This window comes from Lygodium microphyllum, chromosome 16, assembly GCF_053477565.2.
Source record: "Lygodium microphyllum isolate KBCC chromosome 16, Lygodium_microphyllum_v1.1.10, whole genome shotgun sequence".
Classification (NCBI taxonomy): Eukaryota; Viridiplantae; Streptophyta; class Polypodiopsida; order Schizaeales; family Lygodiaceae; genus Lygodium; species Lygodium microphyllum.
This window is the reverse complement of record NC_141150.1, coordinates 77571231-77708052: the sequence shown is the minus strand read 5'-3', so window position 1 is coordinate 77708052 and position 136822 is coordinate 77571231. Positions and strand designations below refer to the sequence as shown.

At 40.5% G+C, this 136822-nt stretch overlaps 1 protein-coding gene across 1 annotated transcript; it reads left to right on the top strand.

Annotated features, from left to right (window-relative positions):
* The first annotated feature begins 31769 nt into the window (after positions 1-31769).
* LOC148023008 (Small GTP-binding protein) lies at positions 31770-97282 on the top strand. Its single transcript, XM_087695988.1, has 11 exons — positions 31770-32202; positions 38362-39121; positions 44393-44549; positions 72285-72339; positions 79961-80028; positions 80156-80260; positions 80409-80480; positions 80573-80686; positions 96408-96548; positions 96639-96698; positions 96816-97282. The coding sequence occupies exons 1-11, from the start codon at positions 31915-31917 to the stop codon at positions 96979-96981; spliced, it is 1986 nt and encodes a 661-aa protein (XP_087552114.1). The 5' UTR covers positions 31770-31914; the 3' UTR covers positions 96982-97282.
* The last annotated feature ends 39540 nt before the right edge of the window (positions 97283-136822 follow it).

Here is a 136822-nt window from a genome sequence, read left to right as displayed (position 1 = left end):
CACATTGGCCAAGATATATGGAGTGGTGATAGAAGCAGGGCTGAATGCATATGTAGAGAGAGGTAGATTGAGAGCAGTAGGATAGGCATCTCAATAGGGGTTCTCTACACACTCAACCACATCTTCGCCTCCTTGAGGAGCATGATTGAGCAGTCAAAATTGAGAAAGATGAGACTTTACTACTACTTTGTGGATTTTTGGAAAGCCTTTGATACATTTCCATGAGATAGACTATTACCGAGGTTGTAGACATTGGGGATTTCATAAACATGATTTGGGGCATCTATGCACTATATGAGAGGGTGGTAGGCCAAGTGACATGCCTAGAAGGACTCTCAGACATGGTCTCTAACACAATTGGAGTGAAGTAGGGATGTCCTCTCTCCACCACACTCTTCGGTCTCTACATTGATGAGATAGAAGATCACATCACACGAGGAAGCAGCGATGGGGTGGAGATAGTAGGTATTCTTATCTCCATTATGCTTTATGCCGATGATATTATTTTGGTATTTGAATCATAGGAGGGCCTCCACCAGCATTTCCACACCCTTCATGACTTTTGTACACATCGTAGATTGGTGAATCTTATGAAACCCAAGTTTTTGATCTTCCACGCATCAACCCTAATGGAGGAGGAGATCAATCTTCACTCTAGGAGCCGAACAAGTGGAGGCTGTGGACTTATATGTGTCTACTTAGGATCGCTTTCACTACATCTAATCAGAGATTCACCATGGCACAGGTAGCGAGAGACAAACTCACACAAGGGTACGCAACATTGGTCTTAATGGAGAGACAGTGCCACCAAGCACACTTCCAAGAGCCTCACACACAAAAATGACTATTTGACACAATGGTCACACCAGCCATGATGTATGATGCACCTATTTGAACCCTTGTCTTGGGTACATACCTATGGACATAGATCAAGAGACCATAGATCCTTATGCTCTCATTGGGTGATCTATAACAAACCATCAATACTACATGAGATTATTAGAGCCAAGTTTGTTGCACCCCCCCATGATGATGGAGGCCCTTTTTCATACCATTAGCTTCATGCATAGAGTACATGACATGCATCCAGATAGACTACCTAAGAGGGCCTTTAAGGCCTCTAAGTAGCTAGCTCAAGCAAGACAGGAGACTTCATGGTATGCACACAAGAAATGGCTTACATGGCATGGGATTGACATGGACAATCTCCCCCCCCCCCCCCCCTTTTCTTTCAATATGATCCTAACTCCCCCTTCACACACCTCTCCCACATAGAGAGGAACTTGGTCGTGTGATAGGATCTCTACCAATTATACATGCAACGTACATAGCTATCACCCAAGTAGCCCCTTCCCTCGAAGATGTTTTACTACAAAGACCAATTCATGAGGACTACCATGGATGGCTTCATTGAGAGACATGGATACCTAAACGTATACATGCCACATGAGAGGTGAATAACAACTGGCTAGTTTAGGGTATCCTCTCACCATCTCAAGGTCAAGACTAGGAAAACAGCCCATGTCCCTATAGCTGAGTGGATCTACAAATTATGCCAAGAGGAGATAGAGAGCGAGGATCATTATATCTATAGATGTAGAGCCTATAGCACAATCCACACTATTTGGATGAGACACCTCACTTAAATGAGTTATGGAGTCCCCACACCAATGCCACTTGGGCCAATTTCTAGTGGAGATTTAGAAGCTTTGTACATCATTATTACATCACATCATTATTACATGCTGGCACTACATATAGAGGGGGGTGTCAATCATAGCTTGTTGATTTCTTCCAAAAAGTGACCACACATATGACATCTACTTAGAGAGGGGTGACAATCTAGAGAACTAAGGAGATTAGAGTAGCATGCCACCCATGATATATAGGGGTTCTGGACACAGATATTACATCAGAGAGAGACGAGGGTGATCCATTAGCGAGAGGAGTAGCAACTAACTGAGTTGAGGGCCCAATCCATACACTACCCTCATACTATTTCATCCACAATGTATGACATGCTCTAGCCATTGATCCTGATTGGGTCGAACTAGATATATGAGTACCAATTAGGCACACAAGTAGACATGTACTATCTTATCCTCCCATTGTATCCCTCTATGAGCACTATTATGTCTCATATGCCACCTTAGCTTCTTTTACAATATATCACTGACCATCTTCTAGTATGTCACATTTTGATGTCCAATGATGATCAACATTGTACATGATTTTGTCTCATAGGCCAATTTTGGCCTTCGAAGACATTAGTACATCTCCCTCTCCCCCTCCCCCTCCCTCCCTCCCTCCCTCCCTCCCTCCCTCCCTCCCTCCCTCTCTCTCTCTCTCTCTCTCCCTCTCTCTCTCTTTCCCTCTCCCTCTCCCTCTCCCTCTCCCTCTCCCTCTCCCTCTCCCTCTCCCTCTCCCTCTCCCTCTCCCTCTCCCTCTCCCTCTCCCTCTCTCTCTCTCTCTCTCTCTCTCTCTCTCTCTCTCTCTCTCTCTCTCTCTCTCTCTCTCTCTCTCTCTCTCTCTCTCTCTCTCTCTCTCTCTCTCTCTCTCTCTCTCTCTCTCTCTCTCTCTCTCTCTCTCTCTCTCTCTCTCTCTCTTTATGATAAAAGTAGAAAGGTATATAAAAGAGACCTCAAGTTTGTGAGAATGAACTCTCTATTCATCAACCTTTTAGTTCCTCTTTTGTCCACTCAATGCACAGTCTTTAGACTACAACTTACTAGCTTGATTATGAGATTAGATCTATTTGCAAGTTTATTTAATTTACACAAAGTGAGCCTAGTGCTTTGATTTTACAATAAACATTCTTCCCATGCTGCAAGTATTTAAACTAACCCCAAAAACTGGAGGTATTATTTAAAGATAGAGGAGATCCTTAATTATTTTCAAATATTAATACATAGGATTTTGGTCCCCGTGTTGGTCTCTTCTTTCTATTTCTTTTTGCATGTTTTACTTATTATTTTTAGCACTTATTAGTCTTCATAGTTGTTATTTTTTATAACTTTCTACTATATGAAGTGCAAAAGGTTTAAAATTTTTCCAAATGCACCATAAATTATTCTAGAAGCTACTCCTAAAAAAACTCTTAAAAGCAGTGTCTTCAAAAAATTAGCAACTAAAGTTTAGAATTTGGAAGTAGCAAAAAGTGAGTAATTTGGGAGGCAAATTGATTTTTGAAGATATTTAAGGCATTGATTTTGCTTAAAAGTAAATTCTATTTAAATTTTTATTGTAAATTTCACATTTAGTAAATCTCACAACATGTAGAGCTTATTTGTTGGAAAATCCATGTGTCATATTCACTTTGATGCACATCATATTAACCCATAGAACTAAAAATATATTGTAGGATAGTATATATTCTAAATACATTGTATGCCAAATGGAGGAATATAATGCACACGATTTTAAAATTTGATGTGCAAGTCACGAAGCCTAGGCTAAATATCAAGCACTATAAGTGGACAAAAGAGGGAATAAAGCATTAAAAGAGCCCATCCAAAAATTAGTCTTATTATGTGTGAAAAATTCAAAGCTTTTAATTCTATCTTCTTCTCTTCATGCTTTCACCATAGCCATAGCTCGAAAGAGTGTAAGAGTGAGGTAGAGAGTGGCAAAGAGAGAAAGTGTGTGATAGAGAGCTTAGGAGAGGCTTTCCCTCTTTCCTCCTTTAATTTATTTGCTTGTAGAGATGGTAGATATTGGAGTAAGAAAGAGGTGGTGTGGTGTATTTGAAGAGCTTGCATAAGGGTTGTGGAGCCATTGAGCTTCTTTAAAACATCCAACTTGTAACAAAGCAAGGTAAGATTCAGTGTGCTCATTACAAAAAAATAGTTTGAGATTCCTACTTCTTGTTTTATACTTTATTTTTATATACAAGAGAGTGAAAGAGAGGGGTGAGGGTAGCTTGTACATTTGATAGGAAAGTTGCTTAGATAAGAGAGATTAGAGACACATAAACAAAAGTTATCATTGTTAACCTTTAGAAGCAAAGAAGGATGCAAAGTCAAGTCAAGTCAAAGTAGAAGCATGCAAGCTAAAGTATCAAATTTATTTTGGGAATAATCATTTTTTCGAATTTCATTGTGTTACTTTAGGCATGTTCATCCTCAACATGGAAATGTAATATGTTGCAATTCTTTCTCACTATATGAGAGTCAAGCTCACTCCCATGAAAATCATAACATCTCCCAATATCACATTACTAAACTTCCATCAAATGTGAGGTTGCAAGCATGAAACTTCTATTTGCTTTGGCTTAGAATATGCCCAATCAACCTAAGACATATACATGAATTAAAAATGAATTGTCAAAGAGCCATAAAATGGGTAGGGTGTCTAACTTTCGATGAATGTATTAAACCGAAAAATGAATGGAAAAGCCAATTCTTGTGTGTGCAAATTTGAGAGCAATCATTCTCCTTGCTTCCATCTCATCTTCTTATGCACCTTGTTAGGAGTGAGAGGGAGTGAGAGAGTGAGAGTCAAAGTGAGTGAGGGACTTTGATACTAAAACCGTTCTCTCTTCTTGTATTCTTGCCTTCATCTTCTATATCTTGGAGAGTGAGAGGTGGAGTGTGAGATTGAGATTGAGTGTGAGTGTGTATGAGAGAGAGTGAGGGACCAATTGGAGAAGCTCTTCTCCACATCTTTATTTTTCTCCTTCTTCTCTACGTTTCTTCATTATACAATGTAGCATTAGTGGATCAAATTAGATGTGAGAGTATTGGAGTGGATCGAGGAGTGCCACATGAATCATGAGGTCACCAATGAACCTTCTGTTGTGTTTGAGACTACAATCCATGAAGGTGAGAAGGTATGCCTACTACAACATCTGGAGTCATTTACTTTTCTCACTTGCATTGGGATTGTGAGGAGTGAGCATAATGGCTTGGAAGTCGGAATGTGACTTGACTATGTGAAAGATGGTAGTGTGATTGTGCATTGAAACTCTTGAAAGAATAAGCATCCCTCAATTTCATGCTGTTAACCCGTAGACGAACAAGGTGGAAAATCTGAAAAATCTAAAGCAAAAGACAAGGCCAAGGCAAAAGTGAAACAGAAGACGAAGGCGCGCCAAGAAGAATCTGGAAACACAAGAAGTGCAAAAAAGTCCTAAATCAAGGAGAGAGGCGCACAAGAAAAAGTGCAAGTCAATACTTTTGTAAAAGAGCACAAGGCGCACCATGATTTCTTTTAAGAGCATCAGTTTCTCACCCATGCTAATTGTAAAGGCAAATGGGCGGTAGGAAGGAAGCTAGGAAGATAGGAGGACAATAGGAAAAAGGGCCAAGGCCACAGCTGGCCATGTAAAAAAGGGGATAAGGGGATGACTGCCCAAAAGGGATTTAGGGTTTTGTATATAAAGTTGAAAAGTGAATGAGAAGCTCATTCTTGTATGTGAGAGTGTGAGGGAGTGAGTGTGTGAGGGTGAGGGACCATGGTGGAGAAGCTCTCCATCTTCTCCTCTCTTCTTCTCTTCTCTTCTCTTGCTCGCACCAATGGAGCTTGGAGCGTGGAGCTTGAGGATCAAGCTTGCTTGAAGCTTGCACTTGGATCGTGGAGCTACCGGAGTGCTCGGGAGAGGTGGCAACTCGATCAGGCATGGAGGTAAGCTCAGTACAGTCCTAGATATAGATAGCGTGTCGGCTATGTGAGAGGTAGCCATTAGTGCTCGGCTTGAAACGCTTGAAACAATAAGCGGTCCATGGGTCTTGGCGATTGAGCTCGCCTCTACACATGCCATTGAGTGTTTAAACCAATATTTTGGTTTCATTTTGCGGGAACCAAGGATAGAATCAATCACTAAAGGCATTTGCATTTCTATTATGCAAATGAGTAAGAGGCTTATACAATTGAGAGTGGGATGGAGTGGTGAGTAACTAATCTCCCATTTTCGCACCTTGCTTGCTTTGAAAGGCATGGCTAGATAAGAAATTGGATCAGTGAATGAGTGGTTTGAAGTTCAAGTTTGGTTGCTTTCAATAGAGTAGAACAGAGTGGGAGTATCAAATTCAATAGAAAAACTCAAACATCAACTTTTGAAAATAAATAAATACTCTCCAATGTTCAGCACTACAAGTTATGCTTGCAAGATTTATTGGCTACCTTGATGGATTAGTTATGCTTCTTGGTGAATCTATTCTAAACATTGTGCAATGTGACAAGGAAAGTTTTTGGTCTTTATGAGCACCAAAATTACACTGTTTCTCTTCTCATAGGTGAGTCCATCACCATCTCAAGTGTCAACTTAGAACTTAAGGCCACCAATAAATCCTCACTCAAGCAGATTGATAATTCCACTTAAACTTGACTTTGGCCATCATCAGCCACTCAACTCAAGTGCCAATGGTCATGTTACAAGCCAAATTGTTGAGTTAACCACATGAAGTTACTCAACTCTTGATCCACATGCTAGCTTATTTTAGCACTCAACTCGCTAGCTACTTGCCTATTACTCCACATACATCCAATTGCATCAACCTAGCCTTGAAGCGTCAATTGCTATCAACTCGATTGCACGCCCATGTGGTTTGTTATGTCCATCATCATTTCAATCAATTTGACTCAATGCTCTATGTGGCTAATCAAGTTTTTGATTTTGACAAGTCACACAATGGCCGCATGGCCATATTCATCACTCCCCTAAGACACGTGCACATTCAATTTTTTGGAGCATGTCCTCAATCTTCTCACAAAATAATCATAGGGGAAATCGGCCTATCACTTGATCACCTATCATCACAACTTATTAGCACATAACCTTTTGATTTGGCAATTGACATGCACCTGGTACGCTATCCAAATCCACATCCTCACATAACTATTGCCATTGACCACCCCCATCTGATTGCCTCAATGCCATCAACTCCCACTAGGCCCTACAACCCCACTTGTGAGCAAGAATTGCACCAACCACCATAAACAAGAGAGAAGAGAGAAAATTACAAACCTTGTTGACCATACAAAAGGGTGAGGATGATGAAAGAAATAAGAAGGCACACATGTGATAGAGAGGGGGGGGGGGGGGGCTGGGGCTTGTGACCCCATTGTTGTTCAACTAAGCTCGCATACATTCACTTTGGGATTTTAAAACTAAAACACTAAAAGGCAAGGGAGATAATCCCTATTGACATGCAACTAACTCTAAACCCTATGTGAATGCACTAGAGGAAGACGTAAGGGCACAAACACCCACTCTCAAACACACATGCTTAAACTTATTTACTAATTTTTTAGAGTATTATAGAATCATCTTTTAGCCTTGGATGGATAGAAGTGGAAATGCAAGAGGCTGCAACACTGGTCGAGGATATGAGATTTAGCTTTCATGAACTTTAGGCACCAAGATATTGGAAACAAGTATATAATGGTGACAATGTTATTGGAGAAGAACTAAGTATGTTCATGAAATCTTGAGTTATTGATGAAGCATGTTGTAGATTCTCTCAAGGAAGTTTATTATCACTTGGTTGAGATATTCAAGGGATTCATGGCTAGCCACATGCATTTACACACCGAACACGTGTGTGGATTCATATTCACTCTCAAACGTTGCTTAAGCACACGACAATTTAATGAGGCACATAAGTGCACCTTAGGCTAGTCACGTCTAGGTCAACTATGCACATCCCTAAGGCACCTTAACTCATGGTTAGGCTTCATTGGTCATATTCTTAAGTACCAATAGGCAGTTAGGCCCTATGCACACTTACAAGCCGCTTAGGACCACTATCTCACATATGCACGCACTTAGGATAACCACCTCTTGCTTGCATGGAGGACACATATATACATTTTCTAAGGTATCCTTAGGGAAGACATAAGTAGTCAGTTACCTATATGTACTTTATATATCAAGGATACATACCATTCTCTTTAGCCTTGCAAGGAGAAACATACCACAACCTTACGCATATGACCTCACTCTTCATACAAGTAGAAAGGCCTTCCATGTAGAAACACACAACAACTTTAGGCATATTCCTCACACTTTTGTATAAGTAGAAAGGCAATGTAGAATGCAATCATTGTATGACACATGCAACAGGGCACTTGCATCAGGGTTAGATTAAATTCATCATTCAGGGCTACACCTTTTACACCTAGTTAGGAGTGCTTTGATAGATTAAAATAGAGGAGATGACTTGACATAGGTAGGTTGATCAATAATAAACTAAATAATAAAAGTTTGCTCGTAAATTAGGGCTTGGACAATTGTGAACCTATGAAACAACCAAATATTAATACACATCAGGAAGTCCATGCTCTTTTGATACTTCCCAATCTCTTTGCAGATAGCCAAATGGAAAAAATTTAATTGGCTAAGAAAAAGGTATTGTTAAGGGGCTTGTTAGGATTTCACATTGTTTGTGGGCTTTGGTTGTAGCATGATTGTTGTATATATGGATAAGTGTTGAGGTGGGATACAAGATGCACCTCTATTTGTGGAGGAGAAATAGGACTTATTGGTTGTTTGCATTAGTTGTGGCTATGGTTGCAATTATAGTTGGCTTGGTTATGGTGGAGGGTTGGGATGGACATAGGATGTGCCTCTGGTTGTGAATGAGAAAGGTGTATTGTAAGCAATCGGGGGAGAAGTGGTACAATAGATGGCACGAGTAATTTCTTAGGGCACTTTATGGTTCCTTTTCTACCCCTCCTCATATAAACAAAGCATAACTTCTTCTATCATAAAATTTCTATCTTTAAAAACTATAAATCACCCTTTAATCCTTGGATCTCCTAGAAGTGTTTCAATTTAAAAATAGCATAATCATATTTATTCTATGTATTGAAAGAATAAATTTGTTGTACGATTTAAAAAAATAAAACCAAAAGTCAAAAGGCTAGAAGAGGAGACCCTCAAAAAAGTAATCTATAAGTAAACAAGGGTTCTCATACCCTTAAGGGCATCTATTGTGCCTTGATTCTCCAATTTATATCTTAATTATACCATCTATATTGTTAAGGAACAATATATCCAAAATACTCTCACTACAAGGGTACACACATATAGCGACGCTAAGTTGCGACGTTTTTTTTTTCGGCGTCGGTATTAGCCTCGGTATTAGCGTCGGTATCTGTGTCTTTAAAATACTGACGTTTTTAAAGACGCAGATACCGACGACTTACTGTGGCAAAATTTTGCCGGAACCCGAACGTTTGTATCATTTGAGCGCGCGAAGGCAGAGAGAAAGAAAGGATTGTGAGCAAGAGAAGGAGGTGAGCAAGAGAGGTGAGCAAGGGAGGTGAGCAAGGAAGCAAGCCACGAGCCGCACGCGAGGAGAGGAGCATCGCCCGCACGAAGAGGTCGTGGAGGAAGAAGAGAGCACGACGATATGCCCTGTTTTGGTTTCTTTACAATCTTTGTTTTGCTTTGCAATGTAGGTTAGAAAGTGTTGGTTTGTCTTTGATCTTTGTGTTGCTTTGTGTTGCTTTGGAATGTAGGTTAGGAAGTATTGAAAGAGAGAGAAATGGAAGCGAGTGTTTTCAAAGTTTTTCTTGTGTTGGTTTTTATTCTTTGCAATGTAGGTATGAAAATGTATGTGTGTGAGCATAGTTTAGAGCCGACCTCAAAGATAGATAAGTTTAGAGCCAAACTCAAAGAGATAGGTACGGAAATTTTAAAAAAAATACATGAAATATATATAGTGGAGTGGTCCCAATATACAATATAGAATTGTTATTAAATTATCATTCCATTACATCGCAGTCAAGATGTCTAGCACTCATGACCAACATGGTGGTGATCGTGAGGTTTGGCTCAGTCAACGTGTCCCCTGTCCACGCACGCAATGCAAATTGGCCATTCGTCGGAAACGTCGTTTGTCCATAGAGCATGTGCAACTATATGGAGAGTTTCGAGTTGAGATAATCGACCAAGCAGTCTTGAATTACGAGATTGCGGTAAGTTCTCTCTCATTACTATATGACATGTAATTGATTTAAGTATAACAATTTGGGGTTATCTTAGAAGTTAGCTCCTTAATGTCCTTTACAGGGTCAGGGCCATGTCGATACATTGCAGTCCGCAGATCTCTTGTGTCCAGTAAGACGGGTTCATCCACGCTCTATACAAATGCTGTCTGAGATAACTAAGTGTCTCATAGAAGGTGATAACTCTCAACCCCCTTCTATGGGTGAAAATGCTGGAGACATGGACGATCCTCCTGCTTTTTTGAAGCCCGAGTTAGAGGACATGATCGAATCATGGCTTCCGACGGACGGAATCCCAAGATCCTTTAATTGCGGAGGCTGCCATTCCATTGTATGATGGGAGTCGGGTATCCCGTTTGAAGACACTTCTTGCATTGTTGAGCATACAAACAAAGTATGGATGGAGCGATGCGAGTGTGACAAAGCTATTCAGGTATATTATGATGTGTATGATTCTTTATTGAAAGCCATTAAAATGTGCTATATAGCACTCTAATAACGTGCTTCATTGCAATTTATAGAACGTTGAAATCTTATATTTTGCCTATCCAAAACACGATGCCTGAGTCTCATGACGATGCAAGACAAGTGCTGCGAAAGCTAGGCATGGATTATAATTGCATTCATGCTTGCCCCAATGATTGTGTTCTCTTCCGGGGAGAGTTTGAATTGTTGGCCACAGGTCCCAAGTGCGGTGTGGACAGGTATCGAAATGACTTGCAGGGACAGATTGTTCCGCAGAAGGTTTTGAGGCACTTTCCACTGATACCGCATGTTCGTCACATTTTTCGGACCAAGAGTTTTGCAAATTTGACTACATGGTATGCGGAAAATCGATCCACTGATGGTGTACAACGTACACCACCAGCTGACTCAGAAGCATGGCATCACATTGACGAGACTTTCCCTGACTTTGCAAAGGAGGCGAGGAATCTACGATTCGGTCTTGCCATGGATGGGGTAAATCCTTTTGGTTTACGTTCCACCTCCTATAGTGTATGGCCCGTGGTCCTTGTTAACTACAATATACCGCCATGGCTTTCCACCAAGAAAGGACACCTTTTGCTCAGCTTGCTTGTGCCTGGATGATACAAAGTCAAGAATATGGATGTCTACCTCTCTCCACTGATTGATGAGCTAAAGGAGTTGTGGGAGGGAATTGTAGTGGAGGACATGAGCAAACATATTGGTAGGCGATCCGCAACTATAAGGGAAATTCTTATGTGGACCATGCATGACTTTCCAGGTTATGGAGAATGCTCTGGTAAAGCATGTTTTCTTATTTTGCTAGTTTTCTTTGAGCGATGTTGGTATTATGACATGCCTCATTGTACATGTGTGTTCTGCAGGGCTAGTCACATCAGGTTACCATGCATGTCCTCTGTGTGGACCAAGGTTGGATTCTCGTATGTCAAAATCTATGAAGAAGATGGTATTTGAGGGACATTGAGCTTTTTTGCCAGAGGGTCATGTCATGAGAGAAGGATTTCTTGGTCGCCCTCCTGCGAGAATGAACGCACTGAGCTGGTTTGATCGCAAGATGGTGGACCAAGACTCGCTTCCCAGTGGAATGCGACGCTTCTCAATTTTCTATGAGCCGACTTATTAGAAAAAATTGAAGATTAACCACCTTTTAGATCCCATGCATATTTTTAAGAATGTGGGTAGCTTGCTATGGGACCACCTCACTGGGCAGCGAGACACACTAGGAGTGAGGATGGATTTGAAAGCAGTGGGAAAGATGGAACCATATTGGCCTATAAGTGGCGTTGACGGTCGAGTGCAATTGCCATGTGCTCCTTGGGTTTTGTCTGGCAATGAAGTGCGACGAGTAAAGGAAAACATCAAGTCCTTTCGCACGCCGACTGGCCTAATGCGTTCTCTCGAAACAGCATTCACAAAGGATGACCAACTCACAGGACTCAAATCCCATGATTTGCATAAGATGTGTCAGGTATGTACGGTATGAGGCTGCGTATGGCATGATTCTGCATATTAGATTTCAGAATCTCCGTTTGTTTATACACAATGTTAAGATCATGGTTTTCACAGTTCGTATTACCGATCGCAATCGCGGGGTCTCTGACATGGGAGGTACGGACAACCATTTACAAATTGTCCGAGTTGGTTCAGTTTGTCTCCCAAAAAGAGATTCACACATCATTGATTGAATCCGCGAAATGCATGGCAGTAGAGACTGCTTGTCTTTTGGAGAAGTATCTTCCCACTAGTATGCTCACGATACAAACCCATCTTCTAGTGCATATTGTAGATGAATTGTAGGTTGCAGGTCCAGTCCATACTTGATGGATCTTTTTCCTTGAACGGTTCATGAAGACCTTAAAGGGATTTGTGCAACAACGGGCTCGTCCTGAGGGTAGCATGGCTGAAGGTTAGTTAGTGTCGGAGGCCTTGGTATACATTTCTGAGTGGTTGTCCACTGTGGACCGGGACAAAGGCTTGATATGGTCACTTAAGGAGGATGATCGTCTGAATGGAGATGTCCTAGTGGGAAACGGAATAGAGAAGAAGATGGACGCATCCATGGAGTCCAAGGTGAACCGATTTTGTATGCTGCATAGCGCTACGATGGAGAAGTGGCTGCAACGGTATGAGGATGCTCGCACTGAGCGAGAGTCTGCAAGATCTGACTTTCAACGGAGTACGTGGCAACGGCCCATTCGATATCCGAAGGGCTTAGAGGAGATGCCTCTACTCATGTCCACTAGATGGCTACATGAGGCCCTAACCAAAGCATCTCAAGATGAAGAAACAGTTACTGAAGAAGAGTGGGACTTCTCATGTGGATGCAATCCTAAGGTATGGATGCAATCCCAAGGTATGGATACAATCCCAAGGTATGCAATCCCAAGAAATTACAATCTATACTGCAAATCGCAACTAATATACTTGTTCTTCTCCCAATATAAGGTCCATAGTGCAGCATGGTCACGTGGACGACATTTCAGAGTAGAGCACATCGACAAGTTACGCTCGACAATGGACTGTGGAGTGATGGCAATGTTTGAGCAGGAAAGCCGACGACGTGCCACAAATCCAAACTATGTAGTTGCAGAGATGGAGTATTTCGGATGTTTACAGAGTATCCTTGCAATGGACTATCGAAGTTTCTCCGTTACCATATTTGATGTGCAATGGTTCAAGGTTACTCTCGAAGGAGTAGGTGCAATTGTTCGGCGAGAGTCGAGTGGCTTTGTTGAGATTGACTCAACGAAGAAGTGGACCGATTTGAGTGATACATTTGTTTTGCCAAATCACTATGAGTAGGTAAGCGTCCCTAATACTTGATGCGCTTTAGCAATCTCAAAGTGGACTTTTATACTAATTGTAATATGGATCAGGTCGTTTTTTTCCCTAATCCGCAACAACCTCAATGGTGGTATGTCATTCCCATGACATCTAGGAGTATCCCAGTGTTTGCCAGAACCCCCGTACCGATCGTAGAAGAGACACCTTTAATAGCGGCAATGACAGAATGTATACAAGAAACTAGGATGAAATGCCTGGAGGACCAAGACATCTCACCTATGGAGATAGAGGAGATAGAGGATAGGTTTTTTGAAAATGAAGCAGAGTCCTCATTTTGTGGAGAATTTTGTATAGACCTTCCGGTGTATACTGAGCTATGTCAAGATGAGATTGTGGAACCCTAAACAAAAGTGACTTGATCAAAACGTTCCTCCCACTACATCATGTCCACTTTTTGCAAATTGGTTAGGACAGTTTGTATGTTTTTGGAGTATCGTATTTTGTATTATCTAATTATTATTATTATTTTAAAATGAAGTCTTGCAAATTAAGTCTTAGTTTTATTATGTCTTGCAATTCATTATCAGATTGACTTATTTTTCCTTGTATGTGCAGGTTTAGGATTTGGGCACGGACGACAGGATGAGCCGGGATTTTACAGATGACGACATCAATGCGATGCTAGCGCGTTTCTCATCGGAGCAGCTAGCATGGGTTAGAGATAGAGCTGATGCACAGCTTTCTCGTTCCACCTCAGCACAATCGGCAGACTCTAGACGGTCCGATGCATCGGTCTCCAATAGACGCAGTCACAAATCTCGCTTTGCTTCAGAGTCATGTGGTCGAGGAGGAGGTAGCTCCTGTTGTGGGGACGCGGATGCAGTCTCCCCCACTCGCACTGCCACCAGGGAGTCGACACCGTCTTTCACTGGCGGTGGCGGGCAGATGTCTACTGCTCCCACTCCTTCAGGCACCCCACCGATCACTCCCACTCCTTCACACACCCCACCAATCACTCCCAAGGCCGACAAGAAGTACACGAAACCCACTCCTCCAGGTATGTATTTTCGCATGAAGATTTTCGCAGTAGCACTTATCAATTCAAATTGTGTTTGACACATTTGTATTAATGTCCTGAAAGTACCCGTTTGCAAAATCTTGCAGGTTCCTCATATCTCATAGATAAGGCCTCTGGCCATTTATACATGAATGATGATGGAAAAGCTGTCATCTCTAGAATGCATGAGTTGTGCCAACAAGTATTTCGGCACAACATTACAGACAAGTGGAAGGAGATCCCAGATGCCAGGAAGGAGTACATAATCGATACATTGTATCGAGAGTTCCCTCAGCCCTCTAGCAATGATAGATTTTCGAGAGGGTGGATGATGACGCGTATGCGTGACTATTAGTCGCATAGGCGGTCTGATGCACGCGAAGGAGTCAAGCAGGGCAAATCGAAGTCGGAGTGGCTGGATACAGAGGATTGGAGTAATCTCCAGGATGAGGCGACATCCACTCCAAACAAGTGGAAGTAGCAGAAGGATGCAGCAAAGGCGTGCTTGGATGCAGGATCGGTGCATCACCTTGGTAGCGACGGCCACGCAACATTCGTGGCAGATTTTGTAAGTATTAATAGGGTAGAGTACTCTAATTTAATGGCATCCATGTTGATGTATGTATTTCGAACATGAATCTCAAGTACGTTTTTTTTCAATGTTTGTGTGACACAGCAAGGTTTTACGAATCGCGACCCGACTGCACTGGAGGTGACATATGGGGAGAATCATGGTTTGAGTGCCCTGATCGAGAAGCTCTATGCTCGCGGAGGACCGGTAAGTAGTAATAAATATCATTCCTAATTTGAGAAATCTGTCATTATATGTCAGTTTGTATTTGGTACTCACAATTATATATGCATTTGCTGTTGCAGACTCCCTTCGATATGCCACTACAGCGATACGAGTTTTCTGATGCGGATGAGTCGTAGAGAGCAGATTAGGCTACATAGGATTACTCCCCATCTTGTATTATGTATGGCATTATGGCCTCTATCCTCCATATGTAATAGCAAAGTATATATGATTTGGACTTCTATCTTGTAGCATGACTCCATATTTGCTTTGTCGCAGTAGCACTTCTCAATTTAAGTTCTGTTATTTTCTTTATCAATGCAGTGCACATTTCTGTTAATTAATGTCATGAAAGTACTTCTTTGCAAATTCTTGTAATTATTTGGGATCGATTGTCTAACTTCTTTGACAACAGGAATTGTCTCTTAGCCCTATGTGGCTCTAACATCTGCAGCTCTGCCACAAAAAAAAATTATTCTCTGTAACCGTCGGTATCAGCGTCGGAAAAGTATTCTACAATCGTCGGTATTAGCGTCGGAAATTCACTGTAACCATCGGTATTTTCGTCGGTATTAGCGTCGGTATGTGCGTCGCTAAATAGCGACGGTTTTCTAGCGACACTAATACCGACGACGGGGACATTTTTTATATATAAAGAAAACGCCGTTATAAACGTTGTTATAGCATGTATATGTTGTAGTGTCTCTTTGTTTAGCACTCCAAATTTCCAAGACATTCAAATCTCATGGCCTAGATTTGAATAAAAGAAGGAAATTTCCAACGTACAAAACTTACATAAATGTATTTAACATAAGGGGTGACTTTTAGGGCTTTGCAAAATTATTGCAAATTTGTAAAGAGAACATGTATATTTTTCCAGTGAAGAAATTCACAAATAAGCTATTTTATAAATAGGCCTTAAATGCGCATTATATTTATCTTATGCAAAGTGAACCTTTAGATTAATGATAAATATAATTAAGATCCCTAATTTGCACAAACATTGTTTCTAGAAATGTAATATTCCATTTTCATAAAGCAAGCATTCTTCACAAGCCATTTATATGCGGTCCATGTCACTTAAGTATGTAGTAGCTTTAACAATGAGAGCAACTATGTTTGAAAGTAAGGATCCACTATTGCAAGTATATATCAGTAGTCTTTATTTATATGATGCACTTAAAGGAAAGCATATCCTCCTTCACTACCCCCTCTAAGAATTAACAATGCACATGGACATGCCTTCAAATGTCCTCGCTATAAGCTATGATCATAAGGTCCAAGCATAATCAAGTGAGTGTTTTAACTAAACTTCATAAAATATCAAATTTATAAGCATTTCCATACTTGCCATCCTTGATCCCTTTCATCCATGCATCTGATTATAGTCATTGTGCCATTGAAGAAACTTTCACCCTTTAAGATTAGTCTACTCGTTTAGTAGCAACTTATCTCTCAAAGTCTCCATTACCTCCCTCCAACCATAAGGAGCCCCAATTCTCCAAATTCATGTTTCTAAGAAGGATGTAATCCCCATCTAGTCTCCCCATTGAGGCAAGAAATCCCCCCATAATTTCAACACATGCTTATAAAATAAATAGATCAACCATGTAGCATTACTAGCAGTAGCCCTAGTATCCTCACAAGGAACCAATATGCAAAGTGGAACAAGGGGTGAATAAGGTACATTGGACTTAGAAGTCCTTAAGGGATTGAAGCACAAGCACAAAGCCTAGTTGTGACCCTAATTGTGATCTTGCTCTTTATCATCATCATTGTCACCCTACTTTTTGTCCTCCAATATATTGGTGTATCTGAGTGCCTCTTCATGTGTTGCACATCCTAAATATGGCAACCACCTTTGCATAACCACTAACAATAATGGCCTCATTGATCTTTGCCATGGATATCACATTGTTGTCCTCTCTCATTGAAAAAAAAAATGCTTTTTGAGCCTCCTCCTTTTGCTTGTTTAGGAAGATGCTCGTTAACTTGTTGCTTTGAAGTGACTACAGGATCTCGAGTGCAAGACCATGCCACATATGACCAAGTGTACAAGTGAGTATATATGTCACTTTTCATGAACACCATAAAAAGTTCAATGCATATATAAGGTTAACAATAAATACATACCATATTCATAGAAACTTCAAGGTATATATGAGGTCCATGGTATATTCCCATAAATTACAAATTTTACAACATACTTTCATAAGGTTCATGTATTTTATACATTTACACATATACCCATAGATAATGCAATCCATAATAGTATTAAAAAAAACAAGTAAGATTCTATCAAGCGCAAAAGTAGCAGTTTATGAACAAGTGATCCAAGAACATATCCATACAAAGTTCAATATGCATATATAAGTTTCACAGTATATCAGTACCACATTCATAGAAACTTCAAGATACATTCAAGGTTCTATGAAAGTGGTATGGATGCCTATAAGTACATGAAAGATCCACTTCTATGCAAGAACATGCATATATGCTTGTGCTTTCAATGAGTCATCTATTCACAGAAGATTTCCATATATAATGCAATTCATTGTATAATATACACAATAATAAACAAGACACCACAAACCCCAAAAGTATTAGTTCATGCATAATATATACAAGAATTTCCATACAAGGTTCAAGGAGTATTCAAGTTTCATAATAAATCCATAAAATTTACCACATTCAAGGTTTACCTATATAAGATTAAACATTGTGTGCATACTACATTCAATACCTTTCTATCCTTATTAGTACATGTTATATCCCAATTTATTAAAGTTTCCACTTACATAGAATGTCAAAATTCTATTGTATATCTAGAGGACAGAGATCCCATATGAATAATGAAAAGCACACGTGTATTTGCAATTCCATTTTTGAATGCATATATGCACAAATCTTCTAGAAAAACTCTCTATCCTTACATGAATACATCTAGATTATCATGTAGAGAAGCAAAACACATTCATATGAGTGGATGAAAAAGACATACTAGACAATCTCTTATACAAGATTCTCATAGATAGTATGGTCCTTATAAAAAAATACACAAGAATAAATGATACTATATGCAAACAAGCATAGAAGATTCAGATCCTTTAAAAGATTGCATTATGCACATTCAAGATTTCAAAAGAAAATAAATCTAACTTTTTGTGTGTTGTTTGAACTTTTTTAAGGCTATTAACTTAATTTTCTTGATATAGGCAAGTGTGAATAAGAAAGGCAACCCAATGCCTCTTACAAATACTTTATTCTTGTTATTTAAACATTTTTCTTCTAACATCTTAGCACAATTGCAATCCAAAAATCAAATAAAGAAAGGAGTATTAGAAGCTTCGTTGAAAATTTTAAATTTTTGTGTGTGTGTGTGTGTGTGTGTGTGTGTGTGTGTGTGTGTGTGTGTGTGTGTGTGTGTGTGTGTGTGTGTGTGTGTGTGTGTGTGTGTGTGTGTGTGTGTGTGTGTGTGTGTGTGTGTGTGTGTGTGTGTGTGTGTGTGTGTGTGTGTGTGTGTGTGTGTGTGTGTGTGTGTGTGTGTGTGTGTGTGTGTGTGTGTGTGTGTGTGTGTGTGTGTGTGTGTGTGTGTGTGTGTGTGTGTGTGTGTGTGTGTGTAGGCTCTCCCTCTCCCCCATCCTACAACTCTCTCCCACATACCTCCTACACAACATACAACATTCTTCTCTACACTTTCCCACCATCCTCCTCCTTTTCCACATGGCCTGCTTCACAAGGCATCCTTCATGAGAATCTTGTAAGACTTGCAAACCATCTATGCATATAGGTGGTCAACTTGGCGAGGAAAGGAAGCTCATATATGGGCTCTTCCAAGCTTGCTAATAATCCACGTGTATACAAATGGTCAATGTGGCTCAAAGGGAGCCCTTACAGGAGTTTTCAAAATATTCAATGACCCTCTCCATGTAGAGATGCCTTGCTAGGCCTAAGGGAGGTCCCATTAACCATGCTGATGAGATGTACCCACCTCGAAAACCATAGAGGTGATATTTGGTAGTCCACTAGTTGCCTATCCTATGAGCTATAAGTTAGTTTGCTTTTGGATCTAACTCATAAGGGAAGTGCCCAACTTGATCTACAAGGATGGATTTACGGTTTCTAGTGACTCAACTAAGGTCACCAAAAAAAATCTAGCATTGAGTTAAGAAAGCCACTTGTTTGATTAATTGGAACTCAAAGTGCGCAAGCATGACAATGATTCAATGAGAGTGAGAAATGAGAGAAGTAAGGATATCGGCCCCTTTTTCTATAATGCATAGACTCACCTTGGCCCCCTTAAATGGTGCTACGTTGGTTCTAAGACATGGACCCTAGGATGGTTAGCATTTTTCGGCTCTAGACCTACATACTATCGAAAATACACCCAACTAATTGGGTCCACCCATTCATAGGATGTTCCCACTTTGGAAAAGCATCCATTACTTTCCATGGACACACCCAAGGTGTTCTCTATATGATCTAGTTGCCTATCATAATTGTTAGAAACACTTAAAAATAACTTTCTCAAACCCATTAAGCACTCATTCATTTATGTAACTTAAGTCAAATATATAAAATCAATCTCAAACAATCCTTTTGGAAAATATTTGCAAATGTATGTGTAAATCCATACCTTCTCCAAGGTACTATGCTAGTATAGACAATTGTCACGTACAACGGGACATGTACCCAAAGCACTTGAATATCAAAATCCACCTTCTTTAAAATTGGGTCTTCCAAGATCCATAAAGATTAGGCTACAAAGGTTTCTATCTCCATCCTAGGACCAACATGAGAGTGTTTAGAACTTCCCTAACCCTTGAGCTACCATAGAAGCAAAATTTGGGGCTACACCTATAAGGCATCATCCATATCACGTGTGTTCAAAGGATATTAGAAAATACCATTTTCTCACACTTTATAAAGTGATAAAATGACCCATTTTACTCGAAGAACATTACAGATTTTTTGAAAATTGTAATTAAAAAATCCCCTTTGCATATATAATCCTATAAATTTTACTAAGTAAAATAAACCTTGTGTTGATCATAAGTGGTACATTTACATTTTGTGAGATGTACCCCTCGAGAAGCAAACCTTGTCCCAATGGTGACCTTTCCACAACTTGACCTTTGGCCAATGTATTGAGAAGTGTACTTCTAGGGTCAATCATACTCCACGGTGAAACCATGGAGGTAGCCCCAACCATGCAATAATGCTCACCTCATATGTGAGTATAACCTTCCAATTAGGGAACTTTTCAAAGTCAATAAAAAGCAAGGCTACTTAACCTATCTTAGGAAACCATCCCCTTTAAGAAGATTCAATACTCCCTCAAGATAATACTCAAAACTTATGGCAAAATATCCATTAAGCCTCTCATAAGAGCCATTTCATAGTATAAAATCCTTCCTTAAAAGTCTTCCAAGTATTGGCACATCCCTAACTCCCTAGCATTTATGGAACGATGAACTTTTTGCTTTTTTAGCCACCCCTCCTCTTGGAGTGGAATGCATCTATGTGAATGGACAAATTTGTAGGATATTATACTAAGTGTCACATTCTAAAGACTTATTCTTTCTCCTTAGAAGATCCTATTAGCTAGACAACCTTGTGAAAAACTAATCATATATTTTGATCTATAGATCAAATCACCAAGGTTTTGGAAGAAAATTTGTATCACAACTTCTGAGCTATAAATTTTCACAACTTTCAAGCTATAACTATTTATAAGATACTATAGTAAATTCCAAGCCCTTCTATCCCTAAATTTATTTTGCACATGCTATATGATGTAGTCCCATCTAGTTGTCTTGGTGTTAAAGTGACTATCTCTCTAATACCAACTTGCATTTAACTAAAATTTGTGGGGACCTTTGACAAATCCTAAGGTACCCTCAAGGCATGTCATATACCATCAATAAACCCCCATTTAATACACAATTTTAGTTTATTGAAAGAACCCTATTAAGGTCGCATGATCAATTCTAATTCCTATCATCACTTGTTTGGTCGTAACCTTTTGACTTACAAAAGATTTAGACATGTAAGAATGCAATTGATACATGGGAAATGGAGGAGATAGTAGGATTGTGCTCATAGTTGCCATAATTTGCTTCACTCCTATAAAGGCCATGATAGACTCCACTATAGTTGCATGTTGCTTTGGGGCCATGGCAATTTGAGATCTCCATACAAATCACACTCTCGTGTGTCAACTAGTTATAGGTGATCTGATAGCTCTTTGAACAAAAATTAATCACTCTATGAAATTTTTAGCATGTGCTAGAGGTAATTCAAGGATTATAGCACTCAAAATCCTTGCCAATTTATTTTAATCTCACTTCTAAAATAAGCAAAAAATATAGCAGTTATGTTAGAGACAATATGCAAGGATAGTCTAGTAGTTGATTATCATTGATAGTACAAGTAGGATAGAGAGGTTGTTTTGGGGCTATTTAAGGGGATATTTGTAGCACTAATTTCTATAGTACACAAATGTAAAATAGGGATTAAAATAGCCTAAAAATGAACTCCTTGCTTTCTAATAGAATTGGGTAAGATGGCTATCAATTTGGCACTGTGATGTGGTGTTTTTGGGGTATAAGAGCAAGTGTTGGTTGAATATGAGTTGAGAGTAGAATGTGGCTTGGTTCAAATATCTTACGCTCTTCTCTCAATGCTTGTGTTCAACCTAGGAGAGCTTCCATCCTCTTAACTAGAGGTGGAGAGTTCCCTCTTTAGGCCTTTGCATCAAATTAGATTATCACTCATTTTTAGTGGTGGTACTTTAATTATATGTAAGTATTTATATGCCAAGATAATCCAACTAATCCAAGACCAGTTTTATAATTATACACCCTAGGAAGTCATAATGGGATTTAGCTCTTCATCTAGGTTTTAAGCTATACCACTTGTTGTACGTAAGCAACCCTACTTACTTGCTAACCCCTCTCTTCTCCAATGATCCTAGGTAATTCGCTTGGATGTGCCCCATCTCATCATAGCAGAAGAATTTGAAGAGAGTAAGCCTGAAATGGAAGCACGCAAGCAGAAGCGAGAGCTATGGAGGAAGGAGCAAGAGAGACTGGATGTGGGAACTCCAACAATCACAATGTGCGACTGACCTTTCCTATGTCATTGAAATAATAAAGAATGAAATGACATTGATGGACACCCACCATCTATTGTGTACAAGTGTGCAGGTAGTATTGTTAGTGTAACTAATACACATGCGACTAGGCATAGGCACCTTTACTCCCAACAACCTCCTACTTAAAGGCGAATGTGCCCCTAGTGAGAAGAGAACAAGAAAAGGGTGACAAAGGAAAAGTGTACATAAAGTACAATAGGATGAGGAAAGACACCATATCATCCAATGCCCATGAGCGTCCTAAGGAAGGAAAAATGCTCAATCGCACTAAGAGACTTTAAGTGAGCAAATATGCAGGATTTTGGTTAGTTGAGATCTTAACAAGCTCAATGGACTTGTCCGCATCAAATAATCTCTTTGATAAAGTAGTGACATACCTCAATATGCTTTGTTTTTGCTTGGAAGACCAAATTCTTGGTCAATTTAATAGCAGTCATAGAATCCGAATGTAATGTAGAGACCACAATAGTAATACCAAGGTCTGCCACCAAAGAGCCTCTTTGTAAGTCTCTATGGCTGCAATATACTTGGCCTCTGTAGTAGATATGGCCATGCATTTCTACACCCTAGACATCCAAGAAACATCACCTCCAACAAAGGTGAAGGCATAGCCAAAGGTGGATTTCCTACTGTCTGTATAAAGTCAATGTACCCCATGACTCTTGTATACTGGCTACCATAACATATGCACAGGGTTGCACTACCTTTAAGATACCTCATGATACCCTTCATGGCATCCCAATGCTATCTTTTGAGTGTAGCAATATAGTGTGCCACAACTCCCACTGCAAATGTTATGTCAAGATGTGTTGCTATCATGGCATACATCAAACTATCCACTGTAGATGCATAAGGGAACTTGGCCATCTTTGCCTTTTGCTCATTACACTGTGGACAATCGACATGACTAACCTTCACATGAGAAGATAAAGGACAACCAATAGGCTAAACATCTTGCAAATGAAACTTCTCAAGGACCATTTGGATGTACTCCTTCTACGACAAGTATAGGGTTCCCTTACAGTAATTGCATGTAATGTGCATCCCAAGAACATGTGAGGCTTGTTCCATATCCTTTATCTCAAAGCTCTTCTTGAGCTAACCTTTCAAGGCATCCAACTCACCATGAGCACTCTTGGCAATTAACATAGCATCCTCATAGAGTACCAAAATCAGAAGGCTGCCATCATGGGCCTTCTTCATATATAAACACGGATCCATATCGTTACTGGTATATCCTTGTGAATGCATACAAGCATCAAACTTGTGGTACCATTCCCTAGGTGCATGCTTAAGGCCATAAATGCTCTTTCTCAATTTGCACACTAGGTATTCCCTACCAAGTTCGACAAATCGCTTAGGCTACTCCATGTAAATCTCATCATGTAAGTCCCCATGAAGAAAAGCTATCTTGACATCTATCTAATAAAGATGCAAGTCAAGTTGAGCAACCAAAGCCCTCGGGCTATTTATGCATTTTCTCCTCATGAAAAACAACACCATGGCTGCAAATGACCTTTTGAGCCCAATACCCTTAATGTATGTCATATGTCATATTGCCCCATCAAGGCCAAAAGGTCAATTCTACCTCCTATAATAGTTTGATTGGTCATATCCCCCTTTTTGCAATTGATTGAGGAAGGAATATAGCAAACTACTAGTCCCCTTTTTAATATCAAAGTGTCCCATAGGTGTAGTACTTATCCCATATAAGTATAGGCTACGTTATGACATCCCTCAACAAGGTATAAATCTTTAGGGTGTTAAGGTACCTAATTTGAGTTCTAAAACAAATATTCTAGTAGATTATTTCCATGCTAAAGCCAAATGTAGCTTATCATGTTTAACAATATTATGATTCTAGTTTTGAACCACATCTCATCTATGCATCAAACATCACTTTGGACTTACCAAAGATCTAGACATGTAAGAAGGCACCTAATATGTAGGTACCAGGAGTAGTACTAGGACTATGCTCATAGTTACAATGGTTCACTTTACTCCTACTGAGGCCATGATAGCCTATGCCATAGTTGTATGCCACTTTGGAGCCATAATAAGATGAAATCTCCTCACAAATCACAATTTGATGTCTCAATTAGTTGTAGATGATTTGGTAGCTCTATATGGGGACTAATAACTCGACAAAATTCCAAGAATGTGACAGAGTGATTCCAAGATTATAGCACTCAAAATTCTCACCAATTTATGCTAATCTCACATTGAAAATGGGCTAAACATATAGTAAGTATATTAGACATAATATGCAGGGATAGTCTAGTAGTGATCGTTGTTGATGATACAGACATGATAGAGGGTTTGTTTTGTGGTTGATTAAGGGGGTATTTCTAGCACTAATGTCTACTATAAACAACAGTAGAACAAGGGTTGAAACACCCCAAAAATAAGCCACATTGCTTTGTGGTTGATTAAGGGGTATTTCCAATTTTACACAAATCTCTACTATATGAGCATGATAGAGGGTTTCTTTCATGGTTGATTAAGGGGATATTTCCAGTAGTAATCTCTACTATAAATGGCGATAAAATATGGGTTGATTTTCACCCCAAAAATGATTCATATTGCTTTTGGATAGAATTGGATAAGATGGGTATCAAACCAACAATATGGAATGGCGTTTTTGGGCTACTAGAGCAAGATAGGGGCTAAGAGTAGGATGTGCGCTGGTTCTAACCATGTATACTCTTCTTTCAATACTTGTTATAGCCATGGGAGCTTCCATCCTCCTAAATAGAGGCAGCCAACTCCCTCTTTAGGCCTCTACATCAGTTTAGATTTATTGAGATCACTATTTTTCAGTGATGGAGGGCTATGATTGGTCCAAAGTCATGGTTTCTACTATAATCACTTATTATAGTCTAGTTTAGCCTTTTTTTTGTCTTGATCATGGTGGAGTGATCACAAGTTGCTCGAGATAAGTTGAGCTATGCCTAAGAATGCTAGTGACCAAGGTGGGTTGAAGAGAGAGATAACTCTAGTAGTAGCAACTATGGGCAAAAAATTTTAACCTCTTCCTTCTCAAAGACTTAGATTTTGAGTAAACCCAACCTATTTTTAATAACCCAACTTATTTTTAATTTTTCCTGACAAATTTTAGTAGCCAACATATTTACTTTAGTTATTATACAATCTTGTTACAATAGTCTTCTACCCTAAAATTCATAGTACTTTTAATTAATACCCAAAAAAATATTCATGCTTGCAACTGTTTCAAAGCATCCCACATAAGTTCGGAATCATAGAAATGAAAAAAGGCATTCAAAACCTTAGTATGCAAGCTATCATAAAGACTGCTATGTCATCAAAGTTGAATGTGTGTTTGCTACATTTATCTCTCCTCCACATGTCTCTTGAAGGCTACCTTGTTGCATTTCAGGATTCGGTCAAGAGTACGACACTTACTGCCTTAGTTTTTAAGGTACCGTTTTCATTCGCTACATAGTTTGTTTATTGCATGAGCATTGTATATTCAATATTCATTCATTCATTTAGATCTTCATTGTGTTAATTATCTCTAAGTTACCCTAACCCTCACTATGTTCTGTTGAGTTGATGCTTTGTCATATGCTTTCATTTATGTTTCTATGTTTGGATATTTCTTCACATGGTATTAGAGCAAGGTTCTCTTTGATGAAACCTTGGCCTTGATTTGAAAGCCCTTCTCGAGAAGTAGAAACGATAGGAGGGCAAGATGACTTCAAACACATCTTCACCACATCATCATGATGCTCTGCCTAGCACATCAAGACAAGAGATGGAGTGGGCCTCACGGCTTGCTCCTCCTGCTTTTGACATGGATGGACAGTCTTGGACTACCATGGAGTCCATAGACCATATGAGATCCCATGAGCAACTAATATGATCTTATCCTCATATATGGAGCTCAACAACCAAGTGAAGGTAGTTTTGAGTTTTCCCCTTTAGATTCCATGCATGATCTAATGATTTTGCAAGAAGGATAGAAGATCCACAAAGGCCAGATCATATTGACATGGAAGCTAGCATGGAGCACAAATCATTTTCTTCTCTACCACAATCATCTCCATCTCTCCCTCTTTCATATTTTCCATACACTTCTCCATCTTCATTCACTCCTATGTCAGCTACACATATCAATACATCTTAATCTTTCGAATTGACTTTCTTTATTCCACAAGATATTGGTGATGCTCAAGATGAAGGAACTCTTTATACCAAGTATTTGTTCGTAAGCCTTGAAGAGGATAGATTTTTCCATTTAAACTCAAGAAAAGGTAAGGAAAAGTTGCAAGATTCGTTGGTGACTGCTCCTCTTTCATCTTTTCCTTTGGCTTTTACATCTCATGGTCGAATTGATTTTGGTGAATCATCTTTTTCTTCGTTTGCATTTATTGGACAAAATGAACTTCTCATTTCCTACTGCTACATAAAGGACCAATCTTTTTAATTTCCCACCCATCCCACCCACTAGTTCTGCTACACCTTCCTTTTAGCCTCCATTAAGTACACCTTTCATGTCTTCACACATCACACCAAGGGGTCCTTTACCCTTTGGCATGCCCTTTAGGACCTCATATATTCCTTAGTTGAGTGGTGTCTCCTTGATGGAGATTCAACCTCCCGCCACGCACTTTCGTGTTTTTCATGGCTTGGGAATGCCACCTAACCATCATTGAGTGTGGATTAGTTTGAGGCACCATAATTTGCCTCCATGGCATTATGTAGTGGGCCTTTTGGTCATTATGTTGTATCCTAGTTGACTATAGGAGAGGGCTTAAGTCTCCCAATGCCTCCATCTCCACTGACACTTTTTGGAAACGTTCATGTTCTAGTGCCTTTCCATCTATCAGCACCCATTGGAAATTTTCAACGTATTTCTACCCACCAATCTCGTACTTATCCCCCCTCCACCACCTCCTTTTTATTCATCTTATTTCACCTACTTGACACCTTATGGTTCTTCCTCCTTGTTATCCAAATATGCCTTTAATGACTATTGTCATTTTAATAATTCAAACTTCACTACATTGTCAAACCTAATGAGATATGTCCTTCACTTCCAAAATTTGCGGGATCTTGTGCAAGGGCTGGAACCCCAACTTGATCCCACACTTATTCCATACAAGTTTGTCTACTCATGGAAGGCTAGAAATACCTTTGTTATTGTCGAGCTGATGCAAGATTTATTGTCAAAATTTCATTCATTGCTTTAACATTTTGACTTAGCATTAGAGTAATGGGCATACTTGACTAGCTGCCATGCATCTCTCTGGATAAGAACCATTGTATCAATTTGAATCATGAGCACCAAAACTTTAAAATCACTAACTGGGATGACTTGAAAGTCAAGTTGATTGAGTATCAGTGCCTTCTCCAAGAGTTCTCTACTACCACAGGGGCTCAAAAGTCCTTCGACAATTAGGTCACACTATTTTTAAATAAGTTGTCAAGGGAATACTTCCATTTTGTGTAGTAGGTGATCTAATAGCCCATCATACCCACATTCTATGAATTTGAGTGTTGGCTACTACGCTACGCTCGCTATTTGATGACCTCTATAGAGGGGGCTCTCGTTGTTTTTTCTTAGAACCGGTGGCAAGGAAAGGTTAAACAAAATCAAAACTCTAATCAAAACCAAAACCAAAACCAAAATTCAAATAAAAATCAATTGAGCGAGACCCAAGAAAACTCCTAATCACCTCTCAAACCTAGTCACAAAGTGTACCAAAGAAAAATTGGCATTGTCAACATTGTCGAAAGGCTCTCCACTTTAACAACGAGTCTCGATCAAAGACAAGAGACACAGGACCAAAAGCTAAGACTCAAATCCTTAGCCCTTAAGTGGGCAACCCCTAGTAGGAGAGGCAAGGTGGTGGCAATTCTCAATAGGGGCAATGGTGAGGCTAGACCCATGTTGTCAGTGGTTAGCCATCATAGTTGATAACATCTCAATGCTAGAGGGCTTGTCTAATTGGTCTGCAAAGGCCCACATCGTCCCATACAGACATTTAAGAATGCAACTCTTGTCAACATTTGCGAGTTGCCTCTTGATGAGGTGACTATAAAGGCCCACTTATCATAGCCGAGTACTTCAACTACTCCTTGGATTGTTGATACTAGAGCTACTCATCATATGATCCCCATCGATGATATTTTCATTTCTTAAGCCCCTACATCTAGGCGAGTCCAAGTTGGGAACAACTTCTCTGTCAAGATTCAAGCTCATAGTTATGTCAATTTTGCCAATGACCAATGTGACCTGAATCGCATTACACTAGATGATGTATATTATGTCCTCTAGCTTGGGGTGAATGTTATCTGTTCAACAACTTTACCCATTGGGTCAAGAAATCTTTTTCATAGTGACCAGAGTTGATATCCTTAAAATTGGTTTAGTGATTACTTATAGTGAGACACTAGTGCGCAAATTGGATGATGGATGCATATGTAGTGAGCGCCGGAAGGTCTCCAAGGACAAAAAAACTCTACTAAAGCTCATAAAACAAGAAGATAGATTTGCACGACATGAAGAAAAGAGACAAATTGGGTACAATCTCCCCCCATGCCTTGCGTGAGTGCTTCACAAGGCATGTATTTATAAATTTATTCATCTCAAAGCTCAAAAATCGCCCAATTTTACAATTAGCATGCTTTAGCTTTTGTGTTTGCTTTTGTTCAAATAAAGAATAAAGCGGTTGGGCGGCCTAAAAGTCAATCTGTGCCCAAACATAAAGTTCCATAATGAAATATGTAAACCGTGCGCCCATGTGCATACAAAATAATACATGTTTGTCAAGTGCTTCAATAAATAAGCGCGCCTAAATAAATATTAGCACCATGCCTTTAATGATAAGACGTGCACCCATAAAAAATGATAATTTCTTCTAGGTAATTTGAATACACGCTATCGCCTAGTGCTTCCCAACGCCACTGCTACCTGCTCTACACATCAACTGAAGCATTCACAATTGTTAGAAAATAATAAAATTAAACCGACAAAAGTGAATACCTAGCAGTCTTCAGCTACAATATAAATAATAGGTTGGAACTCTATCCTAACCTTAATTTAATACGAGTGCACTCTAAACTTATAAACTTCCATTAATTTAAATATGTATTTTGCGGAATCATCCGCTATGGAATCACCCACGTACACATTACATTAATATGACACCTGAAAATGATAGGCGTCCCCGTCAACTTCTCACACAAGGAATCCACCTTGTGTACGAGCCTTAGCAAACAAATATAGTTTTACGGAATCCATCGTGGAATAAAAAAACTTACGGAATCCATTGTGGTTTCGTGGAATCCACTGTGGAATATGCCTCCTGGCATCAGACACAATCTATTAGTCCATGCCACATGACATAGTTTCTTTTTAGGCTGACAACCAAGGGTTTTGAGTTCAGCTTTAGCAACTATACAGGAGCCTACATGCATTGGTTGTCTTTGGTATTTTTGCTTGGGATATCTCAAATACAACTCTCTTTATGAGTTGTCTCGTCAATAAATGGTTGATGGGCGGGGGATAGAGGTAGTTTAATTTGGGGGAAGTATGTTCGTGTCACAATAGAAGTACACTCTTCAGTTAACTAGCATTGCACAGATTAGACATGGCATGTGGCCACGCCTCTTGATCCCATTGTCCAACTTTCTAAGGATACCCTAGGCTAGCTCTTTAATGAGCACACATATCGATCTGTGGTAGGAAAACTCTTTTGGTTGATTCACACTAGGCCAAATCTAGCTTAGTTGGTTTGCTTAGTCAATATGTCATTGCATCTTGGATTTCACATTGGATTCCATATCTTTGCGTTTTGAGATATTTATGATGTATCTATTCTTATTACCTAACTTATGGTTCTAGTTTATGTTTGCACGAGTACACAGACTCTGACTAGACATGAGATCTTGACACCCAGTATTCCTATGTCGACTATCTCTTTACCTTGGGCACAACACCCATCTCTTGGGCCATTCATAGGCAAGAGATGGTGGCGGTTTCCATTGCCAAGGCTAAGTGTAGGGCTCTTTTTAATGGTATCACGGAGGCTATCTACTTGAGGATCTTATTGATGGCACTTCAATTTTGCAATTCTCCTATCATTGTCTACTATGAGAACTAGAGTGCCATTGCCCATGTGACTCTTCTACCATTGTCTACCGTGATGACTAGAGCACCATTGCCCTTGGAGACAATCCAATCATTACATCATGGATATGACATGTGGGGGTTCACTTTCCATTCACTAGAGAGTAGGTTGAGCTAGGCACCATTTGCTTAGAGTTTGTACCTTGATCAGACAATTTTGTAGACATATTGACCAAGGCAATCAATTGGTTGGTGTTGCAATACATTCTATCCAAGATTGGCTTGGGTATGCCCTTTCCTACTTCTCTCAATTGGTGAGGAAAGGGTGATTCTCTCTAGTTTTGCCTTCTGGTTTGAGAGGGGACAGCCTTTTTCTCTTGGTGGTGACATGATCTTGTTTATAGTTTCTTTCTAAACATCATGTATATTGTACTTTGTATCTTCATCAGTATCATCAAGATGATATAATTGTAAAAGGGTGCTTGGGCAAGTAAACAATTCTTCTGCAAGGACATTGTCTAAGTGGCATCCTTACATAACATTTTATACAAGCATGATCATACCAGAGTAGCCTACCTATTTATAGAAAGTTTCAAGACCTTGAATCTCTCTCCATTTTGAACTCTCTCAAAACATGCCATGCTGTAGGTTTTTTAATTAATTAAGTATTTTTAAAAATGTTTAAGAGATTGATTTAGCAACACCCTCTCTTAAGTCCAAGTTAGAAGGCCGACCTAAAGTTTTGTTTGTTTGTTTTTGTTTTTACCCTAAGGCACCCCACCCCAAAGAAGTTAAGACATTAAAGAAAGGGTGCATGCTGTGGTTGCCCATTGGCCTACGAAGACTACATAGGTGATGTTAATCTTACCAAGGAAGTCCAAGTGGTCACCCTAGAGCGGCTAGGGCATTGAACAAATGGTGCTTGTCGACTGCCCAGTGACGTACCAAGTCTTGCAAAAAGGATAGAACCATAATGAACTTTTTTTTTGAGTGTTGGTGGAAAAGATGGATTGCACTTGATTAATGGTTAGACCCAAGACCTTCACAAAATAAGCAAAGCTACTACTAGGTGTCAACTACAAAGGAATAGGCTATGGGTGTGTGAATCAAGTATGGAGTGTATGTGGAGAGATAAAAAAGCGCATGGAAAGCAAGCTAGTAAAGTTAAGCAAGGGAGATTGTGTTGGAGATTGCCATGTGCAATGCCACAAATATGGTGAATCTAGAGTTGGCCACTCCAAAAGATTAAAAATAGGTAAATGTGTGCATATGCATATTTATAGAATAGAAGGCCAATGGACTAGAGTTTGATATGCAAGATTCTTATCTATGGAGATCTTGATAAGCTCTATTGGCTTGTCATTACTGCCTCTCTCATAAAGTAGTAACGGACCTCATCATATTTGGTCTTCACATGAAACACTCCGTCACACGCTAATTGGATAGCAGTCATAGAATATGCTGACATTTCGACCGAGAGTCATTAGGTACGCTTATATACTTTTGGAGGAGTGAAAGCAGAGCCGTGGGTAATAGGGCGACAACGTGATCGAAGCGGGCTCGATACAAGACGAAGAGCATGTTTGTGCATGCCCGCTATGCACCGTGGCTCCAGGCGCCTCTTCTCTGCGCTTCTTAGTAGGAGCAGCGCCAGCAGCAGAGCCTGCAAGTCATGTTTTGCGACCTCTGCCGCTGCTGCCAAGCGGGGGGGCGTGCGGGAGTTTGACCTGAACGATTACCCGCCGGAAGTGGTCAGGAACTTCTCCATTATCGCGCACATTGACCACGGGAAATCAACCTTGGCCGATCGTCTCTTGGAGTTGACAGGCACCATCAAGAAAGGCCATGGACAACCTCAGTACCTCGACAAGCTCCAGGTCTGCAATAATCTGCAAAGTAGCGTGTGTAAACGATGACTCTCACTCCTACCATGGATAATGAAACAGAAGTGTCCAAAAGTCGTGTTGTGACCTGCCTCAATCTCTATGTATGTTTTAAGCGAGTTTGGAAAGAGTGACATTTAGCCACTAACAATATCAATCAATAATCAATTACATCAATCTTTGAGTGAGATTGCAAAAGGTAACATCTAGCAACTTACCTAACTAATCCATGTCGATCAGTAAGGAGACATGTTTGAGTGAGTTTGTGGAGGGGGAACATGAATTTGCGAAGGGGGAACATTTAGCAATGTACCAAACTAATGGTATTTAAATCCTTAATTTGCAAGTAGAATAGTACTTAGGCACTAGGGTCCTTGCGAGTCCATCAGTCATGATGGGGACTTTGGAAAGACTCGGTTTAATGAACGACTTATTGTTTCCCAATCCAATTTTCTCAAGTATGGAAGTCACGTCTACCACCACCTAAGACATAATTGTAGGTGCTTGGTTGAAGTCTAACTATGAGGTATTTGTCACCTCATGGACTTACTATTGTCTCCGCTTATGGCATTTCATATGGATTATTGGAGGCTAAATGCTCCCATAATAAGTGACTCATTTTTAGCTTCTATTTATAGGCAAAACCTAGATAATCTAGGAATGCATGTGATGACATTTCCTTGGAAGAACTGTAAACACCTTGAACAACATAGTATGCTCAAAAATACTAAAACGGATGCTAGTTTTGGAGCCAATAGGCTGTCCATTGTCCAAGATTTAAGTGGTAAAGTATGCATTTCAAATTATGTGAATTATTTACTTGCTGTAATTATTGTTAAATCAAGTCATTACTATCCCCTTTGAGGAGGAAGATTGGTTTCATAGCCCACTTTCACAAGAGTCACCAACTGTTGGATAGCTTTGCCCTTGAGCATCTTGTATACTCTTTCCTTTATTTATAGCATTTAGTTATTCACTTTAGAGTTATCTTTCTTCTCTGTTTGTGTTTGTGTTTTGTGTTTTTGCCCCTTGTGTTTTTGTGTTTTGCATTTAGGATTTGCGTTTATTGCGTTATTGTCTTAGTTATTGTGTTTTAGCCGTATTTATACATTCTATACTTTCTTCGTGTAAACCCTAGCATATCTTTACATGGTGTTAGAGTTGATATTGTTCTAAAGAGTATCTTGTGGCTGTTGTGGAGAGCTAGGTTTTGTGGGCGATATATGGATGACATGTAAGTGATTCACGATGGCTCAAGCAACTCCATCTTTGGATCCTCTAATGCTTTCTCAAGCTACTTCTTCAATGGAGACTGTGAGAAGGCATCATGGTCTTGATTTGGAGGACAATGCTCCATCTACTAACTTTTCTTTTAGGGATTATTCACAATAGCCCAGGTCTTCTTTGTCTCATACTCCTTCACAAGGTGCACCTTAGTTGGAGCACAATCGAAAGTTCAAACTCTTCACAATCAAGCTTAGGGCAGGCTTGTATAATCCATTTTTGTACAAGTTTGATTTTGTCTATATTGCTCCTTTAGTTATATAGGAATTGATTGTAAATCATCATGGAGACACAGGTTGGGATTGGTATGGTTTTGAACAAAATTTTGTCTTCAAAGATGTTCCATAAAATAATCGTGCACTCTTTGTTTCATTTGAGTACTAGTTTGGTGCTTTCCATTCACCTTTACACTTTTTGCCCTTCCCTTCCACATTTACTTTACATTTAGATTCCTCTTTTTTCAACCTAGGTCCTTACTTTAGACCTTTGATAGATTATCTAGTCTTGGTGCACACTACCTTTGAGACACATCAAGGCTTTAGGCTATCACTAGACACTTAGAAGTATGCCACTCTGTACCTTGATATGTCATTAGTAGGAATGCCAGAGACTTGAAATTATGATAATAAACATAAGGCTTAGGAGTTAAAAGATATTGTGTGGTCTAGTCTTCATAGACGAAAAATAGCATGTTTTTGGTATGAATTGGTACGGATACGTATGGTACGAATCGTACGGAACAAATTAGTCCGTACGTAGTACGAATGCTATGGCTTGGGCTGTTGCCTTCCCACCTCCCCCTCAAAGACAACATCAAAGAGGTGTGGAAACCAAGATACGACTCTAGAAGAGAGTTAGTATGAAGTTTACTAATTCAGCATCTTGATTTCATCCACATTGAGCAGCTGCTTCTGCAAATCCTATATGTGAGTAAGGTGATCTATCATGCTATCACTCTCATCCATGTCCACATTGGTCAATTCTCTATGGAGATAAGATATTCTGGTCTTGTTACGTTCTGCAAACATACACTCAAGTACATTCCATGTTGATTTTGAGGTCTTACAAGACCAAATGTATGGAATGATCGATCTTTTTGTTGACAATGCAATCAAAGAAAGTGCACGTGCATCTTTTGAGTCCTGTCTCCTTTGATCCTCAGTAGGAGGGGGAGGAGGAGCAGTAGCATCGGCAGCTTGTCCTCTAGCGTTACGTTGAGGTGTTTGAGGTGCAAGATCTCCTAGTTGCTACAAATCACCTATAACATAGTGCCACAAGTCCTTTGTTGCAAGAAGGTTGCGGACCATAAAACTCCACAACGGGTAGTTTGATCCATCAAGTTTGTCCTCTTGGGTGAGGACATTATGAATGTTGCTTTGATCATTAGTCTCTTGACGTGCCGTGCAGTCAGTAATAGATAAAATTCTGCAGCCAAATACTTTTCTATTGAAGTATAGATTGTACTTCTCAGAGTACCAAAACTCTCCTTGGGATTAATCAACAAGTACCAAATTGTCACACAAATGTCAAAGTGTGCCCAATTTGACCCAAATCAGCACTCGACCAAGAAATAGCAGCAATGCCCTGCTGTGCCACACGTGCCTCATAATGCATGCCCTCAAAAGGACAAATTACAACAACTTAATGTTGATTCTTACTAAAATTTACTGAATTTTTCAAGTTTTTCTGCTCAATGTGATTGTAACATAAACTAAAATGCTGTTGTACCGCTTGTTTGTTGTCTTGGAATGTGTGTCGAGCAAAAACCCCGAATTTCTTCTTGAAATTTTAAAGAAATTGAAGAAATTTGTAACTTACAGCTTGAATTTCTAAAATAATGTCACCTTAGGGTGTGTGCCAACAACAAACAACAGCTGGAAATCGCCTCGTGATGCCTGCCGCAACCTCTAGGACAAAGCCCCAAATATCTTGCACAAATGTCCATGAAATTGTGCAATGTTGGCCTTTCCAATGAAGATTCACATGTGGGACTAAAAATCGAGCAAAAGCCTCACAAAATTTTTGGTGGGAATGTTTAAGAAATTGTGAAATTTCTTAGAATTGGTTGTCAATTTGAACTCTGGGAGCGAAAATTGACAAAAGCCCCAAATTTTGGGTGGCACGAGATGAGATTTGGAAAGAGATGGCCAAAACGGATGGGAAATTACCGAAATTTTGAAAAAACCCCAAATCTGAAAATGAGCATTTATGCACTTTTTAACATTTGCAGAAAATCATAGGTAGGGCTGAGAATATGGTGGGCAAAGGTGAGAAAATAAGAGGCAGAGCTGAAAACAACAGTAGCTCCTTGGGTTGCGTGTGGGCTGCTTATGGGACTGTGTGTAGGGTTGCGTGCAGGCTGAAAAACAGTAGCAGTTCTTTCTTCTCTTCCTCGGGTAGAGAGTTGGTTGACAACAATAGGACCTTAGGGAGGGTGGCATTGGTTGATGGCGGCTGAACTGAATCCGTGCGTAGAACCTTTCTCTGATACCAAATGTTTCTCTGATACCAAATGTTGGAAAATGACAGCTAGCTATGGAGAACAAAAAAGAGAGACAATGAGAGTGTGCTAAAGCAAAAGACTAGAGTGTACTTGCTGAACTGAAAGAATGAGAATGAAAGGTACAAGATAGGTCTAACATAGTCCTAGCTTTAACTTAACTAGAGTTAACTGACTCTAACTCTAACTCTAAGAGTGATGACACAACTTATAACTTTAGTTGTGTTTACACTAAGAAGCGAGAAAGAACTAAAGACAAACTTTGGGCACTACCTATAGAATTGGCAAATTCTAATAGTGAGACATCTGCTTCTTCCTGGTCATCTTAGCTCCAACCATATCTCCCTAGCCACGGTCAAGTGCTCGATGTGAGCAATGACGTTTGAAGTGCAAGAGAGAGAGAGGAAAGAATGGATGCAGATATTCAATTTGTCCGAATGTGCATGTACCTTCATCAGAAAGCTTAGAGGCATTACGAGTTGTAGGACGTCTATAGTCTCAGTGATGAGCTCCACCAAATTATAAGACTCCAGTATGGCAAGCATCATTAGGTGCCAAATGTGGTAATTCTCCCTATTGAGCTTTTGATCCGAAGGAAGAGCTGGCAAGACGGGAACCTTATGGTCCATAATAGCTTGAAACTTTGCGTCAATTTTGGTCGACATTTTAAATGGAATGACTTGCACATAAACAAGCGCAGCTGCCTCCGATTCTGTGCAAGGTGCGGGTGTTTTGTAGGGCTTCCTCCACTCTTCCTCAAAGAGATTCACCTGGCGGAGGTGATGAAAAACTCAAAATCTGCTCCAAAAGGCTCAAAACCCGTCCACCAACTGCAAGGACCTGCAAAGAACAGCAACTTCGCTCCTCCGTCTTGTACTTGTTCACCTCAGCCTTCAAAGACTGAAAATGCAAACTTTTGTTGCGAAGAATCCTCTCGATCAGGTCTGCCCATGATCGATTAGTCCTTCTACATTGCTCTAATACCATGTCAAAGTGTAGTGAATGTGGAAGCCCATGGACAAGATTGAAAGACAATAAACACGAGAGAAGATGGAGAGAGAAAAGAGAAAGAACACAGAAATCTACAGTCACTGAATGCCGAAATGAAGAGGGCAGATGTACAAGGGCTGTGGGTGTATCTCCTTGAGCTAGAACTCTCTCACTAAACCTGAAAACACAAGTGATTGAGGGCAGGCTGCGCAAGTGCCATAAATAGCACAAAAGAAAGCCAAAAACCAACCGTATCCTGAGAACTTGTTCAGCGAGTCTTGTTTATTTGTTGATGTATTTCATGTGTGCAAGTTAGTTTATGTTTGCTTCCCTTTAGATTAATTCTGAAGGCCAGTCTCAAACAGAGAGAATGATGCAAAAGAATGCAAAATCTGAATACTGATGATGAAATCAGGACTGCGTAGAATGCCAAAGACTATGACAATGGACTGGGCCCTTATTGTCTGGCAAGAACCCTTTGAGACACAATACACAATTGAATAATTCAGTATTGCTTTAGTCAACACATACTTGTGATGCTATTCGGTATTAACTTTTTACAAGGATATATGTCAGGGTTCTTTACAAATGGTATGCTATCTTGAAGTCTCCAGCTTATTTAACTGTGAGTTATATACTATTACATTTAATTTTTGGGGATGTTTGTGTCTTGACCTTTAAAATTTGTGTGCATGGTTGAAATCTTCAAATAGAGATCGAGGGTAATGGGATGGTTTTCCAAAATTCATGTATAATAGCGAACCCTGTCTTCTAAATGACCATACTTAAAGAATACCAATAAATTAAGGTTGAAGTGCAGCCTATACATCTTTTAGAAGTTTAAAGTCCAAGGGACAAAGCACTGTCCAGCTTTAACCCTTAGACACTGGACAGGTAAGAAAGGCCATTGATCTCATTTTCAATGAATTTTGACAATATCTGCTCAATCTGTGTGGTTCAAGCTAGCTTGTAGACATTATTATGACAGAAATGTTTGGACTGTGGCATTGACTACATTGACATTATTAATGAAAGAAATGTTTGGACTTTGGCATTGACTACATTCTCTTTGGAACTTGACTTGTTTAAAGTCCAAGGGACAAAGCACTGTCCAGCTTTAACCCTTAGACATTGGACAGGTAAGAAAAGGCCATTGTTCTCATTTTCAATGAATTTTGACAATATCTGCTCAATCTGTTTGGTTCAAGTTAGCTTGTAGACATTATTATGACAGAAGTGTTTGGACTGTGGCATTGACTACGTTGACATTATTAATGAAAGAAATGTTTGGACTTTGGCATTGACTACATTCTCTTTGACACTTGACTTGGACTTGAGGGTTGCTGTCATCTTTTACTGACTTGCTCTATGATTTTTAGGTGGAAAGAGAGAGAGGCATTACTGTCAAAGCACAAACAGCAACAATGTTCTATACTCATAAAAGTGCAGATGATGTTTCAATGGGCTCACCTTTACAGGCTGAAGAGAGGTCTTACCTGCTCAATTTAATAGACACGCCTGGACATGTTGATTTTAGTTATGAGGTTTCAAGGTCGTTGGCTGCATGCCAAGGTGTTCTTCTTGTGGTTGATGCTGCACAGGGTGTTCAGGCACAGACAGTAGCAAATTTCTACCTTGCATTTGAGGCCAATTTGACAATCATTCCTGTAATCAACAAGATTGATCAATCTAGTGCAGATCCTGAAAGAGTAAAAAAGCAGTTGTATTCCTTGTTTGATCTTAACCCAAATGATGCCCTTCTTACATCCGCAAAGACAGGACAAGGACTTGTAAAAGTCTTACCAGCAGTTGTAGAGAGAATACCGCAACCACAAGGCATGCTCAGCTCTCCTTTACGAATGTTGCTCCTTGATTCATATTACGATGAATATAGAGGTGTCATTTGCCATATTGCTGTGGTTGATGGTGTGTTGCGAAAGGGAGATAAGATAGCTTCAGCTGCTACTGGGCAGACGTATGAGGTTATGGATGTGGGTATAATGCACCCTGAACTGACACCAACTGGCATACTTCTGACTGGTCAAGTAGGGTACATAGTGTCTGGAATGCGGTCAACACAAGAAGCGAGAGTTGGAGACACACTGCACCATGCTAACATTGTTGTGGAAACTTTACCTGGTAAAGTGGGAATTTAACAGTTGTGCAGTTAGATGTAATGATTTTCTAAATGGTTATTACTCCTTTCCTTTTTTAATAACTGCAGAGTGTTCTTTAAGCGTAAGTATATCTGCTGCTCTAATTGCAAATGATAAATGATGTTCTCCACAACTACATCCTGATGTTGCTTGGACACTTGCATTTACTACCAACTACATCCTGATGTTGCTTGGACACTTGCATTTACTACCATACTAACATTGCAGATGAAACTTTACCTGGTAAAGGGGGAAGTTAAAGGTTGTCTAGTTAGATGTACTGATTTAAAAAATGGTTATTACTCTTTTCCTTTCAAAGAACTGCAGATTGTTCTTGAAGCCTAAGAATATCTGCTGCTTCAACACCAAAGGATAAGTGATGTTCTCGACAACTGCAAATGGATGTTTTCTTGGACACATGCATTTACTCTTCAATTTGACATTTTTATGAAGCACTGTGTAGTTCCTTATCTGTTTCTAGACTGGCAAGCTCGGGCTCATAAATGACCCTGGTCTCTGCTAATTGCAGATGATTCTGTTCTGCATTGAAAATTGGATTTAAATTTTTGATGTCTTTAGAAGACTTTAGCAGGAGGACTTCTATAAATAGTTGTTGTTGATTAGCATTTTATCTTGGGAGGTTTTTCTTGAGGCATTTATTGATAGATTCTTCTTTTGTTTAAAAAAAAGCTGTATAGATAGTCAGGGATTCCCTAATAGCAGGTTAAACATGGACATTGATAAATCAAATCTTATCAAGCTTTTCCACACCTGTTTTTGATTATTACAATCTATTTGGCATGCTTGATATTGTGCATGTGTAATCCATGTGGGGTGACTAATTGTTTGATTAAAATCATTGTGTATGGATGGGAATTATATCCATACAAGCTTTCAGAATGGTCTATCAACAATTTTAAATGATGTTCTTGATGGCATTTGATGACATAATCATTGCAACTGAGCATGCCTAGCCTGTTACCTCTTTAGTGGAAAACATCATTTACTTTTTCCCTCTTCCCTCCTAATCAAGTTAGTTGGTAAGAGGGGCAAGCTCAGAGTGGCCTGTTTATAGATGACCTTGGTTCTTCTTAATTAAAGGTGGTCCTGCTTTGGATCTCTAATTTTTGGACCCTATATATAGTCAGGGGCTCCTTAATGTGAGGCTAAACATGGACATTGACAAATCAATTCTCTCGAGTTGTTTTTGTACTGATGTGCATGATTACATTCTATTTTGATTGTTCAATATTGTGCATGTCTAGTTCTTTAGTCTTTGTGGGGCTAGTGAATACTGGTTTGATTAAGCAGTCATTATGTATGTGGGTGGGAAAGAGAGCTCAGGCTGTTGTGATCCCTTGAGTTTATGGCCTTTGGAACGTGGCCTGTATGTAGAAGCCTTGATTGGGTACTAAATGCACCTTCATCACATTTTCAGTCAGTTTCTGATGGCAAGTGATAACGTAATCATGTAGCTGAGATATATCTCCTTTCTCAAACATAACCACTGTAACTGAGTTGAATCTCCTTTCTTCACATTTATAAGAATGTGTAGAACATCTTCAATAGGGAAGCATTTCAGGCACTGATGTTGCAGTGGTTGCGCTTATTACTTGGTCCTTTGGCAGTATTTATCCCTATTTACAGCAATACAGTAGCATTAGAATAGTATGTCACTAATCAAAAGCATGATCAAAAACTTCTGAGCTTGACAAAAAAAAGGAAAAAAGGAAAAAAGAAAAATGCTCTGCAGTGCATTGTGCTCCTTCCTGCTTTCTCTTTGCTTCTCCTCCTTCCTTCTTTCCCTCCTGCTATGCTTCTGCCCTTCTTGCCTTTCTGCAGGCCAATCTTTCCCTGCACCAAAGTGCTCTGGATGGGGTTAGTACCATTTCATTTTTCTGATAAGGGGAGATATTTATATTCTGTCTGGGGCTATAATTAAATTGTTGATTGCAGGTGGGATTGGTTCTTAAAGTAAGATTCCCATAATCAGTGAAAAAGCTATCCCTGTTAGCAGTCTAGTCAGCTCACATGTGAGTTTGGGCTATTCTGAGCATTACTAAGTTTATTAGGTATTTTTGAGTGGTCCCTAGTGATTACTTTGGCATTTATTGCTGGCCAACCTGATCCATTATTTGCATGCTTTTGGCCTATATATATCAGGCTCCTCCACATTCATTCATTCATCATTTCCAGATCGAGTGCATGTCCTGTGGAGAGGGGAAGCCGGTGCCAGTGCACACACAGGCAGTCACTAACTGTTGTGCAGGAATGTCTTGTGTTTGGTATATGGATTCCATTTCCCAAGCACATCTTTGAGTTCTCCTTTGCATTGTTCTTGTGTTTTCTCTTTCCTTTCTCCTTTATCTTGTGTTCTGCAGTTTATTTCAGCATTCTTTCATGCTTCCATTGCTGCATCCACTTCTGACATGTATCAGATTTTAGGATTTACATTGCTTCTGTTGTTTTCTGCTGATTACAGGTCTACCACTGCTGATTGCTGATCTTCTCCAGCTTTTTGCTTATCAGATGACCTGTATCTGCTGCAAATCAGCCTGTTTTCAGCCATCTGCTGCCTGCTTTTGTCTCCAGTAGTATGTGTTTCCAGTTTCTGCATTATCTTATTGTGGCATTGCTGCAATTAATTTTTTTCTGTATTTTGACTCCTACAGGCTGGGCGAATGTGTTTTCAGGTTTTGTTGATCGTAATTTCACCTTTTGGCTGTTAATCTTTTTTCCGGCAGTCATTTTGTGATTAGCTTGTCTTACACTACATGTGAACTCGTGTTAGTACAGTGCTTTGGCTGTACTCTCTCTCCTCCTCTTCTTTTCTTTATTTTCTTTTTCTATCCTCTCCCAATGGCTTCCCCTTGCTGTTCTATTGATGACAAATGACAGCCGTGATTACCTAACATGGAGTGTTGTTATGAAAGCATGGTTTGTGCAAAAGCGGTTATGGCATGTTATTTCTAGAACTTTTGAGCATCCCACCCCACTCCTTTTCCAATTGATTTCTACAAGGACAACTATGAAGACGTGTGCACATGGAACACTAATGATGCCCGTGCATATTCTACTCTTTTGCGTTGTATCTCTAAAGAAGTTCTTTCAATGGTTATCTCTTGTAAGATTGGCTTAGCAATATGGGTGAAGCTCCAGATGTTGTACGCGCAGATCCCTTGACCATGCGTGTAGTTATCCTCTATGGTCGACTCCAATAGATGAAGTTAGAGCGAAAGGATACTATTCGGTGCAACATAACATGAAATCCTCCCCCCCCCACATCACGACACAACGCGACGCGCCCCCTTCCCCCTCCCCAACATAACATGAAATCCCCTCCCCCCCCAACATCACGACACAATGCGACACGCCCCCTTCCCCCTCCCCAACATAACATGAAATCCCCCCCCCCCCCCCCCCCCCCCCCCTCCCAATGACACGACGCGCCCCCGATGCGTCCATACATTGGGATGGTGTGGGCTAGTGGTATGGGACGCTAGTCCTTGGAATGTGGTCATGATCCGGTGTATTTCTAGTCTCTGGGTTCCGAGGGGGGGAGCCCGTTTGGCTCTATGGCTGGGAGGTGAGTCTGATGTCTAGTGCTTATGTATTGGTGGATATAGCTTGTGTCATGTCTTGTGTGTAGGTTGGATCCTAGTTGGATGTTTCACACAATATCTTTTGTACTTTGTTCTTTACCTTAGGGTTTTTCTTCAAGGTGTCATTAATAGAATTGGTATTTCTTGGGAAACAAAAGTGGAAAACGTAGTAGTGGAGGGAGAGATGATTTTGGGCATGGAGCTTGGGTAGTTGTCACGAGGACATGAAACTTTGAGATGCTTTAATCTTGCTGATAACATTTGATTAAGTTATTATTCAAATGTGCAAGGTTGTTTAGTACATGTGATGCACATAGCAGTTATTTCATGGTAATAGGCCAAGGACCTCGAGGATGCAGTGGGTGTCAAAGGAAAAAGTTGTGACAAGTTATGCTATTTGGACTTCAGGGGCGAGTTGGTGTTAGTTTTGACCCTAGGAGAGTTATTTGGCCAATAAGTGTCAGTGGTGACTCTAGGGACTAGCATTAATTAGTTAATAATTAATGCCGGTCTAAGGGTCAACAAAGATTGGGGATCACTCTAGGTTACAAATGGCCTAGCCAATTTAATCATGGATGGGCACATTTAATTTTGGGTATGGTTAGAAGGGCTGAAATTAATTTTCAAGATTATTTAATTTTAAAAATTAATTAAATAGTCGATTAATGCTGAAAAATGAGTTCAAAAGGTTGCCACTTGGCAAAAGTGTCCATGCAAACTTGAGAAAACGTCTTTTTGGGCTGGGTCTCTACCATTCAGTTAGTTTACAGCTTGGGAGAGAGAAAGAGGGAGCTACTGATCCATATTCTGATTAGAGAACTGTAATTTGCTGCGGAAGACAGCCATTTGGGGGTATTAGTAGGCATAGGACAAAAGGGAGTCACATTTGGCTAGTTGGTGGGTCCATTTGTGCAATTCCTGGGTGAAAATCAAGGTGGGGGCCAAAATTTCTTGTTGGTTGTATGTTCAGCAAGGGGCTTTTGGATTAGAAAAGGAGATTGTGGAATCTCAACTTGCACTCAATCCATTAGCAGTTAAAGTTAAAGAAATACCAAAAGGGGCACCGGTTTTGGGGCCAACTAGTTATCTAATGTCCAAGATTATCAACGTATATTGTGCATTTCACTCTATGTTTATTTGCTGATGGCTGTAATTAAGTGCATAATCAGGGAATTACCACCCTTTCCAAGAAGAAAGGGTGGTTTTAGTGGCCGCACTCAACATTGGGGGATCCCTATCAAGTGAATGGAGGGGCATCTTGCCTTGCAAAAAGGGGTTGATGCTGTAGGTTTGAAAAGAGTGAAAGGAAACTTATCAAACATCACATCTCTATCGATAACACAGGAGTGGTTTTGGATCCCAAAGTAGGTATGCCTTGGATGTTAAGGACTTATCTAGGAATTGAGGAGGCATGCTTTATGATCTGGTTGTCCTGCAGTGAGAAACGTTTTGTTGTGTCTTGTCACCAAGCATGAGAATGCTATGGAAGCAAAGGATTGTGATGCTGCTTTGTAGTATGTGCAAATGTGTGAAACATCAAGAAGAATCTCATAATCATATGCTGCATGTAGGTGCATCCTGTATATTGCAGTAATGTGATACTCATACTTTGTGAAATTGTGAAGCTCATTTTTTGTATATCCTGTACACAGGATTTAAACCAGCCAAGCATATGGTTTTTGCTGGTGTGTATCCAGCTGACGGCTCAGATTTTGAAGCACTCAGTCATGCAATAGAACGTCTTACATGCAATGATGCAAGTGTTTCAGTAGCCAAGGAGACCAGTGGAGCATTGGGGATGGGATTCAGGTATCAGCCCAATGTCTCTCACAATTTTGCAAGTGATAAGTTCTGCATGCTTGTATTGCAACAAGAGCCTTGCATATATTTACTGCTGTACCCAAAGACAAAACATTTTTTTGGCTCAGTGTGTTCCTTTGGAATGTTGATCAAGCATGATCATTCATACTTATTTCGTCCTACTCAACCTTCCTCTTAGTACTGTTTTATAATGCTCACATTTGATTGGGCGCTCTCAAATTCACATGCTAGACAAACATGCATGCAAACAACAGACAAAATTTAATTGGGGTAAAATCATAGTGTCTATTGCTTTAATTTATAAAGCTCCCTTAATGCAAATATCCTGATTCCTCCTATACTTTATATAATACACAACAGGAAACAATATAATTACAGGTGGTCTATGTGTCCAGTTGATAGCACTTCTATGCAAAGGTTGACAAAAGTAAGTGTACTTGTCAATTGGGATTGTAAAACCTTTGATTATGGTTGATATTTTTGTCAAAAATGTCCAGTCAAGTGTGGTAATATTTCATCCCGTATGTGTTATTTTGCAAACATAAAGTATTGTAATTCTTCAATACATGTATGGAAAAAATTATGGTGCAAATCATTTGTAAGGTCCAACATTCTGTGGGTGCAAGGAAGAGGGTAAAAATTCAGCCTAGAATCTATGTTGCTGCCAAATATCCACAGTTTTGGTACTAGTATGCACTTAAAAACCTAAGGGCGAACAATGTGGACTGTGTGTGGAGAAAGTCTTTGGTATCGGGGACAGTCCCATAGCAAAATGTGGCATTGTCTCATAAGGGGCACACACAATGGGGAAATGCTCTACAACTTTTTTTTGCCAGACTTAAAACAAAGAATACTCTTGTAACAAATACTTAATGTTGCAAAGGCACCTTATTTCCTTATCACTTTGCAGGTTTGTTTCCAACATGTTGCTGTCTTGTTCAATCTCTAGACCTTTGGAACATGATGCCTGGAACAACATTTGAGACCCCTGAAACTAAAGTGCTGAAATGGAAATGTTCTGCAAACTCTCGAATGTGTTCGGGATTATATCGTTTGAGGAAATAGTGTTTGAGCAAAAAAGTTCTTTTGTTGTTTAAGGGAAGAGGCCTTGAACTTTACCAACCTATGTTTTCGTTTTTGCCTAGTAGACAATGGTTTTAGTTTGTTAACTTTTATTTCTAGCCTTTGAATTCTACTTCTATTGCATACCTATTTCTCCTTCATTAAAGCCATCTATAATGAGGGAACGCATGGAGTTGCACAAAGATTTGCATAACTATGAAGGCAATACCAACTCTTAACTTGTGTCATAGTATAGGGTGTAAATAAATGCTCGACTACAAAATACAAACACATCATATGAGAAACGTGCAGACTGATAAAGAAACATAGTTAGGGTTAGGGTAAGATAGAGACAATGGACATAGAAGATCAAAGAATTTGAATAATGAATATATACAATGCTCTATGCAGCAAATACACTATGCAAGGTAGAATAATCATAGAAATAGGGAACAGCCGTTCCGGCGCATAGGAATGGATTAACGCATTCCGGGAGGTCCGAGCCCCAGGAAACGTTGGTGGAACGTTCCAGCCCGTTCCATGTCCCGTTCCATCCCATTCCGGGCCGTTCCCTGTCTGTTCCAAGGCCGTTCCCTGTTTGGAACGGCTGTTCCAACAATGGAAATTAGAAAAAAAAATGTTGTTAGTTTGCTAGCGCCTGTTTAGGGTTGCGATTTGCTGCCCAACGATTTCCGCCTCTCCTTTCCTGCTTGTTGTGCTTGTCGCGCTTGCTTTGCTTGCTGCTCCCGCTTGCCCTGCGTATCCCGCCTGGCTCGCCTACTGCTCCCGCCTGTCCTGCCAGCTCCCACTTGTACCGCCTGCTCCCGCCTGCTGCTCTCGCCTACCCCGCCTGCCTCGCTTGCTTGCTTTTTTGCCTGGCCCTCGACTCCCGCCTGCGATCAGGTGAGGAATCTCGCATCAAGCACCGACTGAAGTGTTTCTCTACTCAATACTTGATTTTGTTCAGTAGGACCATTATCTCCCCCAAATTTGGGGCATTTTGGATCAGTTGTCGGCAGTTGCTCCAAAATTTGGGGCTTTCTGAAGGATTGGGGCTCAAATTTGGCTGCAATGTCCCCAAATTTGGGGCATTGGGATCCATCATCCCAGGATCTAAAAGAGCGCCTAAATTTGGGGCATTTTGAATCAATCATTGCCCCAAATTTGGGAGCTGAAAATGAGCCAAATTTTGGGGCATTTTTGGCAAGGGAATGCAGGCTAGAATGCCCCAAATTTGTGGCATTTTGAATCAGTCATTGCCCCAAATTTGGGAGCTGAAAATACGCCAGATTTTGGGGTCTTTTCAGCAAGGAATGCAGGCTGGAATGCCCCAAATTTGTGGCATTTTCAGTAAAAGGAATGCAGGCTGAAGTAGCACCAAAGTTCAGGCATTTTTAGCAAACATTTAACACATGCATGTTGAAATTTTGGTGCAAATTTCTGCAATTTCTTTGAACTTTACTAATTATTTGTTACTTTTATATAGATGGCAGCATTGACATCTATGGGATCTTCATCATCGTCAGCAGGTACTTAGTCAACAACTGGACGAAGTCGAAGCACTACTTGGTCGCGGTGGAATGAGGTAGATGCAGGGGTGCCATTGAGAGGTGGAGGGGCTCGCCCTCGGAAATGCAAACTTTGCACTTATGCTCGTACTAGTGGGGTTGATAAAGTGAGAGCCCATCTTCTACATGAGGGGGGGAAAGAGATGCGTTTTTGCACTAATGTATCAATTGAGAAAAGGCAAGAGTTACTTGACCGCATAGCCACTTCTATGGGGAATTCACATGCCAGGATGCCAAATATAGCAGTGGATCCAATAACATGGACTCCAAGGCCAGCAGGGCACGGTGCTTCATGCAGAAGACCACTAGGATTAGTGGCTACGTAGCCTTCTCATGGGCCATCAGTAGCAGCAAGTCGTGGTGTTAGACAAAGTTCATTGCACACTTCATGGGAACCAAAGAAAAAAGAGGAAACAGATGCAACAGTGGCATGCTTTTTTTACCATGACCATATTGCATTCAAATCAGCCAGGTCACCTTATTTTTTAAATATGGTGACAAAGATTGTAGAGTATGGACCCACATATAAGCCCCCTTCATAAAAAACTATCAGGACTACATTGCTTCAGAAGGAGAAAGCAGCCATAGAGATTGCAACAACAAATATTCGCAATCAATGGGCAAGAAATGGAGTGACATTGATAGCAGATGGATGGAGTGACACACGCCATAGGTCCATACATGGTGTTGTTGCATATTCTCGTGGGGATGTACTTCATTGGTAGTCATGATACTTCAGAGACTAGAAAGAGTGCAGATGTATTGACATCTGAGTGGTGTGAGGCAGTGCAGGCTACTGTTGTGTTATGTAATGCATATGTCTCTGATAGAGATTTTTGGGATGAAGTGAATCGCACCAACCAAATGGTTGATCTTATTAGGCACATGTTGAGGATTGCAAATGGCATGGATCTATGCATTGGGAAGATCTATGAAGGTATGGATCGCATGATTGAGAGGTTGGGGAGTTTGGAACCAAATGCAGACAGGTATGAGCAGATCAAGGAGTTATGCATCAGCAGATGGAATGAGTATGACTCGCCTATGCATGCTACAGCATATGTGCTTGATCCTGAGTTTCAAGGAAAGATGCAAGAAAAAGACCTTGAGGTGGTCAAGGCTTGGAGCACATTGCTTGCAAGGCTTTATCCTAGCCATGAAATGCAACGCAAAATTAAAAATCAGCTCTCTGTGTATCGGCAAACATTAGGGATGTTTGGTACAGAGGATGCACTAGAGGACAAGACAAATATTGGGGCTGCTTTATGGTGGGAGGACTACGGGGCAGAAGCTCTAGAGTTGCAGAGTTTGGCTATTCGTATTCTTAGCCAAACAATTAGCTCTTCTTGTTTAGAGCAACTATGAAGCTCATTCAATCACATTCACTCAAAGAGGAGAAATCGTCTTGGTACAAATGAAGACGAATGAACTAGTTTACGTGAGCTTCAATCTTCGCTTGCTAGCTCGTACATCAGTTGCAAAGGTTGATTCTTTTATACATTGGGAAAAAGATGACGATGATGATGATGATGATGATGGTGATGGTGAGGATGTTGTTTAGCAAGATGAGCATTCAGGCACAGTGGAGCCATCTTCCATGAATCAGAGCACTTAGCGGCTAGCCTTTTAGAACTTTAGAGTATTTACTTGGAAATTGGAGCTCTTGTAACTTGGATCTTTAGACTTTAAAGTTTAGTGCATATTTTGTGTCTTTGCAATGCACACTTGTTGGACTTATGCAACATTGTTGATTACAATGTTGAATCATGAATGCGACAATCTATTGCTGATTACAATGTCTTGAATCTTTATTATTGTTGAAACTTGATTATTATGTCTCTAATTTCACGAATTATGGTTAATATGATATATCTCTCTAGATTTTAACTTCTAAGACTTAAGTTTTGATTCTCTCTCTTTCTCTCTCTCTTTATATATATATATATATATATATATATATATATATATATATATATATATATATATATATATATATATATATATATATATATATATATATATATATATATATATATAATATGCCGTTCCCTCCGTTCCCGTTCCCTAACTTTGGGCATTCCCCCCGTTCTAGGGGGTCCCGTTCCTGTTCTCGTTCCCCCTTCCTGGTAACTATGGGAATAATGAACCTCAAACTCGCATGTCTCAGGGATCGGGGTAGAGAATATGTGCTGAAAAGTGTCATGTGCTTTGATAGATTGCCAATGCATGGGGTAATGCAAATCATCATGCTCATGCAAAATGCTATGCAATTGTGTCGCTTGGTTAATGCCCTTGCAGGGGAATTGCTCACATGTCTAAGTGCCCCTTTACAATCATAGTCATCCGAAGTTGTGGATAATGATACAATGTATAAAATTCTGTTAGTGAAGCAATAAACAAATCAAAATCTTGTCATGCTCAATAGAAGAAAGTTGTTCCCTTTTAAAGTGGAAGGAAATGCTAGAGGGAATCGGTCTCTCTTTGTTAATTTGAAGCAGCAGGGGAGGGTGCACCATACCTAGTCTGAATCAATGTATCCCTGCAAAAGCAAACCATGACCACAAGTCAATTTAGAAGAATAAGTACACCAAACGTATCTCGACAGATGCATATAAGCAATTCAACGTGACATCTTAGGTGATTGAAATACTGACAGTGTAAAGAAATTGAGTATGCAAGTTTTTTCTTAGTATAAAATAACCAAAGTAATTTCCCTACACTTGAGCTATGGGTATGCTCATTGAAGGGTTGATCTAGGGAATCCTTAGAAAGCTTGGCGAAGGATGGCGGAGTTGGAGGCGATAGGCCAAGTCATCTACTTTCTTGACTATCTTATATAGCCCATAATAGCGGTGTGCCAACTTATTGCATGAGCCATCCTTGAGTGTGGTATATGGGGAATCAGGGACCTTGAGAAGTACCAACGCACCTTCTTGAAACTCAAGAGAGTGCCTCCTTTCATCAGCATAGAGCTTTATGTGGTCTTCGGCCTTTTTAAGGTTCACTTTGCACTATTGAAGCAAGGCTTGCATGCGATCTAATTCCTCTTTCCCATGTGGGTCGAGCTTTTCACTAAAGATGATTGTATGGAGGAGCACTCGATACCCATACAAGGCCTCGAAGGGAGAGATTCCAATGCTGGAATGAATTGAGTTGTTGTAAGCAAACTCAGCCAAGTGCAGCCATTAATCCCATAGATGCTGGACATCGTGACAAAAATGTCTCAAGTAGATTTCAAGCCACTTGTTGATCTGCTTTGTTTGACCATCAGTCGAGGGGTGATAGGCTGTAGATGGTAGTGCAATATTGTTCGACTAATTGAAGGGCGCACTTGTGCTCTAAGATAAAAATACTATTCCCAAAGTAGACTACCTCAATCCCCAAGAAATATGACAATTGACCAAGGTCAGTTATCTCAAATGTGGAAGAAAGTTAGGTCTTTATATTTGCCATGGTAGCCGAATTTGAGGTTGTGATAAATTGATCAGCAATATATTGAAGGATATAACTGATATCCTCTAAGGTAGATTTTACATATAAATTTGGATCATAAGGGATAGAGTGGTAACCATAAGTTTGAAGGAACTTATCTGTCCCATGGAATGAGAATAGTGATACTTGCTTTAGCTCACAAATAGCTTTTTGCAAATGAAAGCCATTTTTTTAACAGTTTGCAAAAGAAAATCCGAGAGACTGCTCCACATAGACTTCCTCCTTGTAGTAACAGTTCAAGAAGGCACTTTTGACATCCATCTAATAGAGTGGACAACCATGGTGAGCGGTCACTGCAACCAATAGACGGAATGTTATCAATGTCGTAGTGGTTTTGCGATAGTCTTATCATAATGCATGCCATGTTTTTGTCGAAAACATTGCGCATCAAGGCAAGTCTCTTATTTTCCCAAAGTTCCATCAATGCTTAGTTTAGTTCTAATAATCCACTTGGCCCCAATGACTTTTTTATGACTTAATAGATCCACCAAAGTCCACTTCTCATTTTTGTCAATGCTCTCAAGCTTCTTTTCCATGGCCTCTCGCCATTGGGAATGCTTTAGAGCCTTTGCAAACTCTCTGGCTTAGAATGTGCTATATAATCTACCATAAAAATGGGCGCAAATGAGACACTAAGTGCAAACCAGACAAATCTTTTAGGGTCCTCTAGAGTGGAACTTGGTGGAAGGATCGTTAAGCCTCGCATGGTTTGTTGGTACTAGTGAGGTAACGGATCTCATGGAGGAGGCTTGAGTGTTGAAGATTCTACAAGTGGGTCAGGAGCAGGTAGCAAACTTGGCTTAGATGACATTATCTGTGATATAATAGGCGGAGCAATCGACATAGAGGCCAGTGCAGAGAGATGCATAATATTCCTCTTGTCAAAAACCACATCTCTCCGAACAATCACTTTCTTTGTTTAAGAATTGATAGTCTCTTGTCTCGGAGAAATATCCAACAAAAATCAGGAGATCAGTATGTGGAATGAGTTTTCCTATCTTATCATTACCCTTTAGAAGTGTGCATGTAAGCATGACACTTTAAAAGTCTAAAGTAATCACAGGTCGAGTGTCAAAAATTGCCTCGAAGGTGGTCTTTTGAGGGACATCCACAATTAGATATCGGTTGAGGATGTACATTGAAGTGTTAGTGTTAACAACCTCCACCCAATGGTGCTCGGGGAGCTTTGTTGTGAACAACGTAGAGTGTGCCATGTTCATCATAGTCCGGTTTTTATGCTTTACAACTCCATTCTGAGAGGGGGAGGTAAGCTGGCAAGAAATGCCATGCTCTAGTAGAAGCTTGGTAAATTCGTGTGAGATAAACTCACCACCACTATCACTGATGACCCAATTGGTTATGCATCAAAAGCACCCATGATGAGAAGTAGGTGAATGGGCTAGATTTATGCTTTAGAAAGTACACAAATATGTATTGTGAAAAATCATTCACTCCAAAAAAAGTACAGTGTGCCATTGAGGGCGGCAGTGGATGTCGGCCCACAAAGATTAACATGAATCAATCACAGAGATACCTCAATTGTATGTGTGGTTTGTTGAGGAAATGGAGTACAGTGTTGTTTCTGTGGTGGTAGGTTGGATAGACACCCTTAGACAGTTTTAAGGCATTGAAGGTCCTTGACCATTTTACAGTGTGAGAGCTCATAGAGCGAGTCATACCCAAGGTTGGCCAAAGCGATAATCCAAAGATGCTCATTGTTTGTAGGCTTGCATGTGGTGGCTAAAGCTTGGAAGCGGTGAAACTTTGAGTCCTCGCTATCAGCTAGGGTATTTGTTAGTACTAAAATTGGATTTTGTTTGGTAGATTGCTTAGCTAAAAAGGGAATTTTGATTTAGTTTGCCAAACATGCAATTGCCAAGAAGAAGAAGATGCAACAAGACCAACGCACCAAAGAGGCTTGGGTTGTTGCTACTAGTGTTGAATATTAGGACTTTGTCTACATCCTCAATGACATTAACATTGCTGCGATCGTTACCAAGCTACTACCAAATCATTTTGAAGATTTTTGTAATTCCTCTCCCAAAAACTCATAGATAGTATGGCCATAAATACTAAAAATTCTATCCACTTTTAGATGTCTTAGTCACTAACTAAGCATCTAATAGTATGCATGGTTCGTAGCTTTTACTCATGTCTCCCTCCTAAGTTTCTTAAATTTCAAAATATCTTCACTTGGCTAGTTCATAAAATTTTTAGGCTGATTAAAAATCTACTGAGATGGTTTTGATTAGAAGCACTATAAGCTTTCGATTTCCTATAAAAATGGTTTGAAAGGTCGACATAGAAATAGACACTTTCTAGCTTATTTTGACTCCTCCTTTTTTCTTTTTCAACAATGACTAATTTTCCAACAATAGACTGTCTCTTGCCATGAGCATTTGCTAAATTAGTCTTAGGAGTCTATGACCTTGATTGTAGTCGCAATAAAGAAAATTGCTCGCCTCAATTAGCAAAGCTGCACAATGGACAAAATGTTCACCCCAAGTTGGGGGGCATAATATACATCATCTAGTAAAGCGAGATCTCAACCCTCATTAGTATCAAACTTGACATGATCAAGTCATTTTTGTCAATTAGTTCACCATGATCTAGATTGCATCATTGTCTCCATTTGTGTGCGGTAATCCTACTACAAAATCCATAGAAATGTTGCTCCATTGTATACTAAATATTTGTAAATGATGTAACATTTCTGCTTGTTTATGATGTTGAAGTTTATTAGGCTGACATGGCAGTGTGAAGGGAACTGCTAGGGTTTGCACTGAGGACACACAGAGTGTATGACCACGACAGAAACACAAAGTGACAAACACAGACACAAAGGGCAAAACTCAAATCCTAAACGCAAAACTCAAAACTCAAACCCTAAACGCAAAACTCAAAACTCAAACACAAAAACTCAAACACAAACAAAAGAAGGGAGAGAGAGAACACAACTCTGAAATGAATGAATGCTGTAAATGAATGTAAGAATGTACAGTGTGCTCAAGGGCAGAGCAATGTCGGAGTGTGATTTTCACCGAAGACGGATCCCAAGTCTGTGACTACCAGTCGGAGTATAGGAGTGCTGAATAGTGAATGGCAGCAGGCTGGTCACCAAAACGCAGCAGTCTGGATACTGGAAACTGGTAAACACAGCAGTGTACCACCGATCAGAGGTTGGAAACTATGCACAGTCTGCTGTAAACAATAGGTTGAAACAGTGTCTGAGAGTGTCAGGGCCTGCAATGTTGAAACGTAGGCTGGTTGACCTAGAAGATGATGGACAACAGGTTGAACAGCAGTTTGGTATAGTCTGGAGCAATCGCTAGCAGCTGAGAGCTGTCGCCTACAGCAATGGACAGGTTGAAGATAATGTGGCTGCAGTCGATGATGGCTGGACAGCAGATGGAAGCGGGCTGCAGGCTTGAAACTGGGCGCCAACAGCAGCAGAGGGTGTGTGGGCTGGTGTAACCTGCAAACAAGGATGATGGCTGAATGGGGGCAGCCTGTCTATTTATAGATGTGGAAGGGCGCCCCAAAAATTAGGGTTTCCACTAAACTCTCTCGAATCGCTTTCCGTTTTAGGGTTTCCATTGAACTCTCTCAAACTGCTTCCCGTTTTAGGGTTTTACTCTAAAAGAGCATTTTTAGTGTGTTTTAGGGCTGTTTAAGAGGCTAATCAGTAAGTAATGCATATTTTAGCTCAACACCCCCTCTCAGGCCCAAAACTAAGTTGAAAGGTTAGGCCAGCCATTGTGATGTTTATGTACCCCAAGGCATCCCACCCGAAGGCAGTCAAGGCATCGGACAAAGGGTGCAGGTCGGTTGCCCAGTGGCCTACCAAGCCCTACAAAGGCGGATGGAACTATATGGATTTTTTTTTTTTTTGAATAAGTGAAGTAAATTTGATGGAATGCGGCCGATTGAGTAAAAGTGACCCCGAAGGCGGGAGTAGGGAGGGTACACCCAACACATTACAAAATAGTACAAGCTAACCCATCCACTCAGGGTGTTGATGACGAGGAAAAATAGTTGATGAGGTGTCCATGTGATGAAGAAGGATGGTGGTGTGGTAACAATAGCCGCCGGTGGAAATAGCTTAGGATCCGCACAAGTGGTGCTCTGCACAATGAGATGCAAAGTATGCTACACGCGGAAGAATGCTCATGTAGCAGGTGCTACTTGGACAGTGTCCCTCGTGGGGAAATTGTTCACTTGTTGCGATAATACTCCTCAAAGTTCTCTGTCATGTTAGTGAAATTTGGTGAAGATGGAGTATTGTCCTCCTCACCGAGTCCATAATGCCGTCTCAGGGCCTCCAATGATGGAGAAGCCTGATAAGACATCATAGGAAGTGGAGAAGAAGGTATCTCGGACCTTGTGATTGGGTTACGAGTCGTATTGTGTGCCTCGCACAAAGACTAGCTCTCCACAATATCTGCAAGATACTCTTTACAAGAGCACCGACTCTGATACCATGTGAAGGGAACTGCTAGGTTTTGCATTGAGGACATACAGAGTGTACGACCACGATAGAAACTCAAAGAGACAAGCAGAGACACAGAGGGCAAAACTCAAACCCTAAATGCAAAACTCAAAACTCAAACGCAAAAACTCAAACAGAAATAGAAGAAGGGAGAGAGAGAACACAACTGTGAAGTGAATGAATGCTGTAGATGAATGTAAGAGTGTACAGTATGCTCAAGGGCAGAGCAATGTCGGAGTGTGACGTTCATCGAAGACGGATCCCAAGTCTGTGACTACCAGTCGGAGTACAGGAGTGCTGAATAGTGAATGGCAGCAGGCTGGTCACCAAAACGCAGCAGTTTGGAGGTTGGAAACTGGTAAACACAGCAGTGTACCAGTGATCGGAGGCTGGAAATTGTGCAGAGTCTGCTGTAAACAATAGGCTGAAACAGTGTTTGAGAGTGTCAAGGCTTGCAATGCCGAAAACGTAGGCTGGCTGACCCTGGAGATGATGGACAGCAGACTGAACAACAGTCTGGAGCAATCACTAGCAGTTGAGAGCTGTCGCCTACAGCAATGGACAGGCTGAAGATAATGTGGCTGCAGTCGATGGTGGCTGGACAGTAGATGGAGGCGGGCTGCAGGCTTGAAACTGGGCACCAACAGCAGCAGAGGGTGTGTGGGCTGGTAATACCTGCAAACAAGGATGATGGCTGAATGGGGGCAGCCTGTCTATTTATAGATGTGGAAGGGTGCCCCAAAAATTAAGGTTTCCACTAAACTCTCTCGAACCGCTTCCTGTTTTAGGGTTCCCATTGAACTCTCTCGAACCGCTCCCCATTTTAGGGTTTTACTCAAAAGAGCATTTTTAGTGTGTTTTGGAGCTGTTTAAGAGGCTAATCAGCAAGTAATGCATATTTTAGCTCAACACCTCCTCTCAGGCCCAAAACTAAGTTGAAAGGTTAGGCTAGCCATTGTGATGTTTATGTACCCCAAGGCATTCCACCCCAAGGCAGCCAAGACATCGGACAAAGGGTGCACGTGGGCTGCCTAGTGGCCTACCAAGCCCTACAAAGGCGGATGGAACTACATGGATTTTTTTTTTGTGAATAAGTGAAGTAAATTTGATGGGATGCAACTGATTGAGTAAAAGTGACCTCCTCGAAGACGGGAGTAGGGAGGGTATACCCAACACAACACAAAATAGTATAAGCTAACCTATCCACTCAGGGTGTCGATGACGAGAAAAAATAGTTGATGAGGTATCCATGTGATGAAGAAGGATGGTGGTGTGGTAATAATAGCAGCCGGTGGAAACAACTAGGATCCGCGCAAGTGGTGCTTTGCACAATGAGATGCAAAGTATGCTACATGCTGAAGAATGCTCATGCAGTAGGTGCCACTTGGACAATGTCCCTCGTGGGAAAATTGTTCACTTGTTGCGATAGTACTCCTCAAAGTCCTGAGCTGTCATGTTAGTGAAATTTGGTGAAGATGGAGTGTTTTGTCCTTCTTAGCGAGTCCATAATGCCGTCTCAGGGCCTCCAATGATGGAGAAGTCTGATAAGACATCATAGGAACTAGAGAAGAAGGTGTCTGGGACATTGTGATTCGGTTACGAGTCGTATTGTGTGCCTCGCACAAAGACTAGCTCTCCACAATATCCGCATGATACTCTCTACAAGAGCACCGACTCTGATACCATGTGAAGGGAACTGCTAGGTTTTGCACTGAGGACACACAGTGTACGACCACGATAGAAACACAAAGAGATAGACACAGACACAGAGGGCAAAACTTAAACCCTAAACGCAAAACTCAAAACTCAAACACAAAAACTCAAACACAAACAGAAGAAGGGAGAGAGAGAAAACAACTCTGAAGTGAATGAATGCTGTAAATGAATGTAAGAGTGTACAGTGTGCTCAAGGGCAGAGCAATGCTGGATTGTGACATTCACTGAAGATGGATCCCAAGTCTATGACCACCAGTTGGAGTGTAGGAGTGTTGAATAGTGAATGGCAGCAGGCTGGTTACCAAAACGCAACAGTCTGGAGGCTGAAAACTGGTAAACGCAGCAGTGTACCACTAATCGGAGGCTGGACACTGTGCACAGTCTGCTGTAAACAGCAGGCTGAAACAGTGTCTGAGAGGGTCAGGACCTGCAATGCTGAAAATGCAGGCTGGCTGACCTTGGAGATGATGGACAATAGGCTGAACAGCAGTCTGGGACAGTTTGGAGCAGTCGCCAGCTGGAGTGCTCCAAACTGTCTATGACCACTAGTTGGAGTGTAGGAGTGTTGAATAGTGAATGGCAGCAGACTGGTTACCAAAACGCAACAGTCTGGAGGCTGAAAACTGGTAAACGCAGCAGTGTACCACTAATCGGAGGCTGGACACTGTGCACAGTCTGCTGTAAACAGCAGGCTGAAACAGTGTCTGAGAGGGTCAGGACCTGCAATGCTGAAAATGCAGGCTGGCTGACCTTGGAGATGATGGACAATAGGCTGAACAGCAGTCTGGGACAGTTTGGAGCAGTCGCCAGTAGCTGAGAGTTGTCGCCCACAGCAATGGACAGGCTGAAGATAATGTGGCTGCAGTCGATGATGGCTGGACAGCAGATGGAGGCGGGCTGCAGGCTGGAAACTGGGCACCAACAACACCAGAGGGTGTGTGGGCTAGTGTAACCTGCAAACAAGGATGATGGCTGAATGGGGGCAGCCTGTCTATTTATAGATATGGAAGGGTGCCCCAAAAATTAGGGTTTCCACTAAACCCTCGAACCGCTCCCGATTTTAGGGTTTCCACTAAACTCTCTTGAACGGCTCCCCGTTTTAGAGTTTTACTCTAAAAAAGCATTTTTAGTGTGTTTTGGGGCTGTTTAAGAGGCTAATCAGCAAGTAATGTATATTTTAGCTCAATAGGCAGGTGGTTACATACACAAGACTCAACCAAAGTTTTCACGTGCGGCCAATAAAATTAGTGAGCAACCAATGCCAAAGTCTGCACCGGTGTATGCTAGGGTGTCTTGAGGGCTTTGTGTGTCACCACACGCATATAAAATCTTTTTGCGGATATCTTGATTACCAAGCACATATGTTGCCTTGTTTGAAAATCAATCCATTATGAATGGAATACTTTTTCACTATCTTTCTCGTGGTAGCAAGCTTTTGGACGTTTGGACTGTCAAAGCTTCAAGGCTAGTAGGTCCATCTTGGAGTAATTGCTAGATCTTGCCAAAGTGAAGATTGTTTTGGCAATGCCTTTTAAGAGAAAGATATTAGTCGAAATTTCGGAGAAGAATAAGGCATCAAGTTTGGGAATTTGACTAAGAGCATTGGCAGCCATATTAGTTGCATTCTTTCACTAATGGATCTCAAAGTTAAACTCTTGCATAAGCTTTGTCCATCTTACCTTACGACCATAGAGATTAGGTTGATCGCAAAGGTACTTTATCAAATGGTGGTTAGTCCAAATAATGAACCGGGTGCCATGTAAAATAAGGACACTAAATTTGAAATACATGGATGACTACTAACAATTTTCTCTTCTGTGGTGTAACGTGTTTGGGTATTTGTAACCTTATGGCTCTCAAATACAACAGGCCATTTGTCCTGATAAAGAAAAGCACCGAGACATAATCACTTGCATTTGTATGAACCTCAAAAAGGTTTATTCAGATCGATAGTTTATAACATTGGTGTAGTATTAACTGGTTATTTCAATGTTTGAAAACATTGATAAAACTCATTGGTCCAAATAACTAGGCGTGCTTTTTCTTGCTTTGATATCTTAAGCAAATGTGCTAAGGATCTAGCAATGTGAGCATAGTCCCTGATGAACTTTTGAAATAAAGCTATAAAAATGATAAAAAGATTTTACTTGTCTTACGGTCCTCGGAATAGGCTAATCTAGCATTACTCGAACCTTTCTGGGTTCAATTGGGATGCCATCAATTGAGATGATGTGCACAAGATATAAAACTCCGTGTAGCAAAAATTTGCACTTGGATAGTTTTGTAAACAATTGTTCTTATCTTAAGAGATGTAAGATGATATGCATGTGGTTTGTATGCTTCTCCTTGGACTTACCATAATTAAGTATGTCATTGAGGAAAATGATTATTCACTTTTTGAGGTACAGATAGAACATGTCATTCATCTTTTGTTATAAAGTTGTTGGAGCATTAGTGAATCGGATGGGACAAAAAATTTGAAAATGTCAATACTGCATTTGAAACACAATTTTGAGACATCCTTATTAGTGATTTATATTTGATGGTATCTAAATTTTGGATCAATCTTGGTGAGCATGTGAAACCAGCCTTCCTTTCGTGGATGGGTAGTAAATCCCTGATTACAACTTAATTACAGCAGCAAACAGTTAATGCAAATCTGAAAATACAAATTTACCTACTAATCTTGGACAATGCACACCCGATTGGCCCCAAAATTGGCGCCCCTCTCAGTATTTCTTTAGCTTTATTGAGAAAGAAGTTGATTTACAATGGGATTCTCCCAATCCCTTTTGGTATTTCAATTCCCCTTGCTGTTCAAAATCACCAGTAAGTCTTTAATTTGATTTGCCCCTTGATTCGGGCAATCGATTGGCCTTCACCCGCTTTGATGGAAATGGAAAATGCCCTACTTCAACCTTAGCATAATTAGACCAAGCCTAAGATATTCTAATTAAAAATACACGTGTATATTCCACGCAATAGTTGGAGGTGCGACAAACACAATTGTGAGTGATAGATACAATCTGTACGAGGATGAGCCTGCTGGCTCTCACAAACTAATACATCCATGATAATTTGATGATGTCCATGAAGCACAAATATAATCCAAGTGTCCAAAAATAAGGCACGTAGTTCCTCTTTGATCATAATCTTGTCAAGCAATGGGTGATATATCAACTTTCATGGCAAGGCGAGATTTCGAGCTAGGATGATAGAGTGCAGTGAAGTGGTCTCATAGTAAGTTGGGTTAGCTTGAAGTGTATTGACTGTATGGCATTGCTTATCTGTGGTCATAAGACAACTATCATCGCAAGAAATCTCAAGTCAATGAGAAAACCACTTTTGCAACAACAGACTTGAGGAATGACAATTTTGCTCAAGCTCATCAAGTACTGATTGGTCTTGGATTTTGGTCACATAAGCATAAGAAGAAGATCAGTTGCTACCATTACCTGACCTGTGGAGGGTCACAATTGTGTGCTCCTAGATCCTGGCGGTTTTGCGCTTCTCTCCCTCCCTCCCTCACTCCCTCCCTCTCTCTTTTTTTCGTAAAAGGTAATTGTATTAATTACAAAAAAAGTACAAGTTTACTTGATTACAAGATACATGATGACACTAAGCCATCAAGTGAAAAGGTTCCAGTACTAAGAGTTACAAAGTCATGGCAAAGACGCAGAGGAAATTGCCATATGCCAGGGACGTAAGTCCTCCCAAGAGAGTATGTCAGAGTGTTGAAGAAGATCTATCTACCAATACAAGAGACCCTTAAGCCTAGCAATAGGCCGCTGAACATTACAGGCGGAATCAAAAAGAAAAGCACAGATTCAGCCCTGTTCAATCCAAGTCTTGGAGCTTCCAATTTTTGGCACGATTCTCAAGGTTGCTGCTAAACCCTAATTTCTACTGCATATTAGGGTTTACAGCAGAGAAATCTGAAATTTCTCAGCCTTCAAGGGTCCAAATACTGAGATCTTCAGATGAGAGCGAAAGCTGTAGGGAGAGAAAATTCAGAGTTTTGTCGCGAAGAATGACTGAAAATTAGTCAAGTGCAGCTGCTGCTCTGCCACAACAGCATATAGATGCAAAGAACTGAAGAAAATCAGTCATTTACTGCTGTTGCCCTACCTCAACAGCTCCTATAGATGCTGTCTCCTGCTGTTGATTGGTCTTCTTTTGCCCTTGGCTGCCTCAAAAGGTCCTCCTATGGTTGCAAATCAGACCAGCAGCCTCTCCTCCCTCTCTCTTGGAGGCTGAATTCATAGAAATGCCTCTCTCCAGCCTCTAAAGATGTTTTTTAGTCTTGCATGGGCATTTTTCACAAGTGGCAGCCTTTCCAAATGGTTTTTCATGCATTTTTCATAATTAAATATTAATTTTCAGCCTTAAAATACTGAAAATTAATCTAATAATTATTTCAGTGCCGGGAAAATAATCTGACTGGCCAGTAATTAAATTGGCTAGGCAACTTCCATTCCCGAGTGTCTTTGTGCCATCTTTGACCATTAGATTGACGTTAGCTACCATTAAACGCCACTTCTCTAGTGTCATCAACTGACACTTATGGCCAAATGGATAACCTAGGCCAACAATTGACACCAGATACCACCAAGTATCTGTGCGGCATAACTTATAGCAACTTTTGCCTTTGAGATCCCGTGATTTCTTCGGTTCCCGGGCTTGTAAATTTACTTTAGCCCTAGTTGCACCTCACATGTGCATCATTTACTTAAATCATGTGATTAAAAATTAATCCACATGTTAAGTGAGGTTTCAAAAATACATCTCCTCATGACAGCATGTATCATAGAGTCGATGTATAAGATCATCTATTTGAGCTAACGGATATTTGTTCTTGACGATCACCTTATTGAGACCTTTATAATCTATATAGAAGTGCATCGTACCATCTATCATAATCCTCCCCTCCGTTTTGTTTTTTCCTTTGGTGAGCAGGATATATGCTCCCCAAAGAGTTTTACTAGATTCAATAAAGCCGTTTGCTAGATAATCATGAAGTTGCATAGCTATCGTATTTCTTTCTTGAGCTAAACTAATAAGGTTTCCAAAGAGATGAGACGGCTATTAGCTAATGTTTTGATCCTATAGTTTAATGTACGGTGAGACGGTGGGGGTCAAGTAATTTAGGCAAAAAGACATCAACGTATTCATGTAGAATTGGATACAAATATTTGCTTGCATTTGAATTAGTATTAACATTATTATTAAATGAAAGAGAATTCCATTGCACCACAAATGATTGAACTTTTTTAGAAAACAAATATAGACCACAATATTTGGATCATGAAAATATCTTCTAAATTCCAACTTGATATCATATGTACATTGGATGGAGTGATCTCTAAGGATGAATAGCCCTTGATTACATGAAAGCGACCATCACACTCAAAAGAAAGTACATGAGATTTATAATCAATGCACAAAGAGGAGGATCTATCAAAGAACCATGGCATGCCAAGGATGACATCGACATGGTCCAAGCTTATTAATTGTAAGTCCAGAGAATCGTAATGTGGTTGGATCGGAAGATCCAATTTTAGCAATGATCTATAGTTGGGCCTTCCTGTGAAAAGCATGGATCTAGAGCATGGCAGGAGCTATGGAGGATGGAAGATGAAGACAAGAATCACGTTGACATAGACAAGGAGAGACCAACTATTACACAAGTAAATTAGGTTCCAAGATGGAAGCTTGGACTCATAAAGACAATCTTGTGTAATGGACTGACAATGACAAAGACACTAAGTGAAAGTACAAAGCATCATGATATTGTATTCATTCCATATGAAAAAGTGGTAGTTAAGTACAATGCTTTATAGTTGCTGGATAGGTAGTAGTTTCTCTTTCTGTGCCTATGGTATTCAGTCTGCCTGCATGTCCTAAGCCCAAAACTGCCTTATACAAAGAGGCCATAGTGGGTGTGATTGCAAATATCTCAATACCCCTCCACAATCACAACCAGAAAGTACAAAGTGTGTAGAGGCTTTAGTGAGAGCAACACCTGCAAAGTGTGGGCACAGCATAAACATGGCAAAACATCAGAGGCTGTTGCAGAAAAGGCTAAGTGTGGGTACCACAAACATGGTGGACATCGAGAGGCTGTAACAAGGGCCTCACAAAGTGTACAAAGGCTGTAGTACAAGGCTACATGAGAAGTTTACAAGCTTATGACAAGAGCATTTTGGGCTAGGCAATACAAGGCTAAAAAAAGTAAGTAAAAAATTGGGTCAAGGACCGTGAGGTCCTTGTGGTTTTCAGCATTTCTTTTTACATAGATCTTCAATTCATTGTAGGTCTTCTTGTCTTTCTTCTCTTGTTCATGGTCTTTTTGATCTTTTTTTTAATGGTGTACTTTGCTTGTATTAGTCTTCATGTCCACATCTCCCTCAAGCAAAGGTATCATAATCTTTGAGGCAGTAGAAATGTCTTCAAAATCTTCAAATAAATTCATCGATTGCTTTTCAAAACAAGTAAATCCATCCATCCCTGCAAGCGGAATAAACAAGTTTTCCATGTAGTTGAATTGAGCAACAAGAGTAATGTTACTCTTCATGAGAAGCATCTTCATAAAAGACTTGATTTTGGTCATTCCCATGATGGAAATCAGCTTCAAATGACTGAGAATAATCAGCAATGGGTTGATCTTTGTATGTGTCAAAAGACACAAGCAATGACAGTGAAGTATCAAAAGATACCAGTTTGAAATTTGATGTTTGTTGCTTGAGTTTGACTTGATGATCTTCAAAAACTCTTCATAGCTTCCCCTCCTTGTTGATTTGATGGTTGAATACTTGCTGAAAACTTCAGATTAGAGTGGCCTTGGCTTAGTTTAAGTGGCAGGAGAGAGAAAATGAAGGAAAAATGAGCTTGAATGTAAGTGGCTATGGCTGTCCTGTCAAAACAGGGATCAACGACTGGTAAATGAGCTCCCACGAGCTCCACAGGTTGAATCTGCTCAAACCCTTTAAGATGGAGAATCCTCTCACAGGTTGAATCTGCTCAAACCCTTTAAGATGGAGAATCCTCTCTAATGGGTCTAACTTCCCCCTAAGAGGGTTTGTACCCGTTTTGCCCGAGTTGAGAGGTCTAAGCCTTCAAAGTGGTCACTGTCAAAACTGCACCCAGATTTGGGAAAATGCAAATGCCAGGCATGGTGTGCATCAATCTTCTTGATTTTTGTGCCAATAAGTTGCGCCTTGACCTGAAGAACAACTCTCGAGAAGAAAGCTTGAAGAGATATGGCCTGGTTGATGAGATATGGCTGCTCCAATAGAGGTAGGTAGGTGCTGTCCACAGACACAGTTATGGCAACGACTCTGAAAAGAGGCAATGCTGAAGCTACAGTTGCCCAATCTCAATGATTGAGGTGCCAGCGAGAAGCTCTGGAAGTAGAGAAACACTTCTCGAGAAGGAAGTTCAGAGAGATTTGACCTGTGGAGAGATATGAAAGCTTCAAGCTGACAGGGTGCTGCTAGCTATGGCTGCCATGGAAGCTTCATTGAAGGTAGGAATGCAAATGAAGTTGGAGATAGGGTCTTGTACTCAAACTAAGCTGAGCAGAGATGGAAAGAAGCTGAGAGGAGTGAAAGGAGAGTTGGGCCATGCTCAACTAAGCTCTGATACCATGTGAAAAGCACGGATCTAGAGCATGGCAGCAGTATCTATGGAGGATGGAAGATGAAGACAAGAATCATGTTGACATAGACAAGGAGAGACCAACTATTACACAAGTGAATTAGGTTCCAAGATGGAAGCTTGGACTCATAAAGACAATCTTGTGTAATGGACTGACAATGACAAAGACATTAAGTGAAAGTACAAAGCATCATGATATTGTATTCATTCCATATGAAAAAGTGGTAGTCAAGTACAATGCTTTATAGTTGTTGGATAGGTAGTAGTTTCCCTTTCTGTGCCTATGGGATTCAGTCTGCCTGCATGTCCTAAGCCTAGAACTGCCTTATACAAAGAGGCCACAGTGGGTGTGATTGCAAATATCTCAACACCTCCATATAATGGACATGCTATTCTTGGTTAGCGGATGCCAGTGGGTGTGATTGCAAATATCTCAACACCTCCATATAATGGACATGCTATTCTTGGTTAGCGGATGCCATGTGGAGTCGAAGTCTTTGCATCAATCAAGAAGAGAGAAAATCATCAATAATCGAGAAGAAATAAAATTATTAGTAGAATCACTATCAAAGAAAACTATACTTGCTTGATTGTTGATTTTGCTAGTGACCTTCAAAAGATTATGCATACGAAACACGATATTATTTGCAGAATAACCATTGCAACTGCTCACATTAACAAAGTAATTCTTTATTGAAAATTCAAAAAGCATACCTAATATTATGTTTGTGGATATCCAGATGGACACTAGTGGCATTGGTCACGATGTTTACGAATGGACTTAGTATTAATGCACTAAGGATACTTCGGGGTTAGGATAGTCAGAGTCTTATTTATAGGACTCAAGGCCTTATTTTGCACATTCATTGTGTAATCACCACTTTTAGACTCTTGGCTCATTTCCTGACGCATTTGTATATCGGGATGGTGTGGACTGGTGGTACATGATGACAACCCTTGGGATGCGGGCGTGATCCGAAGTGCTGCTAGCTCCTAGGTGCGGGGATGGGCTTGTTTGGCTCTACAGTTGGGAGGTGAGTTTGATGTCGAGTCCCTTTTTGGGTTAGTTTGGCTTGGGTCATATCTGGCGTTGCTCATGAAACTATGATGGTTCATGCATGACAGGTAGGCCTTTATCTTGATAGGGGTGGTATGGGACACAGTTGGCAAGAAAGGTGTGCATGGGGGGGCATGTTTTGCGGATGGTGGATATGTAAGCAAGGTATGTTTTTTGTTTTGTACTCATGGTCAGGTTTTGCGTTGGGGAGATGCTTGTGCACAAGAGTTTTCGGTTGTTTTGATTGTTGGAGTCTAGGGAGTTGCCACTCTAGGGCTATGGCAAACTATCGTTGGAAACTGAAATCTTGTTGCTCGAATGAGTGTTAGAGGATTTTTATTGAATATAATTTTTGTTAAATTAATATTTTACGTTAATGCTACAATTTTTAACGTTAGTGCAATATTAAACGGTATTGAGATCTTAACATTTAATGTTTTATTATTGCTATCATTAATTTTAATGTTCATATTAGTGTTAATATTAATATTAACCTTACTATCAATGTTTGTTTTCAATGTCGAGGAGAGAGAAACATTGAAAATTGGTTGTGGAGAGAGGGTGGAAAAGTCATGGAGAAAGAATGATAATTGTGGATAGAGAAGTTGACTGTGATTGAGGGGAGACATAAATTAATTGTTTGATAATTGATGTGAAAATAAGGGAGACATTATTTATCATCTTCTCTTTTCTGTCAAGGAGAGAGTGAAAGAAAGTGGTGGTTGGTGGTTTTGGTATTGATTAAATGGGCTCACCCTCAAGCGTAGGAGCCAGTAGCACTCTGGGTCATGACCACATCCCAAGGGTTGGTGTCCCATACCACTAGCCCACATTATCCCAGTGTATGGATGTGTTAGCCGACGAGCCAAGAGTCCAAGAGTGGTCATCACACAATGAATGTTTACAATAGGGCCTTGAGTCCTATAAATAGGACTCAATTGCCTTAACCCGAAAGTGTCCTTGGTGCATTCGCACTAAGTCACTTCGTAACCACAGTGACCAATGCTACTAGCACCCATCAAGATGTCTAGGGACATAACACCTAGAACTTCCATAGTGTTTACCAAATCTTTTGAAGTCGATTCCATGTTCTTTTGTGGATACTTTTTGTCTTTGCAAAAGTACTCAATTTGATGCTATGCAAAATAGTAACCTTAGAGTGATCCTCAGAGTGAGTCACTTTGCGCTTGCCATCCTTTTTGTGTGACTCAAAAGATGAGAGATGAAATGCTACTGGGGTACTGGGGTAGAAGTTTTTCTTTGACCTCAAGGGAGAGGCAACTTGATGGAACCAACTTGTCTACCGGCTGCCAGTAGTTGCAACCAAAGTATTGTCTAACTTTTTGGGGGTATCTATAGACATCCTCTATAGAATCTAAAGGGTTGCGGAGCACCTCATTCTAGTAACGCGGCAGTAACTTGAAGAGAAATTAGATATAGAGTAATGCTGGTGGATCTTTCAAGACCTTCGTTTTGTGAAGAAAGTTTAAATTCTTATGAATAGGGTCTTCTTCTCCATGTCCAACTCAAACAACTTGCAAAAATTTTCAATCTAGTTATCAATTACATATTGTTTCTAAAACACATATTGAAATTTTGCCCATGTCGTTAGCTTGGATTGTAGCCTTGTCCACCAAGCATACGCCTTCCCTTGTAACAACATAATTTATATATGTTCCATATTCTAAATGTGGTCGAACTAGTACAGATCAAAATATGATGTCCATTTGGCCAACCACATGTCAATTTTGGTCTCATCATATTCCTTGTTTCCCCTTGAAAGGGATCAAGTTGAAAGTGGAGAAGAGGCTATAATGCTCAATAATTATAAAATTCTTTTGTTTTCAAGACTTAATATTTCAAGAAATGGAGAGAACAAATATTTAAAGCTAAATGTGAATTTACAGCCATAGAAATGTAAAAGTAATGGAGATAAGATTGAGGGTTAAAGATGGGCAAAACACTTCTCGTCTCTCCCCTTGCCATGGAAGAAATGTATTTTTACTCAATCGAAGTCCTTTAGAGAAGATATTAGAGAGTGAGGAGAAGTAGTTCTTAACGAAGAAGGACATGGAACTAATGTGGTCCTTGCATCTCTAAAACCATGTTTGTGTGCGCATGTGTGCATCTCTAAAACCAAAGTCCTTTAGAGAAGATCTCAGAGAGCGAGGAAAAGTAGGTCTTAATCTCATAAGACCATGTAAAGATGTACATGCAAACATGCATCACTTACTATGTAATAAAAACAACTCATTTCTTTACAAGATGAGCAAGCAAGAGGGAAAATGAGTCTTTCTCTGTTGATGAATAGTAATACATGGATATGGCTCGCTTCTTGTTCTTGAAATGGAAGAAGAGCTTGAAAAGGAGGAGATGTAATGAATTTATAGGTTTATTGTCTTGTAAAACAACAATGAAAGAAGAGGGAATATTGAGATATCTAGAAGTGTGGAGGATGATGATGTAGATGGATGGGGCCTATTAAGAAAAATAGGTATGCTTTGATACCATGTCAAGAAAATGACAAAGAGACTAGAAAGAACAGTGATGATGCACTAAATCATGCTATGAGAAGAGAAGCTAATATAGCGGAGCTGAAGCTTAGAAGATAACTACATTGTACTGTTTGAATTAGGCAGCAACACTTGTGGGGAATGCACATAGTGAAGGGAGTGAAACACTGTCCTCCGGGTAGTGGGCTATTGAAGTAATCACTGGAAGGTGAAGGACAGTTGTCAAGGGAGTGAAGCATAGTTCGTTGATGTTGTCAAAGATGTGGAAGATGATCATCAGCTGTGGAGGGAGCGAACCGCAATCCTCTGATGCCAAGGAGTTAGGCCAAGCTGCAAGTGCAAATGCCAGAACTCATAATGCTGAAAACGTAAACTGTAAAATGCTTATGTGCCTGTGTGGGAAAGGTCCTTAGATGTGGAGGCGATGCACGATGATAGCAAACACTGTACAAAACGCTAGGTAGATATTGATGCCAACAAATGGAGATTGTCTCCAAGTGGAGAAGACTTGTAGGAAGATTGAGGTTGTGTGGTGGAGAAGAGATTTCACCAACAAGGAAAGGAGGTCACCATCTACAAAAAACCTCCTAACGCAGACCCTGTGACGAGGGAATAAGGCGTATGAAGGAGAAGAGGAATGGTGACCACGAATTGCGATGCCCCTAGCAGGGTATGGGCAGCAATGGAGTCAAGAGAGAAGAGTGTTGGAGTGACGGAGGAAGAGGGGTGAAGAATGATTGAAGTGGGGTGTGGTGGTAAAGAATGAATCAAGTGGCTGCTTGTTTTTAGGCATAAATTGTCAAGGGTTGCGCACCATGGAGTAGGCGCCCACTGAAAAAGTGGCAAAAAATATAGACACCAACCCTTTTTGGGGCTGTAAGCACGAAACCCTAAATGAATTGTGTAAACTTAAGAAATGTTATACAAGAGTTTACAACCTAGAAAATTGATGTGGAATGAGGAACCAAGGGCTCTCTTTATAGGAGAAAGAGGAGAGCTAAAGCAAAATGGAGTAGCACAAGACAAGTGTCCAACCACATGTCATGAGCTGTGACAAGCGGTGGGACACTTGGAAGCTTGTGTGACAAGTGTCTTGATATGTGTCTCTTCTCTATGGCATTCCTTTTTGGGTTGAGTATTGTCAAGAATAGAAACGACCAAATTTATCAAGCATTGCAAAACACAAAACTTACTATTTCTAGGACATCCTATTTTTTAGGAGTAGCATTTTTAGAAGAATTCGAGGATCCTACAATTTAGGGATCTCCTAAAATTTAGGAACTCCCAATATGGGTTCATGTGTTCTTTACGAGTACATTACAAAAATAGTGCTAAAATTTTCATCCGAGTTTTCTATGCAAAGATGTGCATTTTAAGCTTTCGGCCTGCACATTGTACAAACATTTCATAATCATGCCATCTTGTTGATTGTAACTATTTGTTCTAGTGGATGTAGCCCACAGTTCAAGGCATTAATGCTTTCTATTTGCGAGCATGACCTTGATATGCTTAAGTTCTAGTCATAGGTGCCCAATTGGGTCATATAGGTGCAAGTATGTGGGTCCACCATAACTTGTGATCATGCATTAGTGGCCAGCTGTAATGCACTTTCTTTATATCGAGTAAGTGAAGAGGAAACAAATTTAATAAATAATCAAATATGGAAGTAATAGAAAGGATACAAATTCATTTTTTCTATTGTGTTATGACAGAGGTACTATTCTTGTGGTTGCGGGCACAAATGGAAATTGGGAAGGGCATAGCTTGGCCAAGTGCCAGTGCATGTTTTTAAATTGAGCTTGCAGAAGTGCCTACAAAAATACCATGAGGAATGGTTTTGTGTTAGACATCATGGAAGAAGATACTTCAGAATGAAGTCCATGTGTGTTGGGGTTCAAGAGAAGGTCGAGCATCCTCCGTGTGTTGAGATTTGGTCAAGGTTGGTGCATCGAAAGGAGGCACAATGTGAGAGGCTATGGTATCGATAGAGGAAAGTGATATGGAGAATGGAGAAGGGTTAAAGAGAGTAGAGGGCATAGAAGATTCTTTTAGAAAGGAAAACATGGGTAGAAGATGTTTGAGAGAGGAGAGATCAGACACTGCTGTAATAGCAGTATACAGTCTGCATGTAATGCCTTTTTTCTTTTTGGTTCCAAGCAGGGGGGTAGCTCGGGGGGCCTGATTTAGAGCTAGATTTAAGATAACTGAATGACTTTCAAAAGGTCAATAATTTCCTTAATAATGCCATTTGATTAACTCCCCGGTTCACCGAAAAGGAAAAGAACACATGGGTAAGGGCAGTACACGGATTCTATCCAATGATAAGTCTCTCCCTTCCATGCAGCAGTGATTGATGCCATGTGCCCTTGCCTCAACAGCTGCCCCTGACAGGCTTGTCAACAAATCCAAAAAACAACCACCCAAACCCCCCCCCCCCCCCCACAGTCTGCATGTAATGCCTTTTTTCTTTTTGGTTCCAAGCAGGGGGGTAGCTCAGGGGGCCTGATTTAGGGCTAGATTCAAGATAACTGAATGACTTTCAAAAGGTCAATAATTTCCTTAATAATGTCATTTAATTAACTCCCCTGTTCACCGAAAAGGAAAAGAACACATGGGTAAGGGCAGTACACGGATTCTATCCAATGATAAGTCTCTCCCTTCCATGCAGCAGTGATTGATGCCATGTGCCCTTGCGTCAACAGCTGCCCCTGACAGGCTTGTCAACAAACCCAAAAAACAACCACCAACCCCACGCACATCCCCCCCAACACACACACACATGCACGTGTGCGCACGCTCTCACATTGAGTTTGGCATTAAGTGTTCATGTCACAGCAGCATTAAATGCTTTGTGCCTCGACTTTGAAGACTCTAGCATAGAGTGGTTTGAGAATTTGTAGAATATACGACATTTTGGATGGCCTTTTTGGAGCAGTGGATCAGGGATGTTATAAGCTTATACTGCGCACATAGACATGTGCTTGCCCATGGTGCAAAATGGGAGAGGTTCTGCATGCAATGATTAGTTAGAAAGGGTAGATATTGTAGCCTTAGTACTGGTCAGCACATAGGCTTTTGCTCGTCATTGGTCCCGGCAGGGAGAAGTTTAGCATGCAAAGATTAGCTGGACAGGGGCACCATTTAGTGGCTTTTTTTGGTCGTCTTTATAGTGGAGGTGAAGTTCTTTTTGTCAAATAGACAGACGGGTTTGATCAATCTTCCTGTTCCAATCGGATGAGCTCGTGAATGTGGAGTTTGCAGATGATAGATCAACCAGCATAGCCATGTAAAAACAGGAAAAGTAGAAAAAGCATTATCCCGCAAAACTGCAATGCGTGTTTTAGCCTTTCTTTTCTGTGCTCAACTTGTTCACCTACATTGCCCCAAGCCTCAGCTGCTGTTGCCATGTAAGCTGCTCAACATCAGCTGCTGTGGCACAGCATCCTGTCACCTTCATACCAACTTGTGCTGAGAGGAAGAGATGAGACATGCTAACACATACCTGTGCAAGCAAGGAGCGGACACCTTGTGCTGAGAGGAAGAGATGAGACATGCTAACACATACCTGTGCAAGCAAGGAGCGCAAAAGACTACATGGCTTGCTCTTGAATAGGCCCCAAACATACAAATGAGTAACAAGCACAATCCAAGCCATGAATTCCCTCTTTCGCAAGCGGTGGCTGAAAAGCTTCATATTATTTATTCAGTTGGTTGGAAGCGTGGGGTCATTTTGTCCGTGAAATATGCACCAGTGATATGAGCAGCGTTCTACCACAACAACATGGTGAAATATTGTACACATAAATGATGCTAAGGAATGTGCCATATGGCGAATTGCGTAAATCTGCTTTCCTAAATTGATTGTTAACTTGGGGTGAAACCTCTTGTCTAGAAATGAATTAAAACTACAATAAACTTCTTAGCCCTTAATGTGAGCCTAACAATCAAGATGTGAAATTTGTATTCTTAACAATCTTTTTCTGATAATATGACAGTGGCCCGGGTAAAACTATCTTTGATATCAGTATCTTTGTATAGTTTTCTTTCATTAACAATGTCACTTATTTGTCTTACTGCATAAAGCATAGGCCATTCGAGATAGAGGACAAGCTGGTTAATGTTGTCCATTTGCTTTGGGTGGAGATTCAAGCCATTCCATGTTTTGTGCAGGTGTGGCTTTTTAGGGTTGCTTCACATGGATGTCTTTCATCAAAGGCTTGAGCAGGTGAGGTTGTGCTTATAAATTGCAATTGGGACATAAACATACCTTAATTCAATCAAAACCAGCTTCTTTCTTTTCAGCATGTATAGTGAAGCATCAATGTAAAGGGCCTCCACTTTCATATGAAATTTGATATCTACTTGGTAACTATATATGATCCAACTTGTATCTAACATGGAGAGGCTTCTTCAACCATTTCTCATGAAATGTCACGTGTTTCTAGGAAGGTTAAACAGTTTAGAGAGAGAATCACGTGCATCTAAAGAAGACCACACAATTTCCTAGTCCTGAATGTCAAATACACTCAACGAACTGCTGGTATCAATGATACTTATGTGCCTTGATAATGTTCGCAACGAAGTACTCTGCAGTGTAGAGAGAGTCTGACTTCACAGCCCATTTCCAGCGCCAAGCCTATGTCAATTTCCAAACTTGATAAGCATATCTTGACTCTTATCCTTGAAACTTTTCAAAATCACTCTTTATTACAAAGAGAAAAGGCCTTAATGAGGTTTTTACCATTGTTAGGCCATCTCATGCAAGTTGCTCGCATCACCATAGTTTGATGCACTTAGATTTTGCAGGATCTTGCACTTGTCAAACCTGATTCTTGTTTTTCAAGTATGCTAATGTGCACTTGGCCAAATACAGTTTACTGTGCAACAATTTTCATGATCTATAAACAATCAACCCTGTCAAGATCTTTTCCTTTCATTAATCAACAAAAGCATTACACAAAATCAAATGGAAGAAAGAGTAAAGTGGAGACAAGTACTGAAGTAATGCTTGCTACATATATTCTCCCCTACTAAGAGAACATTCATAAATGTAGTGTTTGTGGCTATTATGTAAACACATCACCTTTTTTGTTGTCAAAGAAGAGAAATCTATATATTAATGAACACCTCAGAGAATGAACATAAGGTAAAAATTCAATATGAGCCTCTATAGGACTTCAAAATAACATCCAAACACTAAAGGAAGTCTAGTATAGGAGCGCCAGTCTAAAATGCTAGACCATCTGTGACTCTAATGCCTGAATCCCAATTCTGCAGAAAGCATCTCTCCTTCTCCTCTTGCTCATGCTCTCTAAGTCACCCTGTAGTCTCTTACATCTTGCAGGGAGAGCAGTCCAAATCTTGAGAGGATCTCTATAGATGATCTTTAGGATCCCCATTGAAGCCTAACCATGTGCCTACTGCCAAACTCCAAGCAACCAACCATAAGAAGAGAGATTATCTATGTTTGTAGCTATCATGTAATCTCCTTCAGAATTCTGCAAAGGACATTGGCGAGACACCCTATCTTGTCTAATGCTGAGTAGCTGGTAGTACAGCTTTGATCTTGCTCATTTGAATCCTTCTCCCTAGTCTAGTGATGTTCAAAGAAGGGGACATCTCTAGGTCTGTCCTGAAAGGGGTCTCCATACCCATTCCCTAGATCACACTTTAATAGTTGAAGTGGTCTCCTCTACTAGGCCCAGGGTAGGTTCCCCATCTATCCAACAAACATATTGTCGATTTTGGGTCTAAGGGCCAGCTCCTGTGACATTGAACCACCACTTTAATCCTTTGACAATAGCGGCATGCGTACCCTGTCTCATTCAAATCCTCTCTCGTCAGTCTGCCATCCTTTGCTACCAAGAAGGTGAAGAAAGGCTTTGTGCTCATCCCAATCACAGCAATAAGGATGTCTCTTCTAGTGAATGGACCAATGCAAGTTTGAGAAGTCCGTCACAATCCTCTAATGCACCACCTTAGGGGTATTGATACTAATTTTTTGGGTAAATGACATCTGAGATCATATTAACAAGCTTCCATGCATGCAGTCACATGCTATTCTTTCATCTATGAATGGAGGATAGTCATCAATAATTTTGTCTTCTCTGTTTCACCCACATGCAAGCACACCACCTTGGCTTACACCCAACATTGGTAGCAAATCATGGCCAGCCCAATAAACATGTTTGCCTACGTTTTCTCTGCCACATTCTTTGCAGCTTGCCTTTTCTCTATGGCTACCACACAGACACTTTTTTTGGGGGGGTGAAACAATGGTGCAATTACAATATAGCAATGTGTACAGGGACATATGCATTTCTGATAGGTCCCAATGCTTTGCACAATGGGCTATTACAAATGCCTCAGACAGACCACTATGTTGTGAGAATGCACAATGGAAGAGGAATGAAAGTGAAAGCACAAAAGAATTAGGAGGAAAATACTGATCTGAACACTGATACAGGGCTGGACACAATTAGCAGCTGCACGCTGTGGAGGTGCATCATCGAGGCTGCCAAACTGATAGCAGAAGATGTGATTGGAAAAGATGAGGGAGCATGGATGCCTGGAATGAGGAGCCAATGAATGTGTGGACACATGGGTTGGGGCTGTCTATAAATGGGAAGTAGGCACTAGAACAGGCCAAGTTGATGCTAGAAGAATGGTACCTGCTGAAAATGGCCACCTATTTGCTACCTAGCTGCTGACATGCCTAGGTGACAAATGCACTCCACTAAAAGATCAATGTGTAGTGTGAATAGGCTAAATGAACTAGTGGATGAATGCAAAGGAAACCCTAATCACCTAATGTCCCTGAAATGAAGAAGACATACAACGAGGACCAACAAAAACCAAGAGAAGCTCTCGTAGCTTATAGACAAGATGAGCATCACAATATCTAATGACTTGGGACTTAGAAGACACAATATACATGGGTGTGTGCAAATAAATACATGAGCAAAGAAAATAAACGCATAGTGTATGATAACACACAATGATTAACAATAGAACTCAAGGTGAAGAATAACCCGCAGACAATGTAAATAAATGATGAGAACACACTATGCTAAGTGAATACAATGATCTCGAGCCTCTGTGTCTCCGTGTGAACTGGGGCATATATGAACTGAAGAGTGTGTCATACTATGCAGATCTTGAATCACAGCAGGCAGCCTCAAAAGGTAATGAGCTGCTGTAAATGTAGAGGAGAGTATGCATTCTGTTTGGAACAGGCTGAAAACAGGCAGTAGGCAGCATGGCGGCCTGCACAAAGTGAAAACGCAAGGCTGAAGCTGAAGACAAGTGATCTGCTGCAAAATGCAGCCCCTTTAGGCTGGTGACAGCTCCTCTGAAGTGGCAGCTGCTGATGCAAAATGCAACAATTCGTTGATGCCTGTAGGCTGCTGGATGCCGTGGACAGGTTGAGCGGCAGCTGGACAGGCTGACAACTGATGGTGATGAAGTCCAGCAGCTTTCAATGTTAGCCAGTATGAGGGTGACAGCAGCAATTGGCAGCAAATAGGGCGGCTCAGCTGGAATAGGCTGGAAATGCGATCCGTGAACTGAGATGTTCTTTTTGCGGGGTGGAGACAGAAGTGCAAACAGGGTGCTTGCTAGCTGGTGGAGAGGGGAAATTCGCAAAACAAGATGGGCTAAATGGCTTGGCAGCATCTCTATTTATAGATGTGGATCTGACCAAAGTTTGGGTGTTTGCTTATGGGACATAGAAACTTTCTATCATTTTGAGTTTTGGGGCTGTTTAAAATGAGTTTTGAGGCTGTTTAAAATAAGTGTTTTTTAAAAAGTTTAATACCCTCTCTCAAGCCCACAACTAGAACACGAGAGACTACAAGTGTAGCTCACTTAGAATACTCATCCCACCCCAAGCAGCTAGGGCATTGGTCTAGGGGTGCACGAGGGTACCCAAGAATCTACCAAGATAGAGGTGAGGGTTATCTTTCCTCGGCAGCCCAAAGGGCCACCCTAGAGAGGCCAAGGCACTGGACAAAGGATGCTTGTTAGTTGCCTAGTGGCCTACCAGGACCTGCAAAGGGGATGAAACCACTTTGAACTATCTTTTTCTGTTCTTTTCTCTTTCTTTTTTTAATCCCTCTTTTTTGTTTTTTCATATACATTTGTACCCATGGAGGGAAAAGAGGATGGTTGGCTCCAACATCACAAAAGAGAAAGTCTATCCTAACCACCAACCAAGGTGTTGGTGACGAGGGAAAATATGGAGGTATGTGTTGAATGCTGCCATAGAATGTATTGGCATAGAGACTGCCATAGGATGTGCTGCGAATATGGTGGATCCCAAAACCAACTACTTTGTGATGAAGGAAAGGGGATAGGATGCACATATGCAAGGATATTTTCATCCTTGGATGGGCGGTTGCAAATACAAATTTCCCTCTTATCCAAAGTGCTTCCTTTACGAAAAACACAGTAGCAAGGTGTAATGCAAAGTGTCATGCTTAAACAAAATGCTATACACAATAAGAACCCCTCTATTATAAAGATGCTTTTTCAGATGATTGTTAGGTGGAAGCAATGAAGGCTGAGATTGAGTCCATCCATTAAAATGACACTTGGGGAGCTATGTGACTTGCCTCACGGCAAGCATACCATAGGTACCAAATGGATTTATAAAGTTAAAAGAAAGTCATATGGTTCTATTGATAGGTACAAAGCCCGCCTTGTTGTTGCCAAGGGCTATGCCCAACAACAAGGAATCGACTTTGAGGAGACTTTTGTCCCTACCTCTCGCATTACTACTATCAGGAGTACTATTGCCCTTTTTCACTTTCATTGGGAGGTGTAGTAGCTGGATATCAAAACGGCATTTCTCCATGGATATCTCATGAAAGAGGTATATGTTTCTAAACCTTCACGATTTGCACTTAAAGGCTTTGAACACAAAGTTTGTTATCTCAAGAAGGCTTTGTATGGTTTAAAGCAAGCTCCACAGGCTCGGTACGCTCGTATACATTCTCATCTTTTGCATCTTGGATTTTGGAATAGTCCTATTTTGGTTACTCTTTACATTGGACATGAGGAATCTGATTTTATTATTATTGTGCTTTATGTTGATGACATCCTTGTCATTAGTACCAATGCTGGTCAAATTGTAGCGTTTAAGGCTGATTTACAGTAAGCATTTGCCATCTGAGATCTTGGTCTACTTCACTACTATTTGGGTACCCAATTTGCCATCATTGAGGGGGGCATCATTATGCCACAATCCAAGTATATTGGATAGCTTCTTTAGTGTTTTCAATTTGAGGATTGTAAGCTCGTGTCTACTCCCTTGGAGCTTGGTTTTAGATTCACTTGTGATGATGGTAGCGCATCCTTTGATACTACTTTATATCAGCAGGCTGTTGGATGCTTGATTTAGCTATGTTACACGAGGCTCGATCTTCAATTTGCTGTGTCCCAATTGAGTAGATATATGCACAACCCTTGAGTACTTCATTGGCAGACAATGAATCATGTATTTCGGTATCTTAAAGGCATCCAAGATCTTGGCCTTTTCTACTAGGTTGATTCTTCACTCTCTTTTCATGGATATTCTAATAGTGATTGGGTTGGATGTTCAGATTCTTGTCTCTCTCATAGTGGCAACTGCTTCTTCTTGGGTACATCTCTTGTTTCTTGGTTTAGTAAGAAACAAGCTACAATTGCTACTTCCAGTTGTGAAGCCGAGTACAGAGCAATATTCACAGCCACACCCAACACCTTTGTGATGCAATGCTCAGCTTTAAAGAGGGTTCATGTGCATCCGATTGTCGTGATCTCATTACTACACTTTGGTTACTATTGATATTTTCTCTATGTGTTTTTTTAATTGCACAGAACTTGTGCAACCCTTGTGAGTTTGTATTTTTTGTCTCCTTTTCTCCTTGAAGATCCCATGTTTTCCTTCATGTTCTCTATATCCCCCTCGTCATCGCTCCTCCAACATTTTCTCTTGATGATCAGCATGTATACATTATTTACTCTACAAGTGTTATGTTGGAGACTTGTGTTGTTCAGCTTTAGGTTTTTTACAGCTGTTCTAAGGGCATATGCATCACATTACATGAGGAATCCCAAAATTTTAGCTGCAATTTCTGTTGTACATGTACCCACGGGCATAAAATTTGACATGAATGGTCAAAAGCCCCAAAATTTTGTGCTCAAAGCATCAAACACACATCTGCATTTTCTTTGTCATGCATAAAATAGTCCAATTTTGCCAAAATAGAGCGATTTCAGCAAAACCCCCAAAATTTACCAAGTGTTGATGTCCAAATTGCGTGGAATTCAACCTGCATGTACATAAAATGACCAAATACTGCACAAATTTTGCCCAAACTGCAAAAGCCCCAAATTGCACGGGGTCCAATGTGCTTCCATGTCGAGAAATTGGGTTAATTTTAGCCCAATTTGTGCATGTACATTAAAAGCCCCAAATGTCGGGGACAAAATGTCACAATTTCCTGCAATTTCGGAGACAAATATCAGTGTTGCATCTTGCTTGCACCAAATCTGGACAAATCCCCAAATTTTCCAAGTCCTATGTGCACTAATTTCAGTGAAATTGAAAGAATTTCACTAAAATGTGAAAAACCCCGAAATTCCCAGGCAAATGTGAACCGACTTTGCAACTTTTGAGTCAAATTGTCCAATTCTGTGTTGAGATCCCCAAATTCGGGAAAAGCCCCAAATTTCTGGCTCAACTTTGCATAGATTTTTGCACACTATGTTTGCGCGCGCGAACACCCGGAGGAGAGGAGGCAAAAGTAATCTCAAATATTTTTGGAAAAACAAGAGGAGAAAAAATTGCGGGTCAATGGGCCTTTCAGGTCTTTTGACCTGTCGTGCCAGCCAAATTGCTGCCGCTGAAGTCGTCCGGTCCGTTGCAGTTGCCGTCAGCGAGTTGCCCGTCAGCTGCTGCCCATCGCGCACCTGGTCCACGTCAACTGCAGTCGACTGCTGCTCCCGCTACTCACACGTCACGTCTGCTGGAGTCGCACGTATCAGGCCGTTGCCTACTCGCCCAGCCTGTCACACGCGCTGTCGCGGTGGTCCACACTGGACCTTCTGCAGCCCATGACTTGCTCGCCTGTCCTGTTCGAACTCCGAGAGGCACGAACGCCTCAACCGCAGCTCTAATACCAGTTTGTAGGGACCGGTTAGGCACGGAGTCGAGACAGACTGTCCTTACGCGCAGTGAGAGACAGAGAGTGAGGGAGAGCAGAGTAGAGAGTGAGCACATTTGTAGGTACAATGACGAGTGTGTACCTTTAGGTTTTTAGATAGATATACATGTGTAAGTACAAGTGCTAAGGGTGTGTTCACATCCGAGCACATTTAAAAGGCACGAGGCCTTTATTCCCAACATTTAGTTGTTTATGGTGTTGGCTTGTCTTGGGCCTTTAGAGCGCTGACATGTGTGAGTATCCTTAGCATTTTGAAAGGGACTGTTTCTGGCAAAACTGTTTGTATCTCAGCAGCAGGACACATCCCAGGTTAACCGCTGTGGCTTGGTGGTGCCGCACACCAGGCTCAGCATGGTGAAGATTATGTTACTGCTGATGGTGCCGGATGAACTGCCCAGAAACGCTAAAACGACCTGAAAAATCTAAACACATTAGCTGGACCATGCTGAAACCCTAATCTGACCTGGTTGATTTCATTAAAACTTTCTGAGTCAACTCCATAATAGTGGGTCTACGCATTTCTTTGTCATTAATACTGTCATAGTCTTGCACGCCTTCAATATTCAGGACTGGTAGGAACTACTTTTCCAACCCATATGCATGATGGTGAACTTATTGGCATTCTTGTGTTGCAAGCAGGAATATGGTGCTCAGGTGATTACTACTGCACCAACTGTCCCTTACATTTTTGACTATGCTGATGGAAGGTACTTCTAACTTCTCTGAAGTTCACTCAAGTCTGTATAAGCTTTTCAGTTTGCACTGTCTGCAGGTTTTGATGAGAGTGAAGACTATGTGACAAACATTGCTTTGCTCTTTGATTCTGTCTTGTAGTAAAATAAATATCCAGAATCCAGCAGCGTTGTCTTCTGCTGTTGGGCAAAAGGCTGTCTGTGCATGGGAGCCTACAGTGATTGCTACCATTGTTACTCCTAGTGAGTAAGCTCTCTGCTATTATCTCAGTTCAATAAGCATGAAGACATAGTAAGCAAATAGGAAAGGGTCTGCTTTTCAGTTATGCACAATATAAGGTTTGCAGGTTTGCATTCTAAATCTACTTACTCTTCTTCATTAACAACTCTCTTAGGTACATAGGTGGTCTGATTACTCTTTGCTCTGAGAGAAGAGGTGAGCAGTTGGAGTACAGCTATATAGACAGGTGAAAGTTGTAGAGAATGAGAAGTTGTTTTTACAATTTTGCCCCATGTGTTTGCTTCTTACACTGGTTTCTGTGCCCTTCCTGTTTGATAGCCAGCGTGCTTTGCTGAAGTATAAGTTGCCACTAAGGGAGATAGTTGTGGATTTCTACAATGAATTGAAGAGTATAACATCAGGTTATGCATCTTTTGACTATGAAGATGCAGGGTAAGTCCATACAATGTACTGAAAGTTGTTTGAAGAGTCAGAGTGCTGCAGTTTCCAAGTTTTCTCATAATCAATAAATGAATGTTTGTAGCTATTTATACTGGAAAATTTTAGTTATGACGTGTGAGAAAATCTGCCTTAAGAGTAGTTTATTCCAGTCTAGAGTGGTATCACCAGCCCACATCGGGGACTGAGTTTTTGGCTGATCACAATGCTAAGGCTTGAGAACAAGGTGCATGCAGAGATAATTTGCAAGCTGCACGTAGTGCACACACATGCCACATGTGAAAACTGAGATGAAACGACAGCACTGATGGCTCACAAATCTTTGATACTGTCACACAATGGAACACTGCAGTTCCAGCCTTAGATACAACAGTATATGCTAAGTGCACTCTGACATTGACTTGTGATGGGTTGATGATTATGCAGGTGGAGCATACGTGCTTTAAACAAGCCGAAACTGGCCTTTAAAAATCCAAATGGCAATAATCATAAATTTAATCTGGAAAGCACTTAATCTAAGCAGTTAACTGACTGACTTAATACATGGGAGCTAGAATGCTCGTGCTGAGTGACACAGAAAAGAGCTAGACACAGCCCCTTATGTCCCTCATTGATTCAACATTGGCTCACAACCAGGAGATGATATGAGAAATGGCACCAGTTAACACTCCCTCTCAGATCTTGGGTATGTGAGAAATGGCACCAGCTATGGAGGAGAGAGAAAAAAGAGACAGTGACAATGTGTGAGCTGAAGCAAAAAAGTAGTGTACTTGCTAAACTTAAAAGATAGAGTGAAAGTATAACTAATGTTTAGGTCAAGGGTTGACCTAACCAGCCTTCCACCAATAAATAAGACAGCCATGGCTGTAAATTGAAACATTAGACATCTCTTCACCATCATGCATAGACAACTTTAGGCCTAGCTCCATAGGAGTGCACATAGGCTTGCAATTTTGCATATTAAAACTATGTAAAAGCTTGTCCACATATTGTGACTGTGACATGATGATGCCATGCTAATTTTGGGGGAATTGAATCCCCAAATAGTAGTGTAAACAGTCTATATTTGATATAGCGAATGCATGTTTCAATTCAACCTTGAAATCGACAAATTTATCCTTTTTAGGTTCAATGAGCAGCATATTATCCACATGAAGAATGATAACCAACAAGTCCCCCCCTTCATTATCAATGTAGAGAGTGGGAGCAGTTGGACTATTTTTGAACTCTTTGTTGGGCAAATAAGCATCAATTTCAGAGTACAAAGCACAAGGAGCTTATTTGAGACCATAAAGAGCCTTATGCAACCTGCAAAACATGTGCTATTTTCCCTTCACCACAAACCCTAGAGGTTATGGAATGTGGATATCCTCATGTAGGTCTCTATTAAAAAATGATGTCTTTGTGTCCAATTGATGTAATTTTCATCCATAATTTGCAGCCATAGCAATGCCACATCTCACTGTAGTCATAGGGGACGTAGGAGTAAAGGTTTCCTTATAATCTATGCCCTTTTTTAATGCACAACCTTTTGGTGCCAAATGTGCCTTGTATGTTTCAATAGTGCCATTAGCTGTACATTTGAGTTTAAAAATCCATTTTGTGCTAATAGCCGTTTTACGAGGTGGTAAATCAACAAGATCCCATGTAGAGCTAGTGTCAATAGAGTCTAACTCTTCTTACATGGCTTGCATCCAATGGATATCTTCTTGGGCTTTGTCTTAGGAAGTAGGTTCATTATCATCTAATAGTGAGCTCATGAACACATGCTCATCACAAGCATCATCTACTTCTGTAAAATTAGCCAAATGTGGCCCCCATGCATTATATGTTGCATGTCTAGCAGCTCTTCTAGTTCTCTGAGGTAAGGGAGCATCCGGTCTACTCTCCTTGAGAGTTTGTAACAACCATTTAGAAATTGTTTTAGCTGCATTTACAGCATCCCTTTCATGCTCTACTACGTCTTTCATTGCATGCGGCAATCCAAGATCAAGTGCCTGTTGTTTGGGAGCATATGGTGCAGCAACAACTTGCTGTTATAAGTTTGTCCAGCCATTTACAGCAGGCTTGGACCCCAAAGAATGTGGCAAAAGACCTCAAATACATCATCTATGTCATAGATGGTTGGCATCTCAAACTAGTCATGTGAAAATGCTGCATTTTAAACAAAGATAACATTTGGATTGACAAATACTTTCTTTGTGCGTGGATCATACAAATGATAGCCTTCGCTCATCGAACTTTAGCCAATAAAAATACATTTTATGACTTTGTCATCAAGCTTTTCATGAAGCTCCTTCGGGACGTGCATAGGCTATACATCCAAACACCCGAAAGTAATCAACCTTGGTTTTCTTTTCATGACAAGCCTCAAATGGTGTGATCGTCTTTAGTGCTTTTGTGGGTGCACGATTTAAGACATGATTTGCATACTAAAGGCCCTCAAGCCAAAACTTGTGTAGCAGCCCTTTGCTCCTAAGCATACAATGAGTCATTTCAATAAATGTCTAATTTTTCCTCTCAACAATACCATTTTGTTGAGATGTCATTGTGACAGTGGCTTAATCGTAATACCATTTTCAAGCAAAAATGTCTTAAGCACAAGATATGTATTACCCTCCTCCATAGTTATCGGGTACGATATGGTACGGTACGATAAAATACGGTAGTAAATGATACCTCATGATTTTATAAGGTATGGTACGATATTAGTACAAAAAAAAAATTAAGATGATTTTTTAAATAACAAAACCCATAAATCATTAAATGATAGATCATAGAATACATGTTTAAAGTGGAAATAACCATTTCATTACAGAATAAGATGAATACATGGGGTGACCATTGCGGTTGCATGGCTGCGCAAAACATTTGATACAAAAAAAAAGAGAGAACTATGTCATATGAATCTATGATGAGGCATCACTCTCATCATCATCGAAACCATTTGAGTGCTCAGCAAGAGAGTTTGAAGATGACTCCTTGGCATCCGATGATGAGATACACTCATACTCATCCTCACTGATGAGGTTACCATCATCATCAAATGATGGCTCCCTAGGTGGCAACTGTGTAGGCAAGGGGGGGATGTCATCTTGAGGCACAGGATGTGAGCTACTAGGGCCCCGCCTTACATATGTTTGCAAGCCACTCGAACCATCCCTCGATGATGGAGGGGGTTGCTACCACCTACTCGAACTTCTCACCCATGAGTACGCTGACGACAAGTGTCACGAGTATCTGCTGCTATAAGCTCTCTATAGAGCTCTGCAAAAATCATCTGCTCCTCCTCGTTCACCTTCTTATGTATACTCGAAAGAGTGTCACTCATCAACTTCAATGTATCAACATTCACCTACACAATGCAGTGATGCACGTAAGATTGATCATTGTAAATGTTGAAGTCTAAATTGTAAAGTATAAACTTCAAAGTTCAAAGTTTAAAAGTTAAAACAACACACTCATACGTAACACCCTGTAAAAGGGAGTCAAGACAATGACAACGGCACAGACTTTTTGCCAAAACTGCTCATTAAGGTACAAGCGCTGCATAGCTTTGGCCTCCTCTGTCTCATGCTCATCCCACTCATTCCATAGAGTGGACAACACTGTCTGGTGCAAGGTACGGACTGCACCTCGTGAAGGTGCTCCAGTAATAACTACATGTAAGTAAAGTGAGTTGAAGAAGGCTTCTTCAACTCCAGTATGCTATGCTCATGATACATCGCAAGCACCTTTACCTTTACCGTGAAGAATGTGATAATTGATGTAGGTTTGCGGACCACCCTCTTCACCCACTTGAGCTTTCCAATGTCCTCCATGAGCAAGTCCAAATAATGACTTGCACATGGAGTCCACACAATCGTAGGGAACTCGGCCTCAAGCAAATGGCCCATGCGCGGACCATTCGATGCATTGTTAGTAACAACTTGCACCACATTTGAGGAGCCCACCTACAACCACAATTTACAAATTACAAGTAAGTATACTTATTACTAACAATACTTGGAAATTGGAGATTAGAGAGAGAAAGAGTTGAAACTTGAGCCTTTCAAGTTTCAACTTTCAACTTTCAAGATTCAAGAATGAAAAGAGATGGGGCCCGAGGTTTGGGGGCCTTGCGGCCCGGGGGGAAAGAGAGAATTAAGATAGATCATAGATACTAGAGAGAAATTAGTTATTAGAATAGGGAGATAGATGGTTATGCATAAATCAAATTTCAATCATGATTCATGATATTATCATAATGAAAGAAAGTGGAATAAATTTAAAAGGCAAATTGCAATGTATATCTCAATGATAGCTTGTCGAATGTGGCGGTAGATGAATGCACCCATCGTTTTTCTCCCCCTCTTGCCAGTATTTACGGCCCGCAAAAAGTAAGTACCGAGTGGACATGAGATGAGCATATTGATGTTGCCACGTTTCTTATGATCACTCCATCCGTTGGTGAGAATGGAGCAACCATATTTTATCCATGCAGCCCAAATAGGATCAAGGGCTCTATCAATCCTCTTCTTCTCTTCATCAATCTTTTTTGTCCTCATGTTATTGTATGTAACATCGGTCCATCCTTTACATGGACCCACATTGGCAATGGCTTTTACTATCTTTTTCCATTGCTCTTGCTTTAGGACATTGAATGTAAGATTGTACTCAATCACTGTGCATGCAATTTCAATGTCCGTAAGTTGTTGCCTCTCTCTAAGAAAGGCAACCGATCCACATACATGACCGGGAGCTTGAGAGAGAGAGAGGATTGTCTTTTCGGCACCGCATGAGCCTCCACTCTTTGTCTTTTACGAGAGCCGTATGCGGATGTGGAGCCCCCACCACCAATGGTAGAGGCCTCTCCCGCATCGGTTGAAGATACGCCCACATTGGATGCTTCCTTGTTAGTAGGTATAGGAGTTGGTGTCGATAAGCCACTTTCTCCTCCTCTTGTCGATCCCCCTCTCATCTTGGCGAGAATCTCCTCTGTAATGTTTTGAGGGATCTCCTTGCATGGAGCAACTTGCCCCCCCGTCTTGGAAATATGCTGGAGAAGCCGAGTTGCACCACTTAAATAGCGCTTCCCGCAATACTTGCATGTCCAGTGGTGGGAGTTGGACTTCTTTGTGTCCCTCTCCACATGGATCGCATGCAAATTGAAGGTCTCGTGCCTCTCATGAGTCATGGTGCCGATGACGGGGAGAGAGAGAGAGAGAGAGAGAGAGAGAGAGAGAGAGAGAGAGAGAGAGAGATGTTTGAGTCTCGCCTCTTGAAACTTGAGTCTTGAAAGTTGAAAGGGAGGGAGACTCGAGAGGCTCGAGGGTTGAGGTAAAGTTAAAAGAGCAAGAGTGAGAGAGAGGGGATGGGAGATGAAAATGGAAAATGCTTTGATAGGGTGTGGGATAGAGGGGATGGGAGATGAGATTTGAGAATGGCAAATGCTTTGATAGGGTGTGGAAAAGAGAGGATGGGAGGTGAGATTTGAGCATAGTTACCTGGAACGGGAAACGGGACCCCCTGGAACGGGGGAGCGTCCATGGTAGGGGAACGGGAATGGGCGGGGAACGGCACGTCTTAAGCGCCCAGATATGCCCTGCATGACCAAGTTGCCCCAAAGAATGTCCCTCTAATTGCCCCAATATCCCTCAATGCTCCAAATTGACCCGAATGTCCCAAAATTGACTCAATTACCCCCACAGCTCCAAATTGCTATGAATTGCCTCAATTATTCTATTTTCCCTTGAAATTAGACAATATAAATGGATGATTACCTTGGAATTGAGAATAGGCTGAAATTTGATTGTGATTTGCAAGAGTTCATAATGCATTGAGCTTTGCATGGACTCCTAATTGGCTTGTGGGTTATCTTGACACTTTGAATATTCAATGTGAGAGAGAGAGAGAGAGAGAGAGAGAGAGAGAGAGAGAGAGAGTATATTAACGTCTCTAAAAGGCCAATGTGGCCTATGAGACCAAAGCAGTACATACAATGATGGTGTGTTTCTCATCTAGAACGAGAAAAAGATGAAAAACATGCCTATAAGACTGAAAAGGAAATGAAATGAAATAGTGTCCCATAAAAGGGAAACAAGTCAGTGATCTGAAAGTGAGAGTAGAGAAAGGAAAACTCTCCATCAATGATATGTCTGTTCTCTAGGGAAGTGTATCTCTGCATAGCTAAGGCGTCTTGGCATCTGTCTCCTGTGGCGCTCAATGATGGCTTTAATTTGTCTGTGGTGTGGATGTCTAGGCCTTCGTCCGGGTGGACGTGGGCGCCTAGACCGGCTAAGTGCCACTGCTCTATCCAAAGGGACACCTACAGAAGATGAGGTCCAATGATGATGTACTCCTGTAGGCTGTGTGGCAGTAGTAGTGGTATCTGCCATACTCTGTCGTGTATCCATGAAAAAGTCAGTGACTGCTCTCTGTCTATGTAAGATAGGTGAACATGTGGTAGGAGTGTGATACAAGCAAAAAGAAAAAACGTGGAAAAATGTAAATTTTTGGTCAACAGGCCTGGAATAGCCATTCCAAACAGGGAACAACAGGGGGAACAGTAGGGAATGGTAGGGAACGGCCCAGGGAACGTTCCTTGGCCGTTTCACCTCCTCCAAGGATCTAGAATGCGTTAAACCGTTCCTACAGGACGGAACGGCTGTTCCCTGTTTCTATGGATTTGAGAATGACAAATCACAAGTCCATTCAAGAATCAAGATCCAAGAGAGAAAGATGAGAATGGTATGTGCTTGCTGAATTGGTGTGGAAGCATGGAGGAGAGGAGTAGCTTTTGTAGATGAGAGAAGGGTCAAAGTTCAAATAGTCAAAGAGGGGTCAACAGTCAAAGAGAGGGCTGCCAACTAGAAGGAATCCAAAGAGGGTTGGGGGAAGGGGGGGGGGGGGGGGTGTGCATGGCTGGAAAAGGGGGTGGGATGAGGTATCCAAGGCTTCCCAATCCCCCAAAAAGTGCTACGCAGGCAGGCAGAATGCGCATGAGTAAAGGCAGGGTTGCAAGAAACGCGGGATGTGGGATCGATGATGCGTAAACTAGGTGGCCTTACGAATTCGTATGGATACGTACCGTATGAATCATACTGCACGGACAGGTCCGCACGTCGTACAAAGGCAACTATGCCCCCCTCTAGTTGTGGGAAGTGTCTGCACCTTCAAGCTTTGCAATAAGATGTTTAAAATGCATAAGTACATCAGATTCGTTTTCAACCCATACATCCATGTATACCCTTGAGTAATCATCAATAAAAGTAATCAAATAAAGATAACCCCCAAGTGCATGTATCCTCATGGGACCACAAACATCAGAGTGTATTAGCTGCATTTTCCAAACAACATACATAGCAGCCTCCTCCTTGAAAGCAAACATGTGCATTTTTTCCAAAATACATCCTTCACATGCATGGGGAGGTGGGATCTCCATAGGAGACAACAATGCATGTACCATTTGACACCATTGAAGGGTCATTAGATTGCCAGAATTCATGTGTGCGTAGTGGGTATGATAAAGCTCCACATTCTGCATTGGGGGCGAAAGAGTACTATGTGTTAGAGCATCATGAGACTAACTGCCATACATATCCAACAAAAGAGACCCTTATGCAAGGAATCGGATGACTTGAGGGCATAATCCATCTCTCTGTCTGTGACAATGCATTTTTCATTTTCAAAGATGACCTAAAAGCCATGCTTATTGAAAGTAGATATAGACGAAAGATTCTTTGTGATACCAGGCACAAACAAAACATCGAGAAGCATGAAATCTGAACCATTTGCATTGGTAATCAAGACTAAACCAATGCCACATACATCATAAATGTTGTTGTTTGCATATCTAACATGCTTCCATGCAGGGGCTGAATGCAAAGATGTAAGGAGACACTTCTTGGAAGTGATATGCTTGAATGCCAAATTGTCAAAATACTAGGTATGTTGCGTTTCAGCAGCATTAAATGCTGAATCAGCCATCGAAGAATCAAAATTGCATGTTAAAATGCGTAATCCTCCTTCACAAAATTGGTTGAAAACTTGATAGCCTTGGTCAAGATTGGTGTTTTCTTGGATAGATTGGAGCAGGACTTTGATGGTAGCCACTAAACATCTTGAAATATGTGTATTTTCTTGCAACATGAGAAGATTTGCTGGCTGACGTCTCTTGGACAGCCAAACCGGAGTCTTTCTTCTTTCATTTGGCCAATAGCTTCCTACATTCGTCAATATAATGACTAGGTTTTTGAAATAATAACATTTTCCCTTTTTCTTTGATTTTTTTGTGTCTTGGGTGGCCGTATTTAATGGCTGTCCCACATCATCCTTTGACTGATTTTTTACATGTCGCTTGCCTTTGCCCTTGCTTTTGTACCTAGAGAGCATAGCTATATCACCCGATCTCATAGCAATGTTCTTCCGAGTCTGTTCCTCCTGCAATAAGAGATCGGTTAACTCCACGAATGTGAGGGGCTGTTGCATCCCTCTCATTGCATCCCTCTCAAAGACAAATGCATAGAAGTGTAAAAACCAAGATAAGACTCTGGAAGAGAGTTCAAGGTGATGTTGATTATCTTCTCATCAATCACCACCTCATCAATATTCAACAATTGAGCTTTCAAATCTTGAATGTAAGTAAGGTGATCTATCATAGTATCACTCTCATCCAGGTGTGCATTTGCCAATTCTCTTCTCAAGTAAGAGATTCTAGCTTCATTGTGTGCTACAAACATCTACTCAAGGATATCCCAAGTTGCCTTTGAGGACTTGCATGACCGGATATGAGGTATAATTGCCCTCTTGATTGAAAGAGCAATCAAGGATAAGGCCTATGCATCCTTTGAGTCCCATTTCCTTTGTTCTTCTGTAGGAGGAATGTGGGCAGTAGCAAGGGCGGCTGGCTGTCCTCTAGCCCCTCTTTGAGGTGTTTGAGGTGCAAACCCTCCTGGTCTTGTTGAATTGCCAGTCACAATCCCAAAGACCATTGGCAATAAGCAGATTGCGCACCATTGAACTCCACAAGTAGTAGTTGGTGCTATCCAATTTATCCTCCTGAGTGAGGACACCCAAAATGTTGCTATGGTCACTATGACCTTGTTGAGCCATTGCTGCAATAAAGTGCATAGACTTCAACCAAACACTTCCAAACTGAAGTGCAAAATGTACTCATGTGAGTACTGAGATCCCAACAAGGGATAAATTAAGCAATCATAAAACTGTCCAACACTCTCTCAAAGCAAAATCTGCTTGTGAATGCCTTGAAAAGCATGCCCAAACTATTTAGAACAGCAGCACACTATTGTACCTCAAAATGTGCCCCCAAAAAGTCCATTTCAGCAATTTAATGCTGTAAATCCCCAAATTTTATTGCCAAATCTGACATACGCAGCAAGATAATGCTGTTGTAACACCTATTTCTTGTCTTGGAATGTATGTGGGCAAAAGCCCTAAATTTCTTCTCAAAAATTTTAAGAAATTGAAGAAATTTATACTTTACAATCTAAAATTCTGTCGATATGTTGCCTCAGGACGTGTGCCAAGAATAACCAGCAGCTGTAATGTGCCTATGATGCATGCTGGAGTCAGAAAACTGAAAAACCTTAAATTTCTTGCACAAATCCAAAAGAAATGTGCAATGTTGGTGTTTCCGGTGTAGATTCATGTGTAGGGCTGCAAATTGGGCAAAAGCCCCAAATTTTGGGCAGCACACGGGGTGATGCACTGATGGGTGGTGGTTGTGGGCTGAGAGAGCTCAGCTGAAGCCGGCATGAGCGGGGCAGCTTTGTGGACAGGTGGCAGAGCAGGGTGGTGCAAGAGACAGCCCGGTGACACTATTTGGGCAGTGTGCAGGGCAGGCCAGGGCAGAGGTGGCAGGCAGCTGGAATAAGGGGGTGCACCTGTGAACAGAGATGTGCAGGTGGCAGGGCAGACAGGGCTGAGTGGACCTGCAAGCAGAGCAGCTGGCTGAGTGGGCGGGGCTGCTGAATAGAGGTGTCAAGGTGGCTGGAGGTAGACCTGTTGGCAGTGGAGCTGAAATGGCTCTTCCTCCTCTTCCTTGGTAAATGGCAGCTGACTTTTTCCCTCTGTCTGAGAGTTGGTGGCAGCAGGACTGTGATGAAGTGGCACTGACCAATGATGTTTGTTCGGAAACCATGTGTAGAAGCTACTCTGATACCAATTGTGAGAAATAGCACCAGCTATGGAGGAGAGGAAAAGATAGCGACAGTGTGAGCTAAAGCAAAAAAGTAGAGTGTATTTGCTGAATTGAAAAGATAGAGTGAAAGTACAACTAATGTTTAGTTCAAGGGTTGTTCTAACCGGCCTTCCATCAACTAACTAGATCCAAAACATAGTGCTACTAGATCTAATGTGCTTCACGTGAGTATGAAACATTGGATTCTTGGCTATAACTAGGTAGCTTTGACTGTCACAATGAATAGCTTGGGGCTAAGGAAATTCAATCTCAGCCTGCATGTGCCTCAACCACAGTATCTCAAATGGTTGTGCAAGCAATTCTATACTTGGCTTTTATGGAAGAAAGATCAACAGTGGGCTGCTGCTTGTTGCTCCCAAAGATTGTATGTGATTGCAAAGTAAAACAAAAACCTATAGTAGGCAAGCCGAGATTTTAAGCAAAACGACTTGCAACAAGCCTGACTTTGTGCTTGTCCAAGGTCGTATAAGCCCGTGGCGACTCTTACAATGAATCACATGATTGATTAATTGTTGGATGCGCTTACTAAAAGTTCCTTTGCCTCCTTCAAGCGTTGAGCCTTGCTCTTGCTCTTGCTCTTCATTGTTGTCATTTTGAACACTCATTTCCTTTTGCTCTTCAGTCCCTACTAGGGGTTAACATTGCCCTCCCCTAGATGAGTGCTAGTCCCTTGGCGCAGTGCATTGTGATGGGCTGCATTGCGCTAGGAGATCACCTGTGATGCCCCTACCTCCCATTTCTCTTCTACTTTATCTTGAGAGGCCACGTGTGGTAGATGTTTGGCCCTTGTTTCATTGCAGCCTCAAATACCTTCTGCAACACCACCGGCAATCCTTCATCATCAGACGCTCCAGCGGCCATGATCCACAAGTTCTTAGATTCGAAGGGGGCTTTAGAGGGGGATTCTATTTCTCTGTCTTTAAAGGGGAATCCCGCTCCTTTAGTTTCAAAGGGGTCACTACTCATTGTGTAGTTCTTCACACAGCTTGGTGAAAAGCCTTTCATATTCTTCATCTTCCCTTGGATGGTACGGTTGACATCGAACTGCCATCTCACCTCTTGTATCCATGATCTATAGGTTCTACCTAGGTTGGGCCTTGGATGTTTCAACCATGACTCGATGGCTATGCCTTTGCATTATTACTGGAATGGATACACGGAGCTAGTGGCTTTTCTCCCAAGGTTGAGGTTTGAGTACTGTGAACACACCTTCTCTACTATTCTTCCTTACAAGTTTCCTTTTAGGTGGAATACTTAGATTACAGGGTCGAAATACACCTTGTCTACTGATCTTCCTTACAAGTTTCCTTTCAGTTGAAATACTCGGATTACAGAGCTGTTATCTCACCTATTGCTACCCATGGTCCACAGGTTTTACCTAGGTTGGGGCCTCGGATGTTTTAGCCATTACTTGGTGGCTATGCCTTCGCATTCTTACTAGCATGGAGGCATGGAGCTAGTGGCTTTTCTCTCTCGGTCAAGTTTTGGGCACTATTCGCACATCTTGTCTATTCTTTCTTACAGATCTCCTTTCAAGTTGAGTACTTGGATTATAGAGTGAAGAATATATATTTCACTCCTAAGATACCTTTTTGGGCTTGAGAGTGAGTGTTGTTGAGATACCAAATTCATCAACTGCACTTTATTCCGTTAATTCCCATTTTGATTTCTATTTTACATCCCCAAAAAGGCTTTATTTGTATCATTTATTAATGTCAAGGCACTATCTGAGAGTGTCGAAATGCCACCCTAGAGAGTGTAGTGACTCATGTGCCTATAAATAGGAGATGGGCATTCATCCATCTTCACTCCACACTTACTATCTCATTCATTCTTCACCTTTCCCCCATCGCACCTTCAGTATCAGACCTCTATTGTTGTTGTCAACACCTCTACCTTGGATGATATCTCCATTCATGCCACATGGTGCTGCCCAACTGATCGCGACATGTTCCCATGTGGCAATTTCATTCTGGAGGTCTTCTTCACACTACTATCAGCTCAAGACACTCCAGATTGTTGCATTTCAATCCACACAACGTGGGGGCCTATTGTTCATAATCTCTAATGGGTTTTCTAGCTTCAATCATCCTTAGACTTGTACAACAAGTCATCTTCATCATTATTATGTGTTTTCAGCATTCGCTGCCACCCCTACACCTAGGTGACAATTGCTAGCCATCAGCCATATGCCCTCTTTATCACCCCTATATTAGATACTTTCGTTTTTGTGTTTTCTTCACTCATAGAAACAGGGAATGCCCGTTCCAGTCCTTAGGAACGGATTAATGCATTCTGGCTTGTGTCTACCAGCGAAACGCCCATGGAACGTTCTTGCTCGTTCCTAGCCCCGTTCCGGGCCGTTTCTTGGAATCAGACTGTCTCGCTTGCTCCTGCTTCTGTCGCCTGCTCCGCCTGCCTTGCCCGCTTGCTTCCGTCTGCCTCGCCTAGGCCCTACCTGCTCCCGCCTCTCTTGCCCGCCTGGCCTACGGCTCCTCACCTGGCCTGACTCTCCTGCCTGCCTGGCCTCTCTCTCTCTCTCTCTCTATATATATATATATATATATATATATATATATATATATGCCGTTCCCTCTGTTCCCGTTTCCTAACTTTAGACGTTTCCCTTGTTCCGGGGGGTCCCGTTCCCGTTCTTGGTAACTATGTCTTCACTTCTAAAGAGCTACCCAATAGTCATCTATCTACAACCACTTACATAGAGAGATCATCATCAAATATTCTTGCGTTTTCTTCTCCAATTGGTTGCCCTACTATTGCCTTGATAGCAGCCTTCATCTCAAAGAGATTTCAACATATTCTTCATCTTTCACTCCCTCGATTAATGCTGCTCATTTGCCAGTGTCTACTCAGGTGTTCCACCACCTAGAGAACCATTTTAGTCCCTCGTTACTAGTGTTGTTGCATGATCAATCAAGACAAGGTAGTCATCTTCGAGCTCTACTCCATTGTATCAACACGTTTTAGTGTGCATCATTTGAAACTAGCCTTCCTCCTCAGATAGGGTGGTAAATAATCTAATTAAGGACTAATTATAGTAAGCATAAAAATCACATAAACTGAAAATGCACACTTTACCACTTAAATCTCGGGCATTGGACACCGTGTTGGGTCCAAAGTTGGCACCCCTTGCGGTATTCTTTATCTTATATTACAAATGGAGGGAGTACAATTGAGATCCTCTAATCTCCTCCACTAATCCAAGTGCCTCTTGTTATCAAATTTGACTAGCAAGTCTCCAAACCAATTTGCTCCTTGGTCTGCTTGGGGATTGGCCTTCACCCTGCTCCTTCAAAGATAAATTCAGCCTTAAATTTAAGAAATGCTGGTTAGCTTCTTGAATCTCCTTGTAACTCCTCAATTTCAACTACTAGAATTCAAGTCCGAGGCCCTCAATTTTGAGCATGCATCCTGAGGTGGTTGTTAAATCCTAATTTCTATTGTAAATTAGGGTTTATAAGAGAGATTCCTTGAAATCTCTTCCTCTGATGGCTCAAACTGCTAGAAGATGTAGAGATAACTTGAGAGATGGCGAGGGGATGATAGAGAATGCTATAGAGAGAAATTTCAGAGGTTCATTGCGAGAAATGCTAAAAAACTATTGCAAACAGCCATGAAAGTTGTCACCCATTGCTTAGGACCACGAGAAAGGCTGTTGCCCCTCTTGTACGCTATCACTTGCACTAGGACCTTGGGCTGCTGTCGCTTGGGCTATTGTCGCCTACCCCTAGATGGCCCCAAACTGTTGTTGCTTGCTATAGGATTGTTCATGGTGGTTGTGAATCACATTAGCAATATGTCCTTGCTCTCTAATAGCCTCCTCCTCTCTCATAGTGACTGGAGTAGACTTCTACCAATGCTTAAAAACGTTTTTCTTGCTTGTATAGGCAAGTTTTGCCAAGGGGTAGCCTTAATTAATTTTGAAAGTTGATTTAATAAATATTCTAGTACTCAAAAAGTTAATTTCACTAGCCAATAATTAAATTGGCTAGGCTAATTTGTCTTCCAAGTATTCTTAAGTAGTTATTGATCCTCAGATTGGCATTAATTAATTAATTAATGCTTAATCTCTAATGTCACCATCAACATTATTGGCTAATAAACTAGTCTAGGCCCAAATCTTACACCAAGTACCACCTAGTAGTTGTCAAGTATAACTTATTACAACTTTTACCTTTGGCACCAAACTGAGATCTCGGGGTCTTGGGTCCCACACTATGAAATAATTAACTTGCACCTCATATGTGCAAGTGACATTAGTACATTTGACTAACTTTTAATTACATGCTAAGCAAAGCAATAAAAATTTCACGTCGTCATGACACATCCTCTTGTTTTTTAGTTTCTTTGTCTTAGTGTTTGTCATACGTTGTGTGTTTCTCCCTGCAATTTCTACCATTTCTTGACACGGTGTCAAAGCATATAGTTTCATCTCTCGACATGTAGGTCAAAAAGAAGAGGTAGAAGAAAAAGATGGATCAAACAGATTCATGCTGAGAAAAACTTCATAAATATACCTTTAATGTTGCATAATTGTGAATCACCAAAGAAATTGAGGATGGATGACCACCAACACAAGGTCTTCAGCCTCCAGCCACTACTAGAATAGAAACCCAGCAACTAGCGCTTCTATAAATCACAACACAGCACCCAGCTGCATGTCCTGGTTGGAAACACAGATCTCCAGCTTTATCAGATGTCCACTGAGCAGTCCAGCATAAAAATGCAGACATTCCAGCCTCTGAGAGGTGACCAACAGGCAGTCAAGCAGCAATTACAGGTCTGAACAGAGTTGGGCAGCAGCAGAAAAGTCAAACAGAATGCGACCAGCAGTCGCGAACAGTAGAAGATTGCAAAACGCAATGTTAGGGAAGATATAAATGCTGAGGGTAGAAGCATGACTGTAAGGGGGTTCGGGTGTTCCAGATCAAGGCTTTGTTTCGTAGCCATGTGCTTTTGTATTAGTAGGCAGCATGTGGGCTGCCAGCCAGGGATGCACGTTATTGTGACTCTTTTCTGATGTTTGTACAGTGTTTTCCCTTATCTTGTAGGAGAAAATTTTCTCTTCCTCACTAAAATAAGCATGCCTAAGTCAGCACAAGCTTGCCACGTTTAGGTGGAATGAGGGCTTTACATATTTCTCAACAATTGGACTGCCTCTGATGGATACTATTTGAGCTTGAAACTTCATTTAGTTTTTTAGTTACTGACAGAGGGTGTCGTGTTTCCCTCTAAATGCCAAATCTTGGGCCAAGCTACATGGTGTTTGCTGGGTCAATAAAAACTGTTACTACCCTTTTCTGTGACCATCTCACTAAGCGTCATTGCATTTTGCTCCTATCTCATCAATATAGCTTTAATTTTTGTCAGGAAAAAAGTACTGTTGCACTAAGTGTTACTTGTGTTGGGTCCTGCAAGAACTTCAAGGTGGGACAGTTCTGGCATAAATGCTTTAAATGAACTCATTGGATAACATAGTTTGCTGGGTGGTTGCAGGTATCAAAAGGCAGATCTTGTTAAGCTTGACATCATGTTGAATGGCCAGTCTGTGGATGCTCTTGCAACCATAGTGCATAGCTCAAAGGCACAATATGTGGGTCGTAAGCTTGTTGACAAGTTGAAAAAGCTCATTGATAGGTTTGCACCCTATTTATTTCAAAATCATCTTAGGGATGTGCTCTTAGAGAATAATGTGAAGGGATCTGAGGAGCTATGCTATTGGTGCAGGCATATGTTTGAAGTTGCCATACAGGCAGCTGTGGGATCCCGTGTCATTGCTCGAGAGACGTACGCATCTACTCCCCTTGTTAAAGATGAGTTCTAAGATGTTTAATTGCAACAGTTTTGCATGATAACTTATGTTCTTAGCTATGAAAGCTAACTTTTTCTGTCATATTTGATCAGGATTTCTGCAATGCGGAAAAACGTCCTGGCAAAATGTTATGGAGGTGACGTGACACGAAAAAGAAAGCTTTTAGAGAAGCAAAAGGAAGGAAAGAGGAGGATGAAACGTGTGGGATCAGTTGACTTACCGCAAGAAGCCTTCCATGAGCTATTACAAACTAAATAGGCTGGTGTCAATCATGTGGAATGTATCCATGACATGCAACCCTTGAAGTATAGGCATTTCATCTTTCTAACTCTAGCATCTGTACTTACATAGGTATGGATGTAAAAAAATCTCCCAAACTTAGGATGTGGAAGTATCAAACCCTGAATTGGGAGGAACTACACCATTATGAATACACGGGAATGGTTTCATTTGGATAGAAGACAGTATTTCTCCTGTCCAAACGTCTTCTTTGAATGTGTCTTGCTTCATGTGCCAGAGCACCAATTCACTCAATGCGGGAACAGAAGGTTGAATCCAATCTGAGAATTTTCAGGAACTCTTCGCTGAAAGGGGATTTGGACAGAGGGTGAGGTAATGTGTGCAACAGTGAACTAGTTTCATTCAAGCCAAAACACACAAACTGATCTGCACAAGCTTGCAACCATGGAGATTTGGACAAGAGGGTGATGTAGTGTGTGCAACAGTGAACTAGTTTCATTCAAGCCAAAACACAGACTGTTCTGCACAAGCTTGCAACCAAGGAGATGCTAGGATATGCTGGTCCGAATCTCAGTTTGTCTGCTGCATTATGTAACGTCACATACAAACAGAGAGAGAGCCGTGGACGAGTGATGGCTCTGAAGAATCAACTTCTCTGTTCACCAGCGCTATAAATCCTTGCGCACGTTAGATGTTTCACTTGAGGATTTCATGCACACTAGCCGTAGTTTGGTACCCTTGCCTATGTTGGGATATGCCTACATTTCAGCTTAGGCATACAATCATCCATACATTGATAAATAGGGCTGTGCTACTAGGTGTTTGCATAGGGCGCATGCATATGACAATTGGGCACAACCCTTTGGGTTACTAGCTAGCAGGGCACACACCTCCCATTGTTCCTTAGGGTCCAAGCTTACCTAGGTCTACAGTGTTGTAGGCACTCACCTTCATGGATAGGTACCACAACTTGCAGTCACATTAGGAAAACAAAAATCCACACATTAGGAAAAAATGAAACTCTCTTTTGGAGCTTTTAGCAAATCCACACACGTCAATAAGAACTAGTGTGTAAACTCTTGAGATAGAAGGTGCGCTTTGAATTAATTGACTCTGCTCTACCATTATCCTATACCCCTTTATAATCATAAATGTCTCCAAGTTGTGAGCAATCACATCTATAGCAATGGCTGGGCTAGTAATACTAGCCCAGCCATTGCTCGTCCAAGAGATTTATGAATTGTCTAAGTAGGGATGTTGGTTTGAGTGTGGCATGAGTAATACTATTTTGCAATCCTACTCACACTAATGGATATGACAATCACACCAAGAAATTGTATGTGGAGTTGCTCCAAAGGCAATACATTTTGAATATGGTCAAGCATGTGATTGATGACATACGTTGTATGAGGGCCTTTGTTGATGCATGAGTGGGATATGCTATGTTTGACCTATAAACTTGAACATCTTCAGCCTCAAGGAATAACACAAAGTGAGAGTTACATGAAACACACCTTGGTTGGTGACAATTCTCGAACCCATTTGTAAGAAAATGAACACATTATCTCAATATTGTGACATTGGATTGCCCAACTTCTTAAGAGTCTGCCAATCTCAAACCAAGAACTATTGTGCATGTAGAGTATTGATGGTGCTTAAGAGGGCTTTTTCACTCTTCTTCTATTGGCTTTCCTTTTCAAGCGATAGATTTTATGTTGGTTTTCTCATGTTAATATGTGAAGGCATGCCTACTCATTCTTTCAAAGAACAATTGTATGCGGCCCCAAAATGCATGTTTACCTTTCTACAATATGTAGATGTACGAGCTTAATGAATGGTGACATGACATATTGTGATTGAAGAAGTTGTTAAATTAGTAACTTGAATGTATCTATGCAATTGTACAACATAATTGAAAAACCAAGTGAGTGATATGTTTTCAATGGAATAGTCTAACCTCTAACACAATCATGGTGGCGAGCAAAAAGGGTAGAGTACTACATGGCCATGTCCATTTACTCTATAGAAACTTGATAGATCACTAGAATTAAATTTCAAACTTGGGATATAATGTTACAGCATATGTGATATAATGTTATCCCTTGTTGCCTAATGTGCATGTCATTCTATAGTACTACATGCTTCAAGAAATAGTACTATATGAAGATCTTGACATTCTTGGTGTTAAGGAATCACATGCAAATCTTGCATTTGTTTCATGGACACTTTTATGCTCAGAGATTCCTATGAAGAGAAAATTTTGCAATCTCCTCCACAATAAGACAAACGAATACAACATCAATATGAAGCCCATGTATCAACACTATTTTGACGTCATAATCACTATGAATGCTAGACAACATGATCATAGTGGATATATTACAAGCAGCATAATAGAAAAGTTTAGAATCACTTGCAAATCTTATCATTTGTTTCATGGAAATTTTTATGTTTAAAAATTGCCTAAGGAGAGAGAACTTTGAAATCTCCTAAATAATATAGATGATCACAAATCAATACAAATATTGTGTATCGACGCTATTTGCACACCATATCACTACGAATGCTAGACAACATGATCATAGTGTATATAGAGAGTAGGGCAATAGAAAGGTTCCATCATAAATAGTTTTATAAGCTTGCTTTATTAATGAAGAGAGAAAAAGGAGACATAATAATGCTATTTGACCACATCTTTAAGGAAGAATATCCATTACATGTGGTTTTGACCACATGGTTGTGAAGGAAATGATGGGATGATATTAATCTATCAGTACTTATAAAATTAAAATTTGAACTAAATTAATGCCCTCTCTCTATATCTTATTTCACAAACTATATTCCCACAACTAATGTGAAAATATGTACTTATGAAGTAATATTTACATCAACCCTCCTCCAAAGAGAGGGGGACAAAACATAGCTTGGTTGAAGAAATAGTTATATTTGCTCAAAGCCTTATGCATAGCCTTAAAAATGCAATTCTATTTCCCCACACCTCTCAAGCCAATTAAAAGCTTATGCCTACTAGTAAATGAATCTATCTATTTATTGACTATTAATTCCTGAATGAGGATATAATAAAAAAGGACTTTATGCTCCTCTCAAGCACATTTCAAATCAATAGAGACCCTTTAGTCAATTTCCCTAGGTCTCTAGATAGAGCTGATTTGGTTGTAATATCTCCATGGAAATTGGTTGCATCTACCCACTTCTAAATGCTAGCCCACAACTTGCAAAATGACCAAATCCCACAATAGTTTGAAGAAAACGCCATGTCAACTCTTGCACGCACCCTCATCCTCCTCCTCTCTACCTGGCCTGAATGATGTTGCCCGCATCATTGATTTGCGAAAGCCGCCAGTCGTTGGGAGATGGCACATTCAACCAAGGTCTCTACATGACATGACTAGCGCACTTTTCTACAATACGTGGAGGACGATCATCTCAAACTTGCGGCCAACCTCAAAAATTTGAGAGATGTGTATTCTTTCCTTTGTAACTTGCTAGAACCACACAACTCTCACAAAAACCTATTCCCCAATGGGTTGAGTACCTTGCCTACACATGTCCTCCCCTTGTTGATATGAAAGTGGCTACAGGCCTCCACCGCTTAGGAACAAACATGAGGCATGCAGATATTTCCTAATTATATGGTGTTGCTCCTCCAACAATCTCCAAAATAGTGCCACCATTTGTAGAGTCATCCCGATGATGGATGTCTCAGATTGATGAAGCTATGTCACGAAGAGCCCCACATTGTTCCAACATATTCTCCCTTCTTGTCTGAATTCTTCTATCCATTTCATCAAAGTGATCACAAAATGAGGAGTCCTTAGCTCTACGATCCTCCATTGCCTTTTCAGTTTGCTCTTTTCTCTCCTTGGACCCTACATCAAATATGGTCACAAGTTGTTTAATTGTGTCCGCTACCTCATGCAGGAGGACAAAGTGAACTGCCTTGCTTTCCTTCTCGCAACTCGAGATTAAGAGCCATCATTTTGTAGGGCATATTCACCTTTAGTGGGGATTGGTACTGCTATTGTCGGTCCTATCTCTTGGAGAAATACAAAAAAGAAAGGCAAATTCATGCATAACAATAGCACATGCACATACAAAACTCGTAAGTGTTTAAATCTCGTTATTTAAGAAAGATAGTTACAAGTATACCTTCAATGTTGCTTGAATCAATTGTAAAGGAGTCATGGTTTGTGGACGCCTCTCCAGCAAACAAAGCTACCATTTTGTCATACAAGTCCTTTGAGAAAGCATTAGAACCAAGCTTATGAGCCTCATGTTCCACTTTAATTTTCATCTGCAAGAAGCCAAGCTTGCCACTCCCATGGAGTTGTTAATAGTTGTACATTTTGTTGAAGGCAACTCGCAACTTCTCCCACTTGTCTTGGCATTGGGTGTTCGTTCTTCACACCCTTTGCTCTTGGCACAACAAGGCAATTATTTGCCATAAGTCCATGACCTTTGTCTTTATGCTTGAGACTCCATGGATAAGTTTTTTTTTTTTTTTTTTTTGCATTCACAAGGAGCCATTACCTCCCACTCCTTCCACTCGGACCTATCAAGGTCAAATGGTGTAGCGGTTTGGGTACTAGCTCTCTTGCCCCTCCCTCTCCCCCTTCCTTTAGGAGTCAAACAATCTGAAGAGGTATCATCAACAAGTGGGGAAGGCATGTCTAGGTCTCTAAAAATGGGGTAAGTGCTAATAGAAGGGCCATGAGCCTCGGATGGTGGCATGGCAAGGGTACCATGTGTTGGGGACAATGATTCTTCATGTTGAGATGATGGAATGAACTCGGAGTCGTCAAATTGTGATTCAAGCATATGACCAATTGCAAAAATGTTGAGGGTGTGAACTCAAGGTCTCCCATGAAGCCTTGATTGTCAGATGAAACCTCCCAGTCTTGGTTAAGGTCATAGTCCATGGTCTACTCGCAGAAAAGAAAATAGTTGTAACAAGGCACAAAGCACACAATCACTGTTGGTTTACAAAAAAAGGGTTGCTTAACATCTCATGAACAAATAGATGTGAAAATTAGATTGTATGTGCAAAGATTATGAGTTGGAGGAGCATTTTTATTATGAAAAATGAAAGCTTGGCACTTCAAATTCGCCTTACAAGATTGTAAATTGATAGAATGACCTTTGATTAATCAAAGGAAACATCGTATGTGTAATGAACCCATCACATTTGAATTCAAAAGAAAGAGGGGGAGATCTAAAACTTATTAGCCATGATGTAATGTGCCTAATCAAGATGAGAAACATGTTTGTAATGAAACGAAGGTACCTCTAATGTTCCGTACATGATGTTTAAGCCACATGATGTCTAAAGTGCATTGATGTAAGTGCCAAATAGATGAAACGATAGATGGTTTAGAAAAATACCCCAATACAAACACATTTTGAGGAAAAAAGGGGGGAGAACTTGAAGTTAATTGTGTCTTTCGAATGAGAAATTACAATAATTAGGGTTTACCCACATCGCCTTGCATCAAAACATACATAAGACATGGATGAATCAACCATTGTCTAAGTACAATTTGGGAATTGCAATTCATATTCTCAAGGAAATATGGGAATTTGTAATACAAAAGGCTTAAAACAAACTACTTGAATCATTGTTAATGTGACAAAAATGGATTCTCATGAACGAATGAAAATGCATAAGCGTGATCACTTCCAAAGCAAGGATCCATAGTCAATACATGATAGATGATGTGAGAATGCATGATAAGATAGATCATTCACTTTCCTTCAAGGACAACCATTCAATTCTTGTGTTTCATCAATCACAATGATCATTTGCTTCAATTCAAGCATGATGCAAAAATCATGCATGATGATGGATATGTATGGGTTCATGTTAAATCTTGGTCTACCTGGTGATGTGGCACCCGGTCACAACTGGTGATAATGAAAAGCCCTCCCTTTGGACCAAAATGTTAGGATGTTGCTACCAAGAAATGCTGCCAGGAATTGAACCCACACCTTCCAGTTGTTAGACATGCACCCTACCATCTCACTTGTGCGTGTTAGTTGAAATAGAATGAATTTAGTAAATTTAAATATAAAAAAAAAGAATGCGACCCCTAAAAAGTGTGGGATCATCGACACATGGCCTGTCTACGGGCAATAGCCCATAGCAAGCCAATATATAATGTGAGCCATATGTATGCAAAGAAGGAACCTTTGACATCTATCAAAATGATTGTTGCAAAAGAAACTAGTGGATGAGCAATAATTTCAAAAGGTTTGTTTCAAAGAGACCTATTTGTGAAAGGATTATTTCAAAGGATTACAAGCACATTTGGTTATATGAAAAAATGATGGAAATGCATGCAACCAAAAAAGTATGAATATTGTTTCCATTGGCACAATAATACATGCTAAAAGAATTAACTTGTTCATGTACTACCCTTGCAAAAAAAAAAGGGTGTGGGTGTGATGTGTACTACCTGCTAGCTTGAGAGGCGGCGGCAAAAACCACAAGAGCATAGTTTGCATAAAACAGAATATGTATCTGTTGGCTACATTAGTCTCACCGGTGTGCACAAGGTGGAGTGTGCGTGACCTCCTATTCTCGGTTTTGACATGCAACATTAAATGTTGCATGTGGTTGTTGAAGCGATCGTACCCATCTATCCTATATGTATATTATATTAATACATTACAATATATATTATATGTGTGTGCACTCTTTTTAACGTATTATAATATGTCTATATGTACATTTATTTCCTTTGTGTGTGTGTATATATAATTAATTTTATTTGAATAGTTGCAATTATTTTATGATAGTATAATTAATATTAATATAATCATATTGCAATAATTGATATTAATTATATGGCTTATGTATATTATAAAATTAAGATGAATAATTATATTTATATTACAATATTATGATGAACATTACTTATATAATAATGTTAAAATCCCCTCCTTCTTCCCCACACTTTGTCATGCAAAGATTAATATATATATACTCTCTCTCTCTCTCTCTCTCTCTCTCTCTCTCTCTCTCTCTCTCTCTCTCTCTCTCTCTCTCTCTCTCTCTCTCTCTCTCTCTCTCTCTCTCTCTCTCTCTCTCTCTCTCTCTCTCTCTCTCTCTCTCTCTCTCTCTCTCTCGCCCAGCTTAGGATTGTGACCACCTTAGGGTTCTACATTGGCCTTGGCCATACATGTTGAGATATGCATGTTAGCCTCCTATGGCAAATCCATTAGAATCCATGATAAGTGATAGGCACTACATGTGTATGTATGTGATACTCTTTTTCAATCATTTCACCAAAAGTATATTGTGATTCATTGAGTTGTATGCATATTTGAGTTCTTAAACATCTACATATATATATAAACAATAAGTTACATGTGATTATTTAGTAGATTCAAGGTTTTGGGTCATCTGGTCTATAGGATTTTGATAATAGATTATCAATGTGTCCTAAGATGCATAATTTTCTCAAGTGTATTTTCAATGTTGGGCTTGATTTTTATTGTGAGGCTTATGCTTAGCTTTGGTATTACTCTAGCTTGAGATGTACCTCTCTCTCTCTCTCTATATATATATATATATATATATATATATATATATATATATATATATGTGCACACACACACACACACACACACACACACACACACACACACACACACACACACACACACACACACACACACACACACACACACACACACACACACACACACACACACACACACACACACACACACACACACACACACACACACACACACACACACACACACACACACATGTGCGCGCGTGCGTGTGTGACCCCCCACCAAACTTAATTCCCCACCTAAAAAGACTAATCTCCCTAAGTTTTGATGCCCTATCCCCTATGCCACCAAAACTCAATTCATGACCCCCTAGCCCCTGAAATGCCACCCCATCACTCCCCAAAAGTTAATCTCTTTCTCAAACCTAGCTATCCCATCCAACAACCCTAGTATCCTTCCCTTATTAATTCTAATGCCTAGCCCCTAAAATGCTAGGCCCCCTAACTTGACACCTTGCATGAACCTTAACTAGCTAGCGAATACTTAATGCCCCTGTAAGAAATATGGAACATATAAATGCAATAATGGTATTCAATCATCCTCATGGTAGAAATATCTAAGTTGACAAACATAGTGTAATCAAATATCATCGAGAATTGTTGGTAAATTTAAAAATATCTATGGTTTTGTTTCCAATGACTAATGGCTAAATGTGTGTGTGTGTGTGTGTGTGGAGGAAGAAAAAGAAGTAACTCTCTGTATAGTTTATGGGTTGTCACATTCATGTAATGTTATAGGCTCAATGTGTGTGGATAATATGTATGCCATGATAGGCTTGATGATGTTAATAGAAATGCCATGATAGGCCCATGTAATATTGTAGGCCCAATGTGTATGGATAATATACATGCTATGAAAAGCTCAATGTGAATAGAAATCACCATTAAATATGTTTATCTTTGAGAAACAATCATAAGGATTCCTTAGAGATATAGTTTAGGCTTGATCTTATTGATGTTATTCTTCTACTTCCTATATATCAATGAGTTTGACATCCCTATATATTGCATTTTCATGCATAAATGTGTTTATCTTTGGGAAATGGTCATAAGGATTCTTTAGAGATGTAGTTTAGGCTTGATCTTATTGATGTTAGTCTTCCACTTCCTATATTTCAATGCGTGCGACATTCGTATATATTGCATTATCATGCATTTAACATTGCATTAGTTTAATAAGCTACCAAAGCTTTCAAATCTCAAAGTATATACCTTATATCAACTTCTCATGAAACCTCTTAGCACATGAAACATGCACCTTTGAAAACTGGTGCACGGCACCATGCATAGCGTGAAGAGAATCTAGGCATGAAGCACCTAGTATCTTTTAAAATTGAGGTATGCTACATATTGTCAATTGATAATGTGATAATTGTTGCCATGTGAAAAGGTTCACAAGCTGCTACATGATTGTACAAGACCGAACTCCAACTATTCATTGATCTAGTTCTTCATCCAACATGATAATAATGGGTTTTTAAATTTAGTGTAATATAAGTTTTTAATATAAAATTTTAATTATTATAAATGTATACATAGTAAGCATGATGGGATACAATTATGTCATGCAAAGATGAAAGCAATGATGAGGATAATGTTGACAACCCAAAGATCCTACAAAGGAAATTCGGGAAACTACGGAGAAAGCTAGAGAATTAGTTGAACCCCCCAAGGAGGAGAAGGCAAAGAGGAGAATAAAGAGCTCAATGTGAGCACATTGCTAAATATTTGCCATTAATCATTGGATATGTCAAGATTGAATATCAATCTTTTGGTCTTCCCCTTTGATGCATGCTTGAAAGCCTTGTGGTGCTTTGTCAATAAGTGTCTCCGCACACTCATACATCCATCTTGGTTGAACTTGTGTAGATATCATTTTCTAGTCACTTCAAGATGAGTTCATTGTAGTACATGTACACTAACTTCTTAGTATGATCTACAAGAAGTTTGTTGCTTAAGTTTTGTGAGCTAGGGCTTTAAAAGTTCAAGACCACCACCATAAAGTATCCATCATCTCCAAGTACTAGGAGTGTTTGTTGTAGAGTCTTAGACAAGCTTTTCTGCATTCCATCAACTTGAATTTTATATATTTAGCCATACATTGTTGTGCTTCCTCACACAAATGGTACCTAGACCACACGATGTTATTGAATTATCTACTCATTTACAAATTTGTCTAGATTTTAGTGCTCTAGATCTAATAGATATATATCAATCTCAATAGAAGCCTTAGATTGTAGAATAGGATGTTTAACACTCCAACTAAGGGATATAAACCTTGTCCAAGTTAGAACTTCATGCATTTATTTAATAGAGTGCATGCAAAATCAATAGCCTCATTCGAAAAGCATTCAAAAGGACCTTCCAAAAGGACTCAAACTTGACAATGTGGCACATTACTTTGATCGTTTCTCTTATTTAGGAATTTCTCAATGCTTGGGCCCATGTCCCAAATTGCATAAATTTGAAATTGTTTGTTTAATTGCTATTTGTTCAATAGCAATGACTTGGAAGTATGAAAATTTGTTGCCAATTGTAGGAAACTTTAAGGCACACAATTGCCACATGTAGAAGGCCTCCAACACAATGGAATAGCTCCACAAATGCACATCAATTGAGCATTCATAGTTTATAGTTTTGTTATAAAACTCTATTTTTTAATATTTATACAATCATGCAAGACAAGATCCATCGATTGAATTTCATAATCTTTGTACAATTATTCAAGACAAGATCCATAGTAAGATCAACACAATCGCTAACATGTATAGAACTATACCACTATGTGATCTTATGCTCAAATATTCTACAATTCATGGCATTGTTATTCTTAACTGTTGTGTAATGCAAAAACACTAATACCATCAGGTTGCACCATTTCAAATTACTTGACGGATGGTGGTCTTCTAGTGTAAATTGGGTGTTTCACAAAAGTGTCTAGAGCAGCCAAACCCTTAAAAAGACTCTTCAATCACTAAACTTGGACATTCAAAGATGTCAAAATGACTATAACACTGGCCAAAGATGGTTCTATGTCAATTAAAACGCATAAAGCAATCAATATCGGGTGCTCTAGGTGCATTTGTGATGTTAAAAAAACCAAATTCTACATAGAATTACTATCAAATCAATCATAAGGATTTAAGTGATTAGAAAGTTTAGCACCAAAGTGCTTTTTCTTCTTCAATGTTTATCCACATTGAATGTTTGCTCATTCGTTTCTAAAAATCTTACCCTCATTGAATGTGCACTCATTTATTTTTACCATTAATAAAAGTACATATATGTTTCAATGATATGTTGTCTTCTTCCTCATTAGTCACACACTATTTTCTATCTCCTCTAAAAGGCATATGAATGACCTCAAAAATTTCCTTATGGCTTTATCCTTCTCCATAGCCACAACTCTCAAAGTATGTCTCAATGTTGAAGATCCAACAATTCTTGCTTATATGAGCTTTGGACACTCTAAGACAATGCCCACATATCCTAGTTGCACCATTGACTTTTGTTACCCTACAAGAATGGCATTTCTATTTTTGGAAAAGTCCCATTACAACCTTTTACATATTTCCACTAAAATTACTGCTTTTTTCTTTGACCCACCAACTCTGTAAGAAAATATAATCTCCAATAAGGTAGAAAATACAACAACTATGCACAACTCTAACTTACTTGGTGGGTCTTGTGGGTCAAATGGGTGCCTTCTTTTCAATTCTTAATATTAGGCTTGGGCATCTTTGCTAAGAGTTCACATTGGGTAGACTCAACTCAATTCTTTGCTTTGTATAGTCAATACTACATGCCACATGTCCATTAAAGGACTTGCCAAGAAATGTCTCCTTCCCAATATCCTCACAATTAGATAATGCAAAATATATTACAATTATGCTTTTAGTGTCAATATTCAACCTTGCTTTTATTTTCCCTACAAAGAGTATGAGTTACCCCATGTGGGTTGATTTTTCATTGTTTCGCATTAGCTCCAATTGTATAATTTTTCTCCAAGCCTCATTTGTGAGTGTATTGAAATTGGCACCTTCAATGAGAGCATAAAAATTATTTTCTCGCCTTGCAATTATTTTGACCTAGGATATGAAAATGCTATGAGTTATTCATCAACCAAGTCAATCTTTGTGATATTTGCATCTCTAATGACAATGTCTAGCACTTCCACAAAATATTTGTGATTTGAGTGCTCTAAAGTATAGTACTTCTTAATGGAACTTCTGTTGAGTTACCCTATCCCTTCCCTTCCACATTTTTAACTCAAAGATTTCTTGTTGTAAGAATGTGATGGCTCTGAACTTTTTTCAAAATAAAAAAGTTCTGTCAATAAAGCAACATAAGGTCGCCTTTGTTGAAGTCCCTTTGATTTATGTATTTATTGAACCAAGTCTTTCGTTTTGTTCTTTCACAAATAATAGTGTACATGGCCAACATGCATGTTCCGGATAACCACTCTAATGCTATGAGATGTGAAGTCCAAGTTCTCTTGCATTTCTGTCATTCTTACATGGTTATTGGTAAACTAGGGATTAAGAACTCAAGAAGCATGATAATAGTAGTGCCATACATTAAGGGTTAAGCCTATTGCCATCTTTCAAGCCATATGATAGGCATACAATGCTATTGTAAGCTTGTTACCCTAATCACTCCTAGATATGAAAATTATTGTGGTCAGGACATTAATATGGATTTTTTTTTGGGATTCCACTTGCATGTTTGCTTAAGGGTAATAAGGCAATAACTTTCTATGGATAGCCATGAATCTACAAAGAAATTTCTTAATAATTGGCATGTTAATCACATTTAATAGGGCAACCAAATTAGAAATGACTTACTCTCACAAGTGCTTTATAGTGGTTATAGTATTATTCATTCTAGTGGCCCTAGCCTTAGCCCATTTGGTCTACCTGATAGCAAGTACAATATATCGAGCTTGCAAATATTGATCTTTAAGGATAATGAGTAAACTGAAGTCAATACCCCACATTTCAAAGGGTTGGTGGGGTATAATAAGTATTAATTGTATTTCATTCTTTCTAATAGGTAATTGCATGTGCTTACACACATCATAGTGCCTTACAAATTGAGTTGCATATGTGGACAATGTTGACCACAATAACAAGGCTTCAAGAATTTTTACTATAGTTCTATCATCGCCAAAATGGCCACATATTATTGCTCTTTGTGTTTCTTGCATTTAGCAAGGTTGGATCTTAATTAAAGGTGTGTAAATCTAGCCTTTTCTATTATAATTAATGCTCAATGTTGTAGATGGGCCCAACTATAAGGCATTTATCCAACATTTATCCAATTGCATGCACATATGTTGGATTCATTGGGCATGGACTTTGCTTAACTGGTTTGGATAGTTATTGTGTAAGTAACAACACTAAGTAGTACTCCTTCCAAATCTTTTTATGCATACTTGAATAAGAGGTAAGTGCATTTGTGAACTCATAAAGCAAGTCTATCAAACTCACCTCTTTCTTCTCAACAAGGTCATTGGCTACAAGCACAAGTCTAGTGTTTTGGCTTCTATACCATTCGCTTTGACAAGCACCTCTAACACTTGGCAACATTATTATTTAATCTATTTTCTTGTATTTCATGAATCATCTAATTTTTGGTTAGCTGCCTTAGAGCCAATGCCTTCTTTTGACTACTTAAGGTTCTTACAGTGTAATGGATAAGCCAACCTCTTTTAGTCCTATGGGCTTTAGCAAGCTAAGGGATCTTTGGGTTATTGTCATTGCTCACCTATGACTTTGAGCTTGGCTCTAAGGAGTAGTACTCAAACTCATTCAATTTAGAAGCATCATCTTCCTCATCTACTCCCACCTTGGGAATAATGGCTAGATCTATAGGGTGGAGGTCAACCTCCTCATAAACTTAAATACCTACGAACTCAAGCTTAGGGTTTTTAAATATAACCTCACCATGGGGCCTTTTCATGTTAATAATATGCGTTAATTTTATTCCCACACATTAGGCCTTGACCATAAGCCAACTACTCCTATAATTACTTGCAATGGCCATCCAACTTTTCAAGGACCTTGTTGGGTCCCATAAAACATACTCAGTTTTCTCCTAGGGCCTACTCGATTTGTCATGATGCCTAGTGGGATATATATTGATATATTTTGGGGTCCCCAACACATGCCTCCTCGTGTACTTTCAGGCCTAAATAATACAATTTTTCATTCTTATCTATGGCTAGGTTCAATGTTTACAGGTCTGTGTCAAACCATTGCCATATTTTTGGAAAAATCAAAATAATTATATATGTTAGTTAGTTCTTTAGGTGGATTGTGATTATTAAAATTTAAATAATTAACTAAATCTAAGTCTATTAGTGTCACTTGTTCAATAGAACAAGTCATTCCTTTAAATTATAGGTCAAATTTAATTGCTAATAATGTCAAAGTGGCTTAATATTATAAGTTTGGCATAGCATGTCATTCCAATATGAGTGCGTGCAAGAAGCGAGTTTTTTGAGCAAGCTTTTCTAGGCAACCTCAATTTCTTATTTCACATAGTCCATTATTCTTCCTCTTTTCCTAGGCACATATCAAGCACCACTATTGCCCCCCATTGCCACCACCATCTCCACTACCACCACCACCACCACCTCTACCACTGCCTCCACTGCCATTGTCACTATCACCTCCACCACCACCAACACCACCATCCCCACCCATGTTCTCCTTCCCCCATGTTAAGTACCTCAAGTAAAACTCTCTCTCTGTCTCTCACCAATTATTCACTCTCTATTTTTTCTTCTATATATATATATATTTCTCTCCTAGTCCCATGTAGCAAAATCTCTCTCTCTCTCTCTCTCTCTCTCTCTCTCTCTCTCTCTCTCTCTCTCTCTCTCTCTCTCTCTCTCTCTCTCTCTCTCTCTCTCTCTCTCTCTCTCTCTCTCTCTCTCTCTCTCTCTCTCTCTCTCTCTCTCTCTCAATTAGCAACTTCTCTCTTTCTCTCCCTCTTAATTTTGTAAGATTCATGCATCCATTTTTCACAACCCTCCTAATTTTGCAAGGGTCAAGGGTTTGCATGAGACCCATTGCTGTCGATACTTTTAGTAGTTAAGATTAGGATGAAAAGAATATCACATTGTTACTCCCACATACATATATACATTCACATACATCTCTCTTTTATGTGTGTGATTTGCTATTACATTCTGATATATTATCACTTCCATTGTGCACACATAAGCAAAACTATCGCACATGTTATCATTACATTCAATTGAGCATTATTGTGTGGACTTACTACAAGAGTATATGATATCAAACAATTTGTTACACTTACTACAATAACATGTGATATGTGTTGTTTTTCAAAAATTTCAAATAGTTAATATCGGGACAATAATATTTCCTCATTATTACACAATCCACTGTGCACATATACATTCACATGTGCGCATGTATCTATAGTCCACCCTTCCTTAGATATTTTACATGTGCTTTTTTTAACACATCTTATAGTATTGCAATTGAGTGAAGGCTTGTACACAATCTCCTTCACTTGCACATTCCTCTCTCTTTCTCCTCTTCTCTCTTATCCTCATTTCATTGCGCATGTAAATCAACAAAATCAAATAATTCTAAAAGTAAATATTTATCATGCACATCAAATATCAATCGAGTTCCATTGCTAGAGGGTGGAATGGGTGATCCCTAGCAAAGTCCAAGATTGAATCATGGAAACACGCTAGCTCGATCAAGTAGGGAAGCATGTGCTCCAAGAGGATTACATGCATGGGGTTTTTCTCAAATGGGGGTGGGCATATAGAGACGTTGGGTGGGTTCCTCTACATCTTCTCTATGCTATCATCCTCAAATAGTGTCGTTCTTGAGCGGAAGTGTGGCCAATCAATGTCATCAAAACATTTCAAGAAAAGAGGGTTTGTGTAACTCCTTCCAGAAGAAGTGGTTGTGGAAGTCACTCTGCACTTGCCTTGTTCATATTGAAATACAAAGATTGGTGCTTATTTTGATAACTTTACACATTCACTTCTAACCATTTGGATTAGCTCACTTAAGTTGTCTTCGTCCTTCATTGAGCTCCAAATGGCAATGTCAAACAACGTGGATATTTCCTTCAAAAAATTTGTGATCCTTGGCTGCAAAATCACCCAATACCTGCCCACTTCCAAGGAATTCACTGGTAAACGATCCCTTCTACATTGGCCACCTATGTAGAAGCACCCCATTCACATCGAACACAATTGATTTTTGGGTTGTGAGAGGTAGTTGTACATGCATACGTGGAAAGGTGAGCACCCGCGTATCAATATGACAAAAAAAGCACTACATTATAGTAAAAAATTGTACAAGTTTATGTAAATGTATTACCTTTGCTCTTAGAAATCTTCCATCTTCAATAAAGTGATAGAAACATGCAATTTGTCTATTAGAATTTAGCGCTATTGATGCAAGCTTACCATATCCCGCATTGCAATCTAAAATAGTGTCCTCTTCTTTTGTGTACGTTTGCAAGAACAAGGTCTAAAAAGCCTCGCCAAGTTGCATGCCATCTACAGTATGTGGTATTTATATAAGGGATTAGGAATCTACTAAGTGTCTACAAAACATCTCTGTAGTGGTTTAATAATATTGGATTTCATACTGACCTCTCCCTGGGGATCCTATTGTATCTCACACCCACTCATTTGTAGTAATGTCTTCTTTTTGTGAACTCCAGAGGATGATTCCATTGTAAGTGATATCCGAACATGAGTATGCTATAATATACACAACATGTACTTGTATTTAAAGCATAAAATACAACTTTTAGCAATTGCACTCACTAAATGGAGCCAACAACCACATGATATGCAAACGGTATCCAGTAGACCATATCATGACTTTAAAACTCTCACCTCTCTACCTCCAATGAGATAGACATGTATCTTGCAATGAATAACTTTGCCATGCATAAGGCCCAACACTTCTACCCTGACTGCATCCGTCTGCATCCATCCTCCATAACCTACTCAATCAACTCTACCATGGAGTGTGTTGTGGCAAGGAAATGTGACATCCCTGTGTACTTGAACACACGATTAGTCAGATGCATGGCATCGACTAACTCTACCTTAGTACGGGAGTCCTATGACATAATTCCATCCCCCAATCCATGCATGGCACTATCTTCAAGGAGATGAACCACCATGATTTTTCATGTTGTGTTTGTGGTTTCTTCATCAACCTTGACCATCTTGTGTTGGTTGACCTCCTCACCAACAACTCTACCAATTGGGAGAATGCTTCACTTTGCCGATCACTTTGTAATGCATTTCCTATCTCGAATGGGTCACAAATAATAGTACACCACTCCACCTTCACCATTGTGGCAGCATAGGAGGAGATAGTGACTTGCAAGGGGTCTTCCATGTGGCTTTCAGTATGGACCTTTGTATATTAACTCCATGATTAGCAATATATTCTTCTTATTGAATATTACTATAGATAATATTCTTCAGAGACATTTGTTTACTTGTGTGGAAAGCTAGCACATCCTGCACCATTGTTGCTTCATGAGAGATAATGTCTTGCAAGGGGACTTTCATGTGACTTTCAGTATAGCCCTCTACACAATGACCTCACAATTAGCAACATATTCTTCTTTCAAAATGTTACTATAGATAATATACTGGAGACATGTTAATTTACCTATGTCTGTGGTTGGCATATTCTCCACCATTGTAGGTTCATAATCTAGAATTATATCGCCCTTGCAAAAAGACAGACCATTCCTATTGACATTATATTATGGGGAGAGAAAAAAAACACAAGTCACACTTGTTTACTAGTAGTTGCCATGTCCACTAGTATAGCTAGTCCATGTTCATGCATTCTTTCCTTTCTTACATGGGGCAGCGCATCACTATTAATATTGTATAATGATAGAATGTTTTTAAGTTCTCACATCATTTAATCATGACATGTGAAATTCATGAGTATTGTTTTATTACCTCTCTGTGCACAAGCCACGTTTGCTGTCATTGTAAATCCAAGATCTTCAGTTATTTCACCGTTTGCACAGTACAACACATTCTTATTGTTACTTCAATGATTAACAAGGTTTACATGCTTTCACATAATGAGTTTTCTACATAAGAAAGCTTACCATCTCGATGCTCTATAATACGTGTGTCAGTGGGATGTAATGCCATGTCCTCAGTTATTGCCTCTCCGCTTTCCATCACTATTGTACATCTCTCTATAGTGGTGTGTAAGATAAGCCTCTCCACAACAAGATCTAGAAGAACTTGCTCTATCCTTCTATCCATGCCAATGACATAGACCTCCTCGATGGTGCCTTCCACTACAAATCAGGTCCATCAAAAACATGTTAAGGGGAAAAAAACAATATGTGTCATTTGGAATAATAGGGATGAACATGTAATAAATGGCAAACTTGTAACTTTTGGTTGTCTTATCTCTATATTGCTTGAGTGCATTGTTTGTTGTATCGTTGGGATTGTGATATTCTCTTCAGTGCTATCAATCAAGGGAGCTATATGGTCTGGTGGTTATGATTGATGTTTAGTTAAAATAATTCACTACAAGAATACAAGGCATGTCTAGGCTATAGTACTTCAAAACATCAAACCTTTTGAGCGTGGAGAAACCAAATTAATTGGTGATGAGGGCCAATGGCCTTTCTTTCATGATATTAGGTGTGCGCTTGCTCCTCTATTTTCTTTTTTTGATGACCGCACTACTGGTATGAATTTTTCGTAAATTGATCATAATCTCATTATTAGGAGACAACAAAGTAGTGCAATATACTCCTAAGAATGTAACTCATTTTACTTACCACACCTCTAGAACCTTGTGTCACCTACATTTGTTTTTTCCTTGAATATTTTTGGTACAAATCTTTCTCATTGTAGAGGAATTTACCTTCTCGGTAGTCAAGGAAGATAGAGCATCTCTGATATACCTCCTCATCCCACTCTTGCTCTATCTGGTAATCCTCATACATGCACTGATCATCCTAGAGTCCATCCAGTCCTCACATTCTCCCGGTAGAGTTTGCATAGCCCCACTCTCCATTTTCCCATACATGAACCTAATAGGCAAAGTTAGCATTATATTTTTGGAATAGATTAGCAAGATAGCATCACAAACATGCTATAATAGAAGGATATTATGAACCACCTATACAAAACCCTCCATGCTACCAACTTTGATGACTTTTGTGACTCGATATCTTCATTTGCCTTGAAATCATGGAAGATGGTACTAAACATTTGCTCTCTATGTTTTCTCTTTATCTCCTATGTGTATTGGAAGAATAAATCGTGTTCCACTCAAATGTTATAATAGTCCTCCCAACTCAAGAGCAATCTCCTTTTGCCATCTAGCAACATGGCCCAAAAGGTCTCTTGTCTCACCTAACTTTGAAATTGTGCATTTCCATTTGGTCAAATCAAAGTTATGTCATTTAATACTAATTCGTCGGACATACGATGCAGATAATATGAACAAATGAGAATAACCTATGTTCAGGAATGCCCATCAACGTTAAAATTTTGCTATTAGAATTCTCCATAGCCTTCAATATCCTTATGCGATCTGCCTCGTTTAGCTTTGAGGATGCCAATGTGTATACTCTCTCCTCGTTCAATACACCCCTGGTCTTGGAAGCCCACTCTAAGAAGGAGATAGTACTACATTGATAAAAACATTATTAATTCGAACCAATGTAGTTTGAGTGCATATCAAAGGAAAGTGCAGAGAGGTAGCAACTTATTGATACCACTTCTCTTTGACGCTGGGGTCTGTAACTCTTAGCAAATGTCAAGTTTCCTTGATGAGCTAACATTGTAGTATGCCTTGCCCCACTTGATTCTAAACTTAAAGTCAGAGAGTTGTGTCCACTTCTATTCGATTGGCCACACCGCCATATCATACTCATCCTACACTTGGTAATAAAGAACAATGTTATTGCATTAAAGAAAAATGTGTCATGGTGAAATGAATAGTTAAGTTAGCATGAAGAACTATCTACCTTCCACATGAGTGGGTGACTGCAATCAATGGTGACTTGTATACACCATGTGGGAATGGGCGTTGGCTTTCTGTGAGCTTGCACCCATGCCTTTGCATCATCAGCTAACTTGCCAAAGATAGTTGCATGATTAGCTTGCCCTAGCATCCTTGCTTCGGACAAATAAGGTCTAGATATGAGGTATGGACAACCCTCTTTTTAACTAGCCTATGTACATTGTATATTAGGTTTCATATATATTTCTTCATCCACATGACCTTTAGCGCACGAAGCATTCCAAGCATATGAGAAAATGGTCCATTGCATACATGTTTGTATGAGATATAGCTGACAAAATCTCTCCCTTTGTGACACTTTTCACTTTCATAAGGCAACAATCAACGTGCACATGTTGCTCACGTTATCTGGAAAGGATGTTGGAAACAATCAAACAATCATGTTAACGACAATATAGGTAGAAAACACATTGGAAAATGTTAAGGTCCTACGGTCTAGGGCCACCCACATATCATATCTCATTGATCCATGTTGTGAGCCCATGGTTACCATCCCAAATATAAAACATGCAATTTGACAAAAAGGCCTAATCAGTGCCACTGATTTCTACCTCAAAGTCCTCGTGCTTCTTTAGGAGGCCAATGGAAGTCCCACTCATTTCTAATTGTATTATCAATATTCTTGCACTAGTGCTTTGGAGTCTCCAATGATACTATGAATATATCCATCCCTCTAACGTACCCATTGTTGAAAAATGTCTCTTAGAGTTGTTGGTACCTTGATGTGACTTATCTTATCTGAAAACCAAACGACATAATGGGATGGGTGGCAAAGGGGTGGATGTCCATATCTATATGAAACAATGAATTAATACCCACATCAACGTTTTAAAAAAAAACCATAATCAATATCTTGTCACCATCTCTTATAAGGACTTACTATCAATGTTTCCAACTACTCTTTGATGCAAGCTTGCACAATACGTTTATCGCAAGTGACTGTACGAGAAATCTTGCTAGTGGTATCCCCAACCTCTATCATGCACTTCTTTTCAGTTTTGTGCATTCACTTCTTTTTGATTTGCGTGTGGCCATGTCACTCTTGTTCACAAGGACTCGATGCTTTGATGGCCATCACTCTTCTCTTCAATGTCACTCTCTGATGCTATAAGTTTTATCTTGCCCTTCCTTGTCTGCATCATCAAAGCATATCCACCTTCTCCTGGTGTCACTCCCTCCCCACATGCAAGTTCATGGTTGCCTATAGCTTGGCCAATGTAAATGATCAAGTTTGTGTTCCTCTCCCCCTCGCTCTTGGAGGGAGACTCTCCCCTATTGCATGCTGTTGACAATATCATATCCTACTCTAGATCATGGAGGCAAGTCAGAGTCCTCAGGAGACTCGTTCGATCGTCGCTCTCTTTTTTGCAAACAACAATCTAAAATAAGGTAATAGGGGGAGATAAAGAAACCATAACAAAAATCAAGAGAGGGGTAGCTTACCATCTCTTCCATTGGCCATTACACAATTGCATTTTCCTTGAATTCAATCTCAATATTGCCTATGCCATAGGCCTTCACACCTCTCCAATGCATGATGGTGACAAGAACTGCCACTCATCCAGGGAGCAACCTGGAGGAGGGGAACATCTAATGGACTAAACCTTCTCTATGATGTCATCACCCTCAAAAAGGGTGACATGATCTTGTCTTTTAAAATCCGATCTGGCCATGATGGAGGGGTTTATATTGACTTCTTGGAGATATATTGCTTCCTTGATTTCCTACCATCAAATACCAATTGTGATATACGTAAACACGGTAGCCGGGTAGGAACAAATCCAAGTACATACTCTCCGAGAGAGAGAGAGAGAGAGAGAGAGAGAGAGAGAGAGAGAGAGAGAGAGAGAGAGAGAGAGAGAGAGAGAGAGAGAGAGAGAGAGAGAGAGAGAGAGAGAGAGAGAGAGAGAGAGAGAGAGAGAGAGAGAGAGAGAGAGTGTGTGTGTGTGTGTGTGTGAGCGCGAGAAAGAGGATGGAAGGTGGGGATAGATTGGGGGGAGAGAGAGAGTGTGTGTGTGAGTGTGTATGAGCGCAAGAGAGAGGAGGGGAGGTGGGGATAGATTGGGGGAGAGAGAGAGAGAGAGAGAGAGAGAGAGAGAGAGAGAGAGAGAGAGAGAGAGAGAGAGAGAGAGAGAGAAAGGAAAGGAGGAGAGAGAAACAAATGGGAGGAAGCCTGGGATAAAGGTGAGTTTGTGTGTGACTATGTGTGTGTGTGTGTGTGTGTGTGTGTGTGTGTGTGTGTGTGTGTGTGTGTGTGTGTGTGTGTGTGTGTGTGTGTGTGTGTGTGTGTGTGTGTGTGTGTGTGTGTGTGTGTGTGTGTGTGTGTGTGTGTGTGTGTGTGTGTGTGTGTGTGTGTGTGTGTGTGTGTGTGTGTGTGTGAACCATACCGAGGATAGGGGACAAAAATCACGAACTTGAATTGCAAAGGGAATCCTTTAATAGACAAAGGAGAGAGAAAGGGGAGAGAGTGAGGGAGAGATAGAGAGAGAGCCACATATCAAGAGTCGTAATAGAAGCAATTCACAAAGTGAATAAGGGGGGGAGGGTCCTTTTATAGGCAAAAAAGAGAGGAATTGGAGAGAGAGAGGGTGAGAGTGAGAGTGATGAGAGAGAGAGGGGGAGAGAGAGAGCATGTGATATGTATAATTTTTTCTTGCCGGGAAGCGGTTGTCAACATCTCCTTATCGAGTGAAAATTAATCTCACAAGTCCAAGGCCCGATAAGGGTCTCTTGGCGACCCATTCTTAGTGAGAGTAAATTGCACATATTCCATGCTGTCACTCTCTCTCTCTCTCTCTCTCCCCCCCCCCCCCCCGTGTTTCTCATCACTCTTTATCTCTCTCATCACAATGTCGGTGAACCCTTCTTGGAGTGAGAGAGATAGAGAGAGCATGCGATATGTGCAGTATACTCTCACCAAGAATGGGTCACCAGTAAACCCTTATCAAGTGAAAAGTAAAGCCACATGTCCACTTTTGGCTTTATTTTTTTCTCAAGAAGAGATCACTGTGATAGCCCTTTCTTGAGAGGAGAAAAAAGTCACAACTCCTCTTATAGCTTCATTTTTTGCTCAAAAAGGGGTCGTCAACGACCCTCTTTGAGCAAAAAAAATTCCATATGTTCAAGAATCGAAAAAATGGAGGGAGAGAGAGTAAATAGTGATGATAGAGAGAGGGAGAGAGAGTATACAATATCATTTCTTTTTTCTCGCCAAGAAGAAGGGGTCATCGATGGCCCCTTCTTGGGCAAAAAAAGAAAGCCATAAGTCCACTTCTGGCTTTTTTTCTATCCAAGAAGGTGTCACCCGACAACCCCTTCTTGAACCGAAGAAGAGTCAAAAGTGGATTTGTGGTTTTGTTTTTTTCCCAAAAAGGGGTATTCGATGGCGACCCCTTCTTGATGAAGAAAAATTTCCACAATTTCCATGCTCTTTCCATATGCCTCTATATATTTGTTATTATTATTTTGTAATTAATACTAATAGTATTTATTTCATTATATATGACATACACTCACACACTAAACCTTTTAGTGTTACCCATATCTAACATGCATATTCGTATGTGTAGATAGCTTTGGAAATGGATCCAGCATCAAGTGGTACACCACATACCAAGATCTGTATATATGTATCATCCCTCTCTGCCAAACCTATTATGCACTACACAAGCAGTCAGTTCTTGATATTGAAGAAGGAGGACATTTGCAATGGCAATGGCTACCGTGTTCTTATTATCACCCATGCGAATGGCAAAATACAAAGCATGATGATTCATTGCAACAATGACCATGAGGATGGTTAGTTATATGTTCTAGATACCTTAGTCTTGCAAGACTATCTTGTCGAATAAGGAAATGGGCCTACATTGCAGCCTTTCCCCCACAATTAGACCTCACCCAAAGCCCGTGTAGCATTGAGAAAACAACACTTGATGTGGAAGCTTCACCAGCCTCCTGGATATTATGAAAAACAAAACCATCCCAATCACACTTGATGTGGAAGAGAAGGGGATATGATCATTCTCTTATGCTGCAAGTGTGTTTGAGTATGATGTCTTTATGGGGTGACACCGAGTGTTACATTGTTCGCTTCAGAATACGAGTATCATAGAGAGAGTGGAGGAGATCCCAGTTTTGTATGATGACAATATGGTGTACGAACTTCCACCAATAGATCATACATTAATGTGACCAATGGAGGGTATGGAGCAAAAGCACAATGGCCATTGCTAGACAAAGCCCACGTCAACATCAATGGCATTCCTTGGTACTATTCACTGAATCAAATGCCTCAAAGAACTAGAGCATCCAAATAGAAATTGTGCTAGCCGGTCAATATTTGGTGAGCCAAATATTGACCGGCTAGCACAATTTCCTCAAAGAACTAGAGCGTTCAAATAGAAATTGTGCTAGCCGGTCAATATTTGGCTCACCAAATATTCATTGAATCAAATGCCTCAAAGAACTAGAGCATCCAAATAGAAATTGTGCTAGCCGGTCAATATTTGGCTCACCAAACCAGATGGCATGGATAGGTGTAAGACTCTTCATTTGCTCCACTATCATTAAAATGATTGCAGAGTAGCATGATCTGGTTCTAGTACCCTACTACGAGTACATCATACTAATTAAGTCCCATTATATGCCATGTAAGAAAACTTAAAACCAACATACCATCTGTATGAATATTAGCCGATGGGCTTCGAAAGAGTTGGATGCTTCTATTATTAAAAACCCCCCCATCCTACTCTCCAAGTGCGAGTGTGTAGTGTATTATGTGATGTTAGTGAGTACAATGTCAAGATTGTTCATCCATCAAGGCACATGTAACCATGAGGTACAAAGAGGCACGCATAGAGCTAATGTCAAAGAGGTGTGAAAGACCATAGAGGAAATGATTATGACTAGAAGGCTAGTGACGAATGCCCTAGTTGATGAGCAAGGTGTTCCCTTGTTTGACACTGAACTCTCAATGATACTTGAGAAACTCCAACCACTCATTCAAAGGAATAGGTAACATATTATTCTAATCACAATGCATCCCAAAATATCATAAAAAAGCCATGCATATAAAGATTAGTATTTTATGCATGTAGGTTGACAACATGCATTGAGAGTGATCAAGGGATGGAATCTCATATTCTAAAGTTAAGGTAACTTTGTACATACATATTTTTCCATGGCAGCCTATTTCCTGGGCAAGCTATTGACAGTGCTTTATATTCAAAATGTCAACGATTGGTGGGCTAGCCTCAGGGGTTGACTTAGTGAATTGTATGCAAAGGAATGGCACTAGGGACCTACGCAATAGCTAGATATGCTTCGACCAATGACCACCATGGCAACATATGTGTATGACCCAAGGTAGTTTCTCTTGCACGATTCTACCATCACAACACGAACTTAACAAACATAGTTCTCCTTACTATTCCATTCCTATCTTGTGTTTCTATAGTGTACAAGAGTTGACGACTTTAGCAATATGTGAGATGAAAGAAGAGGATAGAAATGCACAATCCCTTTTTTGCACAAAGATGAATGAAGTGATGGAGAAGTGTGGACACCCAAGCACCCTAATTTTTGAGGATTCGTGGCAGATGAGGTAGTGGCCAACTGGAGGGCCATCTGCACAATGTTCAATGGTAGTCCACACAACATAATGCAAGGAAGAGAGAGATCTTGCTTATTTCATTGGGAACAAAGTCTCCAAATACACACATCACAATACGTGTACAAGATTTTCCAAGATGAGTATAAGCACTTGTGCCGCATGTGGAGGTGTGTAACCACACAAGATGATGCAACAATGTAATATCAATTCATTCAGAGAATGTCAAAGATGATGCATAATGCAATATCAATTCATTTGGGCTTGGTGGACCTCATGGAAAGTTTCGGATTGCAATATATTAGCAATGGATTGTTGGCTTAGTTGGTGGCATATCAGATATTTACATTGGAGGTGACAATTTGTCGGGGTAAGACTAATTTATAATAGTATGATGTGATGTGTGGTGCATTTGTTTTCTCAAGCTCCATACCTTCTCATGCTGTATTTTTGTCCAGGTGGTGCAGGACATTGCTCATATGCCAACCATAAACCTAGCAAAGCCAATGCATGTAAGTTGGTTGGTTGGCTCGTAGAGGAGGGATTAAAGGGATCTATCAGCTTGTATAATGCATGCGTCACTGATTTGGCCAATGCTCTACTTATAGAGCACAAAATGGCATATATTCATTGGTGAAAAGTTCCACGGTGCAAGTCCCATGTGAAAGAATGGCACCAGGGAAATATTTGGATATGCTTTGACCACATGCATCACATTAATGATTGGATCACCATGGTAACACATGTGTATGAGCCATAGTAGTTTCTCTTACACAATTCTACCATCACAACATGAACTTAACAATCCATTCATGTCATATGTTTTTGTAGTATATAGGAGTTGATGGCTCTAGCAATATGTGAGATGAAGGAAGCGAATACAGATGCACGTGTACTTTTTTGGACAAAGATGAATGAAGTAATGGAGAAGTGTGCCCACCCAAGCACTAATTTTCAAGGATTCATGGCAGATGAGGCGGTTGCCAAATTGGAGGTCCATCCACACAGTGTTCAATGAACAACATAATGCAAGGAAGAAAAATATCTTGCTTATTTTATTGGGAACAAAGTCTCCAAACACACATCACAGTATGTGCACAAGAGTTTCAAAGATGAGCATAAGTGTTTATACTGCATGTGGAGGTGTGCAGCCACAAAAGATGATGCAACAGTGCAATATTGATTCATTCAGGCTTGGTGGGCCTTAGGGAAAGTTGTGGATTGCAATATACCAACAATGGATTGTTGGCTTAGTTGGTGGCATATCAAATATCCACATTAGAGGGGACACCTTGCCGGGGTAAGACTAATTCATAATAGTAGGATGTGATGTGTGGTGCAATTATTTTCTCATGCTCCACACCCTCTCATGCTGGTATTTGTCTAGGTGTGGTGGAGGACATTGCTCATATGCCATTCACAAACCTAGCAAAGACAATGCATGCAAGTTGGTTGGCAAGGGAGAGATTCAAAGGATTTATTAGCTTGTACGATGCATGTGTCAGTGATTTGGCCAATGCTCTACTACAAAGCACAAAATATCATGCATTCATTGGCTGAAAGTTCCATGGTACATGACCCAATGCAAATAAGCTTTTGAGTCGACCACAATAAGGAATCAGCCCTACACCTCGAACAACAACAAGGATGTTAGTCCTCTCACTGGACTACTCTTGCCCGAGGTGTGGCAATCGGTCACGAGTCTCCCCTACTTCCTCTTCATCTCCTTTTATGTCCTTTAGGGCCTCTTGGAGTTTTCTACTTATGGCCTTTGACTGATTACAACAATATTAAGTCGCCCAGTTCGAAATCTCGCTGCTTGACGTGCTTGTCAAACCAACTCTTGCACTGTGCCTTCTTGTAAATCACTGCATATGTGGTAAGAAGCCGAGTCTCCGTCGATAAGTGCTCTAACTCAATTAGGTGGTCCATCCATGCCTCCTTTCCATCCCATATCTCTTGGATGGCTATCCTCAAGCTAGGGACAAAGAACTCTAGAGGTAGAATAGCCTTGGTTTCGTAGGTCACCCTAAAAGGAGTCTGTCCTACAACGTTTTATAGGTTGTCTAATAGGCCCAAAAAGTGCTACCATGAGTTTATTGTCCCAATCACTACATGAGGTAGAGACCACTTTATTGAGGACACTCACTAGGATCTTATTTGTTTATTCCGCTTGTCCATTATCTTGAGGTTAGTAAGGTGATGACTTCATATGGATGATCAAGAAGGTAGAGAGTAGGTGGGCAATCACCTCATTGATAAAATGCCTTGGTCACTAACTAACTCAATAGGGCAACCAAATTGTGAGATAACCTACTCCCGTAGGAAATTTGTCATAGTTTTGGCGTCATTTTGTCTTGTACCTCGTGCTTCAGCCCATTTCGTAAGATAATCAGTTGCTACTATGATGTACTTGGCTTGTGAGTATTGGGCCGTAGGATTGATAGGTCTGATGAAGTCAATACCCCATTTCTCGAAGGGTTACCGTGCTACGACAGGGGTCAACTCCATCGTGTCTTTACGTATAGGAATATTAGTCCTTTGGTACTCATCACAATGCTTGATGAACTTAATAGCATCTCAGAATAGGGTGGGCCACCATAGCTGAGATTGTAGCACATTGCGGGCTATCATATCTCCATTGAAATGTCCTCCAGCAATTTCACCATGTGCCTCACTCAACACATCATGCATTTCATGCTCGCACACGCATCTTCGTAGCAATCCGTCTTGCACTAACCTATTGAGCTAACCGGCTATTAGCTTATAGGGTTGGATCTTAAGAATAAGTTGCCTAAGCTTGGCCTTCTCAATAGGTTTCTTGGATAGACCGTGTTCTAACACTTGGACAATGTCATTTGCCCAATGGCATCAAGTCAGTTCTAAACAAATCCCTTTCACTAGACATGATAAAAAGGTGAGCATTCGACAACAAGTCATCTACTATGCCTTGTCTAGCGGCTTCTCCTGTGGGTATGTGTGACATATGATCCGCCATGTAATGTTGTTTGCCCTTGCATACAACCACTAAGAAGTCAAACTCTAAAAGAAGTAACCATTGAGCAATGCATCATGTAGCACATGGTTTATTCACAAGATAAAGCAGAGCTTGATGGTCAACAAAGGAAGGTAAAGGGTGTGGCCAAAAGATAATGTCGAAACTTCTTTACAAGCGAACACCATGGCCAATCCTTCCCTTTCTGTGGTGGAGTAATTCATCTCTGTTTCCGTGTGTTGCTGCCTACTAGCAAAACTCATTGGATAATCAAGGTTGTGCTCACTGGGTTGGCATAAAACAACTCCAATGGCAAACTTAGACACATCTATGTGCACATGGAATGCTATGCTCCAATCTATGGCTTGTAAAATCAGTGCAGTAGTGTGAGACTTTTTTATTTCCTCATAAGCACGTTGGCACTTTCCAATCCACTCAAAGACAATCAATAGCTTATAAAGTGGTCTAGTGATTAGTGCATAGTTTAGAACGAAGCGTTGATAGTATCCTGCGTGGCCTAAGAATCACAGAACTCCCTTATAGTTGTCTAGTGGCAACACGTCATGATCTTTGAAAAGTCAATGTGGCGATGTCATTCTTGGACACCAAGTGCCCTAAGATGCATCCATGCTTCACCTAGAATTGGCACTTTAAGGGGTTCAACTAGATGTTATAAAGCCTACACTGTTCAAAGACTGCACGAAGCTTATCCAGGTGCTCTGACCAACTAGAGTGTACACATAGGTCATCAACAAATACCTCTAGTTCTCATCTGAGCATGTCTTTGAAGGTGGTGCACATTAAGCATTGAAAGGTACCTGGCACATTCATTAGCCCAAATGGCATGACAATATAGGTGAACACCCCCCATTCAGTGGAAAATGTTGTTGTGTGCCTATACTCAGGATGTACTTGCACTTGGTTGTAACTTGAGAAGCCCTCCAAAAAACTATAAGCTTCTTTGTCAGCTACTCTCTTGAGCATGTGCTCGGTGTAAGACAATGGATAATTATCTCATTTAGTTGTCGCATTACCTTTTTTGTAATTTATGCACACTCGGATCTTTCTATTCTTCTTCATGACTATCATGGCGGGTGATACCCAGTCCATGTGCTCTATCTCATAGATGAATCCTATTTTCATTAGATTGTCTATCTCCTCCTTCACTACATGAGCATGCTTCGAATCCTTTGGGTAAGGTTGCTACTTTACAGGTGTTTTTTCATGGGTCATCAGTATGTTATGCATCACTACCCTTGGATCGACTCCCTTAAGCTAGTTGAACACGTCTATGTACTCTCGTAGAAGAGCAACAAGGCTAGCCTCTTCTTCCTCCATCAAGTCATCAGCTACTATAAACATGGGTCGAGGCTTCTCCCCTTCCCTTGCTACGTTAACTTCCTTGACCTTGGAGGGGCTCATTCGTTTGTCCCTACCTCTTTGCCCCCAACAAGATCACTACCCTATCCCCTTTTTTAAACTTCGTGAAGCGTTTTGGTAGGTCTTGTGGTTTCTTTTGTTGTTTAGCTTCTGACTCCTTCGGTTGTCCCCTCCTCTCCTCCTTTAACCACCTACACCTTATGTGAACTGACAAGTCCCCTTTTATGCGTCTGGTTTTGGGAGGTTAGGGTATCCCTGGGTCACTTTTTATGCTTACCTCCGACTCAAAGTTGAACTCACAACCTTCATTGGAGTAAAGGGTGTCCCCTGGTGCTTCATGGGTGTCTCCATTTGGAATAGAGGTGCTGCCTGTGGCTAGTGGGCTACTCTTGCTTGCTCATAGTCTATTGCTCCTACATGTTCCAACCATGTGCGATCACACTTCATCCTCATGACTCCTCTTTCAATCCTAAAGGTATTCCCCTTTTGTGGTTTGGAGTCTACTCGTATTTGTTCTATCAAAAAGCGTCCCTTGGTATCATACTCTATCCTGTCAATTTTCCTTTTGGTTTCCTAACTGGTATAACAACAATCTTCATACTCATCATCCAAACTATCTCCCTCTAACTACTCATCATCTCCTATGTTCTCGTCTCTAGCCTCACTCTCATCAGTGATGATGACTGGGGCCCAATTATACATCAAGTTTAGGTCGTGCACCTTAGTCCACTTCCACTTAGGTTCTTCATGAGATCCTTGAGAGCTTTCAAGTTAGCAGCAAAGTTGCTTGGTAACTTGCCTGTCATACACTCCAAGACCTCATGGAGTTCTAGCCTATTGCTAGGGGCCTGGAACGTGACACGTTTGGATCGCCTGCAAGAGCTTCTGGCCATTATGTAGAGTGGCATTGTAGGCTCCTTCTTGGGCACTCTCACTTTCTTTGGAGCTTTCTTGTATTCCTCTTCCTCATCTGAGAATGGCGGATCGATTGTAGCAAGTACATGCATCCAATATCGCTCATCCTCTAGGGAGGATATACTTTGTCAATGGCCCGTAAGAGTTCCTTACTTGCGCATCGCCCTTCAACATGGCATAGATGACATCCAAGTCGACTGAAGTGGTCTTCTAGGTGTCCATCTCCACTCTCACTGCTTCTGTTTGGTTACTTAAGAAGATTAGACAATTGCCCCAATCCTCTATAACTCACGCATTGCTCATCTAGGGTCGGCCTAGCAAGATGTTGTAGTCCACTCCCTTCATGACAATGAAGTTAATAGAAAACTGGACACTTGTGTTCTTCAACGACCAGTTCTTTAAAACACTCTGAATGGCCTAACCTTCATTCCATTGGCTAGTTTAACATTAGACCTAGCATTCTCGAGACAGGTGGGTTACCCCAAGCTTGGAGTACTGCATGGCTAAGCACATTGATTCCTACCCCCGTGTCCATGATCCCTTTTTGTGTGGCATCTCCTAATGCTAGGACCAGTAGTAGGAGTGCATGCATCTCTGTGCCCTCCCAAAAAGCATTCACATGTAACAACTTGGGCACATAGTGTAGCATTAGACTGGGTATTTGAGTTACCGTATCATGATTGTCTAGATTAGCTGCCCCTTGCTCCATTGGTCCTTCAACCCACTGCTTCAACCCTTGCGACAATGTTGGGTGATGCCTAAGCAGATCTCCCAAAGGTAAAGTCACAAGAGTTGTCACTAATGTAGTGAGGAGATTATCAACTGCTTGTGTCTCTCCTAATTCATCACTCCTTGGCCATTGGCCCTGGCTAGTTCATTGGCCCACAGGGTCTAAGCTCCGTCTCTATAGTACTGCCTGTGGTGCCAATACGTCTCTCAATTTTACCCTTGCAGGTGAAACCGGTGTGCTCACGCTAGAGAGCTCATCAATTTCATCCTCTAGGATGGGCTCAGCATCTTTCAAGTGTTCTTGGGCCTCTTTCACCCACTCGACCTTCTTTATGGCTTTGAGCTAGCATTTTGGGTTGGGGTACTCCCCTGCCTTGCCACTCCCCTTTTGTGCCATCTTTGGAGCGGATGTCGTGCCCTCTACATCGGTGACTTTCTTTCCTGTGGGTAGTGTCATAGCACTCTCCATTTCTCTTTTTCCCTATTGAGGTTGCGTCTAGATTGCTGCGTCCAAGCAGTGATATGCCAGCGTGCTTTGTCTATGCACAAGTCATGACGTGTAATGGGATAGGTGTGTCCCCTCCATCAAATGTCTCAACTCCAAATAGCCCCAATGGTACTAATGGCTCATTTGTCAGACTAGAGGGTGGCTTTCATCTAGGGCATTCTACAAACAAGTTACTGATTCCACACTTTGGGCACCTAAGATTGGCCTTTTCTTGATTAGCTTGCTCCCGTTTGGGGCAATGCGAGGAGATATACCTTGGGTGACCGCAAGTTGGTTCTTGGGTGTGCCCCCCTAAGCCTCTACCCCTACGTCTTCCTAATGCCATCACCGGCACTAGTCGATAGTCCATGAGGATTGGATTGCTCTCTTCATCGTATGAGACATAAGGGTTTATGTACGCATCCTCATTGTTTGGCTTCTTCACATAGTGGACTAGAGCGTTGCTCGGTGGGTGGGTTATGAAGGGTCCCAAATTGGTCTAGGTATGCCTATTGGGTTGATTTCCATCCTAAGAATAGTTGGTTTCACATCATTGGGTGATGGGAGAGCACATGGGACTCCCCTTCCGAAGAAATTCAGTAGCATATTCCCTAGGTATGGATGGGACTCCCCTTCCGAAGAAATTCAATAGCATATTCCCTAGGTATGGTGGGTTATACTATTGGGCATACGAAAATCTCCCTAGCAGCCTACAATGCATGACATCATGGTCGAATCTATTGCAATTAGTGCAAGACCTGGATCTAGGATCCTGACACTCTGTTGGGAGGTAGTTGCCACCAGAATGCATGCATTGGATGTGTGGATGCATTGGTCTCCTCACCGTTTCTTGTAGCCTTGCTATCTCCATCTTTATCTCAGTCATCTCTTGGCTTTGGTCTACTCTCTTCCCCTTGTCTTGGGTACTAGGGACTGATTGCTCACTAGATGTAGCAACTCTCTCCGAGTATCTAGAACTAGCGCTATCTCAAGTTAAGCTCATGGAGCTCCTCTCCTTGATTTGGTCATCCACTCTTATGGCTTCATTGAAAACCCCAACTAGGACATCTCTCTATAGGCTGAAGTTGCTCACTAAGGCCTTGCAAAGCTCTTTGTTGCAGATCCCATTGATGAACACTATGGAGATGGCTTGTTCGTTGGGTCATTCGTTAGATGGGATTCTCTTAAAGAGACTTTGCACGTGGGCATCGTAGTCCCTTATGTCCTGTTTTTCCTTTTGACTGATGTTCATCAGTCCGATTATGAGGTTTTCCGAGTACCTTGCCTAAGAGAATCTCTTGATAAAGAGATCCTTGAGGCCGTTGGAATTGTTTCGCATACCAGGTTCTACCCTTGTCACCTAAGCAAATCTCGAATGCTTGGGAGCGTTGGGCAAGGTTCATGACCGTTGGCCTCGCAAACATGCTTAAACTGCTCTACAAAACTATATGGGTCGTTGTTAGGTTGGTACTTGTCCAACTGCTTACAGGGAACTTGGATTGGCTCTTGGAGCCCTGGTGGCTGACTCCTAGCCCTACAAGCAATGAGGTCACTAGTGTTGTTGTGCTTTTCTCGACGACTGTATTGTCTATGAGTCACTTGATAACAAGCTCACTTAGGTCAGTTTCTAGCGCTCGCTCCCTCTTTGTGTTAGGTCGTGTCCTATTTCTATTAGCTAAAGCGAGGACACGTTGGACTTCTCACACTTCTATGTCCTGTTGCAGCTTCCTAGCCCTTTGCTCATGGTTATAGGTCGTTATGCTTTGTATGGAGCCTTCCTAACTAATCTTCTCTCCTCCTCAAGGTTTGTGATGATCTCCTCTATTGGCCTACTGTGGTCCATAGCTGGTCGTCTCCTTGATTTGCACTAGCTCTCCTGACATATTAGCGACTTCAAGCTCCACCGGACTGCCAATTAGCCTGATCAAATCTAGTAGCTTTGTGTCTTCAATGATGTTGGCTTGTGGTTCCTTTTTCCATCTTTGAAGGTCCTATAATTAGGGCTCTCGAGCACCCGTCTATTTCTTGGGTCTTCTCCTACTTGAGGTTTCCTTTACCTTGTTAAGTCTAGGTGCATTCCTTCTTATTGCAACCAATTCTCAAATTATTTATACTCACAAAATGGTGCTCTTTAGTGCATGGTGCGAAATCAGGCTTTCGACTTTTCAATGCACTTCACATGATAAAATCAATGTGGGGTGCGAATGCAAAATGAAAAATGCAACTTATGATATTCCCCTTTTTGTTCGTAGCCTCTAGAGGTTTCGGCTACTACTAGAGTTGGTTTCGGCTACTAGAGGTTGCCTCTAGGCCATAGGTCATAATTTCCCGTGTTCTTGGCTTCTTTAAGCTGGGTCTTTTATCTAGGAGGGTTCCGAGGCCTGGTTCAGTAGGTTCTAGTTAGAGATTGGGTGATTTATCACTATTTTTCTATTCTGCCATATTGGTCCGATTCTGGGTGGTCCGACTCTAGGAGTTGGACAGTATTGGGTGTGTTCAATTAGATGGCAGTCCGATCGGACCAAGGTGGTCTGATTCCTGAGTTTGGTTCGCATGGGGTGTTTAATTGGATAGAAAGTCATCACTGGCACTGGTTGAATCGGTCCGCCGACTAAGCCTGACCAGTCGAATGGTCTGATTCTACCATTCGGACTATCCGACTAGTTCAATTCTGGGAGACAAACACAGGGTGGTCCGATTGTTGCAGTAAGCACAAATGTAGATACTGGCGCGATGGATGCCAGGGGTCCCTAGGGTTTATGGCATAACCTGTAGCCTTCCAAAACAAGTAACTATAGCAAAAGGAAGACATGGAGGTACCTAGAATGGAAGATGGACTCGAAATCATCACGCTCGATTCATTCTGTATATGCAACTCTCTCTCTCTCAAGCTCTCTCTCACTCTCACAAATTGAAGTGTAGAGATGAGCTCTCCCCTATTGGTTTTGGGATTTTAGGATCTTGTTCAACCATCTTTAACCTTCCAACTCCATGTCTTGCATGCATTAAATCCCAAAACTCATTTTTTTCCCTTTTCTTCTTCCTATTCTTCATGTTTCATAATAGCAGAACCCTACTGTTTCCCTGCAAGTTATTGGTCCTAATCTACCTAAATGCAATAAAAAATCACAAAGTAATCCCTGGGCTGAAGTGACTTACTTGTCTACTCATAAAAAAACTCCAAACACTTACTTGTTTCGAAGATCAAAGTGCCTAAATCTCCTACTTATATCAAGCATCATTCGGGGTTGAAACCCTGCCTTGTAGGCCTAGATCCTTCATTTTCACATCCGTCATTATGTTCATTGATGAGCCTCCATCAATCAATGCATCTACAATAAAACATCCCTCCATCCAAATACCAATCTCTAAGATACCACGATCTAGGAAGGCGTTAGCCACAGCCACTTTGTTAACCTCAACACAAAAAGTGAAAGAAGTGGAAAAGTGCAAGTCAAGAGGTAAAAAAGATAGCCCAAAAGGAAAACGGACCTAGAAGAGCCCAAAAGTGCAGGCATGGCCACAAGAAGTCCAAGGCACAGCACCGGAACCCAAAAAGTGCTAAAAAAGAGAAGGAATGCCTTTGGATGTAAAGGCGTAGCAGCCAAAATTCTTGTAAAAGAGTGCCAGGCTCCCTCCTGTGTAAATTGTAAGGGTAGACGTGCCATAAAAAGAAAGCTAGGAAGATAGGATGAAAGTAGGAAAGAGGGCCTAAGTCACGAGCCCAAAATAGGAAAGATAGGAGGAAAATAGGAAAGAGGGCCTAGGTCACAGCCGGCCATGTAAAAAAGGGGAGGACTGCTCAAAAGGGATAAGGAAAATAGGAAAGAGGGCCTAGGTCATGGCTGGCCATGTAAAAAAGGGGATGACTACCCAAAAAGGATAAGGGTTTTATATATAAACTCAAAAAGTGAATGAGAAGCTCATTCTTTGGTGTGTGGCAAAAGCTCTTCTTCTTCTTCTTGCTTGTGCTTGAGTGAGAGAGTGAGAGAGTGAGTATGTGAGGGTGAGGGACCGAGGTGGAGGAGCTCCCACCATCTCCTCTCTTCTTCTTCTCTTCTCTTGTCTCGCATGGCTATGGAGGATGGATCTTGAAGGAGAGGGATTGAGGATGCTTGTGCTCACATCACGAATCATGGAGCTACCGGTGTGCATGAGGGAGGAGGGTACTCAATTGAGCATTGAGGTAAGCTCACTACACTCGTAGAGAGGAATAACATATCGGTTATGTGAGAGCTAGCTATTAGTGCTCGGCTTGAAACACTTGAAAGAATAAGCAGTTCGTGGGTCTTGGCAGTCGAGCATAACCTCCCATCATTTTGGTTCTGTTGCCACCCAAGACCCCTACACAGTGGCTTATTAGACTAGCAAACCAAAGCAGAATTAAGCCTTTGGGCATTCTCCCATATGTGAAGACAACCATGGCAGGAAGAGACTATTGGTTGGCCTACCTCTAGTGGTGAAACCAAATTCCTATGGGACCTCATATTCTTTACTACTAGGAAGACCATGGATTTTTGAAGCAAGAGCACGAATGAATTGGTTCAAGGAAACCCTAATCTTTGGTAGAGGATCCAACAAGGTGGTAGTAAGGTTGTATGGCTTGCAAAAAGGTAATGGATCCATCCCTATTGAAGCCTTAACATATTCCTCCAATAAAGCTACAAATGTTACATCAACAAATGAAAAAGTTGTCCAAACAGATCTTTCCCAAGAAAACAAAGGTATAATCGCTAACAGTGGGCAATGTAAGCCAACTCCCAAAAGAAGCAAAGTCCTTGTTAATGGGTGAATATATTCTACCTACTAGAAATGACTTCCGAAATTACTTTTGACAATGAGATAGAGGTATGGATGTACTATTTTCCTTGTTATATGGCCATAGCTAAAGCCAAAGATAGAACCAAATACAGAAGCAGAAGTAGAAGATACAATAAATAGTTTGTGTTTCTCCCATAGAGTACATATAGAGGTAGATCCTATTTTGAAGAGGACAAAGATGAAAGTCAAGGTAAAGATTACAGAAAGAAAGATGGAGGAATCTATTCATCCTGAAGAGGATACTAATGAGGAGGAATTCAAAGAAGCATTGAAGTTGAAGATCCCATGCTATGGGACAGAGTTACTCTAGTACCACTTGGACTGGTGAATGGATCATATTATATGCAGAACCTCTATAAGAAATGGATTAAGCAGAATAAGTCCTTTAGCAGTGGCTCTTATTGCTATAATTTACCCTTAATAAAGGACGATGATGATGCACCTTGCCAATAAACACCAGTCGTCTTGCAACCCAGATGGTTCCTATTATGTGATATTCTTGGAGGCATCCTTAGAATATGAATCCTCAAGTCAAGAGGTAACTAACTCTCAATAAAAACCCGAAACCACCATGATACCATTTTAGTATCCCAAAGAGCCAGTCGAGTCCCCATGAAAAGAAGAAGTCACTTCCAACAGAGCATCAGATGAGGAGGCCACTTCCTTGAAGGAGTTGGATCTATACCCAAAAAAATGGTATGTGGGACCTTCATCCACGAAGTGGAAGGTGAAAAGCAATTGCAATGATGGATTCACCAAAACAATCTTTTCTATTTTCATTCATTTAAAAACCTAAATGAATCATTAACTTAACCCTACCTTGTAAGAATCCTTCACATCACACATCTAAGCTCTTCCTTTCTACATTATAAACTTCATAATCATAGTGTCAAGTCAATCCATAACTAAAGCGATGTCCAAGGTAGAAAGAGGCCATGGAAGGAAAACTTCATTGACACTATCATAAGTAAGGGATGGTGCATTTAAAATTATTTTATGGGGCTTCTTCTTGCATGAAGCTCTATGGTGGTGAAGTTATTCTTGCCATATTGTGGGAGGTTCTCTCTTGTGGATAGAATGAGAATGTGCGATCCGTATTGTTATCTAATGAAGTAAATTGTAATTTGAAGAATTAGTGAGAAGTGATGGGAAGGTCAAAGAGGCATTTTGATGAAGTAAAGTGAAAAAGAGTTTAGGGGTCTTCACCAAGCTTTTTTTGTAGAAGCTCACCTTTCTAGTGTGCGAGAATGATGAACCCCTAAATTTGTGCAACTTTTGTATTTATATAATTGTATGTACATCCATATCTAATGCAAATTGTTGATGTTTTGGGCTCATATTATCAACATGCACTTGGCCTAACATTATAAAGGCTATGGATCTTAGAAGAACAACACTTTGTATTCAATCTTTTATATGATGAGTAAAGGAACTAAGGGTTTGAGGAGTCACATACAAGATGGTTATAGTGTCATGCTATAAGTACTACTCCTTGCATTTCTTTTTCTCTCCATTATTTTAGCAAATCTCCCCCTCTTCTTCTGTGCTTTCATGTCTATCTTATGAGAGGAAGTGAGGGTGAAATTCATGGCTCCGTTTCTATTGCATAAAGGTTCATAGTTTTATGTGAGAGAGGAGAGTCTTTAAGTTGTTCTTTGTTCATTTTTAGGATTTGTGAGAGTGCTCATTGAATCCTTTTCCTCATATTCTCTATGCTTGAAAGGCAGTATTAGTTGTGTGTTTTCTTGGTGGAGGTGATCCTAGATGCAACAAAGAAGGGAATTTTAAACGGAATATGAATTGGTCAGAAAGAAAATCATGTACCAATTTTGATGGAAGGTGTTTCATAAAGCATAGCAGTATTATGCTCTTTGCATCTATGATGTTGTTGGTGAAAACAAAAGGGAAGATAAGTGAACTTATATGGAAACAATTGGGATTAGAAGATGAGAGGAGGCTTTCATGATCTAGGGCATGTCATGGGGTAGGTAGATGAAGGGGAGGGTCACCTTCTTGATTCAATGCAAATCTCCACTTGCTTCTTAGATCCCTTCTCCAATCCCTCCCTCCTTTTGCTTGATCCACTCTCCTCATCTGCCTTCCCCATATATGGTGTTACTTCCTTCTTAGAGAAAATCAACTCCCCTTACCTCATCCTCATCCTCAACTACAACCCTCAACTCTTGTAGCTTCAGCAACCCCCCCTCTCTATCTCATCCATCACCCTCCTCTTCTTTATCTTCTTTTTTATTTTAAAAAAATGCAAAATAAAACACGTCAAAAAATACATGTGCGTGTGTGCGCGTGCGTGCGTGCGTGCGTGCGTGCGTGCGTGCGTGCGTGTGTGTGTGTGTGTGTGTGTGTGTGTGTGTGAAGCTATCATTAGCTGCATGTGTAATAAGTCTATAAGGTTTAGCATCTTTGTAGGTGTGATTGGGATGATAACTAGGCCCCATAACGATACTTATAATACACATTAGGTGATAATGTTCTTACCCTTCATCTTTGATATGGATGTAGGTAATAATTGGATTCTTCACTTACTTAGGCCTAAAAAGTCTACTCTTAGGGACTACCATCGACAAGTTGCAACAATTTTGTAAACTTATATTTATTTCAGTGATAATTTATTATTATAAATTTATAAATTATACTTTTATCATGCCCAAAGATCTTTATAAGATTATAATTTGCAAAAAATATATATTTTTTAGATTTATTTTTTATATGTTTCCAATGTATATATAATTTGATTTCTCTAAAGCAGCTACTTACTTCTATTTTCAAGATTTTTAATGTTTTTACTTTCAAATTCTAAATGATATGTTTTAGTATACATAACATTATTGAGCTTTATAGGTTGACTAACTTGAGCAAGAAAAGAAACTTTAGATTTTCTTCATCCCCTATCTTTAAGGCTCATGATCATTGAACTTTTTTAACACCTTGTTGCTCTCTACTTCTGAAGCTCTTTGTTACTTTGTCACACTAGTACCTTATCATTTTGACCTAGAGATTAGATTCCTTTGAGAAACGATAGGAGAAGACTCTAGGAAGTAAGCTTGCATGAGCAATAACTTTGATGAGTAGTGAGGATGCCAATGTTAGGAGTGAATGATAGACAGAGCAAACACCTTATGGAGGTTAGTTGATGAAATAAAAGTGTAGAAATGTGCTTTCTTTAGCTACAATCAAGCTTCATTGTTCGTGCGTAAGTAGTTTAAC

Bases quoted from the DNA above. Each gene is read 5' to 3' on its own strand.
- LOC148023008 (XM_087695988.1), top strand. From the start codon at position 31,915: ATGCCCGCTATGCACCGTGGCTCCAGGCGCCTCTTCTCTGCGCTTCTT. The intron at 32,203-38,361 runs GTCTGCAATAAT...TATGATTTTTAG, and splicing joins AGTACCTCGACAAGCTCCAG to GTGGAAAGAGAGAGAGGCAT. The intron at 96,549-96,638 runs GTTTGCACCCTA...CTATTGGTGCAG, and splicing joins TTGAAAAAGCTCATTGATAG to GCATATGTTTGAAGTTGCCA.